Source organism: Styela clava, chromosome 8, assembly GCF_964204865.1.
Source record: "Styela clava chromosome 8, kaStyClav1.hap1.2, whole genome shotgun sequence".
Classification (NCBI taxonomy): domain Eukaryota; kingdom Metazoa; phylum Chordata; class Ascidiacea; order Stolidobranchia; family Styelidae; genus Styela; species Styela clava.
The window spans coordinates 17,013,689-17,147,905 of record NC_135257.1 but is presented as its reverse complement, the minus strand read 5'-3'; the positions used below and the strand labels follow the sequence as shown (position 1 = coordinate 17,147,905).

General features: G+C 35.3%; 9 protein-coding genes and 1 long non-coding RNA gene across 13 annotated transcripts; 4 read left to right on the top strand and 6 right to left on the bottom strand.

The window, feature by feature from the left end:
* Window positions 1-14,634: 14,634 nt before the first annotated feature.
* Window positions 14,635-23,398, top strand: LOC120346062 (uncharacterized). The gene is made up of 9 exons (XM_078115671.1): window positions 14,635-14,711; window positions 16,970-17,147; window positions 17,926-18,062; window positions 18,601-18,631; window positions 19,702-19,866; window positions 20,370-20,456; window positions 21,269-21,379; window positions 21,845-22,062; window positions 22,227-23,398. The coding sequence occupies exons 2-9, from the start codon at window positions 16,994-16,996 to the stop codon at window positions 22,410-22,412; spliced, it is 1,089 nt and encodes a 362-aa protein (XP_077971797.1). The 5' UTR covers window positions 14,635-14,711; window positions 16,970-16,993; the 3' UTR covers window positions 22,413-23,398.
* A 9,987-nt stretch (window positions 23,399-33,385) lies between these two features.
* On the top strand, window positions 33,386-34,183 carry LOC144425878 (transport and Golgi organization 2 homolog). The gene has a single exon (XM_078115637.1). The coding sequence runs from the start codon at window positions 33,386-33,388 to the stop codon at window positions 34,181-34,183; it is 798 nt and encodes a 265-aa protein (XP_077971763.1).
* A 6,042-nt stretch (window positions 34,184-40,225) lies between these two features.
* On the bottom strand, window positions 40,226-41,096 carry LOC144425901 (transport and Golgi organization 2 homolog). The gene has a single exon (XM_078115676.1). It carries the CDS (start codon window positions 41,089-41,091, stop codon window positions 40,237-40,239), a length of 855 nt encoding a protein of 284 aa, XP_077971802.1. The 5' UTR covers window positions 41,092-41,096; the 3' UTR covers window positions 40,226-40,236.
* A 5,201-nt stretch (window positions 41,097-46,297) lies between these two features.
* LOC120346101 (uncharacterized) lies at window positions 46,298-48,519 on the bottom strand. The gene is made up of 4 exons (XR_005569950.2): window positions 48,478-48,519; window positions 47,736-47,800; window positions 46,770-46,855; window positions 46,298-46,484 (listed from the first exon to the last, which is right to left on the bottom strand). It is a non-coding gene; the product is annotated as an uncharacterized LOC120346101 (long non-coding RNA).
* A 1,967-nt stretch (window positions 48,520-50,486) lies between these two features.
* LOC120346406 (uncharacterized) lies at window positions 50,487-56,829 on the bottom strand. Its single transcript, XM_078115467.1, has 5 exons — window positions 56,574-56,829; window positions 53,767-53,893; window positions 53,141-53,253; window positions 52,475-52,695; window positions 50,487-52,313 (listed from the first exon to the last, which is right to left on the bottom strand). The coding sequence occupies exons 3-5, from the start codon at window positions 53,184-53,186 to the stop codon at window positions 52,128-52,130; spliced, it is 453 nt and encodes a 150-aa protein (XP_077971593.1). The 5' UTR covers window positions 53,187-53,253; window positions 53,767-53,893; window positions 56,574-56,829; the 3' UTR covers window positions 50,487-52,127.
* A 1,979-nt stretch (window positions 56,830-58,808) lies between these two features.
* Window positions 58,809-73,780, top strand: LOC120345784 (pre-mRNA-processing factor 39-like). The gene is made up of 17 exons (XM_039415334.2): window positions 58,809-58,964; window positions 61,045-61,599; window positions 62,384-62,631; window positions 63,287-63,412; window positions 63,993-64,108; window positions 64,597-64,764; window positions 65,256-65,457; window positions 66,295-66,402; window positions 66,714-66,881; window positions 67,610-67,736; window positions 68,500-68,612; window positions 68,916-69,011; window positions 69,527-69,592; window positions 69,740-69,909; window positions 70,759-70,929; window positions 71,871-72,051; window positions 72,602-73,780. Exons 1-17 carry the CDS (start codon window positions 58,937-58,939, stop codon window positions 72,659-72,661), a joined length of 2,703 nt encoding a protein of 900 aa, XP_039271268.2. The 5' UTR covers window positions 58,809-58,936; the 3' UTR covers window positions 72,662-73,780.
* Window positions 72,450-85,767, bottom strand: LOC120345671 (uncharacterized). The gene is made up of 20 exons (XM_039415204.2): window positions 85,510-85,767; window positions 84,615-84,695; window positions 84,161-84,294; window positions 83,579-83,711; window positions 83,273-83,342; window positions 83,127-83,200; window positions 82,424-82,606; window positions 81,484-81,680; window positions 80,716-80,821; window positions 80,106-80,225; window positions 79,268-79,363; window positions 78,751-78,854; window positions 77,576-77,734; window positions 77,001-77,079; window positions 76,095-76,244; window positions 75,395-75,577; window positions 74,651-74,722; window positions 73,884-73,985; window positions 73,568-73,711; window positions 72,450-72,992 (listed from the first exon to the last, which is right to left on the bottom strand). Exons 1-20 carry the CDS (start codon window positions 85,579-85,581, stop codon window positions 72,909-72,911), a joined length of 2,343 nt encoding a protein of 780 aa, XP_039271138.2. The 5' UTR covers window positions 85,582-85,767; the 3' UTR covers window positions 72,450-72,908.
* Window positions 85,768-87,402: 1,635 nt separating this feature from the next.
* On the bottom strand, window positions 87,403-97,123 carry LOC120346124 (uronyl 2-sulfotransferase-like). Its single transcript, XM_039415783.2, has 8 exons — window positions 96,641-97,123; window positions 95,096-95,403; window positions 94,499-94,584; window positions 93,030-93,180; window positions 91,355-91,452; window positions 89,208-89,327; window positions 88,517-88,557; window positions 87,403-88,187 (listed from the first exon to the last, which is right to left on the bottom strand). The coding sequence occupies exons 1-8, from the start codon at window positions 96,810-96,812 to the stop codon at window positions 88,024-88,026; spliced, it is 1,140 nt and encodes a 379-aa protein (XP_039271717.2). The 5' UTR covers window positions 96,813-97,123; the 3' UTR covers window positions 87,403-88,023.
* Window positions 97,124-101,496: 4,373 nt separating this feature from the next.
* Window positions 101,497-119,483, bottom strand: LOC120345776 (tubulointerstitial nephritis antigen-like). The gene is made up of 10 exons (XM_039415325.2): window positions 118,365-119,483; window positions 111,821-111,884; window positions 110,827-110,921; window positions 108,450-108,555; window positions 107,142-107,278; window positions 106,482-106,644; window positions 105,346-105,542; window positions 103,558-103,681; window positions 102,693-102,738; window positions 101,497-102,318 (listed from the first exon to the last, which is right to left on the bottom strand). The coding sequence occupies exons 1-10, from the start codon at window positions 118,948-118,950 to the stop codon at window positions 102,184-102,186; spliced, it is 1,653 nt and encodes a 550-aa protein (XP_039271259.2). The 5' UTR covers window positions 118,951-119,483; the 3' UTR covers window positions 101,497-102,183.
* An 8,058-nt stretch (window positions 119,484-127,541) lies between these two features.
* LOC120346472 (uncharacterized) lies at window positions 127,542-132,257 on the top strand. Of its 4 annotated transcripts, none has more exons than XM_039416220.2 (5): window positions 127,542-127,768; window positions 128,857-128,991; window positions 129,616-129,744; window positions 131,575-131,709; window positions 131,876-132,257. In XM_039416220.2, exons 1-5 carry the CDS (start codon window positions 127,699-127,701, stop codon window positions 131,938-131,940), a joined length of 534 nt encoding a protein of 177 aa, XP_039272154.2. In that variant the 5' UTR covers window positions 127,542-127,698; the 3' UTR covers window positions 131,941-132,257. The 4 variants fall into 4 exon arrangements, with proteins under 4 accessions (XP_039272154.2, XP_039272156.2, XP_039272155.2 ...); XM_039416222.2 differs by having other exon boundaries at window positions 129,616-129,711; window positions 131,876-132,256; XM_039416221.2 differs by having other exon boundaries at window positions 127,553-127,762; window positions 131,876-132,243.
* Window positions 132,258-134,217: the final 1,960 nt, after the last annotated feature.

Genomic DNA, 134,217 nt, shown 5'->3' with positions numbered 1-134,217 from the left:
TTGGAACCCACTCTTGGGCTACGTATTTCCATGTATGCAGGCAAATCCTTAGTATTCCTTTTTATTCCTTGCAGTTTATTGTCTCAAGAAAGTGAATAATTTCCGTTATAAGCAATTAATTCGTTTTATTTACTCACCCCTGTCATTTTAGGACCTCATTCTACAAAATGGGCTATATTATAATTGCTATGTGTGTAAGCAAATCCAGTTTAAGTTCTGCCATACGCCTTCTGCCTTTTTAAATACCATTACCGTTATAGGTGATTTATTTATATTATTTGTTTATTTCTGTTATAGATATTATAAATTCATACCAAAGCCAGATTGGGTTTTCCAGTTCAGCCATTGCCAGTTATAGACGCATACTTGGAGTTATGTATGAATTCATTATTTATAGTTCACACAGCAGTAAAGTTCGCTATAAAAATTATGCTTGTAGTTCACTGTATATGACAATAGCAACGATTCCTATTCAATATACCCGATAACGTTTGGGCACGTTTCTGGGTTAGTTCAAAGTATGCTATTATCAATCTGGACTAGATCACAGGCGTGGAGGTATTGTTTGTCTAATTTATTTTAAGTTATCTTGCCAGGTTTTCGTTCCCTTATTTCGTTCTACTTTTAAATCTTAGCTCATGTCTGGGTACTCCCGATGTATGTGTACCAAAATGGCGCACAACCTGAACAGTTATCAGGTTGTGCGTCATTTTGATACACATACTTCTGGAGCGGTCCTGTCCGTGCGTCTCGCACATTTTGTTTATTTCCGTCACTGCAGTGTCTGTACCTGGATATACTCGGTACACGTACGAGACGGCGAAGCACTTTGGAAGGCTTCGTATGTTACCCAGCTTCAAATCCTTTTAAAAGGGAGCGATGAATTATGATAGACTGATAAACAACAAGTTGGAAATATAGGCTTGAGTACCAGGAAAAAAATTGATTAATTTCAAAGAATAGCTAATAAATGCACCATGCATACTTAAAATGTCAGTAATTCAAAATGTTTAATAACGATATCCAGTTCATTGCATTAAGTATCTACGATTACATTTGGTTAGAGACATTATAACAACATAATTGCGTCCATTTGAGATTGGAAAAGAATGTATTGTAAGGAATTCAGTAATCACGGTTTGTACACTTCACATCAAAATAATATTTTCGAAAAGTTTAAACAAGAAATTTTGGAGAACAATCTTGAGAAAGAAATCAGAAGGTGAAAAATCGAAAAGTTTGTTAGTTTTGATGGAGATGATGTCTTAGCAATGTGTAGTACTAAACTAACCATTGTAAATCAATAAGATGGCAAGCATTACTTAACTCTGAGATGGGGATGACCCGATGAGTCGGTAGGCCGGTTAGTGATATTTGCTCAGAATTTTTTTTATTTAAATGTAACTATATTTGTCCTGCCACAACCCTAATTTTTTGCTGAACTCTAAGCTACGGCAAACTTTTTAGTCTGCATTGGCAAGATGATCGAGTGGGTTGGTAACGTGATATACATATACAGCATAAAATATACATATAGCGCCAACTAAATATACATATAGCGCCAACTAAATATTTATATAGAGCCAAGGTCATATCCATATACAGCCAATTAACATCCAAATACAGCCATTTTGGTGATGTACAAATACTGCCAAGTCATATGCATGTACAGCCAATTAGATATACATATGATATAATAAGTGTGTTAGGGTTAGGGTTTTGAAAATACCTCTCAGAAACTCCAAAACGACTTTTGTTGCAGTTACTTACGATAAGTATAAAATATATGTCATATTATATATTGAGATATTAGCATCATTTAGTCTCTAGTGACAAGTAACATGTTATTTGTTCGAAGCGTACAATGTCAGCTTCTCGTGGTACGTTGTTTACAATTTTATCCTACATTTTGCCTCTGTATACAGTGCATCGTGCGCTGCGTGTAACCAATCATTGTCGACCCATTATTACCTTTTTTTTCCTTTGCTTGTAGCGTAAATTAGTAATTTTATCTGTTGTCTTGTTAAGCGTTTTTTTTTTCGGTCATTTTCGCATCACGTATTCATTGTGTAAGAGCCGCAGATATTTGTCCGTATTGTGGACTGTTTACTTATCTGTTATATATCGTAATTGTATTAGCCACCCGGATCGGAATATATATGCAAGTTGATCAATTGTGTTTTATTCATTTAAGAAAATCGCTGTTCTTTGCCAAGTGTATAAAGAAGAAGCTGATTAATGCATGTGTCTTATTCGTGGATAAAGGGGCTGAGAGTGGCGCGTTCGATACGTTTTCATTGTGTCTTGTCAGGGGCGGATTAAGCCCCTTTGGTGCCCTAAGCACTGAAGACTTTTGTGCCCCTTCATGTGTAATTTAATTATAAAAACAATAAACCACAAAAGTGTATTATCCATTAAAAATAATCACAACCAACAGTATAACCAACCAACAATATAAAAAAATGACTGGCAACTAGCGTAAAGTAGATATAAAAATGATATGAACATCATTCCATGATCTGAACATCATTCAGCGGTAAGACTTTACGTAAGAGAAACACTGCAAATCAAGTTTGGTTAGCTTTATGAGACGTGATTACTTAGCATTGTTAAGCTCTTGGACAAACCGTTTGTATCATTTTTGGTACAAGCTGAATATTCACAAATTTTTCGGTATCACTAAATTGAACTAATCTTGAACTCAGAAAGTAACATTGTGGTTTGATTTGATCAGTAATTATTGACTACAGTTATGTAAGTTTATTTAAATATGCATACCTACAGTCAGTAAAGTATGACTATTAAATATTTGTGCGAAGCAAAATTAAAATGACTCGTCAGTGCGCCGTGTCGCACCATTCGAAAACTCCTGTTGTAAAGAAATAAGATAATATTTTAGACTTTGGAGCAGTGGTTCCCAAACTTTTTAGAGTTGGGACCCACTATTTTTTACCACAGCTTATGGCGACCCTATTAACTTTAACAAATTAACAAGACATTGGAGGAAACAAATTTAATTTCTCAAATTGAATTTTCAGTGAAGCTAGTGAAAAAGATGAAATTGTTTCTTGCTATTTTCCATAATAGACTTGACATTTATTTCAATGTCATATAGTTTTAGACGTAAAAACTTGAAAAGCTGCAGTTTATTTTGAAATTTGCTTTGCCACCGATCCCAATAACCAGTATAATTGATCAAAGCTTTCTACATCTTTTCACGACCCACTGAGATTACCCTTGCGACCCACCAGTGAGTCGTGACCCATAGTTTGGGAACCGCAGTTTTAGAGCATTAAAATGGCACAACATTATATACTACGAAATAAATGCCAGCAAGATTGTATAGTTACACATTTTAATTGTTAGCTTGTACTTGTAACTTGAGTTCGATAAAGGTATTTTCATTACATGTGAAAATATTAAATATTCCATCATACTGACTTATTAAGAATTGACTTGTCAATTACTGGAAAACACTGCCACTGCTCAGGTGACATTTTTCGATGCAATTTAAAAAGCCTTAGAATGAATATTCCACATTTTTATAATTCTTTTGCATGTGCTTGACTGGCTGTTTCTATCGGCACCATGACATGGGCCATTTTATGCATAATCGTGTGAAAGAATAATGAAATATCAAGCTTATCCGGCTTCAAAATTAAAATTATGAATTTGTCCAGGTAGATTTTATACGTACCGCCCGTCGAAATTTTGGATGTGTTTCCGCTTAATTTGCAATATGTTTCATTTGGAACACTTCTAATTTTGTTGTCACCAGTGGGCAAGGTTGTATTTGGAAATAGGTCACGGATGCTATTGTAGATTGACAGTACCATCGGTGTTCATGGTGGAATAATATGACATCTTCCAAGTTCTCAATTTCTCCATTCTTTTTTAATCTTCAACCGAATAAGGTTTAATGTGACTCCAACAAACGTCAATATCATATTGAATGAATGCCATTTCGAGCCCTTCATTAAATTTATTGCAATACGTCAGTATACAGGGATCCAGGGCATTGACTATAGCGAAGTACCCACGTTCATTTCCTCGCTGCTGTTGAACAGCCATCACTTCAATTGTGATACTATCACTATTGGTCCCACATAGCTGCACGATTTCAGGATATTTACTCGATAAAAGACTGTTATACACTGATGCATGATTTTTTTGATCATTTTGTGGACAGATTATTGCCAATAGCCAAAAAAAAGTTTTTTCAAATAAGATTTTTGGCCATCGCATTTCTTGTATTATCAACGATCAGCTGTTGTGGGGAACTATGACATCATAGATTGGCGCCTATTGGATATTCATCGAGAACTACGCGCGCAGGCAGTTTTATGTTTCATATATTCCACAAAACGTTAATTTGATTATTTTTTTGGCAGATTATTGCTAATAAACGTGGAATAGTTCTTTCAAATAATATTTCCAGCCCTCACATTTCTCGTATTATTAACGATCAGCTGTTGTGGAGCACTATCACATCATAGATTGGCGCCTATTGAATATTCATCGAGATCTACGCGCACAGGCAGTTTTATGTTTTATATATTCCACCAAACGTTAATTTGATTATTTTGTGGACAGTTATTGCCAATAGCCGAAGAATAGTTCTTTCAAATAAGATTTTCAGCCATCACATTTCTCGTATTATCAACGATCAGCTGTTGTGGAGCACTATGGCATTATAGATTGGCGCCTATTGGATATTTCTGAAGAGTTGAGTTGGGGCCTATTGGATATTTCTCAAAAACTCCTCACCGGCAGTTTTATGTCTTATGTTATATGCTGCTCATATTAGGATATTTTTATCCTTATACTTTACGCTTGTTATAAGTCATTTCTCATGTTTTAATCAAAAGTTGTTTTCGAGTTTCTGTACGCGTAACGGTAGTAGTCTCATCCTACTAAATACAATGACGATTTGTCTTGAATTAAACAAACTGCATAGTGAGCTATGATAGTTTCGACCAAACGTTAATTTGGTTAATTTCTATGCAGTTTATTGTCAATAGCCAAAGCACGATTCACCAAAAAAAGATTTTCAGCAACACATTTCTCACGCTATCCAAGATAATCTGTTGTGGGGTACTATGACATCATAGATTGGCGCTTATTGGATATTTATCAAGAAATACGCGCACAGACAGTTTTATGTTTCATATATTCCACCGAACGTTAATTTAATTATTTTGTGGACAGATTATTGCCAATAGCCGAAGAATAGTTCTTTCAAATAAGATTTTCAGCTATCACATTTCTCGTATTATCAACGATCAGCTGTTGTGGAGCACTGTGACATCATAGGTTGGAGCCTATTGCATATTTCTGTATGAACCAAGAAGTTGGCGCCTATTGGATATTTCTGAAGAATCAAGTTGGCGCCTATTGGATATTTCTGGAGAACTAAGTTGGCGCCTATCGGATATTTCTGGAGAACTAAGTTGGCGCCTATTGGATATTTCTGGAGAACTAAGTTGGCGCCTATTGGATATTTCTGAAGAACTAAGTTGGCGCTTATTGGATATTTCTGAAGAATCAAGTTGGCGCCTATTGGATATTTCTTAAGAACTAAGTTGTCGCCTATTGGATATTTCTTAAGAACTGAGTTGGCGCCTATTGGATATTTTTGAAGAACTAAGTTGTCGCCTATTGGATATTTCTTAAGAACTGAGTTGGCGCCTATTGGATATTTTTGAAGAACTAAGTTGGCGCCTATTGGATATTTCTTAAGAACTGAGTTGGCGCTTATTGGATATTTTTGAAGAACTAAGTTGGCGCCTATTGGATATTTTTGAAGAACTAAGTTGGCGCCTATTGGATATTTCTGAAGAACCAGGTTGGCGCCTATTGGATATTTCTGAAGAACCAGGTTGGCGCCTATTGGATATTTCTTAAGAACCAGGTTGGCGCCTATTGGATATTTCTGAAGAACCACGTTGGCGCCTATTGGATATTTCTTAAGAACTGAGTTGGCACTTATTGGATATTTCTGAAGAATCAAGTTGGCGCCTATTGGATATTTCTTAAGAACTAAGTTGTCGCCTATTGGATATTTCTTAAGAACTGAGTTGGCGCTTATTGGATATTTCTGAAGAATCAAGTTGGCGCCTATTGGATATTTCTTAAGAACTAAGTTGGCGCCTACTGGATATTTCTGAAGAACCAGGATGGCGCCTATTGGATATTTCTGAAGAACCAGGTTGGCGCCTATTGGATATTTCTCAAGAACTGAGTTGGCGCCTATTGGATATTTCTGAAGAACCAAGTTGGCGCCTATTGGATGTTTCTGAAGAACTAAGTTTGCGCTTATTGGATATTTCAGGAGAACTAAGTTGGCGCCTATTGAATATTTCTGAAGAACTGAGTTGGCGCTTATTGGATATTTCTGAAGAACCAAGTTGGCGCCTATTGGATATTTCTGAAGAACTAAAATGGCGCCTATTGGATATTTCAGGAGAACTAAGTTGGCGCCTATTGGATATTTCTGAAGAACTGAGTTGGCGCTTATTGGATATTTCTGAGGAACTAAGTTGGCTGGGCGCCTATTGGATATTTCTGAAGAACCAAGTTGGCGCCTATTGGATATTTCTGAAGAACTAAGTTGGCGCCTATTGGATATTTCAGGAGAACTAAGTTTGCGCTTATTGGATATTTCAGGAGAACTAAGTTTGCGCTTATTGGATATTTCAGGAGAACTAAGTTGGCGCCTATTGGATATTTCTGAAGAACCAGGTTGGCGCCTATTGGATATTTCTGAAGAACCAGGTTGGCGCCTATTGGATATTTCTTAAGAACTGAGTTGGCGCTTATTGGATATTTTTGAAGAACTAAGTTGGCGCCTATTGGATATTTTTGAAGAACTAAGTTGGCACCTATTGGATATTTCTGAAGAACCAGGTTGGCGCCTATTGGATATTTCTGAAGAACCAGGTTGGCGCCTATTGGATATTTCTGAAGAACCAGGTTGGCGCCTATTGGATATTTCTTAAGAACTGAGTTGGCGCTTATTGAATATTTCTGAAGAACCAGGTTGGCGCCTATTGGATATTTCTGAAGAACCAGGTTGGCGCCTATTGGATATTTCTTAAGAACTGAGTTGGCGCTTATTGGATATTTCTGAAGAATCAAGTTGGCGCCTATTGGATATTTCTTAAGAACTAAGTTGTCGCCTATTGGATATTTCTTAAGAACTGAGTTGGCGCTTATTGAATATTTCTGAAGAATCAAGTTGGCGCCTATTGGGATATGCCATTTCTGCCATCCTGTTTCTATGCCATTTCTCTCTACCTGTATCATACATGTTTGTGTTATTTTCTATTTAACTGATTGGAGTATTTGGTTGTATTAAGATCTTTGTTAACAGTTAGACTTACATTAGGTTAAATGTGTTATGCTTCATTCACAAACGTTGGATTTATACAAAGACACTTAAGTTGGTAATCTGTAAAGAATCTGCTCATCAGACTTCCCAACATGGCGCTGCGACTAACAGATGCTACCAGCTGGAGTACTTTTTTCAAATCTCTCGGCATCCCCGATGAGAGATCCGATGAATATGGAAATACATTTCATGCTAATGAGCTCACTGAGACTGAATTACCACAGCTGGACAAAAATACTCTTGAAAGTGATTTGGGTATAACAATCTTAGCACATCAAATTAAAATATTGAATCATTCTCAGCAAAACATATCCAACTCTTCTCAGCCCACCAAACTAAATCTGCCCGTAAAGTTACCTGAATTCTAGAATGTCTAGTTCTGATTTTCGCACTGCTTTATCCGTGTGGACAACATTCAAGAACCTTCAACCACATGCAAGTGTTCATGCCAATGATTTACTTTACTCTGTTTGTGATCAGGCAGTTCAAAAAATCATCAACAACACATGTTCAGAGTTCAGAGACTTAACCGAAAAGGAATTCCTATCTAAAATCAGAAACATTGTCACACTAGAATTAAATCCTCTTACGCACAGAACAAAATTCATGGACATGCAGCAACATACTGGGGAAACAGTCACACAGTTTGTAGCCAGACTGCTTTCTGTGGCACACGACTGCGAATACATATGCCCAAGCGAAGCATGCAAGTTTGATCAAACCGACTGGCACGTTCGGGATCAGCTCATCAAGGGCATCTGCAACACAACCCTTCAGGCTGACATACTGTCCAAATGCGCAGACAAAAAGGCCCTTATTACCTTAGAGGAAGTTGTTAAGTATGCCACCGCTTACGAATCGGCTATTCAAAATCAAGAAACGATACACTGCCACACACAATCATATTCTGTATCACACTTCGCCACACAAAGACAACGTCAAAAGAGAAGCCCTAGCAAGAAGTCATCTTCAGGACGCATTGCATGTAGGGGATGTGGCAGTCTTAATCATGGATCCACAGAAATGGACAGGAAGAATCGAGGCCCAGCATGGGAAAAAACTTGTTCTCACTGTCGAAAAGATAATCATTACAAGAAAGTATGCTTCTCCGCAAAAAGCAATGCAATACAGGCACAGTCCATGACATCATCCGAGTCCCAGTCAGACTCAGATTCTGTGGATGAAAAAGCAAATCTGAGCGTAATTTCACTTTATAACGTTGGAGATCCACACTCCTCATTAGCTGAAATCAAAATTCAGATCTCTCATACTTCGTCTACAGCAAACAGCATCTGCTCCAAACCTGTGACAGCACTACCGGACAGTGGAGCATCAATATGTGTCGCTGAACATCCATATATTTCATATTTGCACATATCGAAGAGAGTTCTACAAAAATGTAACAAAAGCATTCGCATTGTAGGAGGTAGTACTATCAAAGCTTACTGCTATGCCAACGTAAACATAAATATTATTGGATATGGTAAACAAACAAAACAACAACTATACTTTACTGAATCTGGGATAAAGCTACGCCATCTATATTTAAGCAAAGATGCATGTATAGCATTGGACATCCTACCGAAGAGTTTTCCACTGCCATCACCTAATGCCAGCTCAATAAACTCTCTTACGAGCACAAGGTCTCCCACAAAACCCTCAATCACAAATCAACGGGTTCAATCACTACCGACCAGACCTATGTCCATTCCTTTTCCTCCAACTGAGGACAACATAACTAGACTGAAACAGTACATTCTGGGCCTTTGACCGATCTCCACCATTCCCCACAATGCAGGGACCACCTGCACACATCTACCTCAAACCGAAGGCTATCCCATATGCACGCCACACACCGATTCCAATACCCATACATATGGAGAAACCAGCAAAGCAAAAACTACTGGACGATGTCGAAAAAGGCATAGTAAAGCCCGTACCTCCAGGCATGATCACACCATGGTGTTCACCCATGGTCACACTCTTGAAGAAAAATGGATCTATCCGGCGAACTATTGATTTACAGAAATTGAACGCCCAGTGCATACGAGAAGCTCACTATAATCCATCTCCATTCAAAGCTGCCTGCAAAATTCCTCCTAACACGAAAAAGTCTATTTTGGACATCACTGATGGCTATCATAGCGTCCCACTAGATGAGGAAAATCAACCACTGACAACGTTCATCACACCCTGGGGAAGATTTATGAACACACGCCTTATTCAAGGTTTTAAATCTGCAGGAGATATTTTCAATCGCAACCTCGATCTCATTCTAGAAGAGTCAAACATTGAAAAAGTACAGCATGTAGTGGATGACCTATGCCTATATGAGAGTGACATTCAATCATCATTCTATCAAGTTTGGGATTTTCTCACACTGAGCGTTCAAAAGGGGATAGTATTCAATCATGATAAATTCAAATTCTGTCAGGATACCATCATATTTGCTGGCCTTAAAATAACCCCTGCTGGGATTGCACCTGCCCCAGCGCTTCTTGACTCCATCAAAAACTTCCCACCTCCGACAAACATTCACGACGCTCGAAGTTGGCACGGCTTGGTAAATCAAATATCATGGGCTTACGCCATCTCCCCCATTATGCTCCCATTTCGCGACCTAATAAAAAAGGGATCCAAATTCATATGGGACGACACTCTTTAATCTATATTTGAGAAATCGAAAGCGAAACTTATCACCCTATGTGAAGAAGGGATCAAATCATTTGACCTTCATCGACCATCTTTGATTCAAATGCGACTGGAGCAAGGACGGCATTGGATATCTACTTCTACAGAAATATTGCACCTGCGGTACAAATGAAGCCCCAAATTGTTGCCCTGATGGTTGGCATCTCGTATACGCCGGCTCTCGGCACACTTCACGAGCTGAAAGAAACTATGCACCCATCGAAGGCGAAGCGCTTGTGGTTGCTTGGAGCTTAGACCATGCCAAGTCTTTCATCCTCGGCTGTAAAGATCTCATTGTAGTAACCGATCACAAACCCCTCGTCCCATTGTTCAGCAACCGACAACTATCTGACATCAGCAACCCACGCGTGCTGAGATTCAGATCAAAAGTTTCTCAATACGATTTCTCCATACACCACTGTTGTGGAAAATGGCACAGAGGGCCAGATGCGCTTTCAAGGAATCCAGTACTTTCTGCCTCTAATCCAACTGATGAAGACCTCTTTGCTGCTGAACTAGAGGACGACACCACTTGGTCTCTCATGCACGATGCAATACAAGCCTTAAATTGTTACATTGAAAACGAGAATGGACCTCTTACGGATCGGGCAATGACTATCGATAGGCTTCAAAACGCTTGTCAAGCTGACAAATCACATAAGCTGTTACATGAAACTATTTCTTCTGGATTCCCTCCCACAAGAAGTGCCACTTCACCGGAGGTTCGCTCCTATTGGGAACTACGTAACAGACTATCTTGTTTCGACAACAAGATCATTGTTTTAGATAACAAAAGATTCGTTATCCCTCGACAGCTCAGATCATCTGTGCTCCATACACTACACAGTGCCCACCAGGGCTGCACAAATATGGTCGCTAGGGCAAAAGATTGTGTGTACTGGCCGGGAATGAACAAATGCATTCTCAACTTCAAATCTTCTTGCTCCACTTGCTCCTATATTGCACCATCTCAAGTTCAAGAAACTATCATACCAACACCTTCACCCCAATAGCCTTTTCAACAAATCTGTGCTGACCTATTTTATCTAAATGGTAACGATTACTTAGCAATCACAGACAGATTCAGTGGATGGATTGAAATTGCCCACTTTCACCGATCACCTTCCACAAACCGCATCATTCCTGTTTTCGAACAACTTTTCACGCGCTTTGGCTGTGCTGAAGAACTCAGTACTGATGGTGGCCCTCAGTTTGCTTCAGAGGAATTCAAGAAATTTCTGGAAATTTGTGGTGTGAAAGGTCGAATCTCGTCAGCACACTATCCACAATCAAATGGGCGAGCTGAACTTGCCGTAAAAACAGCCAAACGACTCATCCGGGACAATTTACTGCCAGACGGTTCCCCAAAAAGTCGTTCATTCGGCGAAGCACTTCTTCAATATCGAAACACCCCTCTCCGTGATATTGGACTCAGTCCAGCACAACTTTTGTTTTCTCGGCATCTGAGGGACTTCTTACCTATTCACCCATCAAACCTACGGCTCAATCCACTGTGGACACAAGCAGCCAAAGCCAGAGAAAAAACTCTTTCTCAGGAATATATTGACCTACAAACTGAATACAACAAACATGCACACGACCTACCATTTTTAGAAGAAGGAACAAACGTTTCAATCCAAAATCCCATCAACAAAAGATGGGACAGGTCAGGAAAAGTTGTGAAATGCTTCAAACACCGTAAATACTTGATTAGAATGGATGGATCTGGAAGAACAGTCACACGAAACCGGAGATTCCTAAAGCCTATTTTGTTCGAACCCAAAGCTACAATTCCCATATCACCCAACCTGCCACATTTTAGCCATATCTCCAGAGCTAACCACCCTCCAAATTCGGGGCCCCCACCTTTTCGCCCTTTGTCAAACCAAACTAATCTCTCAGCTATTTCTCGTCCAGCCACGCACCCACCAAGATTACCTCTGGCCTTGAGACGCCTACAGCCTTACAACAAGCCAGGGCTGTCTGAATGAACATGACTATACTGACTGTTCTATGTGATAAAATAAGACATTTGATAATGAATACTGAACAATTTTTATTTCTTTGTTTATTGCTGTTCAAATGTTTTTTTACCTGTTGCTATTTCGTTATTTATTCACTTTGTCATTTTGTGATATTTTGAAAAACAAATATCTTTTTCCTTTACGAAGGGGAGATATTGGGGTATGCCATTTCTGCCATTCTGTTTCTATGCCATTTCTCTCTACCTGTATCATACATGTTTGTGTTATTTTCTATTTAACTGATTGGAGTATTTGGTTGTATTAAGATCTTTGTTAACAGTTAGACTTACATTAGGTTAAATGTGTTATGCTTCATTCACAAACGTTGGATTTATACAAAGACACTCAAGTTGGTAATCTGTAAAGAATCTGCTCATCAGACTTCCCAACAGCGCCTATTGGATATTTCTTAAGAACTAAATTGGCGCCTATTGGATATTTCTGAAGAACCAGGTTGGCGCCTATTGGATATTTCTGAAGAACCAGGTTGGCGCCTATTGGATATTTCCTAAGAACTGAGTTGGCGCCTATTAGATATTTCTGAAGAACCAAGTTGGCGCCTATTGGATATTTCTGAAGAACTAAGTTTGCGCTTGTTGGATATTTCAGGAGAACTAAGTTGGCGCCTATTGGATATTTCTGAAGAACTGAGTTGGCGCTTATTGGATATTTCTGAAGAACCAAGTTGGCGCCTATTGGATATTTCTGAAGAACTAAGTTTGCGCTTATTGGATATTTCAGGAGAACTAAGTTGGCGGCTATTGGATATTTCAGGAGAACTAAGTTGGCGCCTATTGGATATTTCTTAAGAACTGAGTTGGCGCTTATTGGATATTTCTGAAGAACTAAGTTGGCGCCTATTGGATATTTCTGAAGAACCAAGTTGGCGCCTATTGGATATTTCAGAAGAACTAAGTTGGCGCCTATTGGATATTTTTGAAGAACCAATTTGGCGCCTATTGGATATTTCTGAAGAACTAAGTTTGCGCTTATTGGATATTTCAGGAGAACTAAGTTGGCGCCTATTGGATATTTCTGAAGAACTGAGTTGGCGCTTATTGGATATTTTTGAAGAATCAAGTTGGCGCTTATTGGATATTTCTTAAGAACTGAGTTGGCGCCTATTGGATATTTCTGAAGAACCAAGTTGGCGCCTATTGGATATTTCTGAAGAACCAAGTTGGCGCCTATTGGATATTTCTGAAGAACCAAGTGGGCGCCTATTGGATATTTCTGAAGAATTAAGTTGGCGCCTGTTAGATATTTCTGAAAAACTAAGTTTGCGCATATTGGATATTTCTGGAGAACTAAGTTGGTGACTATTGGATATTTCTGAAGAACTAAGTTGGCGCTTATTGGATATTTCTGAAGAATCACGTTGGCGCCTATTGGATATTTCTTAAGAACTAAGTTGTCGCCTATTGAATATTTCTTAAGAACTGAGTTGGTGCCTATTGGATATTTCTTTAGAACTGAGTTGTCGCCTATTGGATATTTCTTAAGAACTGAGTTGGCGCCTATTGGATATTTCTTAAGAACTGAGTTGTCGCCTATTGGATATTTCTTAAGAACTGAGTTGTCGCCTATTGGATATTTCTGAAGAACTAAGTTGGTGCCTATTGGATATTTCTTAAGAACTAAGTTGGCGCCTATTGGATATTTCTTAAGAACTGAGTTGGCGCCTATTGGATATTTCTGAAGAACTAAGTTGGTGCCTATTGGATATTTCTGAAGAACCAAGTAGGCACCTATTGGATATTTCTGAAGAACTAAGTTGGCGCCTATTGGATATTTCTGAAGATTCAAGTTGGCGCCTATTGGATATTTCTGAAGAACCAAGTTGGCGCCTATTGGATATTTCTGAAGAACTGAGTTGGCGCCTATTGGATATTTCTCAAGAGAACTAACTTGGCGCCTATTGGATATTTCTCAAGAACTAGCGCACTGGCAGTTTTATGTTTATATTTCCTACCATGCGTTTATTTGATTATTTTGTGGACAGTTTATTGCCAATAGCCAAAAAATAGTTCCTCAAAAATAGATTTTTATGCAGCATATTTCTTGATTTGGCGCTTATTGAATATCTCCGAAGAACTAAGTTGGTGCATATTGGATATTTCTCAAGAACTACGCACATTGGCAGTTTTATATTTTTCATTTTCCACCAAGCTTTAATTCGATTAGTTGGTGAATAGTTTATTGTCATTAGCCAAAGAATAGTTCACTGAAGAGCGATTTTCAGCCAGCACATTTCTTGTGTAATCAATGACCAGCTGTTGTGGGGTATATATTATGATATTAACACTGGCAGTTTACGCGGTGTGACTCATCGTACTAAGCGTTAGGAATACGCTCGCCACCGCAAATCTGATTAATCTGCGTGGGTTCGCAGTTTTGAATCCCATGCGGGGAGGGTTGTGTGCGAATAAATTTCTGGTCTCCTTGCTGCCGTAGGGTGGTTCAAGTAACCGCTTGACGGTTACAGCTTCCTCCACCATCAAGTCCATGCTTCCGAAAACAAATACCTAGCTAATCCCATACCCGACATGAAATGGTAACCGGACGAGCGGCCGTGGTTCGGCTTTCTTCTCTCCCGGTATAAATAGGTAAATCTATCTTATTTTGATTGTTTTATTTATATATTGATTCGGCTATATATGCATATGACTTGGCAGTAATTGTAAATCACCAAAATGGCTGTATTTGGATATTAATTGGCTGTATATGTATATAACATTGACGGTATATGAATATTCAGTTGGCGCTATATGCATATTCTTGGCAGTATATGTATGGCACGTTACCAACCCTATCGAGGTGGTCCAACCCGCTGTGAATGCGCGACAAGAAATTTTAGGCGAGACGCATGTTTCAAAATCAGGTAACATTTGAAAAGTTGTGCAATTATTAAAATCAGCTTTTGGTGTTGCTATCACAACGTATTCTTAGCTACGGTTGAGACGATTCTTTTGATTGGTAAGCAGTTTCAATTCGAGTGCGAAACGGAGTCTCACAGGCATGACCAGATTTAAACGACGAAGCCCGAGATCAGGAATGTTTAAACTGACAGGCTTCCAACTGCGCAAACCAATGTCGCAAAAAAGGAACACACGCAAAAAATAATAAGGCAGAGATGATTTATAAATTAAATGAATGCTAATTTAGACATTTGTGATAAAATTTTTGTAAATATACTAGGTTTGCATGTGGCATTTTGGTGTTGCTTTCACGCCATATTCAAGCGACGGGTGATACGTAAGGTTATATGTAAAGCAAATCGTCGTTTATAAAATTTAGTTTCCTGTATATTGGAACATATGAATCATTCATCATTCAAGAAAAGGCTATTCATTGAATCTAGTTCGTTATATTTATGCTGATCGACCAAAACTGATCGCAGTGACATGGACGTAATTTGATTTTCACTTTGTCATCGATTCAATTGTGCATTTGTGACTGAGACGATTCAAGTCAGTCTTACACGACATGTAATATCTAGGTCTATTAGTTATTTAGAAAAGCGCAATTTTGAAAATGAATGGACAAGGTTCTCGCTGATGACTTGAGATATGCCTGAGTCGTATGCCTCAAAATTATTTGGCTGAAAATCCCTTTGCGTGAATTCTTACTTAAAATTAATCAGGCATTTGACAAAAATCTCAGAAACTATATTGAGTTAACGATATTGAATTTCATGTAACTTTTAACGGTTTCTCAATAAATATAAAATGAGTTTGAGTTTACGTTAAAGAGGAGGTGTATATGAATATCACGAGCAGAAAGACAATAAGACGTCCCAACAATATGGTGAACTATACGCCCTATAGACCGATAGCAGGAATGTCAGGTTAGGGAAATGTCAAATTCGTCCAACAATAGTATGAAACGTTGAATCAGTTTGTGAATGTTTGCTTCGAGGAGGTTTCATCGTTTATTGGACACAAGATGAAAGTATAGATCGTTTTAGTATTACGTTATTGCAGTTTAATTATATTCGTTTTCTTGTTGTTGTGGGGAAATCGCCTCTTTCTCAAATTCCTGGACCAATTGCTTTGTAATTTTCAGTGGTGAAAGATTGTTGTTATCGCTAGAAGACTATTACTTTTATTTATTTTAAAAATTTCTGTGAGCTCTTCGGATTTGTTAGTTTGTATGTGATGATGTCATCATATTAAAAATTGCGCAACTTGTGGCGGTTCCGCGTTCGCGCTCATTGCGATGTGGTCAGTTGAAGTCGCGAAGACCGCGATTCCGTACACGATACTGTGAAAGAATTTAAACCCGTATTAATTCGTTTTGGCCTTTGTGTCTATCTATCTGAATATTGCCCTATTGCTTGGGATTTGGAGTCAGAATATGGAGACGGTTAAAATTGACAATAGACTCCGGGTTGAAATAAATTTGAACCGAACTCGAATTTGATAGTAATTGTGACTCCAGCTCCGAACTACCGATAAAATCAAATCTTGATGACAAAAACTTTGGCGTATTCAGACTTTCCATAATAGACTGAAGAACGTTCAGTAAACTAAATTTTTTCTCGAGCCTCCGTAGGGAATTTTGATTCAATTATCACACTCAAAATTCTGAAGATTCGACTCAACAAATCCCAAAATTTTGATTGCAACGAGTTCGAAAAAAACGACTGCCACTCCAGTAATAACCCTTCTTCAGAACAAATCAATTCAATATTTTGAAATCAATATTTGAGCGATATGCTGGATACTAAATGTGCTAACCTATTTAAAGTGTGATAAATACTTGCACCGAACGAAATGCATTCATTGCGAAGTTCTTATGATATATATATATAATAAGAAAAAAAAAATTAACTTTCAACTTTCATATACCTCTATTTGCGAAGGACAACAAATAGGAAATAATAGCTATGGCTTACGAATGTCCGATAGTCAGATTTCATCCAAATGCTGGGATTGAAAATATGGCGATTGGGTCTCAACAACAAGACGAACCAGTCCAAGATCCTATTTACGAAAACTCCCTCCCTCGTGTTATACAAATGGAAGGAAATATTGAAACAGGTAAAATCGTTATTGGACACGTGTACATTTGAATCGTTTTTTTTTTTAAATCTTGTTGTTGTGGTTGTTTGGGTCGCTAATGATGGTCTAATTTTAAATTTTTAGTGTTTAAAGATGGAAGGAGCCGCTAAAAAGCTGCTACTTATTTTTTTTTTAATTTTCTCATCAGAGTCCCATGGTCCGATGCTTTCTTTAAAATTTTCCCCCTACTGAAACACGACCTTAGTGTCCGTACATATGAGCATTGCTCATTTGTTTATTATTAGAGAGATGCGCAACCTGCAACCCGCGGCCAAATGCGGCCCCCAAAAAAAAATGTCCGGTCCGCATATTGAGTGCCAATTTTGAATAGTCTGCGGCCCGCGAGCAATTCCAATCTTTTTGCGTTGCAAAGTCTTTCTAATATCTAAGCCTATGACATTACAATGTTATTTTGTTCTTGCAACTACTAGAAATCTTACCTCAAATAGAGGTTCGACCCGCCTTTCCACCTAGTCATTTGTATCTGGCCCGGCTGTATTAAAGGTTGCACACCCGTGGGGTGTGGAATTGGTGTAAGTTTACCTGTATCAAAATTGTGATTTCACACTACACATCTCACACAAGCCTCTAATAAAACATATCTAAAATAACCCAGATATCAATCAAAAATTGGAAATAAAACTTACAGACTCTAGATTCCACTTCATATAAAGGGCAAGATGGGAAATTCAGTGTTTAAAATCACAGGTGCTGCGAAACTTTGATTTGCTAGTGTTAATTTCCCCAATCTTTTTAGGTACAGTTGCCGTTGCCGAGAGTAAGGAAATTAAATCAAGTGGAAAAAGATCGAATATTGGGAAAACCGTGGGATTCTTGATTCTTATGTCGCTGTTATTTGTTTGTCTTATATGCATCACTATCTTCTTGGTTCAGGTATCACTATTATTATTTTAATAATATTTAACTTGTTTCGTTGTTGCAACTTGGTAGAATTGAGTTATTTTTGTCAAGCTAGCATAAAAGCTAAAACAATGTCGATGGGGAAGACCGTGCTGTAAATAGATATTGAAATCTAAATCTTGCGATATCCGCATGGTGACGTCACAATATAGAGTTTGTAATACGTTGAAGTAAGTCAGCAGATACGTATAATAGAAACTTCCCAACTACAAAGAATTTCCATACTTGTATATTCCCTGTTTAAAATTTGTATATTTTACTTTTATTAATATGTAAATGGAATAAAAATGCTTTTCGTTTAGAATCATTCTAACGTTCTTATTTTCGGAGTAAGCTGCTGACTGTAGTAACTCCTATTGATGTGTGACCTCACGAAATTGAAAATATTTTGCCTAAAGTTCAATTTGCTGTTTCAATAAGCAAATCCTTCTTTAATTTACAGCCAATTACTCAAGTTCATAAACAAAGACTCGAAACAAAACATAGTGAATCTTATTTTTTTTTTGCACAGGCGACAACTAAACTTGAAGATTCAAACGAAGGTTAGCTTATATTGCGCCTATTTCCACTATATGCGTTAGTATGATCCCACAAAGATGGCTCTTAGTAATCCCTGAAAAATGTGAAAAATATAGCCCGCCCGAAGATCTAGAGTCGTTTATTTTAAAACACGGATAAACGGTCTGGAAAATCACACTTGACTTCAAAATCTTAGTCCTTTAAAAACTTCGATCTTCTAAATCCAAGAAAACTAAAACTAAACCACCATTTAGCGTGTGCGAGCTCCTTTGATTGTGATTGCTTAGAATCTCATTTGAATTCCTACTTCGATTACCACTGTTTGTCTAAAATTCCTGCCCCGGAGAGTTTCAAAACGCGTTCCTGCGTTCTCTGATGATTGTATATATTATGATGTCCATGAAGTCTTTGAAAAATTCTTAAAAGTGCGAAGGGAATATATCGATACCATATATTGTTTTGACCCTCGCTTAAACAATTACTGATTATAAAACAAAAAACCTGCTTTAAAATATATTGAGAACCGACTTCATAACAAAATTGAAATTGTAAAAGGACTGTATTTCTTTGATAATCTCAATTTGGATTCTAATCGTTATTAGGAATTTAGGTGTATTTCAATTAATTACAATTAAGCGAAATTCAATTGTGCAACTCTACAATATTGGAACATTTGGCATCACAGATATTGGGTGTTTATTGTCCTCTGCGAAAGTCAGCGGAGTTTATTTTTTCCGCTAAAGTACTCTTTAATAGTACTGAAACAAAAATCTATATGATTGAACCGCCTTTCCTCTGTCCGGGTTAAATATAAAATTCGGCGCTCCAGTAGTATGTGTACCAATATAGAGGTAACTAATTTTTTTCACCTACTTTACATCAAGTTGTGTAAAGGGACTGAAACCTATGGGCAGGGGGCATATTCACTTGACTAACACAGACAGTCCTCAAACTCGTAATACACCTAAAATAAAGAAAATCGAAATAAAATTATGCCCTAACCCTGGTCGGGTACACACAAAAAAAAAATCTTATTCTATATTATGTTAAGCGATTATCCATTCATAAAAAATTCCGATATTATAATGTTTAGAAATCATGATCTTGCAAAACATCACCAGCGAACAAAAGAAGGAAATGAATTCCTCAAAGCAACTACTCGATCGCATTCAAAGTCAGGCCATGAATAACATTCAACGATTGTCTCAAAGATACGAAACGATTGCAAAGAATTTAGCAGATTTAGATGATAAACGAGGTAAGACAATCATATCGAATCTATAGTAAACATAAGAAAAGCGCTCGAATTGCAAATGACGTAATATGTATGTTTTATTTGATAAATAGGAAAAAAATCATCTAAATGGCTTCGAAATATCTATGCAAATAAATAAATTGCACCCATTCGCAGACATGGCCTATTCTTATCCTCAGCGCAGTGGCGTATCTACGTGGCGCCAATGCCAATGCCGAAGGCGCCGCCTTGATCGTTGGCTGACAATTTTTAACGACTGTTGTTTAATTGGGATATTTATACGGTATTATTTAAGTGAAAATACGAGTTTTGTTTAATTCAAATTTGACTTTTATACGATTAAAACTTTTCGTTCATTTTGCGCCCATATCCAAACCGAGCCCATGGCTGCCACACCCTAGATACGCCACTGTCTCAGCGACTACCGGCGTCTTTAATCCGCATAAGACACTTTACTTATGTCAGATTTCACAAACTAACCATTTAACGTTTGTTTTCAATAACAGTAAATTGTCAGAAAAACTTGATCGGCTTGATTAAGAATTCCGGAGAACAAGTTGCGAAGAACATATCCTTCATGCAACAAACGATCGGTGAGTTACTTATATTAGGCCATAATTATCATCTTAAGAAAATAACTAGAATATCGGTTAGAAACCGAAGACTTATCAATCGAAGGTTAGGGGATCTCCCAAAACAGTGGTCTTATTCCATAGTAACACCGTGTGTCCCATAAATAATTAATTAATACCTCGCTAATTATAAGACATAATCCATCCAAAATCAATAGGCATCTGATCCGAGCTATGATGAATGCACATGCAAAATTTGGAGCAGATTCAACCTCGCTTTCGTGAGATATCGCGTGCATCTAACACACAGACATACAGACGGATAAATACCTATCAACATATTTACCGATCTTAAGATCGATAAGTAAAAATACCTATCAACATACTTACCGATCTTAAGATCGATAAGTAATAATACCCATCAAAATACTTACCGATCTTAAGATCGATAAGTAACAATGGGAATTAAGCATCTATAGGTCTTCAAGTAATAATCAATACACTATAGAAATTAGGATAATACGACAAGTCCCAATGTTCGAAGCCTAGTTTCGGTTAATCTATGATACAGCTTGTGCCGATAAACGTTTTTCGAGCCTTTTCTTTGAACAAAAGTTTGCACAAATGTCTCTCATTTTATTGGAATGTGGTGTGACCAGTATCTTAAACTTGAGATTATGTCAGCTCTATTGCCACTAGAATGCACACTCCAGCGATGTCTTTTATATTTCTTTGATACGCATGTAGCCTACTTGTTTTCTGGTTAAATTACAATATAATATGTGTTTAGTTAGTAGGCTGGGTCGTGTAAAAGATTTCATCTTACTTTACAGAATGCAATAAAGTGAACACGGGATTGGTTGGAAGAATAAATAAAATGGAAGAAATGATTCGAAAAATGAATAGAACTGTTTCCGATCCTCACAGGCAGCTGAAGTTACAAGGTACACTATCAAAAAAAGTTATTTCTGACGAAGTATCTGTGGATTTATTTCGTAACAGTAATCAACACAAGAGAAATAAACCTATAATGACAATCATCAACGTTTATTATAAAATATGCACAAAGACTATCATTAACAGATTGAACGATCTTATAAATAAACAAGTTTCTGCGTTATAGAGAGATAAATGATTTAATATAATATTAGTGTTTATTTGTATTTGTCTGTATGAAAACGTTTAACACTTTTAATTTATTTAAAAACTAAATCACAAACCTTAAGCTAAAAGTGAAACGAACAGAATTAGTAGAGTTATTATAAGTGGCCAAAGCAGTATTAGGATCCACATGTTATGTCATTCAAGCGACCAAACTCTAGTAGTTGACGTTGCCTGATTTATTCTTAAGTCTCCAATGCTAGAAAAACGGAAAGTTTAACGGAAAATTTTGCATTGTTTTTCTACAGGACTTTGTCCCGTACAATATCTAGGTCATTGCTTCTGGTCAGTAGTGCATTCATCTAAGGATATCAATGTGGATGAAGCGAAAAGAATTTGTGGAGTAAACAATGGGCTTCCTGCAAATGTTTATAACGAGCAACATCTGAACGACCTGATGGCTGATATTCGCAGAAAAATATCGGCAGATACGTTTATTTGGACAGGCATGCAAGTCGATATATCAGTAAGTAGCTTACCACGAACATTTTCCGCAACACGATGTAATAAATTTTATGTTAAATTTTTTTTATTATTGGCATTTGGAACGATTCTAATGTTAAATTACATCTTATGGATAGGATTTCTAAATTAAATCATTTGTCATACTTTAAAATCTGTATTAAACAGACGAATGCAGTACTCATGCGAGACGGAACAAGGGCGTCGTATGTCAAGTGGTGGACTGGTGGATTTCCGAACGCAGGAGAATCAGGTTTGTATATCCACGTTCAAACTGACCCATCATCCAGCAGACAAGGAATGGGAAACGATCCACCTACAAGCAAATTTCACGGCGTCATTTGTGAAAAATAGAATTCAATGTATTCAAGATGTCCTTATGTTTGAATTATATTTCAAATTCTGTATTTGGTGAAACACATTTTAACACTGTTTCACTTAGTTTTGACGATAAGTTGCCATTCCCGATTATATCGCGTGGAAAGCTGGCTCACTATTCCCACAACATATCTATACTGATGACCGGAAGACATCCTTGCTCCGCCAGATGAATAAACCTTTTTTACCGAATTCATCATTCTTGGTATATTTGTGAAAATCCTTCTTTACTTTCTTCTCACACAATCGGAGTATTGAAAAAGGTTTCCTGTGATAGTGAGAAACCTAATATTGGCAAATGTGACAAGTATATGTGACATAAATGTATGGCATGTTATATATAACATGAAGCTCCCAACAGTTGATATTTTCATAAAAATGCTTCCGAGTTGTTTTAGATCTTCGGCCTTTACAATGATAACAAGCAGGCACTTGTTTCTAAGAAGCCACTGGATTTGTAAATTCCGGTGTATTCACTTTCTTTTTGATATCTTCAAAAACATAGATTTGTTTTGCTCTCTGCCAATTGGTAAATATACAAAGAAATATGCTTTTTTTTCATGTGTTAAATTAGGTTTATTCGCGTAGTGTTTTGCATATTCGTTTTCAAGTTTCTATAAAATTTCTTTCGGTTGATAGGGTTGAAATAAAAAATGAAATGACCGGGATTGAAATAATTTGTAAAATAAATGCAAGTAAATATCAAATCAAATCGATCTAATAAAAGAAAGGTAAAACGAGACTCAAACTTGGTAAACAAAGTTACGTCCGAATTTATTAAAACTAGTTCTTAAACATTGCAATACCAATCACGGCCTATCAGGCGTAAACTTACAACTAATTACATTGATTTAATAATACTTATGTGATATTGCTATTGCTGAATGCTTGTATATATATTCTCCGTGCTTTTACTCTTTGATTCAATTTTGCATATTAATAATACATAACACATTTGTATATTATGTCACATAGCAATATATTTCTTGATTGGGGTTTTGGCATGCGTGGCTTTTCAGTTTTTAGGAACAACGGAAAATTTTAGATAGTAATTATTCGCTCCAATATTGACGCATTGCGTAACGCAATAGAATCTAATAAACTTGAGAAAAGATTACCATGCGTTTGATCGCATACCAAAGTAGCACCAAAGAATTTTCAGGCTACTACTACATTTATGAGCCGGAGGAGGTTTACTTCGTTTTTAAACGAAGTCATGTGCACTTCGTCCACTCAGCATTCACTAAGTTGTATAAGTCATTATATGTTATGGATTGGATTTCCCTGGTTTACCGAACCAAGCTCTGAGTGAGATGTTCATGGGTCCTTAGTCTTCGATCATCAGAATACTGATTATTAAATAGTGATTTATACTGGTACTGCGAATTTCGAACAAGGTCGTAAGTAAGCAAGCAACCACCAAATTTCTGGAGAGTAGGTTTAAGTATTTTTCAGTCCTGGGAAAATGGAATTATCCAAAAATAAATATTTCACAAGAATGTATGTGCAAGCGCACTTCGCCAGACGGCACGAAAGAGATTTTATTTAAATGTTTATTTAAATCCTTTCGTCTATGGTTCCTATATATGACCTAATAGAAACAAAACTGGTGGAGGTTTGGAGTAAGATTACGATTTAGTGCCATCACATCCAGCGCCAATTGTTAATGACTCATTGAATAGAATATTATTGTTTGTTTCCTTCCAATATTAAGGTCTGATTTATAGCCGATCTTTGAAACAACGAATGAGTAATTACGTACTACACATATGATTCGACATTTCCGTTAATTGTTTACTTAATTTGATAGTTTATTAATCTGACAAATATTTTCAGTTTTAATAATTCCTATGGTTCAAATTTCAAACATAACGCAAAAATTTTATCAGTAAAATGAGCAATTTTTAAATGGCGCCTCATCTGTAGTATATATCGCCGATATAAGCGTAAATTAAGTTTTATTTGTTTTTCGTTATTCATAGGTTCATCAAACCCACTAATTGTGTTTTTAGGCGCGATAAGTTACGTCTATAGATATAAGTTTGCCCGACGAACTGGAAATTGCAAAAGTTTGCGCAAGAAGGCAAATTGGATGTCAGTTTACTCAAATTGCGATTCTACCTATTTCATATTGCTCAGCATAAAGTCATGTGAAAAAAGCCACCGATGGGAGATGCTCATAGACTATATGCAGATTGTCTTGCTGGTTGCAGATCATTACTACGCTTTGGTCAGAAATAGGCGCGACCAGTGATTGATGGATCGACATGTTCTATTGTCGGATAAAACTATTCGTAGATATCTAATATAAATAATGTTTTCAATAAACCAAAACAGAGTAAGATAATGAGCCTTATCACTAAGATAAGAATTATGTCCAACAATTCTTTGACTTAGCGATGGCCTCATAACCCCCTTGCCAGAATCTTAGTACTACAGAGTGCGTACAGATTTTGAAGAATACTATTTTGTTATTTATTTTCATATTTCAGATGGATTCAAAAATAGTGTTTGTTATTTTGCTTATAATTTAGATGTAATTGCCAGATGTCTCCGAGTGAGTAACATTCAAGAAATTTTAAATCCAATCTTCTTTCTCAAAACCAGTGAACCTATACCACGAATTAATTTGAAAATTTGTTTAATTGATTCAGTTTAAATAAAAGTTACTAATAGAATATAGTTTATATAAAGCATTCCAGATTTGCTAAAATTTGAAGAAGAGCCCTTTACATAGGTTTGTCAATCAATTTTTTGTACCTTTTCAATTATTCAGCAATAACGAATAAAACGAGAATATCGGTCAGAGACCGAAGACTTATCGATCGAAAGTTAGGGGATCCCCAAAACAGCGCTCTTACTCCATAATGGCACTTTGTGTCCCATCACTAATTAATCAATAACTCGCTAATTATACGACAATTATACGAATTATTATACAAATTATACGCTAATTATACAAAATCAATAGGCTTCTGGTCCGACATATGGTGAATGCACATACAAAATCTGGAGCAGATTCAATCTCGCTTTCGTGAGATATCGCGTGCATCCAACAGACAGACAGACAAACAGACAAATTAAAATCGATAAGTAACAACAATTTTGCAAAACGAAAAGTATGTTCACTTCGTATCTGAGAAACCCATTGCCATTACTAAGCAATTGTACCAACAAAAGAATTTGAAAATACATTACAGTTATTTGAAAAAATGCTTTTAAATTATTTCACTGGAGCATTAAAATAATATAAGCGAAGTGGTAAAAGATGGCGGAAGGAGACAGATACTAGGCGGAAAGGTATTCAATCCCAAACCGCAATTGATAAATTGAAGAATTCACTTTTGCGACATGAATGTGAAGTTTACAACCATGGTCGGAGAAAATTTGAACGACTTAAGAAGAAATATTGATTTCAATAATTGAAGAATCCACATAAAAACTATTTGGATATATACATTTTTATACAGTCATTATACACTTGGATATATAGTCAAAATTTTCGATTTGTCGAAAGTAATTCGAAAAAGAAGATCCCGATCTGAGCCAGTAAAATCAGTTTAACACCAATCGCTAGTTGGAGCCCACTCTTGGGCTACGTATTTCTATGTATGCAGGCAAATCCTTAGTATTCCTTTTTATTCCTTGCAGTTTATTGTCTCAAGAAAGTGAATAATTTCCGTTATAAGCAATTAATTCGTTTTATTTACTCACCCCTGTCATTTTGGGACTTTATTCTACGAAATGGGTTATCTTATAATAGCTATGTGTGTAAGCAAATCCAGTTTAGGTTCTGCCATACGCCTTCTACCTTTTTAAATACCATTACCGTTATAGATGATTTATTCATATTATTTGTTTATTTCTGTTAGATATATTATGAATTCATACTAAAGCCAGATTGGGGTTTCCAGTTCAGCCATTGCTAGTTATAGACGCATATGGAGTTTTGTATAAATTCATTATTTATAGTTCACACTGCAGTAAAGTTCGCTTTAAAAATTATGCTTGTCGTGCACTGTATATGACAATAGCAGCGATTCATAAGCTGTTGATAAATAGCCTCTTATTCAATATACCCAATAACGTTTGGGCACGTTTTATGCCTTTATCAATCTGGACTAGATCATAGGCGTGGAGTTATTGTTTGCATAATTTATTTTAGGTTATCTCGCCAGATTTTCGTTCCTTCCTTTTGTTCTACTTTTAAATCCTAGCTCCTGTCTGGGTACTTCCGAAGTATGTGTACCAATATGGCGCACAACCTGAACATAGTATGTGTACTAGGTTAGGGTTATCAGGTTGTGCGTCCTCTTGGTACACATACTTCTGGAGCGGCCCTGTCCGTGCATCTCGCACATTTCGTATATCACCGTCACTGCAGTGGGTGTACCTGGATATACTTGGTACACGTACGAGACGGCGAAGCACTTTAGAAGGCTTCGTATGTTACCCAGGTTCAAATCCTTTTAAAAGGGAGCGATGAATTATGATAGACTGATAAACAACAAGTTGGAAATATAGGCTTGAGTACTAGGAAAAATATTGAATAATATCAACGAATGGCTAATAAATGTACCATGTCAGTAATTCACCACCTAAAGCAGAATTAAGCCATATCTGTTGTGTTTGTACTAAGCCGTAAGCCAAAATGTTCAATAATGATATGCAGTTCATTGCATCAACTATCTACGATTACATTCGGTTAGGAACATTATAACAACAATATTGCGTCCATTTGACATTGGAAAAGAATGAATTGTAAGGAATTCAGTGATCACAGTTTTCAAAATGTCTGAACAAGAAATTTTGGAGAACAATCTTAAACAAGATTTTAAAAGGTGAAAAATCGAAAAGATTTGTTAGTTTTGAAGGATTTTGATGATGTCTTGGCAATGTGTAGTACTAAACTAAACATCGTAAATCAATAGGATGGCAAGCATTACTTAACTCTGAGATGGGGATGACCCGATGGGTCGGAAGGCCGGTTAGTGATATTTGCTCAGAATTTTTTTATTTAAATGTAACTATATTTGTCCTGCCACAACCCTAATTTTTTTGCTGAACTCTAAGCTACGGCAAACTTTTTATTCTGCATTGGCAAGATGATACAACCCGCTGTGAATGCGCGGCAAGAAATTTTAGGCGAGAGGCATGTTTCAAAATCAGGTAACATTTGAAAATTGTGCAATTATTGAAAGCAGCTTTTAGTGTTGCTATCACAACGTATTCTTAGCTACGGTTGAGACGGTTCTTTTGATTGGTAAGTAGTTTCAATTCGAGTCTCACAGGCAGGACCAGATTTAAACGATGAGAAGCCCGAAATCGGGAATGTTTAATTAAACTGACTGGCTTCCAACTGCGCAAACCAATGTCGCAAAAAAGGAACACACGCAAAAATAATAAGGCAGAGATTATTTATAAATTAAATAGATGCTAATTTAGACATTCGTGATAAAATTCTTGTAACATATTCTAGATTTACATGTGGCATTTTGGTGTTGCTTTCACGCCGTATTCAAGAGACGGGTGAGAAAATTTTGTTATGATTGGCAGACAGTTTCATTCCAAGTGCAACACGGAGTTTCGCATGCAGGACCACATTTAGACGAAAAAAGAACACACGCAAAAATTAATGAGGCAGAGATGATAATTCATAAATTAAATGGACGCTAATTTAGACACTCGTGGTAAAATTCATGAAAAATATCACTGAGAAACATTGAGATAAGAATTCACGTCGGGTCAACGTTCGTGGCTTGGTGACTTGGTGCTATTCAAAATCTATATTTCGCCTCGGTAAGGAAATGAAGTATATAAATCCAGAAATAGTATTATTAATGACTTTTTCACCCAGAATGATTTCCATTTCTGGACTTTTATACTTCACCAACCTCCGTAAATACATGACACGACGTCAATTGCAATGATTATTTCAGATCTAATATGAGAGAATTGACCTGACTTGGTCGCCTAAAAACCAAGTATAAATGCAATAATACAGCGGGCAATGTTAAAGCACAATGCAGTGCAAAATTATCCTCAATCAAAAGGAAACATATAAATTTGGGCGAGATCTGTATTTTTGGAAAAAATTAACGGAGGAAATTAGGTTTGAGAGGCTAGGAAGCGCCTTGTTTTAGCAAAACAAGCTCAAGGTGCTCATTATTTTATGAGTAATTAGTTTTCATTGCTGAATATTTTTGGTTTTTGAAGGCCTACTCCATAAATATTTCAGTTTGAAACTATACCGCTCTGCAAAACGATTGCTGTTACACATAGCAGTGAAGACGTGGTTCCAAACATGTATCCCATGTATTTCCCAAGACTTACGACTTCCAAATCAAATCCAAAACAAATTACAATTACTAATTGCAATTACAATATTTCTTGTCGTTTGGCTACATGGCGGGATATCGACCAATGGACCGTTTTCTACCTACGTTGTACAGAAATGATAAAAAATATAATCTGGTTTCATTTTGTTATTTCCGTGCTTTACGTGCTCTTTACAGTGTTAGAATATAAAAAGTATCATATTTACAATTTTATATATGGTACAACAACAACAACAAGATACAAAAATATTATTAAATTTTCGAGTTATTTTCAACCGCGCATTAATTATATCAACCATGCAAAGTAGAATAATTTAATTCTAACAATTTCCTTCAATAAGTAATCCAGGTACAGGAAATTTTGATGGATGTTCTTTTGAATTTCTTGTATTTATGTTTGTAGGCAAGGGAAAACGAATTTTGGTTTGGTAATTTTAAGGTTTAGAGCATTTTCTTTCGCCAGGCAATGATGGATGTTGGGCTGATGTTTTATTCAAAAACAACACTACACTCACTACAACGAAAGTTAGCATTGGGGTAGGTGAACGAAAACAAAGTCTTATGTATCAACCTACGCTGTTTTCAAAACAACAATAATCGAAAAGGACATTACCATTTTTATGATGGCTTTTACGCGTTCGGTTCAAGCGAGTCTTTTTTTAACAGATTGATTTTACCAAATTTGGTTAGAGTGCCTCATATGATGAGTCATGTCTACCTGTTTTTAAATTTTGTTTAGCAGACCCGTGGGCTATGGCTTCGTGTTTTTTCGTCACCTCTTTTTCCTAAAGCTTCTTTCTGAAATCCCTTTTTTAATACCGCGAAGAGAGCTATTTCAGTTTTCTGAACACAACATGAAAACAATATTTAAACGCAAGTCATCATCAAGTTTTGGCAACTTTCCTGAATTTCCGTGTATTATAATTTTTACACATTTTATTCATTTAATGTTAATTCTTTCTTCGTCATGCGATTGCATGCTCAGTCTGATTTTTTTTAAACTTGCGAAAAAATCTCTATGTGAACAATTTATCCAATCACTTCCGAAGATTCAATTTCGTCGAATAATTTCCGATCGGCGCATATTGTCAGTACAAACAGTCTGATTAACTCTGGTTCGAGAATCGCTGGTATTAATATATTTGTACAACTTTTACAAAATTCTGTACAAAAATTATAGATAAACATCGTTCAGCAAACTTTACTAGGACTCCGTCGAAAACTGATGGAGGGATTCCCGATTTCCGACATAGTTTGTAATTGACAAAAAACGAGCAGCGACTTTAACGACTTTTGAATTGAGGGACCTGGTTCCGGTAGACTATTTGTTAGGTTAACAATATATTTTTATCATTGTGACATGCTGTACACCAATGGTCGGCAACCTTTTTTGAGTGACGGACCAGTATAGCCTGACCTAAACTTTGGCAGACCACTTTTACACAAATGAACTAAGTTTATGTGATAAATAACACGCATCAGAAAATTTACGTTGACACTAAATTCAAAAACAAAGGTGATGCTATTTAATGCGAGATCTGCGTTTGTTTGCTGGCCATTAACTGTTTCTAATACCGAGATATGGTCGACAGTGACATACGTAACGTGTTTCTTACATTCAGCCTACTTCGATGTTTCGTTTTTGTAGTTATTAATATTGAAAATCCGGTCTCACCTAAATACGATGTCGAGAAAGGTAAGCTAACTATTCCTGTGAAGTGTAAAGCTTCTGTAGCTATGTTCGAGTATGCATTTGAGAGTTTTGAACATACGACCGCAAGGTATATATCAGAAAGACGCTTTTCAACTCACTATCTTTTGAAGTTTTAGTCAACTGCCTTGTATAAAAGACGACCCCATCGTTGATACGTTAGGTTCATTTACGAAGGGATCCCGTATTCATACCTTTACAGTTCTTGCGTAGTTTGCGCTAGGAAAGTAGCGTTGAAACGCCTTAATAATAGAAGCCCAGTTATATAGCTGCGAGCCCACAGTCACGTTGTTAGCAAAAATCATTTTGTCTGAAAGATCTTATTCGGACTGATGTAAGATTTTCTTATTCAGATGCAGAGGATGCAATTGACGCAGCAATATTGCGACATACTGACATGGCAATTGTTTGAGAAGTCAATCCTATAGCGTTGCGTTTGTCTGGTTTGCTGTTCTTTAATCGTAGAGTTTGTGGCTGTTAGATTGTTATTGAAACCTTGTCTACTTTTAAGTTATCTTTCTGCGGACCGGTATTTCCCTTTCCGCGGACAGGCGATGGGTCGCGGTCCAGTGGTTGCCGACCACTGCTGTACACGTTCAAAGTGTATTTTCCGACTAGTGAAAATTTGTTTGGTTTTCTAAAATTGTTCCGATTCAAAGTTTTGATCCTGTCAACATCCATCTGCATACTTTCAGTTTCTATTTTCACACGAAAACTTTTTAAGAATTGATTTTGAAGGTGGTAGCTGGCTTTGTTGTTTAGCCGTGTCTTCAGTTAAGTAGGATCTTAAATTTGATAAAATGCTAAACTTTTATGCAAATATATATAGCGCCCTGTAGGAAATACACAAATAATATGTAGTAGTTTCACTAATATCGTTTTATTATTAAGTATTGTTGGCAGGGCGGGATTTACCATTGGACAAGCTAGATTAGCCGAAGCCTAGAGGTCTCACGCCTCAGAGGACCTTACATTCAATTCAGAAATATTATTCATTTCAAAGTTTTTATTTTTCAAAGATTGTTCCAGAATATAACAAAATATATTTGATATTTTATGAAACAGACTTTTGTTATCTAGTTTAAGGATTCTTGTCACAAATACTTTTCATTTAAAAGGTTGAAAAATGAAACACAGTCAAATAGATAAATAAATTTGTCTCAATTTGAATCTCTCTCTATAATTTTAAAAACAAAATATACTATTTTAAACTAATTGAACAGTTTTCCCCAATAATAATTTATAATTTGGAAAGGTAGAAAAATATAGATATATAGCCATGCAAATTTATCGAATCAAGACCAAATCGTTAGGAATTATTAAATTTTTTCACCTCCTTCGGATTTTTTTCTGTTGTAGTCCCATTTATTTCAAAAGATGAAGGTATAAATACGGGTATTATTATGTTGAGTTTTCTGGTGCCATGACGTTTTCGTGGAATTTTTCAAACCCAACTCACTATCCAATGTATTTCGATGTTTTGCGTATGTAAATAATATTTAGAATTTCACGCAATTTAAAAATTTGTTCATGACAAAATAAATATTATAAAATAAACAGGGACAGCTTTTTATGACGTCGTAACAAATTGCACGGTGTCGTAAGACGTCTGGCCTAGCCTAGGTTAAAATTGTCGTAATACATATTTATGGGCACAATATAAACTATTTCAACTTTCAACTGCTCAAAAGTCACAATTAGGCTTAGCACTATCGCTAATAACCCAACGTTTCCCACTGGGAGCCGAATCCCCCCCTCCCTTCCCCCCCCAGAAGAAATATTGCTTAGTATGTGCTGTAGTAAAACTACCCATATTCTTTATTATCATTTCTATAATTCACTTAAACTAATTTAGCTATACAGGGTATCTTCAAAGTAAGTATACACGTTTAATTTTGATTTTTTTTTCAGGTACTCATCATAAAGCGTTCATTTCTTCAGAAAACATAGTATGGATAAGTAAAAAAATTTAGGTATTGTTCGCATATTTCATTTACCCACAGAATGACAAGAAGATTAACCCAAGAAATAAGGTGCAAAATTGATATTTGGCAAGAAGCGTATAGATCAGTAAGGCAAAGCAAAGCGCCTCTTTAACAGAGAATTTGGAGTTATTTGGCTCTGAATGTTTTTCTCAGAGTATCATCTTCTTCCTGATCTTTGTGCATCAACTACAGATCCAGTTTCCATAAATTTGCAATGAATTGCAAATACTGTTTGTAGTGTAGGAGTGGAATTAATTCCAAATTCTCTGTTAAAGAGGCGCTTTGCTTTGCCTTACTGATCTATACGTTTCTAGCCAAATAACAATTTTGCACCTCATTTCTTGGGTTAATCTTCTTGTCATTCTGTGGGTAGATGAAAAATGCGAACAATACCTGAATTCGGAAGAAACGAACGCTCTATGATGAGTACATGAAAAGCAAACTAAAATTAAAAGTGTATACTTACTTTGGAAGCACCCTGTACAAAAGCGTGATAGCGACTCGCGTAACTAGTGTTCATAAAGTCACTTTACAATTTCAATTTTGTTTTGAAGACACTTCTCAATATATCTTAACCATTTTTTTATTCAGTATTTGTTCAATTATTTTTACTTCATTTAATACATCTCAGAATGCCAAAACTATCTACGATATCGATGAATTGCATTTGCAATTTTAAAAAGATTTAGGACTTCATAAATACCCCATTTAACGGAGTTTCTGGGGTTTTTATGCATAGATAAAGTGTGATGGATTTATTGAAAAAGGTTGGTAACTCTGCCCTATCCTCACCGTTTTTAGCCTTTCCTATTTTACTTGTTTCAGATATAAGGCATAGTAAGGTATAGTAAAACGAAAATGTGTATTGTGTTTTTACACTTTAATAATGATGTGGGAGCAAAATATAAGTTAATAATGGCCGCCAATAGAGATGAGTATTTGAGCAGACCAACGAAGTCTGCTGATATTCATCCCTATTTCCCAAATATAATTTGTGGAATTGACATGAAATCTGGTGTCGAAGGAGGGACTTGGCTCGGAGTTTCAAAATCTGGAAAATTTTCTGCGCTGACGAATGTGATGGCCCGATCCAAAGATCCTTCCAAACTACGAAAAGGAAAGTTAGTTATTGACTATTTGAAAGATGAAGTTGATCCTCTGGATTATTTAAAGTCATTGCAAGATAAGACACATAGAGAATTCAACATGCTTGCAGGGAAAATCGATTCATGTGGGAAAATCTGTCTTGGGTACTATAGTAACTGGGATGGCAAGAGTCCAATGTTATTGACAGATAGAACCAATGTAGTAGCAGGCACAGCCCTGAATGGAAATTGGAGGAAAATTAAACACGGACGAAAAACTTTTGATGACATTATCGGGAAAAGTTCTTCTATGAATGCGGGTGATTTAACCAATTGCTTGTTGGAATCCTTATTATCTGATACAACCTCATTATATCCCGATGAACTTTTGGAAGAACAATGTTACGGAACTTTCAGTAATACAGTACTAGAAAAATATTGCTCTGTGATGATCAGTGGAATAACATTGTGTGGTACTAGGTCACAAACTATCGTTTTAATTGATGGAAACAATCAAATACATTTTACAGAAATGTCGCTAAATGGATATGATGCTGCAGATAGGACCGCCTGGTCGAAAAGTTCTTATTCATTCACTGCGATGATAACTGACCCTGACTCAAGTTAATTTTTGAAGGATTTGAGATTTTAGTGACCAGGTGTAACTTCAATCAGTCTCTCTTTTTCTGAGCTCGTGAGCATAATCCTTGCTCTGAGCAAATTCTGAAAATTTCAGATTGTCTGTATATATATATATATATATATATATATAATATATTTGTGCAAATCTTTATTTACATGCATTTATCTATATCGATAACTTTTCGTAAATAAACCAATCATGAAAACATCTTTTTAAAACCTAATATTCTAGTATCAGTAATTTGGCAGTCATCAAAATGATAAAAGAGGTCAAAGAATGGACAATCGCCACTGCCAAAATTTGCCCAGTAGAACGGCACGCGGGAGAATTTCACCGATTTTGGCACGCGAGCCGAAAGAGGTTGCCCACCTCTGGTCTGGACTCTCTAGAGCCCTGTTCAGCCTCAAAATGTGAAAACTCACTTTATTTTTGTGTGAAACCTACATAACATATGAAACCTAGTAATGGGTGCCACTTTGGTATGCGATTCTCATTGGTTGTGGGATCTCAGTGATTTTAGTTAGAAATCGGAACTGAATTCTGTGAGAATGTCTCTTTGAGATTAAATGCACACCACGTTAAGCAAGAGATAGCATACTATGGAGCAGGGGTCACCAACCTTTTCGAAGCCTACTTACTTTAGGCTACTTTCTGGTTACCGATTAAGCCGAGGGCTACCAGTTCAATGAACACTTTTAAAAAAGTCAATTAGCTCAATTAACCTTCAATTATTGATAATTACTGGTATTTAATCAAGGATAAACACTGATAAACTTTGGGATTCTTCGATTATCGATTATCACAACGTAGTAAATAAATTACTAGCAATGTTACACCTGTTAATTTAATATAACAGTTAACAACCTTTCAAGATTTTATTGCTTTGTTTAAATAAACAAACAATAAGTTGAACAATCAAAGTGCAACAGAGTATAAAACACAACATAAAGCATAAAGTGGAGAATAATACCTTATGATCAGTGGTACCCAAACCTTTTAGAGTTGGGACCCACTATTTTCTACCACAGCTTATGGCGACCCATTTAACTTTAATAAATTAATAAAACATTGGTGGAGGAAACAAATTTATTTTCTCAAATTAAATTTTTAGTGAAGCTAGTTAGAAGGATGAGCTTGTTTCTTGCTACTTTCCATAATAGACTTAACATTCATTTCAACTCGAGATAGTTTTAGACGTAAAGAATGCGAAAGTTGCAGTTTATTTCGAAATTTGCTTTTAATCCCAACCATTGCTGAAAATCCAGATTCACATTTATAAGATGAAGAGAATAGCATGCGGCTATGCGTGAAAAAGCCACATGGTCATTCTTTGTGTAGCAAATATTTGGTTCGTTGAGAAGATCGTGCAATGAAAATTTTTACACATTAGGATTTTAATTCAATTTAATTTCCTATGTTTTTTGAAGATTTACGTATTCGAGTCGCCACCGATCCTAATAACCAGTATGATTAATCACAGCTTTCCACATCTTTTCACGACCCATGAGGATTCCTTTTGCGACCCACCAGTCGGTCGCGACCCATAGTTTGGGAACCGCTGCCTTAGATAGAATTTTTGCGTGTTCTTTCTCCTCTCTATAAGGTCTATAATCGTCAAAAAATATAATAAATTTGGCATACAGTTTTCTGACAGTCATTGCTGCTAGAACTATAGAAATAAAAAAAAGAATTTGTACTATTTTTTGGGTTTGTCCAATTAACAATTTTGGTAAAAATGGTGTCTCGTATTATGTAACATACAATTATAACAGTGTGCTTCAACCTGGGAGTCGAATGGGCAATACAAAGTTATTTTTCAAGGTAATACTGAAGTATGTTAAAACGAAGTTGATAGAAGTAATCGTCTTTTTCATTTTAGTGGAACAGAGAGAAGAGATTCTCGTTTTGTGAATTAGTGGATATCTATATTAGAACTTCATCTACACTCGGCGCATCAACTTTAACGACCATTGAATTTGAGACCTGGTTCCGATAGATTATTTGTTAGGTTAACAATATAAATAATGTTGTGACCTGCGGTATACGTTTAAAATGTATTTTCCCACTAGTGGAATTTTAGTTTGATTTGTTTTCTAAACTTGTTCTGATTTGAACTTTGATTCTATTTAACATCCATCCACATACTTTCAGTTTCTGTTTCACACAAAAACTTTTAGGAATTTGTTCCATCTCCCACTTTAAAATAATCAATGATAGATACGACGAGTGTATTTAAACTCATTCAAAAGTGAACAAAGTAGAACAATTTACTATACCAAATATAATTTAAAACAAAAGTTCGAGACTTGACAATGTTCTAAAATGGGGTATTTTCACGTAAAAACCGTGCAGATGCGTATGTGTTTATGAGAATTACTTTTTTACATATTAGCCATAGTCATTCTGCTCATATCAATCCTGAGATCGATAATGTCGTGGCAAATTGTTATATTTGTCACATTCGTTTCCGGTTTTGTGCTCATTGTCATTACACGTCTGCATATTTCCCTATCATTTTAAATGCTGTCGTTTGGTCTATTTCTTGGATTTGATGTGTCAGTCGTGATGTATAGTATGTAACGTAAATGCTGAAATAACCACATGAGACACAAGCCAATTATATGACGAAATTGCTTTATAACATTGTGATGAATGAAATGCATAGGCAACCTAATTATATTTGATTAATTGATTTGACATTGAAACGTAACATCGTGTCAAATTGTTATATTTGTCTCATTCGTTGTCGGTTTTGTTCTCATGCTCATCGTCATCACCATTCTGCACATATATGTGGTAAATGCTGAAAATAACCACATGAAACACGAGCCAAGTTTTTGAAGAAATTTCATCCTGACCTTGTGATGAATGCATTGGCTATTCATGATACACTGTATGATATTAATTCACGAGTCATTGTGTTGCATGGTCAGTATTACTTTGACTCGTCGCAGTTGTAGGAATATTTAAATCAGGGTTTTCTCAACCCAGGCCCACCGCGTGCGTCATCATCTGTGGCCCGCGACGCATTTGCGCGAAGATAAACAAAAAATCGCATTTGGAGTTGTTTCGTCATGAAAATAACCCAAAAATAGGTTGTTGTCACTGAATTAAGTAGTGTTATGGCTAGCTGAAGCAGCTAGCGAAGTTGATTTATGTGCTTGGGTATTCCAAATTGTTATCTGGCTTTCTCATTTTCTGGTCGGGAATATATGCTAACAAAATAGGCTTCAAAGAAAACTAAAAATCGAATAAGGAATCTATTAGCCTAGGTTGGCTATGCATGTTAACTGAATATAATTTCTGTCGGATCTTTTTTGCAACCAGCTTAAACAGTAGTACAAAAATTTAGTTATTATCCTCCTGTATCCCAAATTTGGTAAAATTCGGTAATCAATCAATCTGCAGTTATTTTGTAAATATGAGTTTGGAAAGAAAGTTGACCATTTCAAACAGATTTTTTGACTGGATATGGGATACCATACCATAATGCTCGCCTAATATATATGTCTGCAAGTTGTGCCGGTGACAATCTATAACGACATTTTCTCCGTTATGAAAAGTTTGAAATCTTACACTAAGTGAAGATATAGTAAGGTTTTTGCACGTTTTAGTGAGTTTTTTTGGTGGTTTTTGCACGTTTTAGCCTGATAAATGACAAATAATGATCAATGTGTTTGGACCATAGAAGTGTTTGTTTGGTATTGCACTATTGTGGCCCGGGCACTATTGTGGCCCGCGAACAATACAAAAATAATAATGTGGCCCGCGAGGCCAAGAACCTTGGACCACCCTGTTGATAATGCTACTAATGAGCGTGAAAATCTCTAAATCTACTTATAAATACTGAATTACTTTTTGTTTCGAATAGCAGATTTTGAAAATTGGTTTACTTGAAGCTTTTTAAAAGTCATCATTATTAGATCTATCAAATCTATTGCTAACAAATCAGTTGTTGAGACCAGTATGAGATGAGCATATATTTCAGATGAAAGTTTGATTTGGAATTCGGTAGTTGACTTTGTTATTAAGCCGTGTCTTCATTTGGGTAGGTCATCCAAAATTTGACAAAATGCTAAACTTCTATGAGAATATATTTTATGCCCTATAGGAAATACAAAAATAATATGTAGTAGTTTCACTAATAGCGTTTTATTATTAAATATTGTTGACAGGGCCGGATTTATCATTAGGCAAGCTAGGCTAGCCGAACGTCAAGACTCAGAAGAGTCTACATTCAATTCAGAAATATTATTCATTTTAAAGTCGTTTTTAAATTTTAAAGAATCGTTTCAGAATGAAACAGTATATTTAATATTTATGAAACAGACATTTTTTTGTAATCAGTTCATCGATTCTTGTCACAAATATTTTGCATTTGAAAGGTTAAAAATTTAAATAGGTCGAATAAATGAATTTGTCTAAATTCAAAAAACTCTACCTCTTAAGTTTAAAAACAAAATACACCACTATGAATCAAGTTTGGCACGCGTGCCAGGAGTTGCCCACCCCTGGTAAAGAGACACCCAGCAGTGTTTATCGGTTTGTTTGTTTTACTCAGCTGATTGCGCTTCCATGCGACGATTTTCATACATATGTTTGAACATCGAATCAGATGTATGATGCTTTGTTATTTATTGACTCTTTTCGATTTTTTCGTTCCGCCTACGTAACGCCCTTCTAAATTGAACCACCATAATTTAAAGTGAAAGCAGAAATACATTGTATATATATCAATCCGTAACCAAATGAAGTCGCCGTAAAAGCAACTAGGCCTCTTTGAGGTCGACTTGCTAACTCTGCAATTTACCTTTTTAATGATTTAGCAAGCGTACCCTTTTTTCCATACCTATGTGAGTTGGAGTGCTTGCGGTAATCAGCGCAAGCCCAGGCCTTCCAATAACGTCTAGAAGTTCGGTAGAAGTTCATCTTGCCCATAACCGCTCCCCTGAGAAAGTTGCATAGCAAAGGGGGAATTCGATGTTGTGATTAGAAGCATAGGACTTGGCACGGTTCGCCAATTGTAGAAACCAAGTAAGAAGGAGCATGGACCGTATTTTTTTTTATCGTGTTATATCTTTTTATAGCTATTCAAATAAAGAAAAAGAGATGTTGCAAGTTCGATCCGACCCAACTCATGAAGCCAAGAAAGAAGATTAAATAATCCAACACGGCCGAAGGAAATGAATTTTTTCTGTGTTTGAAATATTCTACCATCTTAAATTCAAAATAAATAATAATATCTTTCGATCTAGAAAAAAAAGTTGTTACGCAAATGTTGCTTTTACTTTATGAAAAAGTCAAGAAAATAATATGGCTATATTAATTTATCCAAACAACAATGGACTTGAAACTGAAATATTATAAAACTTAAATATAATAAATTCACCTATCAGTAATAATTTTTTTGTCAGTATTTGGACCATTCCCCTCGATTACATTCTATTTACTTCTAAGCTGAGAATAACCGCTACGTGTAAACGCAAGGTTTATAATGATCGAGGAATATAATAAAATCGGCGTATAGTTTGCTAACAGTCATTTCTGTTAGAACTATAAAATTAAATAAAAAATTTGAACTATATATATGTCGCGTTTGTTCAATAGACCATTTTGGTAAAAAATAGTATCTCGCATTATGTAACATACAATAAGAACAGAGTGCATTAAACTGCAAGGCCAAATAGGCGAAACAGAGTTATTTTACGATGTAATATATATTTAGCTATTTTAGCAAAGTTCGGCAGTGGCGATTTTCTATCTTTGCTCTTCTTCATATTTTTAATGACTGCTAAATTATTGACATCAGACAAAGTCTTCAGCGCAACATTAAGTTTTAAAAAGGTGTTACACTGATTGGTTTATTCGCGAAAATTTATAGATAAATACCTATACACAAGAGTTGCACAAATATAATATTGAGAGACAATGCAAAATTTTTGGGATTTGCTCAGAGCAAAGATTATGCTCACGAGCTTAGAAACAGAGAGACTGATTGAAGTTACACACGGTCACTAAAATCTCAAAGCTTTCAAAAATTAACTTGAGTTAGGTTCAGTTATCATAGCAGTGAATGAATAAGAACTTTTCGACCAGGCGGTCCTATCTGCAGCATCATATCCATTTAGCGACATTTCTGTAAAATGTATCTGATTGTTTTCATCAATTAAAACAATAGTTTGTGACCTAGTACCACACAATGTTATTCCACTGATCATCACAGAGCAATATTTTTCTAGTACTGTATCACTGAAAGTTCCGTAACATTGTTCTTCCAAAAGTTCATCGGGATATAATGAGGTTGTATCAGATAATAAAGATTCCAACAAGCAATTGGTTAAATCACCCACATTCATAGAAGCACTTTTTCCGATAATGTCATCAAAAGTTTTTCGTCCGTGTTTAATTTTCCTCCAATTTCCATTCAGGGCTGTGCCTGCTACTACATTGGTTCCATCTGTCAATAACATTGGACTCTTGCCATCCCAGTTACTATAGTATCCAAGACAGATTTTCCCACATGAATCGATTTTCCCTGCAAGCATGTTGAATTCTCTATGTGTCTTATCTTGCAGTGACTTTAAATAATCCAGAGGATCAACTTCATCTTTCAAATAGTCAATAACTAACTTTCCTTTTCGTAGTTTGGAAGGATCTGGGGATCGGGCCATCACATTCGTCAGCGCAGAAAATTTTCCAGATTTTGAAACTCCGAGCCAAGTTCCTCCTTCGACACCAGATTTCATGTCAATTCCACAAATAATATTTGGGAAATCAGGATGAATATCAGCAGACTTTGTTGGTCTGCTCAAATACTCATCTCTATTGGCGGCCATTATTAACTTATATTTGGCTCCCATATCATTATTAAAGTGTAAAAACACAATACACATTTTCGTTTTACTATGCCATATATCTGAAATCAGGAAAATAGTAAAGGCTAAAAGGGGTGAAGATATGGCAGAGGTTATCAATCTTATTTGGTAAATTTTGAATCCTACCATTACGCTTTATCTATGCATAAAAACTAAGTCCTAAATCTTTTTAAAACTGCAAATGCAATTCATCAACTCCCGCCCCGTTTCTATACGTGAGATGGGGGTAAGATGGATTAATACTAATAAATAAACATTAGTGATAATTAATATTATCATTTTATCTTTTAAAATATATGGGACTTCAATATTAATAAATCCGAAAGTAGTAAAAACATATAATCATTTTTTTTTGTTTCGGTGTTGCTTTGATAAATCAGTATGGCTATATATTTTCCTTTTTAAAAATAAAAGCATTGATATTAAAAAAACTATTCAATTAATTTATTTTATAGTGGTGTATTTGTTTTTTTAAATCAAAAAAGTAGTTTTTTCAAATTGAGACAAATTTATTTATGTATTTGACTGTATTTCATTTTTCAATCTTCTAAATAGAAAGTTTTTGCGACAAGAATCATTAACCTGATTAAAAAACAAATGTCTGTTTTATAAAATATTAAATATATTCTGTTATACTCTGGAACAATCTTTTAAAATTAAAAACTTTGAAATGAATAATAGTTCCGAATTGAATGTAGAGTCCTCTGAGGCTTGAGACCTCTAGGCTTCGGCTAACCTAGCTTGCCTAATGGCAAATCCGGCCCTGCCAACAATACTTAATAATAAAACGCTATTAGTGAAACTACTACATATTATTTGTGTATGATATATAATTGCATAGAAGCATTTTATTAAATTTAGGATCCTACTTAACTGAAGATACGGCTTAACAACAAAGCCAACTGTCACCTTCGAAATCGAACTTTCAACTGAAAGAAATAAACGTTAGGCTCATCTCATACTAGTCCTAACAACTGGTTTGTTAGCAATAGATTCGATAGCATCTAATATTGATGACTTTTGAAAAGTTTCAAGAAAACTAATTTTCAAATTCTAATATTCCGAACAAAATGGATGTGTCTGCGACGAGTGAAAGTAACACTGATCATGCAACACAATCCACATATCCTACAATGTATCACGAATAGCCAATGCATTCATCACAATGTCAGAATGAAATTTCTATAAAAACTTGGCTTGTGTCTCTTGTGGTTATTTTTAGCTATTATCTTATATACTGTACATCACGATTAACCCGTGAATCGAAGAAAAGTGCAAAATGACAGCATTAAAATGATGGGAAATGTGCAGACGTGTCATGACAATGGGCACAAAACCGGAAACGAATGAGACAAATATAAAATTGAACACTATGCTACGTTTCAATGTCAAATCAATTAATCAAATATAATTAGGCAATCAATTATTATTGTTCCCATGATTGATTAACTAAAATCAAGTTGCAGTGTATCACGAATAGCCCATGTATTCATCACAATTTTAAATGCAATTTTGTCAAAAACTTGGTTTGTGTATCATGTGGTTATTTCAGCATTTACCTCATATAATATACATCACGACTGACCCATTAAATCCAAGAAATAAACCAAACGAAAGCATTAAAAATGATTGGGAAATATGCAGACGTGTAATGAACATGTAAGACGTGTAATGACAATGAGCACAAAACCGGACACGAATGTGACAAATACACGATATTATTGATCTCGAGATAGATTAACCAGAATCAAGTTGCAATGAGCAGAATGACTAAACAAAATGTCCAAAAGTAATTCTCATAAACAATATGCATCTGCACAATTTTCCACTTGAAAATATCTCATTTTAGAACATTTCCAGGACTAGAAAATTTTGTTTTAAATTATATTTGGTATTGTAAATTGTTCTACTTTGTTCACTTTCAATTGTGTTTAAATACACTCGTCTTATCTATCATTGTATATTTCAAAGTAGGAGATAGAACAAATCTTAAAAAATTTCGGTATAAAAATAGAAACTGAAAGTATGCAGATGGATGTTGATAGAATCAAAGCTTTGAATCGGAACTGTTCTATATGTACTTCAATAATCAGAAAAATTTAGATTAGGTATTCTTGTACATTCTGGAGTTGAGAAAAAAAAATTCACTAGTGGAAAAATACATTTTGAACGTAAACAGCAGGTCACAACAACATTTTGAACGTAAACAGCAGGTCACAACAACCTAACAAATAGTCTGTCGGAACCAGGTCATCAAATTCAAATGTCGTTTAAATCTCTGCTCGTCTTTTGTCAATTACAAACTCTGTAAACTCGGAAATTTCCCCATCAGTTTTCGGCGGAGTCCTAGTAAAAATTTGTTGAATTATATTTATCCGTAATTTTTGTAAATCTGATTGAATCTTATGAAGTGATTGTATAAATTGTTCACATAGAGGTTTTTTCACAAGTTTAAAGAGAATCAGACTGAGCATGCAATTGCATGGCGAAGAAAGAATTAGTATTAAATGGCAATAATGTGTAAAAATTATAATACACGGAAATACAGGAAAGCTAAAACTTGATAATGAATTACGTTCAAACATTGTTTCATGTTGTGTTTGGAAAACTGAAATAGCTTTCTTCGCGGCACGAAAAAAGGGGATCAGAGAGAAGATTAAGATAGAAAAGGGCGAGAAAATTCACGAAACCATAGCCCACGTGCCTGCTACACAAAATTCAAATACAGGTAGATATGACTCATTATATGAAGCCATCTAATCAAATCTGGTTAAACCAATGTGTTAAAAAAGCTTTGCTTGAACCAAAAGCGCAAAAAACACCACAAAAATAGTAATGTCCTATTCAATTGTTGGCCTTTTTGTTTTGAAAACAACAAAGGTTGAGACACAAGATTTCGTTTTCATTCACTTACCCCAATGCTGACGACTTTCGTCCAAGTGGGCGTAGTGTTGTTTTTGCATAAAACAGCATTCCAACATCCAACTTTGCCTGGCGAAAGAAATTGCTCCAAAACTTAAAATAAACGAACCAAAAACATGTAGCCTACCTCACCATTCTTACCTTGACCAAATTCGTTTTCCCTTGCCTACAAACATGAATACAAGAAATTCAAAATACCATCCATCACAATTTCCTGTACCTAAATTACTAATTGAAGGAACTGTTCAAATTGAATTATCCTACTTTTAATGGTTGATCTAATGAATGCGCGGTTGATAATAATTCGAAAATTTAATAATATTTTTGTATTTTGTTGTTGTACCAAATATAAAATTGTAAATGTGATCCTTTTTTATATTCTAGCACTGTAATGAGCATGTAAAGCACGGAACTATAACAAAATAAAAACAGGTTGTCTTTTTTTATTTTCTGTTGTTTATAGAGGCGCGTTTTATTTAATTTCTTCACGTTACGTTTATTACCCAAAGTTTGCTATTATCTATTTATTCATTAGAACACTTCGATATAACCTTTGAACTTCGTGTCCATATATTTGAGCATTGATCTTCTGTTTTTAATATCTTGATCCCAATCAACTACATAATTATTGTTTTCCAGTCTCTGTTGTTATTTCACTGATAAACAATGTTAAAACAATCGAAATATGCATTTTCTGCATCGATTTGCTCACTACAAAGGCGGATTTAGAGAAAATACTATGATGATCATAGTATGTAACGCAACAAGCACCACAACACATGCCAACCCTTTTTGCCAATGGTTGTCTTTTTAAGTCTTACCTTTTTCCGTCTTTATACAATTGTCAAGTCTCGAGCCTCACCTCAGAAATACCTAGCCAACAATAAGCTACAAATACCAGATGATAGGCGAAAGTATGTTTTATTCAAAAATCACGTTGATAATACGTGTATCGACAAACTATCGTCAGCTGGCAAAGTGAATCCCTCTAATGACACAGAAGCGTCCTCAACATAAATACCCTCGGTGATAATTCGGCCGTGTTGATTTGCATTGACCATAAACACTTCTTTCTTTACGTGGTATATCATGATAAAATATAGAGCATTTTTCAAAATTACGCTCATTCCGTAATTTTTTGAATTTAGTTATCGCGTCTCAAGCAGAATAGATTGGCCATTTTGAATTAGGTGAAACACCTCATATTCAAAATTTGATACTTTTGGAAAGAAAATACTTTTGCAACAAACGCACACGATAAACAAAACACGGAAACACATTGATTCATAGCAATTGATGGGGGGTCGCGAAAGACTCGATGAGTCATCTCTAGTCAGCGACACCCGAATTCAAGTAGAAAATATAGCAAAGAAGCTTTCAAAAAAATTAACTAAATCACAATCATGAAGAGAACAACGAATTAGTGACAGGAATGAGGAGAACCATTATTATTTATTTCGACATCTAGTGATTGAAATATGCCTCGCTGAGTGCAAACCAAGCAAAATTTTGCTGACTAATATGACCAGGTAGAATATAAAAATGACGCGAAAAGCAGTCGTCAGACTGTAAACTTTCTGACGCAATAAAAATACGTGGAATGAAAAGCCGTATCCCCTCAATGTAAGTGTACTCCCTCAGTGAAATCTTTGCAAACCCTAGTTGTTTTTCTTCACTCTGAGTTCAAATTCTATTCGAGTACGACCGATGTCTAACTGACATCCAAAAACCATTACCTCACCGCGCGATTAAGGCGAATTTGAAATTGGTTAAAGTGAGAACAAATAGGAAATTGAGGACATTCTAAAGTAGCCTGTTAGATTCCACTACTACGTGGAATGCCTCATATAATCACCCGATCGTCGCGTAACACCACTAAAGAGTGCTCCCGAAGTATGTGTACCAAGATGGCGCACAACCTGAACATAGTATGCGTACCAGGTTAGGGTTCAGATTGTGCGCCATATTAGTACGGAGCGCCCACTAGAGATCAGGCAATACGCTGCTCCCGAAGTATTTGAACCCAGATGGCGGACACCGGAACGTAGTATGTGTATCAGGCTAGGGTTGGGCCATAATTTTTTTTCCAAATGTCCCTATTTTATTACAAGTCCGGGGACTAGCCAAGTGAATCCTGTAGTATTTGTATCTGGAAATATGGCCTAACCTTAACCTGGTATACATACTACGTTCCGGTGTCCGCCATCTTGGTTCATATACTCGTACTTCGGGAGTATCGGTTATACTACTATATTACAACCCCAGGAAAACACATTTTTTTTCTACAAAAAGTCACCAGTGCTAATTTTCAGTATCGTTATAATATGTATTTGTTTTATAGCTAGGGCAGGGTTTCTGAATAATTTCTACGATATATTTTCAACCTAATATATATAACAAAGACTTATTCCCCAACTTCGACCTCATCTGTTATTCATTGTTCGGTTCATACAAGTCATTGAGATTTTCTTCAATAAAGTCGTCAATGCCTAAAATAGAAAGAAAGTTAGATAATTTTTATTTAAATTATTAAAATCCAAAAATATATTCTAAAAAACTTGTGCAATAGTCATAAAAAGCTGATGCGTTTTTATAGTAAAATGTGTAAAAACGACAGTACTCAGCGATCACGTTAAACAATCTCTCGTCAACTTTGTATTTGCTGTTCAAGTGTTCAGTACATGAATGGAAAATGGCAGCGTGGCAATAAGTTTGTTAATATTTGCTATAGTCAATTTTAAGCCAATCAATGTTAAATTATACAAAATACGTACGAATCTCATCTTCAGCTGTTGATCTTTTTTCTCTGCGACTGTAGCCGTAGTAGCCATGTCTATGTCCATAGTAAGCTGCAACATACCTTGAAAAAAGAAACGAAAGGACATTTTTTCCCAAAGAAACTGTGACTGCGTGTGCTTAGGTGACTGTATATGCGTATAGTTGAGTTATATTACATGCACCATTCCAACATCTAACTCAAGACGTAGTTACACTGATGTGCCCACTGTGGTACTTTCTCTGCCTAGTGTTTTTTTTGAAATCTTCAGTTTGTGAATTTTCTTTCCACCCGAGCGGGAATGGCGTTGTGGCTCATCGTGCTAAGCGTTAGGAATACGCTGATTACCGCACCGAACCTCTGATTCCTCTGCGTGGGTTCGCAGGTTCGAATCTCATGCGGGATAGTTATGTGTGAGAGGATTGCTGGATTTCTCGCCGCCGCAGGGTGGCTCCGCTGGTCGGTTACGGCTTCCTCCACCATCAAGGCCATTCTTCCGGAAAACAAATAACTAACTAATCCCATACCAGACATGGACTGGTAAGTGAACGAGATGCTGTGGTTCGCCATATGATTAGGCCGTCCTATCGACTTTCCTCTCCCTCGGGATAAATATGTTAATCCTGTCATGTATCTTAATAACCCATACATAGTCGGCTACGAGCCATACATAAACGTATATTTCAACTGGCAATGGGTTTCCTACACACGAAGTTGACGTAAATATTGTTGTGCAAAATTGGTGTTGTTCTTGTTATTAGCTAATAATTAAAAAGTTAATAAAACTGATTGACAAATCTCTGTAAAGTTTTTTTTTATTTTTCTAAAGCTCAAATGCTTTATATAAGCTATATTATATTATTTATTTTTTATTCAAATTGAATCAATAAAATAAAATTTAATTCATGGTAGATTCATTGGTCCTGGGAAAGATTCAATTCAAAAATTCATGACTGTCACTTACTCTGAGACATCTGGCAATAATATCAAAGTCACCAGCAAAGTAACAAACATTATTTTTGAATCCATCTGAAATATGAAAATAAATAACAAAATAGTATTCTTCAAAATACGTACGCACTCTAGTCTATAGTACTTAGGTTCTGGCAACGGGGTTATGAGACCGTTACTCCCGTAATATGTGAACCAATATGGCGGACACCGGACGTAGTATGTGTATGTGTATGGTTAAGGTTAGGCCATAATTTTAGGTACAAATACTACGGAAGTCACTTGGCTAGTCCTCGAACTCTTGATAGAACTAAAATGAGGAAAATTGGAATAAAATTATGGCCTAACCCTAACCTGGTACACACACTACGTTCCGGTGTCCGCCATCTTGATTCAAATACTACGGGAGCGCCCGAGGCCATCGCAAAGTCAATGAAATGTCGAAGAAATGTTCGACATATATCGTATCTCAGCGATAAGGCTCATTATCTCTTTCTATTCTATGAATACATTTTATATAGTTCAGATATCTCCGAATAGATTAATCCGGCAATAGAACATGTCGATCCATCAATCACACTGTTCGCGCCTATTTCTGACCAATGCGTAGTAATGATCTGCAACCAGTAAGACCATCTGCATATAGTAGTCTATGAGCATCTTCCATCGGTCGCCTTTTTCACATGATTTTATGCTGAGAAATGTGAAATAGATAGAATCGCAATTTGAGTAAACTGACATCCAATTTGCCTTACTGCGCAAACTTTGGCAATTTCCAGTTCGTCGGGCAAACTCATATCTGTAAACGTAACTTATCGCGTCTAAAAACACAATTAGCTGGTTTAATGAACCTCCGAACCAGGGTTTCGTAAAACTGGGGTTCGCGAACCCGTGGGGGTTCGCATTGATATGAAAAGAGCCTGATCGATCTTTAATTATTCATTTCAATCTACAAGCTATTGCATCTTTTTAGTTGGCGTTGCGGACAAATATCAATTGTTGTCAGAAAAAGCAATTAAAATGGCATCGCCTATTGCAACGACATAGATGTGCGAGGCAGCATTTCCAGCTTTACCAATATGATGACAGGTGGAGACTTGGAAGTCCGTCAAAAATAAGATTCCCAAACAGGAGTCCACTGGCCCAAAAAGTTTGGAAAACCTTGCTCTAAATAACGAAAAACAAATAAAACCGAACGCACGCTTATATCGGCGATATATACTGCAGATGAGGCGCCATTTATATATAAATATTGCTTGTTTGAATACTTAGACACTATTTTCGTATGTATATAATTATTTATGTTTGGATTTTGAACCATAGTGATTAATAAAACTGGAAATATTTGTCAGATTATTAAACTAGGAAATTAAAATAATTAATTAACAGAAATGTCGACAATAATACCGGAATTATATTTTTAGAGCGTATCTACTCATTCATTGTTTCAAAGGTCGACTATGATTCGGCCCTCAATGTTGGAAGTAAACAAACAATACTATTCTGTTCAAAGTGACATTAAAATCAGGATGTGATAGCACTGATTATCAATCTCTTTTTTAAACAAGGATCTTTCGATCTTGAAATTACCTATACCTAACTTATCCTATACGTAACTTGTTGTGTCTAAAACATAAGGTTTGATAAACCTATAAACAGCAGAACACAAATAATGAAACCTATTTTATCTTCTTCCATGAACAGGATTGTTTATTTCGACGCTATATACTACAGATGAGGTGCCATATATATTTAAATATTGCTTATTTTAATGATAAAACTATTTGCGTTATTTTTGGAATTTGAACCATAGTGATCATTAAAACGGGACATATTTATCAGATTATTAAATTGAAATACACAATTAACAGAAATGGCAATAGTAATAAATGCATTATAAATATGTGAAGTACGTAATTACTCATTCATTGTTTCAAAGGTCGACAGTGATTCGGCCCTGAATGTTGGAAGGAAACAAACAATAATATTCTATTAAAAAGGCATCAAAGATTTGGCACTGACTGTGACGGCACTGATTTTCAATCTTACTTAAACCTTGGCCAGCCTTGTGTTTCATTTCTAATATGGCCTATATAAGAGATATAACCGACGTAACAGAGATCACAGTGACGAAATAAGGTGCACGATCGTTGCCATATTTTATCAAACTACGTCAATGTGACCATCTACAATCTATCGAAATCATCGATCCCTACAATGTTTAATAAATGTTAATCTCGCGATTTAAGCCCATCCTGACAAGCACGTCATTTAATTGAGCGTCATCACAGTTGCAGAGGATAGAGTCGCCAAAACGCTCCATTGGTTTCTTATTTAAATAAATATCTTTTGTGCCATCTCGCGGACTACGCTCGTACTTACAGTCTTGTACATTTATTCTTAGATACTTCTATTTCTCCAGAACTGGAAAATACTTAAACCTATTCTCAAGAAGTTTGGTTACGGCTTGCTTACGGTCTTTATCAAAATTCTCAGAAACAGTTTGAATCAATATTTAATAATCAGTATTTTGATAATTGAAGACTAGGAACCCATGAACATCCCACTCAGAGCTTGGTTAAAAACCAATCCATAACATATAATGACTTATACAACTTAGTGAATGCTGAGTGAACAGAGTGTACATGACTTTGTTAAATAACGATGGCATCATCGCTAATGATTACTATCCGAAATTCGCTCAATTTTCCGTTGTTCCTAAAGACTGAAAAGCCACGCATGACAAAATCCCAATCAAGAGATATATTGCTATGTGATATGTGTTATGTATTAATAACATGCAAAATTGAAGCAAAAAGTAATTAAAGCACGAAAAATATATACAAGCCTTCAGTGATAGATTTAACATCGCAAAATGAACAAAATAAAAAATAGTAATATCACATGCATTAAATGAAAGTAGTTGATTCGGTACTCCAGTAGTGTGTGTGCCAAGTTAAGGTTGGGGTTGGGCCATACTTTTATTCCGATTTTTCTTATTTTAGTTCGATTACGAGTTCGGGCAGTGTCTGTGTTAGCCAAGTGAATATACCCGCTGCCCATAGGTTTCAGTCCCTTTACACAACTTGATGTAAAGTAGGCGAACAAAATTAGTTACCTCCATATCGGTAGACACACTTCTGGAGCGCAAGAATTTCAGCGATAGATTCAACAATGTCGCACCGCACTATGAACAAAATAGAAAATAACAATATCATATAATTATCATTAAATCAACGTAGTTGATTGTAAGTATATAGAGAAGTTTTGCCGTGATTGGTCGTGATTGGAATTGCAATATTTAAGAACAAATTATAATAAATTCGACCTTAACTTCGGCTTCAGTGCGTGTATTACGTTTGAGACTGGTTTTACCTTTCTTTTATTAGTTCGAATTGATTTTTACTTATCGATTTTAATCGGTAAGTATGTTGATAGGTATTCGTCTGTCTGTTTGTCTGTCTGTCTGTTAGATGCACGGGATATCTCACGAAAGCGAGATTGAATCTGCTCCAGATTTTGCATGTGCATTCATCATATGTCGTACCAGAAGCCTATTTGGATGAATTATGTCGTATAATTAGCGAGGTATTAATTAATTAGAGATGGGACACAAGGTGTCACTATGGAGTAAGAGCGCTGTATTGGGGGATCCCCTAACTTTCGATCGATAAGTCTTCGGTCCCTGACCGATATTCTCGTATATTGGCTTGCTGCATTTATTTTACAAAATATTTCAATCCCGATCCTTTCATTTTTCATTTCCAGCCTATCAACCGAAAGACATTTTTACAGAAACTTGAAAACGAATATGCAAACACTACGTGAGTAAACTGAATTCCGAATTTAACATAGAGTTAAAATACTTCAGGGCAAAAACGAAAAATTGTTGCGGTAGATTTGCTAATTTGCAGAGGGGAAAACAAATATATGTTTTCGGTGATATCAAAACGAAATTGATAAAACCGGCATTTATAAATCTAGTGGCTTCTTAGAAACAAGCGCCTGCTTGTTTAAGTCCTTGGTACGAGCAAAAATCAGAAAACAACCTAGTCTTGGAAATAAGTCATGTCATATATATTAACCATACATTCATGTCAAGTATACCTAAAATTTTCTCATTATCAGTGGGAACCTTTTTCAATACTCCGTGTAGAGTGTGAAGTTTAGAAAGTAACGAAGGATTTTCATAATTATACCAGAAAAGATAAATGCGGTAAAAAAGGTTTATTCGTGTGGCGGAACACAAATGTCTTCAGATCACCAGTATAGATAGTTTTTCATGCGATATAATAGGAAATGGCTTATCGTGAAAACTAATTGAAACATTGTCAAAAATATGTTTCCCAAAATACAGAGTTTGAAATATGATTCAAATATAAAGACATCTCGAATACATTGTATTCTATTTTTCACAAATGACGCCGTGATATTTGTATGCAGGTGGATTGTTCCCCATTCCTTGGCTGCTGGATGATGCGTCAGTAGTAACGTAGATATACAAACCTGATTCTCCTCTGTCTGGAAATCCACTGTTCAACCATTTGACAAACGCAGCCGCAGTGAGGTCTCTCATGCGAACTGCATTCGTCTGTTAAATACAAATTTCAAAGTATGTAAAACGATTTAATTTAGAAATCCTACCCATAAGATGTAATTTGACATTAGAATCGTACCAAATTCTAATTAAAAAAAATAAACATAAAATTTATTACATCGTGTTGCGGAAAATGTTCCTGGTAAACTACTTACCGATACATCGACTGTCATGCCTGTCCATATGTACACAAAAGAGCCTGATACTTTTTTTCGAATATCATCCATCAAGTCGTTCAGATGTTGCTCGTTATAAACATTCGCCGGAAGCCCATTGTTTTCTCCACAAATTCTTTTTGCTTCATCCATATTGGTATCATATGTTGAATGCACTACTGACCAGAAGCAATGATTGCGATAATGTACGGGGCAAAGTCCTGCAGAAAAATAATGCAAAATTTTCCGTTGAACTATCCTTTTTTTCTGACATTGGAGACTTAAGAATGCATCACGCATCTGCCAACTGCTAGAGTTTTGTCGCTCGAATGACATAACATGTGGTTCCTAGTAAAGCTGTGGCCACTTACAACTTTAATATTTATGTTCGTTTCGCTTTTAGCTTAATGCTTTATTTCTTTTTAAACAATTTCAAACATTTTTATAAACACTAATTTCATATTAAATTATTCATCTCTTTTACGTAGAAATTTGTTCATTTAGAAGATTGTTCATTTTGTTTATGAAAAAATTGTTTTTGAGTATATCTTATAAAGAAAAGTGTGATGATAGCCATCATAGGTTTATTTCCCCCTTTCAATTAGCCTACGATTTCGACATAAGCCACAGCTTCTTCGTCAGAAATAGCTGTTTTTGATAGTGTACCTTGTAACTTCACCAGCCCACGAGGGTCGGACATAGTGTTATTCATTTTTTTTGAATCATTTCTTCCATTTTATTTATTCTTCCAACCAAACCCGTGTTCACTCTATTGAATTCTGAAAAGTTAAATGAAATCTTTTATACGGCCCAGCCTACTAACTAAACACCTATTGTGACTTAATCAAAAACATAGTTGCATACATATCGAAGAAATATAAAAAATATCTTTGGGGTGTGAACCCTAGTTGTAATAAAGCTAGCGTAATCTCAAGTTTGAGATGTAAAGATGGCTCGAAAAACCTTTATTGGTACAAGCAGATAACTCTATCATAAATTATTCAAAACGGGAGCTTGCGTTTACAATATCTTTTATTTGTGTCACAGTTTCGACACAAATTTATGAAAAACGACCGTAAACTCGTCTTCTCGACAACGTTAAAATTACCAAACAATTTTGATGAAATTTTTATTCAAATTTAACTGCACTCTTTTCGCTTGATGAAGATGTCTGTTTGTTTGTTGTATACCAATAAAGGCGATTAGTCTAAAGTATACCCTCAATTTTTCTTTTTCTGAACCCAGATTATCCGACTTCGGATAGATTTTGTGGATATTATTCTGAAACTTACCGGTTTCTACATTTTCTTGAATTGCTCGGTTCATTCTTCCATAATCAACTTCTCCGGACGATCCCTTTTCTCCTGCTCAACATCGCCTTTTGCGCCTCGTTTTCCTGGTCTAGAGGAATAAGGATTCCTGAAATATAAAGGTCATTTTTCATTAAAATGAAATAGTGTGGATTAACGGCAAAGTTAGAATTTGTAAATTTAAACACAAAAATGATTTCCTCATTGAGAAAATTGATTGATGTAAAATGTGTAAACAGAAATAAGTGATAAATCGAAAAATTTAGACTAATGAATAAATTATTTTCGTATATGTGAGTAATGTATATGATATATATACAATTGTATGTGTTAACTTCCTGAATGTCTCGGCACATACCCATAATTAATATCGGTCAAACTATGTTTTTCGCCACCTTATTCATTACATTCCGAATACTGTAGGTGAATACATTCAGAAAGAGATCTCAATACTGTCAGCCAGGCAGAGCGTTGACAAATATCAGATGCGGTTAAATATTTTACAAGTTCACGTTATTTTACCATCAAAAGAATAAATAATCCACACGCCAGACAGGAAATTTTCAATTTCAATTATTCTTTGTTGACGCCCAGTACAAACAGACACTGATATCTACCAATGTGTAGGGAACTAAATGCTTTTGAAAACACATGAGATTTCGAACTGAAATTTTTACCCCTCGATGACGACACTGCCATCAAGATCGCGCCTTCTAACAAATTAAAATTCAAAAATTAGTGACTATAAAACGTTATATGATCAAGAGGCTCGAGAAATCCATGTGAAATTAAATATGGCTATACTTGATAATATTTGCTATCATATAATATATATAGTATATTTATTCGATATGCATATAATAATATAGACTCTCGAATTGGAATGTAAACATGCGTAATGTCTGGTCTGCGCTGGCGGAACCCTAGGGATCAGCGGGAACCAGGTTTGAAACCACTGCTATAGATTTAGAGGACATCTGGATAATGTCAGTCAGATCTACTGTTGATAAATAGTTGACGCGGTAAAATCCTTTACGATTTTGTGGTCGCTTATCATCGATGGAGATTAAAGGACGAAAAATTGGCAATTTTCAATTTCATTCCGAAAAGTAAATGGAATGTAAGATACTCCTGTTCAGTTATCGTCTTATTGAAAACACTGCAGAAAATTTCAATGTTTTATCGGACTTTTATCAGTTTTTGAATGCCTGTAAACTGTGTTATTTTTGGGCAACCCTAAAATGCGGGAAACGGGAACGACGAGAACTACGGGAAATGCACTAAAATGCGGGAACTGCGGGAACGACGGGAAATTGCGAAAACTGAAATGCGGGAACTACGGGAAATTTCACTAAAAAGCGGGAAATTTCACAAAAAGCGGGAATGACGGGAAATCACTTTAAGGTACGGGTAATATTCATTTTGGGGTATGTTTAGGGGAAATTGTTCTAGACAGCGAAAGCAACGGTAAATATACGCTTGGGGGTGTATGTACGTGAAAATTTATCTAAAATGCGGGAACGACGGCAAATCGCTTTAAATTACGGGAAATACTCATTTCAGAGTATGTTTAGAAGAAATTGCACTAGAGAACGGAAGCAACGGGAAATATACGCTTGGGTTGTGTGGATCCGGAAATTTCACCAAAAAGCGAAAAATTTCACAAAGAGTGGAAGGGACGAGAAATCGCTCTAAAATACGGAAAATATGTATGTTAGTACAATTACCCCGTACATGCGCACTCAAGTATAAACGGCACTCCGGAAGTATGTGCAACAAGATAACGCACAACCTGAACCCTATTCTGGTATACATACTATGTTCAGGTTGTGCGTCATCTTGTTGCACATACTGCATGCAAATACGTTGTTGGTTCACTCCATTTGCCGTGTAAGCAACGTACAAAGCAAAGAAGAGAAGTTGAAAAACTTTTATGGGAGCCATTTCTGTGTGAAACTGCAAAATTCGAAACACAATGACTCGATTAATGGAGAAAAAATTAAAATTAGCAAATTTAATAAAATAGGAAAAAAAATTAGAAAGCAATCAAATGTTGATATTTGGGGAATATTTAGAATATTGCCTCACTACTAATTTTGTTTTATTTTGTGTTTTTATTATGATAGATTAGATTAGCTAACGCTATTGTACCAGCCCCTTTGCTGATCTAATTCGCCGTAATTTAAACGAAGAAACATTAGAAAAATACTGAACTAAAAATATTCCCATGAACTGGAAGAGAAGTCGGGCTAATCTATGGGAACTCGCGAAATAAATGAACCAAGATGGCGGACACCGGAACGTAGTATATGTACCAGGATAGGCCCTAATTTTATTTCAATTTTCCCTCATTTTAGTTCTATTACGAGTTCGGGACTAGCCAAGTGACTACCGTAGTATTTGTAACTGAAATTGTGGCCTAACCCTAACCTGCTACACATGCTACGTTCTGTATCCGCCATATTGGTTCACATACTTCAGGAGTACCAATCTATGAAGGGGTCCGCGCAAAGGTTTAGTAAAACTGTAGTTCTAATGCAACTACACCTAAAGTCGAAAATATCTAAAAACGCCCGTTTGTCCACTAAACAAAATGCAATAAATTTGGTACAATTAATTGAAATCGGACTGAAATTAGCTCGAGTATTTGAAGTATATCTTAGTCCAATAATAAGTATTAGTAACTGCTTGCCTCGAGCTTTATTCGGAGCAAAAGTGATAATTGCTTCATAAAAAAAGGTAGCAACGTCAAAAAACAAAGCAGTAAAAACAAATAACTGACAATTTACCTTTGAGTTAATTTTTTCTTCTTCTAATTTTTCCTAGGTTCAATCGATATGCTAGCCAGGATTCAACCAAATGATCATAAAGTGCTTTGGATCGCGTTTTGTGAAAGAGCAATTGTTTTTCTCTCTGTCGAATTTTTCTCGTGAGGCGTTGTTAAAAAAACAGATGTCTCGATGAAAGAAGAAAGTATATTTTGGGAAATTGATATTGGTAGACTGTGTAACATCTATCATCATTTACTGATTTAATAAATAATTTCAACTCTGTGGGAGAGGAATCAAAACAACTAGATTCCGTTGAACCGTTTATCAGACATCAGGGAGTATGTTTAAAATAAGCATCATTATCGGGATATTTATCATTCATACTTGGCCAACTTTAACCGCAGGCTTCACTACTCTACTTTCCCCGGGAATACATATATATATATGTGTATATATATCTTGATATTTACTGACATTATTAAACATTTGATGTGGAAGTCGCAGTTGTGTTAAGCGATTACAAACTATTTCATTTTAAAATTCAAATTAGCATGAGCTGAATGACTGACAAATTAATCCTCGACATTACGAAAGGGTGCGTTGGACAATAAAACGAGAAATGTCGATTGTATACAATGCTTACCGCTCGCCTGATACTTTAACTAGCAATAACTTATCAACATCCTATCTACACCTATTGTAGCACTTTTTTCAACATATTTATGAATATTTTTGAATAAAATACATTTCTCACACATATATTATGGTATATATATTCTATTTTTTTTGCGTCAATAGGAGTGAAAAGACAAATGGTATTTGTTCCCAGAATTGAAAGCTTTCATGTTTTTGAAAATAAAATTATTTATAAAATTATGTTGTCAAAAAGCCTATCTTGACAAAGCTGTGTAAAATCAATCAATCAACAATTAAATAGAAATTCAAGATAGAGAAACCGAACAGATTTTTCGTTGAATTACATACAGGGAGCAAAATATTTGTTCAAAATAAAGTAGATGTTAATCATTTCCTATCATGCTTGGTCAGCTTACTACTCCAAACTTGACTCCTTGGAATATGTATCTTTTCCAGAAATACATAGTATTTATTTTATATCAATGTCTGCTGATTTTTCTAACATATGGTGTATTTGTATTATTTGATGTTCTGACGGGAATATAGGTAGGCTCTCACAAACTCTTTTATTTTAATTAGAACGACATGTAATTGAAACGGAAAATTGTGATTGAACAACCAAGTGCGACGCCCGACTAGAATATTTTCAGTGTAAACAAGAGAGCACCCCTAAAATATATGGACACGTGGACTAGAGCGAAGCAGGGTTTACCTTTGACGTTACCGGTACCGCACCCTCAAAAAGTTCCGGGTTTTCAGTCGCAAGAATTTTCACAGTCAGTCGTCACGCTTGGCGAATTGAAAACCGTGTTCCCATAATTAAAAATTAATACAGCGCAATTTTGCATGAAATATTAGATCTCATAAGATTCATAGAAAATTCAGGATTAAATGAAAGTAATAGCCCTCTGGCAAAAAAATCAATCTTGAACCCCTGAATTTTCCAAAGCAATTGGTCCAGTATTCGAAGAGAAAAGCGATTTTTTAATGATAATGACGAAAGAAAATAACAATAATAACAAAATTTTGAAACGATCGCTATGGCCACTAAACGTGTCCAATAAATTAGCAACGTTTCAACGGAACGAGACCCAGCATGAAAACAAGATACGGTTACTGTCCACCTTCACAAACTAGAAAAGAGTAATTCATAAAATGAAAACACTAATGAATTTATCATTTGAAAAAGAAAATGTGAAATCCCAATTTTGAATAAACTGTTTCGCCTGATTATGCCCATAACCCGGGGGTGGGCAATTACTTTGGTGATTGGGCCAGTTACAACAATAGTCTTGGTTACTGGGCCGGAGGCTCAGAATTAGATACAAAAAACTATGAATAAAAACAGTTATATTCAACAGCTTGGCTAGCGTTTATATAATGAAAAGCGCAATGTAGCAATCGGGGCGATCATTATGACGTTATTTTCATCGATATTTTCAACGGAAGTTTATACATAAAAACTATAGCCGTAATTTCATCAAGTACAAGTGCGCCAGATGAAACACTTCGGTGGGCTGGATACAGCCCTCGGGCCGTAATTTACTGACCCCTGCCCTAACCCATAAAGACTAAGTTAGTCTATCAGTACTGTATATATGTGTGTACACAAAATACGTTGTTTCCTTTTTCGACCGCGTGGAAACGTATTGAGCAATATGTTTTGGCAGTCCAATGTCACGCGGCTGCGTTTGCTAATATCTCTGTGATCAGGCAATCAGAATTCAGAATCATACAGTTGAATCATGCCGAAGAGACGAAAAAGTAGGCAATGTGAGTACTTTTTTCTCCTTTGTTTTATATTAGCCTATTACGACATTATGTTGCATCGGATTTCTAGATTTACCAGTCCAGGTTTAGAAAAACATCCAGCAGTCCAGGCATCTAGGCTAAATTGTACCGGTACCGGTAACTGCTAAACATCGAAAGCAGATAAAAACAGAGCAATTATTTAATTTCAGAATTTAGATATTTTAGCACGTTATTCAACATTTGTTAGGAAACTTATTAAAGTAATGAATCTATGGAATCAATTTGGAATATTTATAGTGATTTTGCAAAGTTACCGGTACACTTTTTTCCCAATGTTCAAAACTTCATGCATGCATACGGTAGCCTATTTTTTATCTGTTTTGAACATTTGATAAATTGTTGGTGATTTTTTTGTGTCTTCGAAAGCAAGATGTTTCCTACAGCTATTTACCTATTTAGATATACACAATCTAGAATCCCAGACCCAGATTTTGCTGCATTCAAATATTTAAAATCAGCTTCATTTATATATACCGTATATATAAGGATATGTGGGGTGAATTCTGGTGATCTCTCAATTTACATAATTGGACGGAAGAAGTCGTTAGAAGTCTTACATTCAATTTCTCTACCTAAATTTTGTTATTATTTCGTGTAAGTTGTCCACAGAACCTTTCAGCAATAATATGTTTTCTTAAAGCATTGCCCGATTCTGAATCATGTTTTTTGTATGCTTGGAATTGTGCTTGTTTTCCTAAATTGCTTAATAAAATGATTGAATTGGCTTTCTTTGTCAATATGTCAAGTAGATCTGGGTGTCTGTAGATTGATTACCCGATTTTGTACCTTTTGGCGATTTTAATCATGTTTTTGGTTTTGTTTTTACCAATCCATCATCATATAGTCTAACATGTAACAAAGAATTCGGGGGTAAATATAATTATATTTACTGTAATTACCTTTTATAACATTGATAAATTGAACAGATCATATTTTCTTCAATGCTGCAATGATATGCCTTTGTTTTACTCAACGCAGCTTTACTTGAAAATTGAGGCTTTCATTATATTGCTATTGATTCAATGAATGAAGACTGAATGCAAGTCTGACAAAGCGAAGTCAGATTTTGGTTTTCAATAAAATTTTGATAAGTACAGAAGTAGTAAAGTTTTGAATGCATCTGGTTATTTAAATAAACTTTAAATAAGACAATATTTACAGCATTCTTATAGGAAGACTGGGTTTTATTAAATTTAATCGAAATATGGAAAGAAATACCCCATTTCACTTGCAAAAACTGATTAAACCCAATAAAGCATTAAATGAGAAGTTAACTGGATGGGCATTTACTTTTCGAAATGAAATTGAAAATTGCCAATTTGCCGTATTTTTGTCTCCATCGATGATAAACGACCACAAACTTGTTAAATATTCAACCGCGTCGAGTATTTATCAACAATAAATCTGACTGACATTATCCATGTCTTTCTAGATCAGTGGTTTCCAACCGGATTTTGCTGAACTGTAGGTTCCTTCAAATTCGAGAGTCTAAATTCATAATCATATGCGTTTATTCTGGTCTGGTGTTATAAAGAATTGAATTGAAATAAATATAAGCAAATGCTTATTAACATCATCAATATTATTAAACTTCCTACACTTATTAAAATATCATTTTGTTTTGTCAATATTAGGTTTGCTTTTATATATTCAGGGTGTCCAAAAAATTTTGCCTGATTTTATAGTAATACCAATTGTTTAGTTGAAATGAATTTTATTGTATTTTAAATGAGAACTACAAGAACTAGTAATAAACAATGACAAAGAAATTTTTATTTGTTATTACTATAAATTGTCGAAATTTTTTGGACACCCTTTATATTTATAGTTTATACAATTCAAACGATAAGTGGAAATTAAACCCCTGAACAGTGGTTCCTCGGCCCTCTTAATTAAATGTTTCACTAGGGTTCTGTTCCACCAAAATGGAAATTGAAAACCACTATCCCAGATTTTTCCCCTAATAATATACCATTCATTAGTATGAATCGTTTAATGGATCTATGTCAGGTTAAATTTTCAAATTTTGTATCTTTTGCAGCAAAAAAAGCTGCATCTGTTGAAGAGGAGGCTCCGGTGGAAGAGATTCAAGATGAAGAATCTCGGGATTCTAGCTTGCAAGAAGAGGAGTCATCAGGTGAAGTGGCAAACAAAGACAGCATTGAAGATATTGACAAAAACCAAACTGATAACAAAGACTCTTCTGCTGATGAGAAGATCAAGGACAATTCAAGTCCAAATATTGTGGGTGAAATGTCAGAGGTTACCACCAAACAGAACAAGGTAGAGGAGATTGAACCTATGGAAACCACACCTGAAGAAACCACAGCTCCCGCTGACGAAAAATCAAACGAAACCACTGCAATTGATAATTCTGCCACTGATAAAGTTGACACAGATAATGATGCAGTTAATACACCTACAGAACCACCTACCGGCAATGTTATCACTGAGCAAACTGTCAAACCCTCTACAACGGAAAGTGACGTTGTTCCCAATCCATCTGACGTTGCAAATCTTAATATGGAAGTAGACAAATCACAATCTGAAGAAAATCTGAATCAAATTGATAATGAGGATGACAAGAAAAATGAAGGTATGCTTTTTCTGGTCTACGTAGTAGTACTAAGATACAAAGTTGCACTGTATAATTTATCCAAAAAATCCATCACTGATAATTTTACCACATTATTCAAAAACAATATACGGTATGTACTTATTTAGTTAAAATATTAGGATGGGACCAAGATATTGGCTATTGGATTGCTGGCCCTTTCTGATTATTTATTTCCTACTTCTGACTCGCATGTGGCCAATGCCAGTCACATGCTTTAACCAAGATAGTCAAGTGATAAATAGGAATGACACTGGTAATCTCTTTCCATAAAATAGCAAGTACCGTATATAAAAGAAAGCTCACAATTTTGTGGAAAGGGATAACATATTCCCATTTATATTATTTAATTGGTTTTACAGTAAGCCCATTTAGTATTAGTTTCTGAAAAACCCATTATTGCATTAACGTTGATCAATAATCCTGGAAGGCACGATGACCTAGCGATAAAGTCTTGGACTTTATTAGCTCACATCGCAGATTACACAATCGGTTTGAAGCCCCATGCCCCCACCTCATCCAGGGTGTGATCAATTGTTTAGTTAGACATTGCAGAACTGGACAGATTCCGGTCTTTCCAAATAGTCCAAATAATAGCAGTAGCCCCCTACCTATTGTGGGTTGTCAGCGGCTGCTCTTACAGGGCCCTTTTTGGAGCAAAAGCCACGAAAAGCATTGTCAAAGCCATGAAAAGCATTGTATAAAAATATTCTGATACTTATTTATTGTATTTTGTTGTTTACTTATTTCTAATACAATTTTATAGAAACCAATGAAAAAACAGAAACTGAGGAAGAAGGCATTCCTACTGGGCCTACCGTAGAGAAGATCCCGACATCACCTTTATGCTATGATGATGAAAAAGATGAAATTCCAATCGATCCAGAAGGAGATGAAGGAGAAGTCGTTATTGGATCTGAATCTGCAGAATTCTTGAAATACTGGCGAGCTGTTCTTGAGAATCCTCAGGATTTCACTAATTGGACTTATTTGTTACAACTCGTAGAGCAGGAGGTAAATTGTATTAAAATTGTTTGTTATTAATGTTGCATTCATGGTTGGGGATTAGGAGCCTGGAGTTGTAATTTTTTATTGCAGCTTGAGCCAAGTCTATAATTTTGGGTAAATTCAAACTTCTAATCATTGAATAATTTTTCACCTTTATAATTTTAAAAAGTTGAACTCATACAATAAATAAAATCTTGTGTTTTTTAGCTTTTAGTTTAATTTTTAAATTTTTATTTCATAGTTTTTAGCCTGCTTCCACGTTTAGCTGGTGTTTCGTGGTAGTGGTCAAAAAGCTCAATGGCTATTATGAATTCAAACTAGCTATCCAGCCATAGTTGCAATACAGACAGGCTCAATCTTCGTGAAATGAATTATTTATGTGCCTCATTATGAAATTTTTGGAACTTGCTTTTTTTTTAGTTTCGAGGTTTCAATGTCTCTCATTGAAGATATTTTTTAATCATAACCATAAGATCCCTAACTCGTAATATACCTAAAACAAGGAAAATCGGAAAAAATTATGCCCTATTTCTAATCTGGTACACAAACTATGGGAGTATCTGAAATAATACTTTGATTCATAATATTTCCATTATTAATAACATTCCACCATCAATTCTTGTCATACTAATGACATTTTTGAACATTCCTTTTTTTCAAGAATAAGTCTCCTCTTGCTCGTCGGGCTTACAATGGATTTTTCAAACGATATCCTCTCTGTTACGGATACTGGAAAAAGTTTTCAGAAATGGAAAAGCGTCATGGAAATTACGTTCGAGCCCAAAGGGTGAGAACTTTAAATCTATTTTTTCAAACATTGTTCAATTTGTTTTGATATTTTGGTCTTAAAATTTTTATTCTTGTGGCGTTTCCTTGTGTGTTAACAAAAACCACTTTTCCATCTACAGATAAGTACAGTCTCGAAATCTGGTGTTCAGCACGTCCCGCTATTTGTAGCGATGGCCATATCAAATTCTACCATTTGTTATTTATTGAATTCTTGTTTTTGTATTTTCAATTTCATTGCTATTTCACATTTTATTAGTTCTTGTATATCAATGTGCATGAATTTTTGCCATTCATATATTCTTTACTATACTGCATTATGTTAAATGCATTGATGATATTGCGCACAAATTGTGCTAAGTGATTTAAATTTTTCCCCATCTTTGATGGGACTGCCTGTGATGACTGCCAGTCCAAGATATCATCGACAACTCGAAAGTATGGAAAAGGCAGCAATGGCAGGGAATAGAGACAATAATGGTAATTTGTAATCTAGGTGCAAAATCTGTTTTTATTAAAGTTATCGTTGTCTGCAATCTGCAAAAAAAGCACTTTGATTGACTTTGAATCAATGTATCTAGATTTTGGAAAGAGGTGTTCGTGCTATACCTCTCAGTATTGATCTGTGGGTTCATATGATAGATTTCTACACAACCAATTATAAAGGACCTGACGCAGGGAAAGAAAAAGTCAAAATGTAAGATTTCGTTAATAAAGTAGTCATATCATTCATAAAGATAAAGTTGTATCCAATTCAATATAAATTTTTTCAACAATCAAAAAATTCTTAAAATTATTGTCATTGAAATTATTATCATGAAATTGTAGGCCACAATGAATAAAATGAAAAGTTAAAAACGCTTTTCGCTAACGCGAGAAAAATTATCTTGTCAATGTGCATTTTAAGATAAAGGAAATAGTTTACTGCCAATGTAGTTTATTGCTGCTTGTTTGAGAATCCAGAAGTATGTGTATTGTGTACCAATATGGAGGTTAGTAATTTTGTTGCCTACTTCACATCAAGTTGTGGGCGGAAGCCTATGGGCAGAGGGGTATGTTCACTTGGCTAACACAGACAGTCTGAATAAAATGGCCTAACCCTAACCTGGTACACATACTACGGGAGTACCCTTGCCACACTATATAATGATATAATAAAATGTCAAATTGAATTGTTCATTACAGAATATTCGAGCGAGCTGTCAAAGCAGCAGGGCCTGAGTTCCGATCTGAAAAGTTATGGAACAAATACATACACTGGGAACAAAGCAACAAAGATTGGAATGCTGTCATTGATATTTATGACAGAGTACTGAAACTACCTACACAACATTATGCTATATTTTTCAAGGAGTAAGTGGTGGTAATGATATGTAGATTTTTTCTGACTTATTCTATTGCAGGTGTGGGCAAGGTTTTGGACCAGGGGCAAAAATTTTTGCCCACCTACTGGCAGGCCATTTAAGTGTGACATGGAAAGTTACATTTTATGAACAATATTTACGGTGTTACAAAAGCAAAAGTGGAAAACAATAAGCCTCGTGCCGAAACTAAACCTGATCGCAATCTCAACAAATTTCTAGAGCTATTTTCAGCTAAAACATCAAAATTTGGTTTTAGTTTGGTTGTGGCAGCATCAGGCGGTCCAGATTGAATTACCCAACGGGCAGGATTCAGTCCGTGGATCGTAGTTTGCCTTTGTCAGTTCTATAATCTGGGTAAAAAGGGGTATTTGACATGTGAATCTGAAAATAATCCTGATTTGTGTTTTTTATGAAATAAAAACCTAACTTTGCAAATCATGTATATCTAAAGATTCAAATATGAAATTCTTTTTGATTTAGTTACAAAGAATTTGTGATGTCCCGATCACCAAAGGAGATACTGTCGTATCAGGAATTTGAAGAAATGTTAGAAGAAGTTCGAGATGATGCAGATGCCTTGGAAAAAGATAAAAAGAAAGATGCAGAGGATCAAGAGATGCAAGAGGATGTGGATGATGATGCTCCTCCAGGTGTAGAATCGAATGACAGAGGAAAACCTCCCGTAAGTCATTTTCATCTGAGTCTCTCTCATAAAGTTTGTATCGAAAAATTGGATTCATTATTTTCATTCAAAAAGTGTTGTGATTGGTGCTGCAGTCAGTGAACTTTGTTTGTTGTGTTGAGTTTGTGCAAAAAAATTATTACACTTGATAAGTGTTGGAAAAAAATTAATAATTTTAGGTAAACTATTGTATTAAAATCTGGGGGTGACCGTACATTTGAACCCATGTACATTTGAACCCATGTGTATATCTGCGGGTTCAATCTATATGCGGGTGCTAAAACCCATGGGTTAGGGTTAGTGTGGGTTCAACTATCCGTGAAACAAAAAAAATTCCATAGGTGCAATAGCATACAGGTACAATTGTCATGGGTTCAAATGTACGTGGGTTCAAATGTAATGGAACCAAATCTGGGTACTCTTGAAGTATTTGAACCAAGATGGCGGACACCGGAACATAGTGTATCAGGTTAGGGTTAGGCCATAATTTCAGGTACAAATGTGAGTCACTTGGATAGTCCGCGAACTCGTAATAGAACTAAAATAAGGAAAATTGGAATAAAATTATGGCCCAACCCTAACCTGGTATGCACACTACGTTCTAGTGTCCGCCATCTTGGTTCACATACTTTCGGGAGTACCAAATTCTGTATATATTTCAAATTGTGATCGTTACTATCGGTTTCATTTTGTATTCTTGAATATTTTTCTGTGAATCATGTTACAGTTTTTTTCTGAGCAGGCCCATTCTAACTTGGATCATACAAATTCTTGCACGAATTCCCCTAAAAAAAAATTTACCAGAAAATTAAGTAAATATTTGATTATTTTTTGTAGAATGAAAAGGAATTAAAAGCTGTTAGTGAGAAGATAATTGAAAAAAAGAAGAAAATGTTTGATGAAACTGAGGCATCTGTCACAAAGATATGGACCTTTGAGGAAGGAGTAAGTTTTAATAATATTGATTTTTATGAGTTTGGATTTTTTCATAATGCTTTGTGACATTGTGATTTTGATAAAGTTTGAATGGTCAGAAATATCCATTAGATTTCAGATCCTATGAAACAAACAAAAAATTTCAGAAAATAAAATTCAAAAATAATTTTATTACTGAGTCACAATATACAAATTGAAAAATATATCTTTCCTTGGTTCATGATATTTTTATCTTTTACAAAATCACACATCTGGAATAGTTTTCATAGTTAATTACATATCATAAATGTTTCTGAATGTATTTTACAATTCATTTCTAGATAAAGAGACCTTATTTCCATGTAAAAGCATTAGAGCGAACACAGATCAAAAACTGGCGTGATTATTTAGAAGCTGAAATTGGCCGTCAAGATAACGCGGAGCGAGTCGTATTATTATTTGAAAGATGCCTTATTGCATGTGCCCTTTATGAAGACTTTTGGCTGAAGGTTTGACTTTGTTTATACTGTTTTTAAATTTTGTGTGAGTTGGTGCCTGATACTTGATACGTTGATAGTCATTGACTTTGTGAGAGGGCGCTTGTAGTTGTCAGAGATAACAAATATCGTGTTGTGTATTTAAAACGCAGTTGATTTCGATTTTGTAATAGTTTCATGTCAATCATTTGATTGACTACCCTGATGATCAAGCCTTCCCAATCGTGTCTCCAAATAGAGAATATAAAAACAATTCAGGGTGCGAGTTGCACATATCACAAGCCAATGATTCATTAAATCGGGTGTGCAAACTGCGGTTCACAAGGAAAAACCGTGCGGCCTTTGGACAATTGCCAACTTTGAATGGGGTGTTTCTTTCTATCTACGTCTCACAAGTTGATTGATGAACAACAACAACAGACATTAAAAGCGAATGTAATTAAAATCTGTGGTACAGCTGATATGGTTTGAGCGGACTATAAACCACTAATATAACTTGGAATGCGGAATCTTTCAATACATGCGAATACAACATGTCAAAGCAGATTTATTTGGCCATTCATTTGAATACTGTATATTCCCAATGTACCACTAGTTATCGCTTGTGAAATATATAAGGCCATTTTCCAAGACTTTCCGTTTGATGCAAGTTAGAGAATTTAGCACATTTTCATGTCATTAATGCAAATAAAATTGTAACCTTCAATGATTATGATTGTACTTATCTCTTGTAAATACAGTATGCGAGGTATTTGATGAAGTCCGATAGCTCACGTGCAAGAGATGTTTATCGAAGAGCTTGTCAAATTCATTTACCAAAGAAACCCAATATTCATCTACACTGGGCAACATTTGAAGAATTGGAAGGTAATTACCTTTATATAATATGTACGTTGTTGACTCTTCCCTAGACAGGCAAAGCCAAAATAGTATTATTGTGTGTTACAATATTTTAGTGTAAATATTTTCACGATTGGTTTTAAGATTTATTGAAGATGGAAAGGATTTATAATTTTAAGGAAATTCCAATGCTTTTTGATAATCAGTTTCTTGTAAAACTGTTGCCACTAGTAAATCATAATTTATTTTTCTGGGTAGGTAAGTGCTGATAAGTTGTCCTAATCATATAACATTGTCTGGTGACATTTCTGGTTACCAGTCTAAGTATTTTGGGGACAGTGCAGAAACAATGTGGTTGTCACCCATCGGGGGTTATGTGAACCATCCTGTGTGTGTCATGACTGAATATTCTTGGCACAATAGACTGATCGTTGAGACCAGAATCATTATTTATTTGTCCAGTAAGGTTCATTTACAAAAAATATTTATGTTATTCGGTGGTGTGGCTCATCATGCTAAGAATACGCTTGCCACGCACATCTGATTATCCTGCATGTATTCGCATCCCATGGGGGAAATTATGCGCGAGAGGATTGTTGGACCCCTCGCCGCTGTAAGGTGGTGCACGTAACCGCTGGTTGTGATCCATGCATCTGAAACAAATACCAGGCTAACTAATCCCATACCCGACGTAACCGGACGATAGGCCGTGGTTTACCATATGATTCACCCTCTCCTTAGGATATATAGGTAAATCCTATCCTATTACTAGTTTGTGTTTGATTTCCAGGACATCATGATGTTGCTGCTAAAATTCTTGAAGATCTTGAGAAAACCTTGCCAAACTTGGCCATGGTTAAATTACGAAGAGTTGCAATTGAAAGGAGAGCTGGAAATATTCAGGTTGAGATCCTTTTTTTTTTTATTACTGATGTTTTCCACGGCTCTGCGATGGTACCTAACGCTGATATGTGTGGCACTGGCACTCTAGCCTGAATTTGTTTTACTGCCACTTTTATCATAAATATTTGTCCAAATTTTCACAATTGTTAGAAAAATTCTGTATGCTTTCTGATTATAAACTGTCCAAGCATAAAAAAAAAATAATAAATTCAAGAAATGGTTCTAGTGTGGTGTGTAGATTTTCCTATTACTGCTACACGTGCGCTTTAACAAAAATTGATTTCAAATTTTTTTTTTTTTTAGGCTGCTGAAGATATCATGAAAGGTTATGTATCTGCTGCAGAGAAGGGAACCGACGAATGTTTCTATATCAGGAAATATGTTTGGTTCCTTGTCAAGGTAAAACTAGATGATTACTTGAATGAGTTAACAAAAATATTGTGTTGTTTTTCTGCAAAATTAGCTATGTCATATAGCGTAGATACACCGCACTATACAGTAAAGGGTACTCCTGTAGGCTGTAGTATGCGAACCAAGAAAGTAGTAAGTGTACCAGGTTAGGGCTAGGCCATAATTTCATGTACAAATACTACAGGAGTCACTTGGCTAGTCCCCGAACTCGTAATAGTATTATGGCCTAGCCCGAACCTGGTTAACTCACTACGTTCTGGTGTCTGTCATCTAGGTTCGCATACTACATTAGTACCAAGTAGAGTTAAACTTTCAAATGATGTGGATTCATATCTGTTAGTCATGGTATTTGTGCCTCTTGTGTGTAAAGTACTTTTCATTATTACTTCCCATTACTATTCATCAGGTATGAATTGAATTCTGTCATGAATTGAACGGAATTTTCACTTTGTTGATTTTGCCCCGAATTCAATTTTGAATGTTTTATTTGCTTTGTTTTCCAGGTATCGAACAAAATTGATGAAGCCAGACAAGTGCTTAAGGATGCTATACAAGCCAATGCTGATAAGGTAGGAAAATTGTTTTCAAATCTGAATACTGCTGTTAATCTATTTTTACTCATTTTTTTTCTTTTGCCTTAACTTAAATTATACTGTCTAGTGACGTTGATTAGTGAAAGTGTTTAAGTCAAAAATCTTTTTCTTGTTACATTCCAGCTTCAGTTGTACAAAGATCTGGTAGGTTTGGAGTTTTCTCATGGAAGTGAGGACCAAGTTATTGCTGCTTGTGACCTGGCTTTAGAGAGTTCTCTTCCAGATGAAGTGAAATTCCAATTTTCACAGCGGAGGTTGGAATACCTTGAAGATTTTGGAACTGATGCCAAAAGGTAAAATTACTAGTCTCTCTTCTGCATTATTCAAGCAAAGTGTTACATTGATCCTAATTGACATGTTCTTTTGAGTAATTGTTATGTATATGATTATCGCTTGAATGGAAAATTTTCCTAAATTATTACTTATCGATCTTAAGATCGGTAAGTATGTTGATAGGTATTTGTCTGTTAGATACATGCGATATCTCACGAAAGCGAGGATGAATCCACTCCAAATTTTGCATATGCATAATGCATTCATCATATCTCGGATCAGAAGCCTATCGATTTTGGATGAATTATGTCGTATAATTAGCGAGTTATTAATTAATTAGTGATGGGACACAAGGTGTCACTATGGAGTAAGAGCGCTGTTTTGGGGGATCCCCTAACTTTCGATTGATAAGTCTTCGGTCTCTGACCGATATTCTCGTTTCTATAATCGTCTGCTAGAGCAGATTTTCCCAAACCTTTTGGGTCGCAGACACCTAATTGTGAATCTTAGTTTTGACGGACACCCCATCCTAAGTTGTATCAATTTCTGTGCCTAACCAACTAGGAAGGATAATGTTTCATTAACAACACAACAACATTAATATGATGAATGAGGTTGCTTTTCACAAGGTATTGTATTTTGTCATAATTGGTAGGAGCGGAAAATGCCTCGCACATGTAGGTTGTTGCAAAAGGCAATTAAATTGTAATTGCCTTTCTTGATAGCAATGGATATTAGTCTGCAACGCTCAACCAAAAAAATGCAATCGTTTTTTGATTGAAATCAATCATTAAAGTATGATCAGACTATATCCGATACTTATAAAATATTTTGATTTCAAACACTCTGTGTGTGCTTTACTTAAACAGGATGCAGAAAGCTTATGACGATCATCAAAAGTTGTACAGAAGTCATAAGAAGAGAGTACAAAGCGTATCAGAAACTTCTGCTGTTCAACCTGTTGCCAAGAAGTCAAAAACAGAAGTTACAAGTCCAGTCAGTGGTGGCAATAAGATCATGACAACAGCCTCAAGGGGACAGTGAGTGCACATTTTGTTTTTTTATTGCACACCAGGGAATCTAATAGTGATTGTTATTCATGCAGCAAAAATACTTTTCTCTTAAACTGCTGACTGATCGCTTCTAAATTTTCACTGTTCATAACTAGATGTTTCTCTCAGAAATCCAATTTTCTAACTTTTTTTGTTTATTAAAATTGCATCAGCCATCGTTTTTTGCTGATAATTTTTGACAAACCTGTACTTAAATAGCAATTTTTTTAGACCAGGGGTGTGCAACATTTTTTGACAGTTGGTCATAGCTGGGCCACACACACAAAAAAAAAAAAAATCTTTCATGTACACAACGAATTAGTGACAACCAGAGCGCCTCGTAAAGGCGAGAGAATGCTGCTATCTCTTACCCATTTCAGTAATAAAGCCACCGGGCAAAACGGCGAACAGTTTAAAGCAGCAACAAAAACAAAATCATATATTTTTACTTACTTGAGCGCCTATTTAAACATAAAGTAGGGTTTTATGATTGACTAAGAATAATCTGAGTGTTGACAAGGTCCACACTAGCTTGGCGGCTGCAATGTGGCCCGCCTGTTACACACCCATCTTCTTGATGAAAGTAAACTACTTTTGGTGGCATATTCATATTTTTTATGTTGCTGGTACAATATTAGCCAAATATAAGTTTCATTACTTTGTGATGTATATCTTTTTACAGCTGTTAATCTAAATTTACCCAACATGGTAATCAGTGCTCCAATGGACTGAGCATTTAAACTTTACAAATATGATGATATATCGGCCATCTTCTTTTTAGTGTCAATCATCAGTAATGCATATAATATTGAGGAAGATTTTGTAGGAGCCATAATTATGTTCTGCAAATCGATAGGCTATTTACTCGCACTAAAATCATAAACGATTCTCTTTTAATCTAACTTATGTATATTTTGTTTTCCAAACAGATATTCTGCTAAGCCAACAACCAACGGCACTTACTCCACTAACCAGGTAACAGTTTCTGCACAGCCACAATCAGCAACAACAATTCAGAGTACACAGCAAGCTTATCCACAAGTCGCAGCAGCAAGTGGCGATCCAAGTTTATACTATCAAAACTATTGGAATTACCAGCAGAAACCAGAGGTAATTGATTTCATATGCTTTCTACACTTTTCTTTATCCTCATTCAGTTATGTAACTTATTCAGGGGCTTGGCACAGACGGACTAACTCGAAAAAAGCTGTTTTGAGAACGTTGTTGTAACTTTTATTGAAATACTTTGTGGGGTACTCCTGTAGTGTGTGTACCAGGTTAGGGTTAGGCCATAATTTTATTCCGATTTTCCTTATTTTAGTTCTATTACGATGATGTAAAGTAGGTGAACAAAATTAGTTACCTCCATATTGGTACACACACTTCTGGAGCGCCCTTTGGGGAATATTGCTTCATCGCAAAGTCCATTTATTTTACCGCAAGTTCTTCAGCTACCCATATCAGTATTCTTAAGTTTCTTCTATTCATAATTCTGATAAAACAGCCACTCTCGGAATTTGTTTTTAATCAAAAACAACGCTATTTATGGATATAAAACTGCATTTAAACTAATTAATATTTTATAGAAAAAAACTTAATTTTAAATGGCTCATAAATCATTGTATATTCACTTTTCATTGTATTTTTTACTTTTTATCAGGTGCAGCAATATAATTATAGCCAGTGGCCTCAATATTCCCAGCAATATTATCAGCAATGAAGAAAACAACATTAAAAAATAGAAGAACAAACAGTAACTTGAAAATAAACAACAAAACAAATTTAAAAACTAATCTTGCCTTATGAAGCAGTTTTATATTGACATTTCATTTATAAGAACTTATTAAATGATTTGATTTCATTCAGTTTTGATTTGAAATTTCATTTTCATGAAGTGTGATTTTTTGGACTGGATTATCGACCGATGAAGATAATTCGAACTTCCAAGTCATTCAATGGGTCTGACTCTATTCCTTGAAACCATAAACACTGTCATTCTCCCACCAGTCATTGTTTTTTTCAGTTTTGGTTTCTTTCTTTATATGTTTTGCCTGAAAATTATGTTCCAAGAATATTTGTTCATATTTGGGCCTTAATTTGTGCTGACGGATTCCCAAAACAAATTTTTTTTTTCAATTATCATTTTGAATTTCTCAATTTAAAGAGAGTAAAACATTAAAATCTCAGATAAGATAACCGTAAATAGGAATCAGATAATAAGGTGATATTTTACAGAACTCATTATTTAAGATTAATTTGTGCTTTCCTTGAATCAATATTTGAAAATTTCTTGGTTTGGGAAGATTATTTCGAAGGGTTTCCTTTTGTGAAACTGAGGCAAAAAAGTTTGAGCTGACCGCTGAGGTTATAATTCACAGAAGTCATTATTTAGGATTAATTTGTGCTTTCCCCTACTTCATTATTTTAAAATTTCTTGGTTTTGGGCGATTATTTTGAGGGGATTTCTTTTGTAAAACTGAGTCAATAAGTTGGAGCCGGCTACTGAGGTGATACTGTACAAAACTCATTGATTAGAATTAATTTGTGCTTTTTTGTAATCTATATTATGAATTTAGAGAATGCTTTCAAAATGTAATGCCGAGGCTTGTAAAACCAATTAACTCACCCTCTTTGAACCACTTCTCCTTGTAGCGCTCTGTGCCCTTCTATTGATATGTTGGCCTACAACTGCCTTGGGTGTTGATGATTTTTGTGTAGGTTTGCGACGATCAAAAGTTAATACTTTCTCTGTCTGTGATCCGAATGATACCTACCAATAGAAAGTAAATTGTAAACTTTGATGAATAGAACAAAAATGTAAAATAAATTCAAAGAATTGAATCAAGTTGTTCTGTCTACTGTCTATCTATATTATTACAAGAATTTTAAGACATTTTAGAAGCGTGTATAAATTTGTAAACTTGGGTAATTATTATCTTTACCTCGCTAAGAAGCTCATCAGCCGTGTCGCTGAACAGAATATTCTGTACCTTGGGAGTTCTTGCAGCCGACTTCCTCTTCGGGACATTATCAATCGGCTCTTCCTGAATGAACAAGGGACATAATATAACGGTACTCAAATTTTGCTGACATGCGAGCGCATGCAAATCGTTTTTTAAGCTGAATATTGATATCTATGCTGTGACCTCGACTTGACGCGTATCTGAGGTTGGACGATTTCATCATAGATAGGGTATACTGAAGGCCCATAATAAGTAAGTAATTTCGTTTTGCTTTTCCGTCAAAACAAAAAAAATATACAGAAAAGTAGGCAAAATCTAAGCTAAGACGTGATGATGCACGTGCCCACTTACCCCAAACAACACTTTGAAGTAAATTATACAAAAAACATGAAAGATAATTCGGGGATTAATACTTAGGATTAAATTTATGAAAGCATGATGGTTGGCGGAGCAACAGTATATTTGAAAAAATAACGTTTTCTTTTGGTTAGTGTAATTGTAACTTCATAGGAAAGAGGATCCGCAACAAAAGAGGCTTTTTGTACGTGAGGTTATCTTGCAAATGTTCCAAGTCCTATTTTTCTTTGCATTTGAAAGACTGAGGCCCCAGAATCCATATGAATCCCCACTAACCTTGAATTTTAATCTAACATTCATTTATAAATTCGTTTTTGAAGGCTTATTTTTTGCTAATTTATGATATATAAGAATCTTTATCTAACAATAGTTGGTACTTAGCGTATCACCTTTATTCGTTTTGGCTCTGGTTGTGTACGATGTCTCGGTCGTCTTTGAAATGTTTCAGGACTGAACGAACACTAAATCGAAGAATTAAGCAGTGTAGTAAGTAATTAATAAATGGGCGAGTGTGGTTAAATTAGTCGAGGTCGTATATGAACGGTCTCGTCAGTTGGAAGTTTAGTGACGGGTCATATTCGGATACCTGGTGATGTCAGAATCAAATACTTACAGCGATAGTTGTAAAGCATCGATCAAATTTGAAAGATCTGGAACCAGAAGATCTGAATTTTTGTGCGAAAATATGCAAGCACATCTGCCTCAATTAAAGTTCCTGAGAGTTGCGAAAATATTTGGCCGAGCCAAGTGGGTCGTGATGAAAAAAGTTTGAAGAACACTGACCTAAAGGGCTAAACTCGACTTTACCGACATTGCTTGGCAGAAATCTTTGATTCAAATGCTATGTGAGCCACCTCACCCATGTTGTAATGAATTGGGTGAGCAAAGCCGAATCATGTTCTTCCAGATTACAATAGCTTTTCCTTACTTAGCAGTGGCCGCTTGTGCGTAAACTTGTTCAAAGCGAATGGCGTATAAATACGCCCTACGAATAAAGCTTCGAACGCCAAGAAATGTTCTCCATGTCTGAGCAAATTTCGGTCGAAACATTGACTTTTATTTGGGCGTGCATTTCAAGTCTATCGGCCTACTACATTTCAATCATTTTTACAAACTCAGTGATTTGAATAAACCTGTTCCTGCAATAATTTTGCTTCCTCCAACTTGATGTTTTGTTCCTGGAGAAGAACTATCTCGCACTCTTTGTCCTTCAAATCAAATTCGAGATTTTTAATTTTTTTGTTTTTCTCAAGAACCTCGTCCTCTCGTTTCATCAATTTCTCTCCCACCTCATTCAAGGATTTCTCAGTTTCTTTCTACAAAAAACAAAGAGTATTGCTTTACCCTAGCTCCAAAAAATCGAATTCATAATTTCATGAGGTAAACTCCATTTAAAAAAATAAATTGAAGATACTTTACATTAATTATCTTATATATCGCCCTAATCTGAAAAAAAAAAAAAATCACGTCAGGCCCCGTCGTCGATAGTTTTGGAATGGATAAAAAGGTTCTTCGCGCGCACGATTGATTGTCTCGTAATGTAAAATTTTGCCATTCACAATGTCTAAAAAGCATTTTTAATTAACCTGTCGCGGGGCCCTTATTAAAACGCAACTTATGGACGGTGTCTAACGTCCCTGGGCAAACTGCGGTCCGCGGGCCAAATCCGACCCATTGAGTAATGCAATTTGGCCCGCCCGATGCTGCCACAACCAAACTAAAACTACATTTTGATATTCGGTGAAGTTCTTGTTTGGTGCGAAAGGCGTCGTATAAAAAGATCTAATCAAAACTACCAAAAAATGTCATCCCTATTTATTGTATAAAACTCACCAATTGCATACAGAAAACGTTGACATCCCTTTTCGATTGTCTCAGGGCCTGGTCGGCTTTGCTTGATACATTTTTTAATTGTTCTACTTCTGCCAGTAAGTTACTATTTTCATTATTCTTTTCTTCGACCTTCTGGCCATACTCTTCGATCTACATATAAAAATGTGGAAATTTCTAGATGAGTTGGGAAATAATACAAAACAGAATAGAGTCCTGTAATGCCCGGTTCCAGTAATCTGGAACACTTACTTCATAAAAACACCAATAAAGATCTAGCGGCATTTAAATTGGACTTATTCGTTGCGAGTCTCGCTTTGAATTATCTTCTTTTGTGTATGTGTGTAACTATTTGAACCTACGAGCTTGCTCGCAACGACTCCTTTTATATTTTCTACTGTTAGAATTTATCGTTCGCGACCTTTTATGTAATCTTTAAAAACAAATTAGTCATTGGCTCTTTATTCACGATCGGCGGGTCATATTCTACAATAAATTCTTCTGTCGTAGGATCGCGAGATATTGCGCTCAGGACTTAAGTATCTTGCATGTGTTCGACTAGAACAGTAGTCGTGACCAAGGTTTTAAATGATTCAAAGCATAGTATGATATAAATATTATTATATGAACGACTTTATTCATTGTCATTGCGGACACAAAATAAAGCTACGTAATAACCAGAGGTAGGGTTCTCGGAAAAGCGTGATAATCAGCGAATCATGTCTGACATACCCTGGATACGCCACTGATGTGACGTTCTTTTATTGTTATAGATATAATAGAACGGCATAGGTTTCTAAAATGACGGAACGTGCAGTTAGTGAGTTCGATAAAAGAGATAACCCGTTCTTGCAATCTTGAATCCCATCACCACGCTTATAACCGCTGGCAAACCAAGTGAAAACTAACCTCTGATTTCAACTTTTCATTTTCCTCAGTTATATTCTTCACCTTTTGATCAGCTTCTTTGACTTTTTGAGTGTTTTGTCTGTGATTTAATTACCAGTGATTGTCATTAGAATTAGAGAACCGTACTAGAAATCATTGCCTACTCCACGCATAGTAAAGAAAAGGGGGACTGATTGTATCACTATACAGAAGAGTTTATTTATGTTCGCTTCTTAGATATCAACGAATGCTTGTTCGGAACGAATGATGTGAATAAGCTACGCATAAAAATATATGTAAAATACTAATATCTCACAATGACGTCACATGTTTTTATAATTGTTTTGATAAAAGTCAGCCTATCATCGACCATGCACTGAAATGGTCCCGTAGTATATGTACCAGGTTAGGGTTAGGCCATAATTTTATTCCGATTTTTCTCATTTCAGTTCTCTTTACACAACTTGATGTAAAGTAGGCCAACAAAATTAGTTACCTCCATATTGGTACACATACTTCTGGAGCGCCTCGAAATTAGCCAAAAAAACTACTCAGAGAGAGAGGGAACTCCACACTCAAGAAGACTAGTTCCTTACTTTAACTTCTCTTTTTCTTGTTTGAGATTCTCTTCGAGTATTTGCTTAGTTTTCTCTATATGTTGATATTTTTCGTTCATTTCGTGAAGTTTTCTGGCTTCATCGGTTGCTCCGGCATTTGTCTCGGACAATTCTTTCTTGAGTTTGTTCACATTCTCGCTACCAACAACATAAATGGCGTTCAAGATCGCATGTGTTTTACCTATTTTGATCTCAAATAGATTTGTCACGCTTTTAATTAGTGCGGAGGCCGATTGCGGTTTTTGAAATAGATGCTGCTTACATATTCAAGGGTGGGCACGGTTTTTAGACTAGGGGCAAAAAAATTTGCCCACCTAGTTTGGCGGGCAATGTAAGTATGACGTAAGAAGTTACATTTCATAAACAATAATTACAATGTTACAAAAGAAACAGTGGAAAACAACAGGTCTTGTGCCGAAACTAAATTAACCCGCAATCTCAACAAATTCTATGAGTTATTTTTAGCTAAAACATTAATATTTGGGTTTCAGTTTGGTTGTGGCAGCATCAGGCGGGCCAGATTGAATCATCCAACTGGCCGAATTTGGCCCGCGGGCCATACTTTGCCCATGTCTGTATAGCTGGATATCAGTTGATGCTTGTACAAGGCATTGGTCAGAGCGAAATGCTAGAATATGTGTGGTATAATAATAAAAGATAAATGGATTATAGTAATTTGAAATTCATATAGCGGAATCATAGTATATCAAAATTTAACTTGCACTTATTAAAACAAACTTGCTTTTGCTAAACTGGGTAAATTTAAATTTCAAAGAAATGACATATTCCGTAAATATATTTTTCAATACGGTACTTCCCGTAGTGTGTGTACCAGGTTAGGGTTAAGCCATGATTTTATTCCTATTTTTCTTATTTTAGTTCTATTTCGAGTTCGGGGACTGTTTGTATGAGCCAGTTCCCGAACCCTTTACACAACTTGGTGTAAAATAGACGAACAAAATTAGTTACCCTCGTCCTCCATATTGGTACACACACTTCTGGAGCGCCCTCAATACAGTAATATCCAAAATTTTGCGAAATTACGTGTTACAATGTCTAGATAAGAAATATTTTATTTTAGAAGTCGGACTAAAGACATAAATAAATTCATCCGTAAAAGGGCGAAATAATTAGCAAAATAAAATAATTCTGACCTCATATTGAGATTCTCTTCCCGCAAATTCTTCACGTCGAGTTTCAGGTTTTCATTTTCGATCTCCTTCGCTACGATATCAGCCTTGTGTTGTTCGATTTGTTCCTGTTAAGAATACAATGTTATAAATATTACTCCTTTATCAAAATATTTTTCCATATGTAATCTTTGCTCGGCGCTCCAGAAGTATGTGTACCAATATGGAGGTAAGTAAAGTAAGTTTTGTTCGTCTATTTCACATCAATTTGTATAAAGGGACTGAAACCTATGGGCAGAGGAATGTTAACTTGGCTAACAAAGACAGTCCCCGAACTCGTAATAGTACTAAAATGAGAAAAATCGGAATAAAATGATGGACTAATCCTAACCTGGTATATATACTACGGGAGTACCCTTTGCTCTGGCAGTATAAATAAAGATATTGTTTTCCGTTTCGTAATGGTAATGAACCGTAATACTTTTCCATATCCATTTTTACATTCTTTGTTCCGTCAGTATGAAATGGGAAGTATATTTACCTCATAGTCCTTATTTAGCTTATTGATATTTTCCAATAGTTTATTTTTTTCTTCGACCAACTCGTCGATCTTTTTTTCTTTATTATGCAGTTGTGTCTGAACAAACGTTCATATATCAGAATCCTCAAAAATAATTGACGTGAATCGATAATTCAAATAGGGGTGATCTTGGTTAAAACCATTTTAGTTTGACACTGGCCGTGAATGTTTTACTTTTACTTAAACTGCACAAAAGCGTGAGTGCGACTGGCGCATAATACTTGTGAACAATTAAAGTAGTTATTATGTATATTGAGGAAGAAATGAGAAGTTCAAAGATAGGTAAAGGGGGGAACATAACGAAAAAGGTTAGATACCAATGAAATATTTGTTAAATTTTGTACCTAACAATGTGTGTTTCGCCGGTTAAAAAATCTTTGTTTACAATTTACATTCCAAGCTCACAAAGGGTGTAACACAGGCCTGCGAAACTCAAATAAACAAAAGGGCCGCAACATAGAAAACAATTCGTTATGGGTCGCAAGCTATCATTATTGCCGTTATAACTTATATTTCCGTAATATAGAGTATAAACAGTTTGTCACATAATCACTTCGACACAACCTGCTTTAATGAGATATGTTTCATATTTTTGTATTCATAAGTAATTGTTTTAAATCACGGGCCCACGTTGCTGTAATTTGTGCAGGCTGGGAAGCAAATTGGGTTGAATTGCTTGTAAGAGCTATGTTTGGCATGAACGACGTATGAAAACGATGTTCAAAAAATACTGACGACCTGGAGGTCTGTCGGATGGTCTGTAATCGGTAAAAAGTAAATTATTTTTTGAGCAAGCAACCTGTAATTCGTTCTTGACATTCTCTAGGTTTGAACAGCATTCGTCTTTCTGTCTTATCACTTCTTCTAGTCCACTCTGTTTTAGTAGAAGAGCATCCTTTTCTTCGGAACTTTGCCTTATCTAGATTGCACACGAATTGGTGTTAGGATACTCGCTTGAAGACTGTTCGGAGCAAACCTCACAATATAAAGTTTGATATTCGACAATGAAGCTTATTTTAAAATTTTAAAGGGGTCTAATGAGCAACAAAAATGGTCCTGAAGTATGTGTACCAATATGAAGATTGAAGATAACTAATTTTATTCACCTTTTTTACATCAAGTTGTGTAAAGGAACTGAAACCTATGCGTTGGGGGTGTATTCACTTTGCTAACACAAACAGTCAACGAAAACCTAATCGAACTAAAATAAGGGAAATCGGAATAAAATTATGGCCTAACATACCTGGTACTACGAGAGTACCCTAAAAATTTCTGTATTTACAATTATTTAACTCCGTAAACCTTGTATATATATATATATAGTCGTTTAATTTATATTTGTTCGTCACTAAATTGCCGCGCCTATAACCAAATTTGTACCAATGATATATTTAGCTGAAGGTTCTTACGTTCGACTCCAAATCTTCAACTTTAGATTTCCACTCTTCATTCAACATTATTTCATCTTCGATTTTCTTATCCGATTTCATTTTCTCTAGTTCTAGGTCTTCGCACCTATATCATTGAATAGGTGAATATATCATTGTACTCGCTTTGGCATTTGTGATGAAAAATTCCGTATATGAATTCGAACAACCAAATAAAACCGTTCGATTTTTGACAAAGTTGTTACATAACGTGTTTTCCGAAAATAAGACTGGGTTTAATTTCAATTTTATTCCGAAAAAATTATACTAGGGCTTATTTCCATTTATCAAAAACAAAATTACCAAGTAGAAAATTACGAGATTTTCAAATATACAACATTTGAAAACCGATATTCATTCATTTGTTTATAAATAATTCGTTTTTATTTTAAAAAATGCTACACATAGATTATTAAATATTTGAAACGTGTAAAAGAGATTTCGCGCTATCAACTAGGTCTTATTTTAAGGAGAGGGCTCATATTAAAATCATTTTCAAAACTCGGGCTAGGTCTTATTTTCGGGGAAACACGGTAGATGCTCCCAATATGCATCCGGATCCACAGACTAAACGACACATAGATTTACGATTTATGCGTCATCCAAATTCGAAAACAAAAAAATGTATATCACACGCTTACTATTCTTATCCGTTAAAAGTTTATAGTTCTCTAAAATACTGAATAGTAGTTATTTATCAATAAGGTCGATCGTACTTTTCTACTATTACACCTATAAACAATATATTACTTGGAATTAAGATTTTCCAGTTCCTGTTCTCCGTTCTTAATCGCATCCTGATATCTTTCTTCCTGCGTTTGCCAGTTTTGTTTTGCAGCGGCATATTCCTCGTTCATATCTCGGATGATTTGACTTCTTTCTTCGGCAATATCAGACGTTTCGTTCAATTGGGTTCGTAAATTTTCAATCGTAGTTTCGCTCGCCCTCTGTATAAAAATAATTACATGTAGCCTACATTACATATCATACATTTGTGACAGGAACGAATTTTACCCTCTTCTGTTCCATAAGAAAAATGGGTAAATTGCGAACAAATCTGATTGCCAACCATGTGACCAACACTCGACGTTTCAGATGTTCATCAATTAGCAGGTTTTAGACGGGAGCAGGAGATATCAGTGGCTGCTTTATAGGACCCTATTCGAAGCGAAAGGGTATAAGCTCCAAAATCTGCGCAATGTTTTTCAAACCAATTTTGCTCAAATCAGATATAATAATACAGGGGTGTGCAACAGGCGGCACGCGGACCACAACTCGTCCTGCTCGGCCATTTGCTGTGAAACTTGTCCACACTCAGATTTTTCTCACCAAACATAAAATCCTAATCCGATAGTTTATGTTTAAATGGCGCTCACATGGGTTGAAATACATACTATTTTTACGCCTGTCACTGCGTCAAATCATGCATTGTGATAATTCTTTTTATTCTGTTGTGTACATGAAAAAACTAAATCTTCTGGGAGTTAGGATTGACATAGGCAAAGATCGTTATTCTACGCCCACTAGAAATACTTGAGGTACAAAACTACACGAGACCTATTTTCTTGTGTATCCCAATAATATGTCCGAAGTTGGCTATATAGCCGAACCGAAAAAAATATTGCACGCCTCTGTAATAGTGAAGCAATATTTGCTGTAAATCTCCAAGGCGACTTACCACAGTACTTACCACATTATCGTCCAAATCTCGTTTCAATTCGCTTATGGCCTCCAGCATCTGAGCTACAGTTAGTTGAAGTGCGTGTCTGGCGTTTTCCAATTCTACAGTTCTCTCCTTGGACTGTCTTAAATGATCTACCAATGATATAATTTCTGAATTTTTCATCTGAATCTCAGCGTTCGCGTTCTGCATCTAAATGAAGACGTACAAGCACATTAGCGTATGGTATTTCCTAAATAGGTGATTTAAAATGTACGATTTTGTTGCTTCAGTACACGAGGCATTTCGTCCCTCCCAAAAATTCATTTAATAATAAAGCGCTCCAGAAGTATGTGTACCAATATGGAGGTAAATAATTTTGTTCGTCTATTTCATATCATTTTGTGTGAAAGGACTGAAACCTATGGGCAGGGGTATATTCACTTGGTTAACACAGACAGTCCCCGAACTCGTAATAGAACTAGAATAAGAAAAATTAGAATAAAACTATGGCCTAAACCTAACCTAATAAATAACCCAGGAGTTCGCTATAGCTTGGGAATTCCACGACGCTGTTTGTCCATATTTACGTCATATTACAGTGCTTCAGAGAAGAGGACTGCGATTAATCATTTTGTGGCAAAGCCAACTGAACAAATGTACTTTAAATAACTTTTTAATTGCTCAAATGTGTGCATGATTTAATATATGTTTTTTATATTAGTCAACTCACCTCTGACTCTGCTGCTTCTTTTTCAGCAACAGCATCAGCCACTTGTTTTTTTGTAGTCTCCGTAAGCTTAGAATCTAGAACAGCAGTAGTCATGAATAAGTAAACAATCGTAAAGGTACATTTTATAACATTGAGGCCCTACTTACGTGCTGTCTCCCATATCTCTGTTTTTTCACGTATTTCTGTCGCCAACGCTATCATATCATCATTGAGTTTCTTAAATAAAAATGCTATTAGTCACATCTTTGGAAATATTTCACTGATACTTTGAATTTGATACTTAAAAGAGGTCCATCTTAGATGTTTGGTATGTCGCAACAATTAACTATCTTTTTTGCGCCATTTGTATTGATGTTTTTTATGAAATGTGCAATTAGACATCTTATAGGAGAGTTCATTCACAATATTCAAAGTTTATACTATTGTTTTGAACGTTAAAAAAAAAAACGTACCTGGAGTTTGATTTTTTTCTTTTCATTTTCCTCGCGTAGTTGATTAGATGCTTCTACGCACATACGCAAAGTGTCTTCCAGTCGTTCGAGTTCGTCCTTCAGCGCAACACACATCTGTCTGGTTGTTTCTAATCTGGAACATGAAAAACAAAAACAAATTGGAACTGCGAAAAATGAGAAATATTTAGAGAGAATCGCTGTACGATTAAACTGTTGCATTTTCCATAATGACTGGACATTTTGATATTATGTTATATTTTTTTCAAAATAGATTCCATTGTTGCATTTTTTATACATAAAAAGCTTTTGTATTGTAATCGTCACTTCCATACGTCTTGAAGTAGCTCACGGGTGTTTTTACGCCTTCACTACAATACAAATTATGACTTGCTGACTACTATAAAAATATTTGACTATTTTCATCAAATGAGACCTGGATGTTTCTGTCTCGCTAGCAACAACATTTTTAATTTTCCCTTGGTGATATGCGATGTAATGACTAATTTGGGCAAACGTTTTAACGCAGGTGCTTCATCATTCTTGTTACAAAAATCATTTCGCGATACGAGAATAAGGCCCTACTTTTTGAAGCAGACACTGCGTGTCTTGATCTCATCTTGTAATTCGTTCAAGATCTTTTCTTTTTCGACTTTCGTTTCCAGCATAGACTTCCGAAGAGAGTCAATTGTCTGTCTCGAAGACTCAATTTCTTTATCCTGTGAGAGTAGTGAACTTTATATAAATTTCGAAACTTTTTACTGGAGTCGAACCAAGTACATGATTTTTTAAAAATGTGTTCATGTGGAATGAATCAATGCTGTTCTGCTCCTGATAACACTACTTCATTTTATTTCGCTTGAGCATTGGGGCAAATGAGACAGAAAATAAAATATCTCATCGTGCGATCCCGCAGAGAAACGAAAAAAATATATTTGCTAAAACTAAATTGCAACAGAAAATGACGCGAATTGGAGCTAAAAAAATACTAAAATTATGATATCTACAGAGTCGTTGCACATAAAAGAAGTTTTTCAACCTTTTCTTTCAAACGAATCTCCATTTTAACTTGATGCCTCCTGATTTTTTCAGCTTCCGATTGAAGTAATTCGAACGCATTCTGCAAAATAAATGTAATTACCCGGTATATTGAATTGGTATTGCTTGATGCAGTGACTATTTTTCGTTTTTGCGTAGGTAGGTAGGTACAGGTAGTTCACCTACAGCAGGAGTGTGTAACAGGCGGCCCGCGGGCCACAACCGGCCCGTTAAGCCATTTAGCGTGACCCTTGTTGACACCGATGCGCTCATGTTAATAAAAATAGATAATGTTTTTTTTTTGCTCTTTTCGCTGCGTGAAATCTTCCGCCGTTGTGCCCAGTCCATTTGTGAATGTAGTGAGGCTCAGCGATAGCCGCATTTTTTTCTTTGTGTAGCGCAACTAGCCTGCATGACTTTAAGTTGTTTATATGGACCATCGACAAAAGATGCTGCACACCCCTGACCTGCAGAGTTTGTACCTGTTCTTTAATTAGTATGGAAATGATGCTCGTATTTACAAAAATTATCGGTAACTTCCATCGAGAGTGGCAGTTCTCCGTCGATATCACTTAACCTTGATAAAAAATAATGAAGTATTTATAACTGAGGCTATCTGAAGACTTGTTTTCAGTCGCATCTGATTTTATTGGGAGTTCACCAGCATATTTTTGTTTTAGGACTACACAGACTATCCGTTTTTTATTTCACGATAGATTTATGCCAACTTTTGTATTCTAACTCCGGCGTAACAACCAAACTTCAGTTGTCTGTACCGAGTGAACAGTTTTTTCAGAAGTTGTTACGTGACATGATGAATAACATTAGTAATGCCTAGCTTCTAAGTTAAAACTTATAGTCTATCTGAAATAAAACAATTAGCCTACTTTACTTACGTCTTGTCGCACTAGATTCGTGTGTCGCTGCGCCGTACGAAGCGGCAAAGTAGCAAACTTTTGGAAATTCATAAAGATTTCCCTGCTTTCTGCTGTAGAGAACAATATTTACAAAAATAGCCTATGACAGCAAATATAACAAAAAAAAACAGCAATGTCACTTCAACTTCAACCAACAACAACAAAACTAAACCAAAGCAAGGTTTTTGAGAAACTGGCATACGATATCAGCTCCGGCAACAGAGACTTGCAGACGACAAGAAAATATTAGATACAATTGTGACGACAGAATATTTGTATAATTGGCCACAAGAGGACGCTGTGGCATCAAAAGATTGCGCAAAATCTGAAAGGACCACTCAGGAATCAGAACACGAGCCCGCTTAAGTGATTCGGAGAAACCCTGGGACGGGCGTCCACAACGAGGAAATGAGTAAATGGACCTATGGATCGTTTCGTTATTTTGCTGTTATCGATCATGATGTTAGTATTTCTTTCTTTTTCTCCGCGTTGTGAAAATATCGTTTCCTCATAACTACTGCATGCTTTGAAATTTTCAGTGGTTAAGGATTGTATTTTGTGTTGGAAGACTATTATTTTTATTTTTATCAAACATTCTGTCTAGTCTATGTCTTCTATGAGATGCATTAGGCTGCGATGACGTCACCAAAATTAAAAATTGCGTTTTTGTGGCGGACATGCTTTCGTGTAGGACTACCGGTAAGGCGAGTAGGTATTTGTGGTAGATTACATAACGGCATTTTGTGTCCATATATTTGAGCATTGCTCTCTTGTATTTATAATTTTATATGCCTTCGAAAAGAGACAACGATACTTTTGCAAGAAACGCTCATTGATTTATTTATAGTAGTGTTCTAAAAACAATATATGTTTATACAATATATGTTTTCAATAGCCAGGACAGTTTTCGATAGTCGTACAATTACCGGTATTTAAGCGCCGTATCTTCTTATTTGGTTTTACGGATCGATTTTTTATGTTAAATGATTTCATGTATAATTTCTATCTTCCATAATTCTGTAGACCCAAACATACTTCAATTTCTGATTCATAATATGACAAACGTGAATTTTTCGCACATCGTTGTCTTTGTTCTGGGGTTTTCAGTGAGTGCGCCTACGTCTTTAATCTTTGAACTTTTTTAAGTGGTTATTTGTAATGTTTCACCGTAATTAGCTTATGTTTGGATTGAAGGTAATAAAAAAGTTTGAACTTTGAGTAACCTTCGGAATAAACTGACCCAAGGATGTCCATTACTGTAATAATAAAGCAACAAAATTGGGTGGTTCATTCGGAATCGGGTGTTTTTATTGTGTTTCTAATCTCATCATTAGAATTTTCATTTATTGGATTACACTATATCTCTCCATATTCATAATTGGGTGATATAACTAGTTATTATCTATACAACTCCAGCGGAATGTACAGTTAAACTGTTTTAGTCGAGATTCTCTCTCGCTCTCTGCTTTTATTTTATCTATTATTTTTTCACGCAACACCTCTCTTGCCTTGTACAATTGGTTTAACCCTAACTTGATTGATTTATGTAAGACCAGTTTTCATTGCCATCGTTTACTAACCACAGTAAATTCGACTATACGTTTGCGTTATTTCACCAAAAGAAAATGACACAAAAGTGGGATAGGATTATAACTCACAATGACAGTAGAAACGTAGCGACCCTCACCAAGAATACGGTCTACTAAAAATTTGTAATCCGTTTTCATTTCGAATATATATTTATAGTTGGTAATTAAATTTTGTCAGATGTAAAAGTTTTGCCAATGTACAACGGTGCAAATGTACGTGGTCGCAATCTATATGCGGGTGCTAAAATCGATGGGTGGAAACTGGAAATTATGGGTGCAAATATCGGTGGGTGCAAAAGTATGCAGGTGCAAATGTCCTAGAAGCATTTCACTGGTGCTGTGTGTTGTGTTCCGTTTATTTGATAAAACAATATACCGTATTAATAAGATAATACGTAGATAATACGCACCCAGGTTTTAGTACATTTTTAACGTGAATTTTTTAAAGTCCATGCATAATACGCATATCAAAATTCCGTCTTCTCTTGCCTTGTAGATGTTTTCCGGACTGCTTGCCTTTTGTTAACTATATATTTCTGGTAATATGTTTTGTGTATTTGCCTGTGAAACATCTGCCAATCATGATGTGATGCTATTTGACATTAAAGTATCTTATAAAGTTATTTGTCACTCCCCCTTTAAAAGCTGACAAGGCCCATATCAGAACGTGTTTTCAGACGCCGCACTCCAAAGAGAAGCGGTAGGTCACTCATAGGGTGATCCATTACGATAAAGTTTCGCCGATTTGCGAAACGAGAGAAACAGTTAAAACATAAAATGAGAAATAATATTTTTTGATATTTTCTAGACCAATGTATAATACGCATCCCCATGTTTGCGAGACTAAATTTGGCCATGAAAGTGCGTATTATACGCGGAGAAAAATACGGTACTTGAATAATTTTTAAAATAAATTACGTTTTAAATTCAAATCATTTAGTTGGTCATAAAATCGTTTTTTTACAAATTGGTAAAAGTCCATTTCATAACGTAAAGCTTCTTCAAGTTTGAGTTTTGTCTCCAGTCGTGGTGAAACTTTTTTACTCGTTTTGGACTTGTTGATAATTCCTGCAAAAATATCAATTCTTAAAACTTAGAATTGGAATATTTTAGTGGCCCGTGTATACGGCCTTGTTCGGATTGAAGGCGTCATATGAAAAAAATTCGTTATCTAAAAATTGCCCCCTTTTTCTCCAATAATGACATAAAACGTTCTTGTAATTGTCATAGGTAAATTGCCCACAAAATACACCACGATAAAAAAAGGGTATTCGACTTGCGATCTGTACTAACAACTACTACTGTGATCTGGTATTTTTGAAATTTTGCAAACTCCAAGGGAATTACAAAAATAAAATTTCAAAAGGGCGTACACAAATTTGCGATTAAAAACAAACCTTTTGCACGTTTGTAAATTTCCGATCCTCGCCTGAAGTATCTGAAAAACAATATTACGAATTATTCCAATGAATTTTTATTTTGACAAGTTTAACAAGTCTACTATACGTCAACAACATTTATTTTAGGATAAATTTGTAATTATTTTGCATTAGTTGCAATTCAGTCGTGACTAGTAAATTTGGGAAATTAATTCCGGACATTTTGATAATTGCGTAGTAATATTACGGACTTTCAATAATTTAGTTACGTTTTAACAACATGTTTCTTGAATATTTTAGTTTTTATCTCTGACCCTCATCACTTATAGCAGAGATGTGAAACCTGCGGCCCGCGGGCTAAATACGGACCACAGAGAAAAATTTAGCGGCCCACGAAACGAGTTTTTAATTCAGATTAATCTGGTACGTGCGATGCTTTTTTGTGGCTGCAACTACTGGGAAGCCTATGTTAAATGAAGGTGAGGCCCGCGGTTTCGCTCAGTTGTTTGTATCTGTCCCTCCTGTATTAAAGGTTGCGCGCCCCTGACCTATATAATAAACGTAACACAATTTTGGTCAGATACTGATATTTAAACCTTGGACTTTTCATTCTGTAAACTCGAAACATTTACGAGTGTATAGACATCTATTTAGAGAAATCTGAATGGTAGAATATTGGTCAACAATGACGTTGTATTTAGGCTCTTACCTTGGTAACGTGTATTCTAGCAAGCGTAGAGTGTTTGGAAAATCTTCAACTATACCTACCACAGTATAATATTTAACAACATTTTCTTTTGCTTTTTGAAGTGCCCATGGACTGCGAGTCCTGAAACAAGTTGAATGTATTAGATTTTAACGTTAGTAAATAAAATATATCGCGTGGCTATCCATCTTAGATAATCACAGTTACTGTTCTATTTAAACATACTGAGAGCTTTAAAAAATAATAATCAATAAATTCATTTATTTTATTAATATTAATAAAAATGACCGACACGAGTCAAGAGTATTAAGTCTGAATAGCGAATGAAAACGAGGAATTAAAGAATTTACTTTTAGTATATCTTACCTCTTCGCATAGAATAAGTGCGTAAGCACAGAACAAAGATGCACTCACTCTTATGTAAAAACGTCGAATGAAAACGAGGAATTAAAGAATTTACTTTTAGTATATCTTACCTCTTCGCATAGAATAAGTGCGTAAGCACAGAACAAAGATGCACTCACTCTTATGTAAGAACGGTTCTGGGATATTGATGAACCATAATCTATCACTGACATGGGAAAACCAAGGCCAGCGGGCCAATTTCGGCCCGTTGGGTAACTCAATCTGGCCCGCCTGACGCTTCCTTCAATTTGTGATTTCAACCAAATCAGAATGGTGTAATACGCATGTTACATTATGGTCGTAGTCTGTGTAAGATGTATTTTTGGGTTAACATTTTCTCGCTCCCTCGATTCGGAGGCGGGCTGTTCACACCTCTTACTTCCGCCTCTTTGTTAACGTTCCCATAACGTTTTTTTCTGTTCATAGCTTACGCATTGTTGCTATGTAATTTATTCTTTCGTTTTTTGCTGGTTTCTAATGATCTGTTACCACATTGTTGCTATGTAATTTAGTCTATCGTCTTTCGCTGGTTTCTAATAATATGTTACTACATCCCTTTTCTGCACCCTAATACCTAAAGATTGATAGCTGAATTATTAAACACTAATTTTTGCCCACACGAGTGAGTGATCAGACCTTCAGTCTAATAAACCCAGATCTCAATTGACCGATTGCCACAACCAAACTAAAAACTACATTTTGATGTTTTGGCCAAAAATAGCCCAAGGAATATGTTGAGATTGCGATTAAATTCAGTTTTGACACGACGCTTATCGTTTTCCACTTTTGCTTTTGCAACAGTGTAAATAAAATTCTGTTCGTAAAATGTAACTTTTACGTCACACTTTCATGGCCAGCCAGTCGAGATGGGCGACATTTTCGGTCCAATAACCTTACCCACCCCTGATCTATCAGGATACGTTTTAGTCGGACAAAAAGATCAGATTCTCGAAATTATATCGGTCGCAATGAAATGGTAGTTTCGAAATTTTCATTATAGGCTTTATGTCCATTTTCTATGAGTCGGCTTTATGATAATTACAGTATATCGTCCTATATGTGATCAATATTGGAAAGGAAAAATGATATATCCTGCAAATATTTTATATAGTCGATAAATACTGATAAAAAGATCCCAAATTGACTGAATATTTCAAGGCTCGATAAATTTAACAACTCGTTTAGTATGTAAGTCAGACTCGTTTCAAGTATGGGAACGATGTCTTAATGTATATACTGCGGCAAAATGGGAGTCGTATCACAGATCTTCCCTCAATAATGCTAGTACTCCCATAGTGTGTGTACCGGGTTAGGGTTAGGCCATAATTTTATTCCGATTTTTCCCATTTTAGTTCTATTATGAGTTCGAGGACTGGCCAAGTGAATATACATAACAACTCGTTTAGTATGTAAGTCAGACTCGTTTCAAGTATGGGAACGATGTCATAATGTATATACTGCGGCAAAATGGGAGTCGTATCACAGATCTTCCCTCTATAATGCTAGTACTCCCGTAGTGTGTGTACCGGGTTAGGGTTAGGCCATAATTTTATTCCGATTTTTCCCATTTTAGTTCTATTATGAGTTCGAGGACTGGTCAAGTGAATATACTCCCTGTCCATAAGTTTCAGTCCCTTTATACAACTTAATGTAAAGTTGGTGAACAATTTTAGTTACTTCCATATTGGTACATACACTTTTGGAGCGCCACGATGCCGATGTAGCTATTCCCATAAAGTTTTTACCTGCACTTCGGACCTTGTCCACAGAAGAATGCCAATGTTGTTGAACTTTCTCGCTGAACGCATTTCTCAGCACTTTTTGCGACGCATTCTTCTAATTTCTGCAAATATAAATATTGTTTAAGCAAAGAAATATTTGATGACGGTCAAAATTTAGAAGAAAAAATTATTCGCCTGCGTTGGAAGTTGAAAGTATGATCGAATTTAAAACATTAGTGCTGATTGCGGTCTTGGTGAATTTGTCACACAGACGACATAGTAAGACAAATAGTCAATAAATGTCGTCACTGTTGATATGCACTTTTTAACTGATTTGGTTAGATATTTCGGCACTCCCGAAGTGTGTGAACCAAGACGGTGGACACCAGAACGTATTACGTGTACCAGGTTAGTGTTAGGCCATAATTTTATTCCAATTTCTTTTATTTCTATTACGAGTTCGGGGACTAGCCAAGTGACTTACGCAGTTTTTGTACCTGAAATTATGGCCCAACCCTAACCTGGTACACATTCAGGAGTACCGATGTTTCAGTACGCAGACCTCAGGCATGATGTGCTTACTGTGTATGGCATTAGACCTCGCGGTTAATGATATGAAAAAATATCACAACTGTAAAATCTAAGAATAAATAAATATATTATGCGCAGACCATTTTCAAATACAAATAGGGGTATTTACTATTAATAATTATAATTTGAAATTGCAAGGCGAACCAAAATTAGCAACAAGTATTCGTCAAATAATTGAGCAACATAGCTAATCATTTTAACTCACTTTCAACGACCCGATTCCCGATCCACGCATTTGAAATGTACACACAAGCATGGCGGCAAATTTGATATGAATTTGAATATCAATGTTTTGGCAAAAATTGTTCAATGTCAAAAAAGCGTATCCATGGGTATATTAAACCTCTTAAGGTGTGCCCTGGTAGGGGATACACTTCATTTCACCAAATCAAATGCCGTATGACAGAATATAAACGAAAGGCTGATAACACAATGCAACTTCGAAGCAAGAATTGACGATCACGGCAGTGCGAAGTGAACACTCCTAAAATTAGACCTTTGTAACAATGGAAGGGGATGCGACTATTAATCTCCAACTTTTTTAAAAGCAAGCCAACCAAATCAACATGCTAGTTTTTGAGTTTCAATTGGTCAGTGTTTATTGCGTACGGCGCCGTGTAATTTTGATAAATGTTTATGCATGGCACCTAGATATCGTATTTCGCGTATCTATATAAGGATTTATTTTAGAGGTAGGGCTTACAGTAAATTGGGCTAAGTCTTATTTTTGTGAAAACTGTAAGGCTATCTGATATCAACAATGATCAAGGATTTATAACAGACATGGACTAACTACGGCCAGCGGGTCGAATCCGACCCGTTGTGTAGTTTAATCTGACCTGCCTGATGCTGCCACAATCAAATTAAAACCAAATTGTGATGTTAAGCTATGCAATAGCTCCATAAATTTGTTGAGATTGCGATTAAAGTGTGTTGCCACGAGACTTATTGTTTTTCATTTTGTTTTTTCGTAAAATGTTAAATATTACGTCACACTTTATACATGGCCCGCCGGTCTAAGTGGGCAAATCGCCCATGGCTCAAAAACCGTGAATGCATGTGCTATTACATTTACTGACTGATAGCTTGCAAAAAAGATCAAACTCACCTCAAACCTTGTAGCATTCGACATGTTTTTCATCCATGCTTTACTGTTGCCATTACCAAAACCAAATCTCATGTAATAGTAATGAGATATAAATCGTTCTATTGGATTTCTAATAACGTTGATATAAATTGGCTTAACTGATGATGAAAATCTGAAATGATAATGGTATGAGGAAAACAGAAGTAAACAAAAAGTACTCCCGAAGTATGTGGACCAAGATGGCGGAAACCGGAACGTAGTATGTGTACCAGGTTGGGAATAGGCCATAATTTCAGTTACAAATACTATGGGAGTCACTTGGCTAGTCCCCGAACTTGTAATAGAACTAAAATAAGGAAAATTGGAATAAAATTATGGCCTAACCCTAACCTGGTACACATACTACGTTCTAGTGTCCGCCATCTTGATTCATATACTTAGGGAGTACCTGCTAAAATATATTGACACAAGATATAATATCCAATGAAGTTCAGTACAAGTAGCTTACGCCCGTGGTGTTCAATTTCTGGGTGGACCCGAACCCCAATGAAACATTCTGAGCGGCCAAGGTACCATTGCACAATAGTTTTAATGTTTGAATTGTATCATCTATGAATGTATATGATTGCAGATCTGAGCAAAATGACCTGTACAATGTATAGCGAGTTCAATAATGGTGGCTAACATGTATTTGGTTATATTTGAATAACCTATGACATTAATACAGCCTCTCGGATTTGAATTTAAACTTGCGGAACCCCGATTAATTAAAAACCATTGGCCTATGCGACGTACACTGAAATGTCACTAAATATCGAGTTCGCAAAGGGAACAACATTCATGACGTACCGTATCGGAATTGGAGAAAATTTGAAAAATAACAATAATTCCACCTTTAGGTACTGGAATTTTGTAATGTATTGGTTCATTCAATACGAAGTAACTAATTTCGTATCGAATAAAAATGTTAACCGGGAAATGGGACCTAGGCGAACAAAAGAATGTCAAGTTGTTAAATTCCTTGAAATTACATTTAATATTTGAATCTCTTTGTTCAATATTTGAAGATATTTTGTCGAACACCCTTGTCAAATAAGCGAAGCGTGTGCGGCAAATTAGAATTAATATCACAATTGTAATGTAATAGTTGGTCGGGCGACAAAATGTAGTGTATTAAATAGAAAGTTAATATCAAATTCTCATACGGGATTCGTGGTATTTGAAAAAAAATAAAACTATTGCTTGGAAAAACAGGAGTATAGCTTTAATTGATTCTTTTTGTCGTGTTCTACAAAAAAGAAAAAAATTTTCCGCTCTTAATCAACGGCTATCATCATTTAGGGAAAATAAATAGATAAAGAGAAAATATTTCCGGTTTATCAAACAATTTTGAATGATTGGCAATGAATTAACAATTTAACACGTTCAAATTGTCATGCTTATAAATCAGTCCATTTTTAAAATACTTTTATTAAATAAATTTCACTTACTTTTCAAAATCAACGAAATGTAAATGACGGATAAATATAGAAGCAGCACCATTTGCCGCAGTTGTAACGTTTTCAACCAAATTTTTCTGTAAAAAGTTGAAGATTTGTTAAAAGGAAATAGAGTATTCTAGGAAAATAATGTTAAATTTGAAGGCAAACTTAGTAACTCTTAGATACGAGTTCAGTTAAATACAAGTAAATTAACCTATTTTGGATTCTAAACAACTTGTAAACATGTTTTACTAGGTATATAATCCAATAATTGGATATTACAACACCGGTTGTCAAAGCTTCATTGCCAGCCTTAGTACCTTCGGCTTGCCTTCCTCATTAAAAGTATGTGTTCGACTTTTCCTCGTACTTTTGTATGCTACCGTTTTTTATTTTTCAGACTGGACAAAATATTGACTATGACTGCGTCATCCCACCAAACAAATATACAGAAATATAAACTGATTTTATTATCTCAATCGGCTAGGGGTAACCTATACATACAAAATATATTGATTAGATATTGGCGAACCGGAGTATTTTAGTTTATAGCCATGTAACATATTGATAGTAATACGTCATAACGCTGAATAAAAGAGGTTCTACCTGTTCATCTTCGGTCAATATTTGCTGTACATGCGGCCAATTGTGAGAAATCGTTTTGAAACCTAATCTAGACCCGAGTGCTTTTATTAACCAAACAATGGTTGTACTTCCACATTTTGGAACACGGTTGTATATAACAAGTGGCATCTTGTTGTGCTTCAATTCGTAACTTGCATTTGCGAGCGGACGACGACTTTGAGATAATGGTTGTCTGTGTTTGAAGGCGACTGGAATCTTTGGAATGTTGGGAAGTTCTTCTCCTTGAATAGCCGCATCTACAGACCGAATTGATACATGTTTCTCCAGTCCTGAAATAAAATAAAGATTTTTTTAATTGCCCGCTCTCAAGTAAGCGCGCTGAATGCGTTCAAGTCCATGCTTCCGAAAACAAATAAATGGCAAACTAATCCCATACCCGACATGAACTCGTAGCCGGACGAGAGGCCGTGGTTCGCCATATGTTTACGTCATCTTATCGGCTTTTCTCTCCTATTCTATGTATTCCCATCCCATCCTAACACTTAAAACTACATCCTCAATGGAAAGTTGCATATTGATTTGAAATAGCAGCGTGATCAAATCCTTTGCAAAAATGTGATTTCAAATTTGGATTTACCGTTATGCTGAATAGAAAAATACATGGCGATTTGTCAAAACGACTGTTCATTTATTTTATCGTAAAATGACCACAGCACAATATATTTCGAATCATCTATTTTGCGAATAAGAGTACAAATGACGGTACTCCTGCAGGAGTACGCTCCTGAAGTAGATGGCGGACACCGGAACGCAGTATGTGTACCAGGTTAGGGTTAGGCCAAAATTTTAGATAGAAATACTAGGAAAGTCTCCTGGCTAGTCCCCGAACTCGTAATAGAACCAAAATAAGGAAAATTGGAATAAAATAATGGCCTAACCCTAACCTGGTACACATACTAAGTCCCGGTGTACACCATCTTGGTACGCATATTCCAGGAGTACCCAAATGACACCCAATTTCGGAGTTCAGGTATCACATTATTAATTGAAAGCGCATGTCGTGGTTAGAAAGCTTAAAACCGAAAATTAAGTGAAATTCGTAGTAAAAGTTATATGACAGTCGAATAAGAATGATCAGATCCTGTCGATTTGACGCTAGAACCTGTACAATCAATGGTATGCGCGATATTGGACAAAATAATAACACGAATGATTAGGTAAAAAAACGGCGTTCCAGAAGTGTGTGTACCAATATGAAGGTAACTAATTTTGTTAGCCTACTTTACATCAAGTTGCGTAAAGGGACTTAAACCTATGGGCAGGGAAGGGTATGGGCTAGGGGGTATTCAGTTGGCTAACACAAACAGTCCCCGAACTCTTAATAAAACTAAAATAAGGAAAATTGGAATGGAATTATGGCCTAACCTTGAGCGGGTACACACACTCATGAGTACCAAAAACAGTGTTTATACGCAAGATTATTATGGTATATTGTTCTAAAATTATACTATAGTCGTGCTGAAAGAACTTTAGATTGCTTTTTAATTTATATACGTCAATACTGACCTTTATTCGGGTTGCTCACTCCAGAAGTATTCAGCTTTGTACGCCATTCAACCGTGAAGTAGATGAGCACATGGATTGCAAATAAAATAAAAAACAATCGACTCAATGTTTTTATTATTTTATAAATTATTTTAAATGATCCGTTTCCTCTTGTAGGCATGAATACATTCATAATGACATTAGATATATTAGTGAGTATAGTTAAGATTATTTTACCACAGTGCTGAAATGGATAAATTATTGCGATTTAGTTCAGAGCGATGAGTTTTAATTTCGTCGAATCTGCATGCATGTTTCCCAACATAGATCTCATTTAATTTTTATGTATGCTAACCCTTGCATGTAGATTTAAAAAATAGGAATTTCTGGTAAAATATTTGCTCTGCAGTTAGTGAAGTAATTCTGTGTCAAGTAATATCCCTAAACCTCGGGAAAATAATTGAAGTGGGAAAATTGTTACAAAAATAAAAGCAAGAAAACTCATTTGCCCTAACATTACTTCGATTTGATAATGCTATGTCCAATATAAAATACGAATTCCATCCACTCCAAAGATCCTAAAACACTTGAAGTCAATATTTAAAGCCTGTTATTTTCCCTTACTTATGTAGGATAATCTAGGCTTCAATCAAATATATATATTCTCTCTCTTGCCCGATAGCGTGTAATACGAGCTCCGTAGACATTTGAAGATACACAACGAGTCCAACGACTGTAATTATATTTTATATTGTTACGCGCCCTGTTTAGTTTGGAAAAAGTGGGCGCTCCAGAAGTGTATGTAACAATATGGAGGTAACTAATTTTCTTCGCATACTGTATATCAAGTTGTATAAAAGGGCTGAAAGCTATGGGCAGAGGGTATATTCACTTAGCTAACACAGACAGTCCCCGAACTCGTAATAGAACTAAAATATTCTCAGTTCAACCGGAGAGCTTGAGAAAAATCCGAATAAAATTACGGCCTAACCCTAACCTGGTACATACACTACGGGAGTACAAATAGTCCTAGCTACGCAATTTTGAATTTTACAACCAACTTTACCAACTCATACTCCTACTTCGCAAACCTTACTAGTTTACTTATACAAGAATCTTTGCATACATATATATATTTTATAACGTTACATTACGCTAAATCGCGAAACCATTCAATTTCGAATTCATTCAATTAAAAAGGTTTTAAGACGTCGACGCCCACTTTACGTATCTTTGTTTGCCGGTATGCCGTGTCATAGACCTTTGTAGTTTACCGTCGCATTAATTGTAATCCACGAATAAAAGAAAATTAACTCATTTGAAAGATTTTTATTAACACCTAAGTTCAATACCGTTATGGATACGCTGCAGACTTGTACACCAATCTAAATACAGGATAAAAATACGTGAAAATTTCTACCGAAGCGAGGCAGCTATTCTCCAAACTATCCTTATACCATATTTTGTTATATAACCAAGCTTATTCATCCATTCGTAAGTACTCCCGTAGTGTGTGTACCAGGTTAGGGTTAGGCCATAATTTGATTCCGATTTTCATTATTTTAGTTCAATTACGAGTTCGGGGACTGTCTGTGTTAGCCAAGTGTATATACTCCCTGTCCATTATAGCTTTCAGTCCCTTTACACAACTTTATATAAAATAGGCGAACAAAATTAGTTACCTCCATATTGGTACACACACTTCTGGAGCGCCAGAATTTCTTCTAATGAATCGAGTCAGCTATTATCCAAACTATCCTTATATAACCTATTCATTCGTTTAGTCCAAGTTATATTCTTTTTTTTTCGCATTTTATCTCGATATGACTAGCTCGGGTAAGCGAAGAATATTTCCTGTTTTGATGAAAGAGTCGAATTTCGGATAAGTACTCTCAAGTGGTCACCAGTACACTCATAGTCGAAGAACCTTGCTAAGATTTAACTTTACAAAACCACTGGAGCAAAAACTTTTTTTTTTCTGAACCAATATTGCACCTCAAGAATTCTATTCAACCTTTAATATTTCTTAATTTAAGAGTAATAAAAACTTTACTGTTTACTTCGAAAACATGTTTTGCGGTTATATTGAATCCTATATTAGTATATTGGATCTCCGCTCCAGGAGACCCTATTATCAGTCGTTCTGTCTGTGTGTCTGTCTGTTTAAACGTAGCGTCTAAACGGCTGGAGCAATCGAGTTGAAATTTCTCACGTTGATCATCCTGTCACCCTAGTATTGTGCGTTTTATAGAAAGTCCGGATGGGGGTTTCGTTTCCATGGCAACGACGAATAAAGCGCCGATCGTTAAGAAATTTCCATTTTTTTTCACAACTTATCGCCGTTCTCTCGTTAACCAAGTTGAAAATTGAAATTTCAAGAACGCTTCCTTTTGCACGGTAAAATACTCTTTCCAATAAGTCGTCGTTGGTCTCGATACTCCATAAACTGGAGAAGCCTTAGGGATTTTAATGAACATTATTTTTTTAAACATTAAATTCATCAAATTTTTAGTCACCTCATATCAGTCACGTGAGTATGTCTACAAAACAGCAGCGCTAAATATGAATTGAACTTTTCGTCAACCCGCTCACTTAGGTAATCGCGCCACCGTTAAAGATCCTCAAGTTTCTATGGATGGCAATAAGTAGCTCGGGAGCGGGCCTCAACTATCAGCGGAGATCCCGGGCGCCTACCGTCTTGTTTTTTATATCTCTTCGATTCGAAATGCTTTGAACCTCATTTAACTTCTTTTTCAGAATATCTCTCGAAGTTGCATACGCACGGGTCACTTCAAAGCGGCATTATGCAGACAAATATACTGAACTATTCTCAATTGTTCGATTCGATATACGTAATCATGTATGACCATAATTTCCGCACAAACGGAAAAATACAATTTTCAAAACACGATATATAATTGTTTTGACTCGGGGATTATTCATAAAATTTAAATGCTCGCTACTCACGCATATCGCCGGATGAGAACAGAAGGGGCCTAAGTCACATTTTTGCAAAATTCACTTTTGTCAATATTTTGGGGTTTTGAGCCATGCTCTACAAGGTGGTTCGCGTGAAATCCTGAATTTCTCAATAATAAAAATTTTAGCTGGACTTAGGACTGTAGAAGTTAAGAACAGAATGGGCCTAAGTCCAGCTAACATTTTTATTATTATGAAATTCAGAATTTCGCGACCACCATCTTGCAGAGCATGGAAATGAAATGAAATGTCTGAAACTTACATCCCTAAAAATTTTTTCAGTGCAACTTAGGCCTAGGTCACCTTGTTTTACCTTGCATCCCATACAAAAAATTCAGAAGTTGTCGAGAACAGAATGGGCTATTGAGCTAAATCTAATTTTGTGTGCTCACTCACCGGCGAATAAAATTGAAACATACATAACTAATGCTAAAAGAAACATCTCTAATATAACATATATATTCATATACTAAATGTTCAACTTTAGTTGTAGCAGATAAGACTAGAAAAGTGAAAATACTTTGCTCTGCTGCTTTTTCTTCTCAAAGTTGTTAGAAGGAATGCAGTGAAGCATGATACATAGGCTTCTTTGATCCAACTCGTAAAGCGCAGCATAAACACAATTCACTATATTTTAGTTTCGCTACTTGAACCTGATATTTCTATTCAGACGAATTTGCCAACTTTATTTTGATTTGATCACCCAACTTAATTGATCAAGTTTTCAGAATTTGTGAAATTCTTCCTATACTTCACCATTGTAAAATGAAATTTTTAATGCCTACTATAACAGTATTTTCGAGGGTTGATGCCTGCAAACTGGTGTAAATATATCTTCGAAATAGTTCCTTCGTTTGAAAATGTTCAAGCATTTGTAAGTAAAAGTGATGAGAGATGATTTTACTAGACTAGCCTTCACGATCTTTTTCGGCCAGTTTCACTTCACGTAAAAAGATGACTAAAAATTTACGAATATACTTTACACTACTGAAACGGCTAACGTTTACAAACATGCCTAAAATCAATCTGACTGAATAAGAGCGCTGCTACAAGTTCTCACTGTTACGTCACCGTGCACTTCTCGGAGATAAGTCATTGTCGCGGAAGTAAACAAAGAAGTCAATGCTTGGTGAACCCTCCAATCTCATTGGAATTTTAGAACTATTGCCAAGTCGAACTTTTAACGAAAAGAAATGGGGACAAACAAATTCGAAAAGATAAAGACAGAAAAGAACCTTTACTATGAGAACTGGAATTTAAAGGTAAGAGCTGCAGTTTCAAGTTTGGCTCATTTCTTGACTCATCTAAGCCTTTATTCAGATGGTTTAAACTTGTTCCAGAAATGAATTTATGTCGCATTGCGCCAAACACGAGATAATTGATATTAATTATATTTTCTTAAAAAATAATCTTGGATACGCAACTGATGAATTTATATGTTTGATTTTAGTGTAAGGGCAGTTGCAAGATTTAAAATTTGTATCGGACTCAGTAACAATTGCCCCCTCATTTTTACTATATGTAAGCAACAACATAATCTACATTAACTTGGCAAAAAATTCAAAGAAATTGATCTAATTGTTAATAAGAAAAACTGAGAGAATAAGAAATTTTTCTGACGGGGCAACAAAAAGAAGAAAACGACCAACAAGAACAACAACAACGACATAATAACGAAACGATCCATAGGTCCAATTTGTGTCCAATAATATTATAATAATAATCTATTTACCTGCAATTTTTCGAATATGATTTTAAATCATTGTTTTGTGTTTTTATAAATAAATAGTTTCAGTAAAAGGAGAGGTTTTCTTTTAAATCTAGTATTCCTTCCTGACTGAAAATAAAAAAACTCAGTAGACAATTATTTTTGTAGGAGGTATTTATTACATCAGCAGACAAATTGAGGCGAGCGTTGACTACGACGTCATGTATACGTCATTAAACAAAAAAAGTAAAATACAAAAAACATGTGAAAGAACAGAGGAGTCTTCTAAAACATTGCTTTTTTATGCTGAAATAGTAAAACTGCGATTACCACTTGCTGACGAATGAAATATAAAGGTGGACGCAATGTAAAAAAGAGGTAGAAACTAACGAGGTATGGACATACAAGATTCTCTTTATAACTAATCTAGGTAACCATGCATTGGAAATTGAAACATTAGTCTATTAATTTCTACTTTATCATTAGCTAAACTAAATAGAATACTAGTAAAATCAGACATTACACATCAGCTAAGATATTTATAGGTATGCAAATGATAACTAGTTTTAACTAATGGACAACTTAGTTTATGAGATATATTATGGTTTTTTGATTTTTATTTCAAGTATTTTCCGGACTTCAAAAATATATTCAAGACCTCCAATTCGACGCGAGTTTTTGTTGAATTAAAACAGATATTCAGGTAACAGTGAGACTTTGGTCCAACATTGTGTTACTTTTGATATTCCGCACGGTGGCAGCAATGCACCATTCTGAAACCTATTATATGACGTCTATCTAAGGATATTATTTATGATAACATGAACGGGAGTACAATTGTAATTATCATTGCAAAGATCTTTTCTTGGTTTCAAAGTCACGTCATCATTTCTTCATCGACTTTGGGCCAAACAGCAATTATCATACTTTCTATTTCATTCGTATTCGAACCTTTATTTATTCGGAAATACCCTTTTTCGCCCCAGTGTTTGCCCCAGGAATTTTGTACAATCTGGAATAACAAAGGAAAAGCTAGATCGGAATAAATTTATTAAATCTCAATAATTACGATAATTTATTATTCACATAATATAACAATTTATGTCTTCCAGTACAACGAGGGTGATTCGATAAAGATTGGTCGGCGCTCCAGAAGTGTGTGTACCAGTATGGAGGTAACTAATTTTGTTCGCCTACTTTAAATCAAGTTGTGTAAATGAACTGAAACCTATGGGAAGGTGGTATATTCACTTGACCAAAACAGACAGACCCCGAATTTGTAATAGAACTAAAATAAGAAAATTGGAATAAAATTATGGCCTAACCCTAACCCGGTACACACACTACGGGAGTACGGATTGGCCAACATCGGTGAAGTATACTCACCCAATATTTCATTAAACTTCCAAGCCTGTTCCTCTCTTCGCCCCATCTGCAATTTTTTTTAAATAACTATTATTTTCATTTTGCAAATCTCACTGAGAGATTTACGAGTGACTTTTCGGAGTACTAAGTTAGGTTAGGTTAGAGATTGATATAGTTATAATCCCCATTTAATAGCCTCTCGTGTTCCCTACTGAGTTTGTGAAATAACGCTTGCAATTATCAATATGTTGTACTTATAGCATCCCTTCGGCATCTACTTTAAAATCACGTGTCCGTAAAACGTCATGTTCACGTCATGGGCCCAGACCTAACCAGGACTAAAAGATAGCCATAACAGGAAACTAATTCCAGTGGTCTTTTACGACTATTAAGAACATGAATGGTAACCACAGTCTAATCATTTCGAATACTGAAAACTAAACGCTAGAAAAGTCGGATTTTTTTATTAGGTAACAACAAGAACAACAACAACAACGACATGATGACGAAACGATCCATAGGTTCATTCCGTCCATTTCAGGAAACTAATTTCTATCGCCTTTTATTACTATGAATGTTAACCACAGTCCTGACCAAATCCTAACATGTTGATTTACACAGAGATCGCCACGAACACCACCACTGTAAAATGCTTTACATGGAGTCTTGAAATTTTTTAAGTTGTCAAGGGAATTTAGTGACACATTATATAGTTTGTTGGCCACCACGTGTGTCTTGGGTGAAATATAAAAAACACTAAATATACATCGATTAAATTAAAACAAACTTGGTTAGCAAATATTGAAAACCGACTTCATAAAAATCGAAATTGTAACGGGACTTTATGAACCTATTGTGTATTACCACTTCCTATACATTGACTTACCCGACAATTTTAACTGAGTGATAACTTCTCTTATTAGAATTGGAAATGTCTTCTATTGGGAATGGGAGAGAATTGTAGATGCCAGATTTGTACATGAAAAAATCTTGCGTTATTTTCATAGTTGCTGAAAATAAAATATCAAAACAATTACAAAATTAGAAAAACAATTAGAAAACTTTTTTTCTGTATTTGTAGCCATTTCATTGACTACGCCTTTGCATCAAAATTTGAACAATATATCTTATATATTGTTTATAATCATAGCAGCCAGACATAGTGTGTTAAAGACATAGAGACATAGTGTGTTCCTTTGAACGGAAATGTTAAACAACTATAGGTCATAAAGAATATTGGGTACTACCGAAGTATGTGAACCAAGATGGCGGACACGGGAACGTAGTATGTGTACCAGGTTAGCGTTAGGCCATAATTTGATTTCAATTTCCCTTTTTTTAGTTCTATTACGAGTTCGGGGACTAGCCAAGTGACTCACGTAGTATTTGTGCCTGAAATTATAACTTAATCCTAACCTGGTACACGTACTACGTTTCGGTGTCCGCCATCTTGATTCACATACTTCAGGATGACCGAATATGGATGACCGCTTTCTTTATCTCAGTCAGGGTAACATACCACAAGTATGTAGTTTAAATCAACATTATCCCGATCACACAATCACAATCATGAGGTTCCTAAAGTATTTTACCTTTGGCAAACGGAACGAGAACTCATAAAAGATGAAACAGTTCCAGAACTGTTGATTCAGGTTAGATATACAGACTCCTAAAAAATACCATAGCAAACTAAATTTTGCAATATTGTATATGAAAATATTGTCAGCGTCGAATAATGTCTCGACCACATGACCCTTTTTTAATCAAATTAGCTTTCTTTTATTCAAATACCACTTGAACTTGACCAGCATTTACGCCCTATGCTATGTATGAGTCAGTGATATTTATTTTAACTTGGATAATCAATCATAGCATGAATGCTGAAATATTTATCCATGTGTATTTAAACAATTTAGAGAAACGAGCTTGATTACTTTGAGTCATTACGATCTTAAGTGTATGATCATTAATTTTATGGAGTTCTTAGAATCACCGATATAAATGACATAAATAACCAGACAATAAATTTCAGATTTATGACTCAAAAGTCGGTGATTTCCTTAATGTCTATGTCTATCTTATATTGACAAATATTTGACTCTGTTTGTTGTTTTTCCTGGCGGAATGTATCTGAAGTTTAGAACATCACAAAAGACATCTATCTGACTTCTTGATTAAGGAGGTCCAATGTACAAGTTACCATAGAAATTTTGGAAGCGGAGTCCTGGTTTACATTGATTGAACACCTTGGCAAGATTTTAAAATAATATTGACAAAAAGGTCGTATTGAGAGTCATTACGACTTTCAGAATGCAAATTATTATCGCTTCTGCTGTAAGATCCGCTGCAATTGTCTTAAGACCCTTTCCGGACAGCTGTTCCAAATATTTATATAACCTTCAATGTCGTATCTCGAAAAAGTTTTCGATTTGATCTGCAATACTTGTGATATGTATCATTCTCACAAAACACGGTTCAAATAAATCTCAAACAAGGTATAATTTTATAATTTTTAATATATGCTAGGTATAAGTTTTAGTAACCTCAAAAATACAAGGAAGAAACTACGAACAGGAAAACGTATATTAAAATTGAATTGGTATTGACCAGTATGAGTTGGGTTTACCATACACCGAATCGAAAGCTTTTAACTTAAAGAACAGTGTCTTCTCACCTTGCACTGGTCCATTATCTTTTATTTCTTTCATAATATCAAGTACATTATTGTTGATTTTGTAAGAAGGTCCCATTTTATAAACTTTATTGGTTCCCTTTTTAGACGGGCATTTTCCTCTTCGACTTGGAAATCGACATTTTCGAACTTTTCCTCGTCGCTTCGCAGTAAATGGGTAACATTCCGATGAAACAGCCCTAAAAAATATTGCAAAATGGAATGCTATAAGCCAATGAATGTACTTGGTAAAAACTAGATGCTCTGGAACCTTAGATTATTTTAAACTATTATGTACCCTTACATGAAATATTCTAGGAAAAGCATGGCTTCAATTTCTTTTTTTAATACATTTAATGAAAAATGTATAAGACGTGCATGTTTGCTTATTTAAATTTAGGTCATGATACCTCACTCTGATAAAAAAAAAACAGAATCACGAAAAAAATATCGGAATCCAAATTTTGTATTGGGGCGTTTGGAGGTGTCCTAATACAAATTTATGCGAGTCGAGTAAAAACCGCTCAATGAAAAATCGAGGACAAATTCAATCCATCCGTGGCGTTTGCAATGCTACTATCACATCGCATAGCTTCTTATATTATTTTCATTGCTTGCACTAATTATACTTTTAAAGATTTCACATCTCTGCTTGCAATCCAATCTATTACCTCACACATGGTGAATTAAATTGGGTGGACAATGCAGAACGGGGAAGATTCATTTTTTTTCCAAAAGCAAGTAGCTTCTTACCTATCGTTAAATATCAGTTTGCACAGTGCTTTGTTTTGAGTAAAATACGTATATAGACGTTGTATAAGAAAAATGAGTATATATAACTATGCGACATCCACAAAAAATTTGCAAAGTAGAGGTTATTGCGAAATATTTTCTGGTATAGTAATAATAATTATACAGAGTAACCCAAATTAACAGAGCTCAGGTCATTTAAAGAATATTCTCGAGCGAAAATAACTTTTGTGCAAAGCTTCTTAGATTTTGGAAACCTTTAGGTAAAATCATACACAAACAGAAGTTTAATTAATAGATAAATTCTTCGTCATTCCCATAAAAGTGATTACAAAAATTATGGTTGGTGTTTATTGTCACCCTGTAAATTTATATCTTTGATTACTAACCCTTTCCTACGTAGGAACCACCAAGCTCTGTCGACTCTTTCTTTTCTGCAGTTTTGTCTTTTTTTCTTTTTCATTTTATGACGACATGAGAGTAAATGTTGAGGAGATAAATCTGGTTTGAGTAATCCATTTGATTGTATTGCTAGACGATCTGATGCCACACCTGGGACAAGGCATTAAAGCAAACATGAAGTCACCAATTGCATTTATAAATGATCTAGTAATACTGAAACCATTTTTTGTTGTATATGCTAAAAATGAAAGTTAGTTTTAAATGGGATTGTCATATGTTGTTTGAGGTTGGTATATATCGTTCGTCAAAATTTACCCAAACTAAAAATATGTGAGAATAATATACTCAATAAAATTCATTCCTCTTCCAAGAAATATCAAACATAATCGTGAACTTTCGTTAGATCACAGTCCAATTTTTAAGACAAAACTGGTTGTTTAAGTTATATCTTGTTTTGTTTGAAACAGTTAGATATACTTGCTATTTCTTAGGAAGTGATTATGGTATTTCTTATTTCAAACTTGAATACTATCTCGTACGGTCGCATACAGCTACTAAGTAGAAAGTAAGGAGAAAGGATCTACAGTTTATTATTACGTAATATTCTGGTACCCTCTAAAATATAAAATACGTGTTTCAAAACTAACTTGTTGTGGAAAATGCCCAGGAGCTCCCACAATTCCCTTGGTCACGTGGTGGCAGTATGTACGAGGGCCACCGTAATCTTGCGTCAAACTCTTTTGGCAACTCTTCGCTGACATAAATTTTGATACCGGTCATATTTCTGGGAAGTAAAATAACTACGTTACATTTCAGCGGTGTTTCCAACTTTAGTGATTATTAACTTCTGGATAATATTTGATCGATAAATTATAAAACTTCGGCAAACGGTGATGCCAAACATGTTGGTCTAACTCTAGTCCAAGGGTCACCAAACTACGGCCCGCAGGCAAGATCCGGTCAGTGGCGTCGTTTCATCTGGCCCGCAATATGGCGAATTTTTTTCAAGGGATGTTTCCCCGATCATCGATTTTCTTGTCATTTGTAACATTGGCCAATCAGCAAGATGCAAAAAGTGACGTAACAATAGACCCTTTGGCATCTGCTCAGACACTTTTGACATAGAATATTTGCGCTTTGCATTTTGCGCTAATAGTACAAGTCACGTTAACTTTTGTACTGCTCACATGCGGATATTCAGGACAGCAATTGTTTTGCTAACAGCTAACCTTAGGATAGTTGTATAGAAATCTTGTATATTGTTTCGCTATGATGTTCTTGATCTATATTTTGCGATATAGAAATTAATATTCAAGACTTCAGAAAGGTAGAATTTATATTGTTGAATAATTTGAATGGATTTTCCGACTTTTGAAAATTTGTTGTATTGCATTGACAGGAATATTTGTGTTTTTCTACACTGTTTGAGTCATACCTAGAACGCGGTCAAATGACCCCTGGTCTATTGGTTTTTATTTGCCGTTTCTTCCGCCTCAAACAATTGTACAAAACAAAACTGTAGGTAGAGGGTTGACGCTTTTGACGCCATGTCTAATGCAAAATTGCTTACGTGTGTTGCAGCTTTCAAATATTCAAGGCCAAGAAAGTGAAATCAGTTCGGTTTATAATCCGTTCGGCTATTGGGCTTTGATATCTTCTTAGGGTTAAGATTAAATAGGAATAATAAAATACAAAATCCGATAAACGTTCCGTATCTCGTTAAATTCACACTATGGGTAAGCCACAACTGATATGCGTATCGATAAAAGCCTTTTCAACACTTTTGTGGTTTATTTAATTGTACATTCGCGGTTCGTCTGTGATATCACAATATTAGAAACCGCCCCCGTGGGAGTTGTCAAGTATAAATAAATCCAGCGAGGCAATATCTAATTTCGCACGTGTCGCGAATAAACTTCATTGATCAAATTGAAATAAGTCATTAAAATGATCACCTTACCACCTCAGGTGCTCTCTTTGTTCCCAGTCTATACCGGATGCCGTTGTCTAGTGTCTCACCCCAAAAAAATGAATAATTACCGGCAGTCCATCCATACTCGCCTAAAAATAACAATTTGATCAAACGAGGACAGATGTTTATATTGCGTCGGTTCCAGGGATGATGTGGTCGCCGCTCGTTTGTGTAATAACTTTTTGAAAAAAAAACATCAACATTAGAACATGAAATTTTTCAGTCACGTAAAAAAACATATACGAAGATGTTTTTATGACTGGCTATGCAAATGACTTGATGGGACTGCGTTCAGTCAAGGTTGGTAACACATTCTATCGTAATTATTTGACATTAATGATATAATTTATCAGCTTCGATTAAAATTATGCAATCGTCAAGTCATCGTCGAAAACTCTTTGAGTACCGCGGCAATGTGTTTATCCTGGCTTCGTTTATACCTCATTTCTACCAGATTTGTTCCGCAATTTGCCGTATCGTAGTTATGATCCTATATCTCAGGGGTGGGCACGGTTTTTGGATCAGGGGCCAAACATTTTGCCCACCTGAACTGGCGAGCCGTGTAAGTATGACGTAAAGAGTCACATTTTATAAATAATGTTGACAATGTTACAAAAGCAACAGTGGAAAACGATAAACCTCAAGCCAAAACTAAATTTAACCGCAATTTCCACAAATTACTCGAGGTATTTTTACCAAAAACATCAAAATTTGGTTCCAGTTTGTTTGTGGCAGCATCAAGCGGGCCAGATTGAATTACCTAGCTCAGGGCTACTCAACTGGCGGACCGCGGTCCGAATCCGGACCTTTCGAGTATTGGATTTGGACCGCACCTAATTATTTATTTTGGACCATTAGCCCCACTTTTTGAATTTCCTATTATAAAATGACTTTCATAGTTTTGAATATATACGAAAAGAACTATAACACAATAATAAACAATTTTAATTTGCTACTAATCGTTAGTCGGTCGAGGAAGTGCTCGTTTAAGGATGCCGAAATATCATTTCTGGAAAGACCGGACCCAAATAAATTTAAAGTTTTGTTTGCGGACTTTCGATAAAAATAGTTGAGTAGCCCTGAGTCCTAGCTGACCGGATTTGGCCCGCGGGCTGTACTTTGCCCTTGTCTGCTATATCTCCTAAATATGATGTGAACTCAAACAGTTTCTCAGTATAGCACAGTGGAAATAGCATGCAATTGAGTTTCATTACAGTAAATTAAATATAGGATTTTAAATAAGGTGTAGTCGCCAAATTGAGCTATTTTCAAAGCACTTCTATTCGAGTTAAAGTCATTGCTAGTTAATGCCAATCAACGATACAGCTCCGATTTATTGTCGAACCGAAAAAACACAATGCATTCACTTGTTGGCCAAATAAAAAGTCATTAACCGACATCAAACATTACTTTTTGAAGATGAACCTAATCTTGCTTGATTGATAGCTGAAAATTTTCCAAGCAATCCCATATGTATAAGTCTCAATCATTCAGTCAGTTGTTTATTGAATTAAAAAGAAAAGAAAACCACGAACGGCTTCGCACTATACTGGACCTTTATATCTGTTATTTGTTATTTAATAATGGTTTCACTCTGTTTTGTTGTATATCAGGGCGTCTTTTCAAAGAAGGGTAAATCATAAAAAGTTTTGCTCGGATTTGATAGATTAATAGCAAAAGTCTGACAGGAATGGTATCTCAAAATCGAATCCCAAACTTAAAGAGTTTCATGGAGGCTTCAGTTTTCTGGCATACTTTTGCATTACATCATTTTCGACTGTCTATTGTCGAATCAGAATCTTTTTGGAATGTCATTTTTATGATTCAATACTCAAGTATCAATCAAGACCAATGTACATTTTTAAAAATGATAAACCAATCATTATGACGCAATGAGTTTATGGGGCATTTATCGCTCTATTTACATACATTATGAATCCTAGATATATCTATTACTGTATAAACGTTTGTACGTGTTTTAATGCAGTCGGCTCGTCCAGGTACCGTTCGGGATTATGTGAGTTTCGTTAATATTTATGAGCATGTCACGCCTACATTATTAGACTTTGATTCAAAAACTCAATAAAAGTTTATTTATGATAGCAACCGAAATTGAAATTACTAAAAATGTGAATTGCTTTGGAAAAATGTACAAAAAATGAAATGAAAAAAAAAACGTTCTCATCGTACTGTTCAATCCGATTCTTTCCAAAACACCGAACCTTTGGATATCACAGTATTGCGTCCTGAGGTATTGATTCAGAACGATTCATGTTCAGGCTAGCGCGGCCTAATATTAGAGGGGCTTATTTTTTTATTCATAAGTTTACCATTTACTTCTGAACAAAGATTATGTTTACCTCCATTAATCACTTCAATAAGATTTGGTTGAATAAGACACGTATTCTCTTCACATGCAAACTTGTAATATCCATTGATGATTCTTTGACAAATACTAAAATACAAGGATTAGATTTTCAAATCTATTCCATAAGAGAAATGTAATATTGAAACGCTTGACAACGATTGGATATGGCCTGTGTGAAAATACTTGGCAAAAATGGTTGATTTTGTCACAAACTTCATGTTATGTGATGTCGAATGCACCCAAGTATTATACGGATGCATCTGTAGTTCTGGTTTTATATGTACATTAAATGCAGACTTTTAGCAGAAAAATTGTATCAAACGATCGCGCGTACAAGTTCAATGACAATACGAGCCAAACGCTCAATAATATACATTTTGAAAATTCACGACTGATGAAAGTTGATATAAAATTATGACGCGAACCAGACTACTCGACTGAGCGGTCAAACAAACCTGCGAGACACCGTCAAAATTGAAGATACTTTCAATGAATGCTCGAATTATAAAAATTTCACGGTCTGTGCCATCAAAAACCAAACCAAAAGTTCACGTAAACTCAAATTGATAAACGACGCGGTCGCAGTCTTTGTCTACAACGGGATAAATTGGAATTTCCTGAATTCCTTGCAATAAATGGTAAATATTCCTGTATATTTACTGTAAAAGTTAGGCTATTGTGCACCGCACATCAATTCGTGATAATTTTGTTACTATATATATGGTTAAATATTTACAAAAAAAAAATTCGCCAATTGTGTTTAAATCTCAAAAACTATAGGTAGACTTTCGTGAATCAATTTTGCCGACATAATAGGATACACGTTACCTATATTTGAGAACTCGAATTATCTTCTATTGATAAATTTTAAGGACTTGGCTTGTGCCTAATGCTCTGAGCACAGAGAATTATAAACTAATACTTAATAACCAGAGTACTAGCAATGCACCCAACAGCCTTCAGAAAAATACAAATTCATATCATACCATTCATTGCAGTTGAGCTTAATTTTGTCATCAAGTCGGTAACCTGCTCCCTTGTTGTAGCAGACTGTGATAAAAGAAATATAAAAACAAACCGCGTCATAATCGGATTAGATGCATGATGTGGTATTTTCTGCTCCGGTGGGTTGCTCTACATTACTCCCAAGCAAATCCAATTATGGGACTAATGAAATGAAAGTATTTTATCTGCAGATATTGTGGCAGTAATACTTTACAAACTTCCAGAATTTATAAACTTAAATGACTGTATATATAGCACAAATTGCGAAACATGTATGCAGCAAATATAGGTTTTATTGTGGCTTCCTTGATTGTAATCAAGTCTATTGCTTGTTACAGTCTACTACTTCAAAGACTTACACAACTCGAAACTGTCTGTCGGGGCAATTACTGTCAAACATATCAGCTTTCAAAATTTAAGGGGGTTTCGCTCTAGCTTCACAAAAGATCAAAGAGAATCCTGAATTCGAAAGTTTTTTAATTAAATACTTGGAGTTGGAACTATGGGATTTATTTATATTGTTGAAACGTGATTGATGAATATGTTATAATATTTAAATTCGAAAACAAAGGGAAAAATACCCAGAGTTGATCTATAACTACAATTCCTACTAAAATGTTTCTGGACCTCCTGAAGTATGCGCACCAAGATGGCGCACAACCTGAACTCAGGTTGTATACCAGGTTAGGGTTCAGGTTATGCGACATCTTGGTGCGCATACTTCAGGAGTACCTGTTTTTTAGTATAACACAACGTGTTATAGTATAACGTGTGGACTAAACTATATTATAACCTAATAAGTATATAACTCACAATTACTCGTTGACTGATACTGATATGTACTACGAGAGTACCCTTGTTGCCTAGCATATAAGCAAGATTGAATTTAGTGTTTCATGTAATTCTCAAATCAACATGGTGAAATAAATATTTTTTGTTACTTATGAAGTTATGAAATTTGTAAAAACGAGACAACAAAATCAAAGAATGATGCGTGCATTTGAGAGCTCAATATTAAGATCGATTGATTCTGATTAATCCTAAAATTAATAGGTAATGCCAAATCTCATTGTTTAAAAATGGTAAACACAACAGAAAAAAGGAAATATGATAGAGGGCATATTTCGCATCTACGACTTTTTTCAGTAAACTCAACATACTAGTATGACATCACACTCATTTTACAGTAGTCATCATCTATAAATTTAGGGTATAATATGGTTCTTAATCAATTACTGTAATCTTGATTACAACAAAGGTGTACGCACAATTACCGTTTTACATTTTTAGTGATTCACATTAACTTTTTTTTATACTCATATACATTTCCTGGCGCTCGGGAAGTGCATGTATCAATATAGAGGTAACTAATTTCGTTCGCCTACTTAACATCAAGTTGTGTAAAAGGACTGAAACCTATTGGCAGGGGTATATTCACTTGGCTAATACATACATTCCCCGAACTCGTAATCGAACTAAAATAAGGAAAATCGGAATAAAATTATGACTTAACCCTAACCTGGTACAAACACTACGGGAATACCCATTTCCTATTTAAGGTGAATATCGAATGCCTGTCTACCTGCCTCACATCGTAGTTGGTTCACAGACTACTTCAAATTGCATTATTCTTTCTTTTTTGTGTCGTTTGATTTATGGTTTAAATTGTAACAGTATTTTAAATTCTAAGTGATTCAAGAGTCTTGCTGCACACTGACACAAAAATATTTCTGTAACGTTTCGTCTGACCAAGGTTGGACTTCCTCAGACATATATAGTTCCACTAGAACAGGGGTCACCAAACTTTTTGGATCGCGGGCCGGGTATGACTCAAACTGTGTTAAAACGGGCCGGATGCATATTTTTGTCAATGCAATACAATAAATTTACAAAAGTTGGGAAATCCATTCAATTTATTCAACAATAATATATATTCTACATTTCTGAAGACTTGAATATTAAATTCTATCTATATCGCAGAATATAGATCGAGAACATCCCAGGAAAACAAATATACAAGATTTCTATATCTAGACAACTATATCGGATGAACTTCAATATTTTGGAAACACACCTAGTCTACATGAATATCCGCATTTAGACAGAACAAAAGTTAGTGTGACTTGTTAAATTGGAGCAGTATGCGAGGAATTACAGTACTGTTAGCGCAAAATGAACATTGGACGTTTATTTTAGCACAAGAAACGTAAACTGTTTCGTAGAAAGCACGCGCCACGAGTGTACAAGTACATCTTTCGCAGAAAACGTTGCGTACCGGTAGAGAATTTAGCCTATTTTGTCACTGCTATATTTTTAGATTAATTTTTTCATTACTACTATTAAAACTACAACTCCTAAGGAGGCAAATGATAATTGACTTATTTGATTCATACTTAAATTTCCGATACACAATTAAAAACTAACGAATAGCATTCAAAGTCGCAAAAACGAAATATTGTTTACAACCACGAATGAAAATCTGTCAAGGTGACAATAGTGTCTGAGCGGATGCGAAAAGGCCTATCATTACGTCACTTTTTTTTTTGCAACGTGCTGATCGGTCAATGTTACGAAATAAACAAGGAAGACGATGCTCGGGAAAATCTTTCTTTGAAAAAAATTTAGCCATTTTTGCGTGTTATTGCGGGCCGGATTAAATGACGTCGCGGGCCGGATCCGGACCGCGGGCCGTAGTTTGGTGACCCCTGCACTAGAACAAGAAAAGCAGTTGCATGCATATATAAATAATCAGTGTACAACTATGGGAGTTCATTTCTGTATACTTGTATGTAAAGTCTAATAGATAATCGACCGAAACAACCGTATATAAATGAAGCCAGATGGTTTATAAAAGTATGATAAACTGTTTGAAAACATGCTTTTATATCGAATATTAATTCAGTTTGCATCGAATTAGTTAATTAAACTAGAGTCAGACTCTTGTAAGGTGGAAGATCCGGGTTTGGCGCGATCATAGTGCTTTACTTGCACTTTGACCGAAACATTAAAACAATAAACCGCCAAATCTCATGACTATAAAAGGGTCTATGATTTTCATTTAGTTGCTGAGTACTAGGCAAATAAAGGGACGCCCTACTCAGCCAGCTAAAACTGCTTCATTTATATTCACTTTTATGAATATGCGCGGTAAACCCAATTGTTTAATTTAAACCCATCAATCTAAATTATGGTCGACCATATTATTTAAACATTTAATCAGAAACTTGAACCACAAAGTATCATATCTGCGATGAGTTCTTCATCAATATCACTTAACACAGGATAAATCATTTCATTTCAGATATTTTCGACTGAAAAGCAAAGATCACAATGTACGTGCAATCTGTTATAGCGATTGAATTATCGTGAAGTTATAAACAATCTTTCGTCAAAATAAAAATTATCACATAGTTTATAAACTGTTTGTAAATTCTTGGCATCGAATATACCGCATGGCCGAAGGTTCCAGGCTAATTTCACGTTCGCGCTCTTACCATAAAACGAGAAACATCCGATCGGTGGCGACCCCGCAGGATTAAGCAGCTCCAGACGCCGCAAAATAAACTAGATTATCCTCGAGGAATGACACTTTGTTTTGTGTAAACTGACATCTGTGTATAAAAACGCGATGAACAGGAAAACAACAACGCACGTCTTTTATTATTTATTCTCGTTCAATATAATATTTTAATATATTTGTGCTGCTATAAACTTCAATATGTCAGCTAGAAACATGAAATATTTCGAAGGTTAATAGTCACCTGCCCACAAAATACGATCGTATGTAATTCATTAATCATTTTGAACCAGATTTCTCGCGATAGCTAAAATAAAAAAAAATCATTAAATCAATATGGAATAAGCCGGTAATTGTCGAGTTTGATTTTTGAAGAAATTTCGCAATTGTTTTACGACTGGGAAACCCGTGATGCAAATTCATACCAATGCTACATACATATTTAAACAGATTAGCTAGAAATTACCAAATTCAAGTTTAAGAATATCAATAAGCTATACTCAATCTGAACCCGCCTTATTATTATATAATGATTACGTCACTGTACTCCAAAGATGATTAAATTCAGTGTAAGTTTATGAAGCGCTTTCACTCATATCGGAATAAGATTCATTATCCCGTAGATCTATTCAACAGGATGTGCATAATGTTGACATGGAAAAACTACGGCCCGCTGGCCCGTTGGGTAATTCAATCTGGCCCGCCTGATACTGTCACAATCGAACTAAAACCAAATCTGTATGTTTTAGCTGATAATAACTCAAGGAATTTGTTGAAATTGTGATTAAATTCAGTTTCGGCACGAGGCTTATGTAACATTGTCAATATTGTTCATAAAATGTAACTTTCACGTCACACTTACATGGCCCGCCAGTCTATTTGGGGGAAAATGTATGGCCCCGGGTAAAAATAACCTTGCCCGCCACTGGTATAATGGCATTCAACAAACACAACTTTTTTGTTCTTCGATCTTGCTACAGAATTCCTGTATTACGAATACATGCATACGAATCAACGTCACACTTGCACAGAACAACGATTAGTAGTTAGTGCCACCCTTAAGTCGGTGCCATTTTTCCTATTTTAGTTCTATTACGAGTTCGGGGACTCTCCGTGTTAGCCAAGTGAATATACCCCCTGCCCATAGGTTTCAGTCCGTTTACACAACTTGATGTAAAATAGGCGAACAAAATTAATTACCTCCATATTGGTACACACACTTCTGGAGCGCTGTTTTTTTATTATTATATGTGTATTATCTTTTAATCGCCAAAAATAAATCTTAAAGTTCTAGATTGCGCTCATTTAAAAAGATTTGCTTCAATATATTTATTGGCTTATTTCAGGTAATAAAACTATTTTTCTTGGAAGGCAATTAAATGAGATGGCGAGGGGAACGATTGTTTTGATAAAATAATGATGAATGACTTTTGAGACGCCAAGTACTTCTTGACAAAAATTCACGTTATATAAGTAAACGTGCAGTCGTGATTTTTAATTTTATGACTATAATCAAAATATTCAGATCATTCGCTTTTATTTTCATTGTAATTTATATGAACTATAATATAGTTTCGTTCAAATGTTCGCGAGATTTATATTCAATATTCTGAGCAAGAGCTTTTATCAGTATAAACATAACTGACATGAATTAATTTTATCAGACGAGAAATCGTCTTGTGATTTGTATACATTGTCAAATTCATTCATACTCTTGTAATATGAAATAAATTTATTGTTGGACGGGAATTCGTAGAAGTTTTGATTTTTCGGTTTGTGCATTATTGTTTGATACAAAAATAGGACGACCAATTTTTTAACGATTCACTATCTGAATTTACTTCGCAATATCATAGAAATTTCTTATATTTCTAATAGCATAAAATTCTGCAGAATTTCTGTCAATACCGTTCTCGAGGTTAAACCGTTTTGCAAACAATATTCAATATCGAACGTCAAACGTTTTGTTTCCGATATAACGCCTTTTATGCGAGACATAGCCGGCGGCAACCAACAAACATGTCGCGGGAAGGCATCTCAAATACCATCTTTCCGGGCTTGGTTCACAGATACCTTAAGTATTGAATTTGACTTGGCCGTGCAATTTTTACTGAGCAATATTCTAGATTATAATGACTGATGAACTTGAACTTTTGAAAGACGAGTCAGCGCTATCAAGTCTTTGAAGTTGCAATTTTAGAATTGATTTTTGATCAAAATTGGATCATTTATATAAAAAAAGTCAAATGAAAAAGTCAGTTGATTATAAATAAAACAAAATAACCGCTCTGTTCATGAAAAAGGTCATTTCTAAACTTGGTTTATTCAAGTTGATTTGCACTCAATAGTTCGGGGTTTCATACACAGGTCTCTCCTAGCTGCCTAAAGACAATTCCTCAAGTCCAAAATACGATTCTGACAATATAAACCTATCAAGACAAATAAATTTAATATTTGACTTTGATTTTGAACGAAAAATAAATTTGCTCTTCGTCTTGACCGAGTAACATAATAGTACTTTTCAAACATGGTTTACTTGGTAAAATTACATTAAAAAATGTCGGCTTTCAGACATGAGTCCATTGTAGCTTACTCCCGGGCAATACTCAAAATATGATATTTGCAATTAAATATCTCAATACAAACTATTTGTCATTTAAAATTTAATCACAATCTATTTTTGTCGATTTTTATTCTAATAAAATATTGTTCTCCTATACTGAAGATCTGCGTAATGTTTAAGAAAGGAATAAATAAACTATCCAATCTTGGTTGAAATACCTTTTTACACAACGCATAGTCAAGCCTCCTCTCCGCACAAGACAACGTATAAGCAGCCACTGATATCTAATGATCACTAATAATATTTTTGAAAGAATGACATGGAATTAGATTTGGTGCCAAATGTAAACACATTTAACATCTTAACTTATCTACTATAGTCTTATATATTCATAAATAGGGCATTGCAAAATGTTAACAAGGCAAAGTTTGAATTCAAATTTTACCTTCTTGAGATAAGTCATGCTCTGTTGTGGTGGACAATGTTGTCATGGGGATAGTATGAAGAGTTTCTGTCGATTCTGCAGTTGAGGTTTTTTCGGTCTGAGGTTTTGTATGTGAGGTTATTTGTGTGGCAGTTGAGGTAGAACTCGTAGTACTTGTCGTTGTCGATTTGGTCGATGTTTCAAATCCTACCGAGAAGCAATAGTTCACATAGTCTGGACAACAATCCTCTGCCCTGTTACGATAACAGAATTCATCACAGTAGCATGCTGTGTCGTAGAACGGTACTCTGCACGCATCGTCTCGCCCAGAACAGCAACGTTGACTTCGACCCGTTTTATCATATCTTCCGGCGCAATAAGGTCGAACCGGTCTTGGCCCTACCAAACTCAAAAACACTCCCTTAGTGGTGAATTGACGTTTTGTCCGTATGTGGATTCTGTCGCTTTGAAATTGACTTTGGAAATCAGAAGATTTTTCAACAAAATATTCTTCATTACTTTGTTGTATTGTATCCACAGAATTAACGTAACAGTTTAATATAGAAATAATGCAGATGCATTTCAAATAAAGTCTCCTACGTTTCATATCTTGAATTCAAATGTAAATTTATCAATTCATCAGAACATGATTATTTCTGAATTCTCACCAAATAAAAGTTCATTGTGGATATTGCGTAATGTAGAAAATTTGGGCACAAAGGTGCCAATAATTTCGACTTTGCTTGCCAATCCCACAATTTTTTTAATTTAAAATAATATCCAAACTTGAACAAAGTGCGTATTTCATGCTAGTTATATTAAATCGCAAATACAATACGTTAGACAGCAAACAAGCAATACAACATTGTTATAATCTAATATGATTTTCTATCAAAAGACGAAATCCTACCCTTTTTATCTCAATATTTTATTTATCTAGCAATCATCAATGCAATTTCGACAAAAGTTTGTGGGAGCAAGGTAAAAAGAATTTTGAGGCAACAATTTTTATTAAATGAATCGATTTTTTGAAAATATTCACTAAAACTGGTATTCTCTACAAACGAAACTACAATAGGATAAGAATAAATTACCAATTAGCCAGAGTCGTTACTATTAACAGAATTTCAAAAAGCGTTTTGCCAAACTACTCTTTTCCGATCAGTCTAACACCGCTTACATATCTATAGTAGTATGTATATCTCACTGGTTCCTCTTATAATTTTGCTACAACAAGATTATCAAACTTCACTACATTATTGCTGAGCGCACTCAAGTATAAGAAACTATTATAACGTAAAATCCGACTGCTAGGACTTTCATTCCGCGAACTTTGACCAATCTGGATACTACAAACGAATGGAAGGCTATTTTAAGAACCTTAAAAGTAAACACATATCTACACTAGACTGTTTGCACTGGCGCATAAAACGTGTCCTTTGGTTTACCTAAGATCTCGGATAAGGAAATATAACGCCGTCGAGAGAAACAAAACCGATCTACGATATGAATTCGACCGACCGTGCCTCAGAGATACATTTCCGACGAATGCCAGATCAAAATTCCGAAACGTCTGCAGGTGGTGCGAAATCGAGAGTGAAATATGACGTACGATATGATAATTTTCTCGAAAACCAGTTCGTGGTGAAGGCATTCTTTCGATCTATAGACCTCGATGTGGTGGTTTGGGAAGTGTCGGGACTCAAATTTTAAGAAAATATATTTTGTATTGAACTCACTAACAACATACATTTCAGAAAATGTATGTATATCACCACGTAAGCTACATTTATATGACACACTTTACATAAATCTAATATACAACAACTTTCGGAATACCAAATTTAACTCTAGTTTTTCAGGTGCTGTGCACGTTACCAGTTTTCTACTGTCTGATAACGTCAAAAATAAGAACGGGATAGCAGATTATCATGGCATTTTAAGAGCCCCCTTTTCCCACCACAGCGCTGATGGCACGTTTTATCATAGCTATTAAGTTGCGTTTAAGACGTCGACCACAACGTAATTTACAACAACTCAAACTTTATACTGTCTTCTTTTTTTCTTCGTCGTCTTCAAAATGTAAAAAAAAATCGCAAACGACTTAATTAAAGTGCGTAGATGTATAGGGTTGCATATCTTCAAAAAGTGGGGAAGATAAAAATAAGTAAAATGTACATACATTTCAACAGCAAGATAGAAGTTGATCCATAATATTTTTTTAACTGCTCGTCTATCTTCTTTTTCAATTGGTTTGTCGTTATATAGAAGCAATACTGATAAGGTATAATGTAACACAAATAGCTGATACTTGAGATGTGAAGCAATATGCCGTCTGGATTGCTTGACAAGTGTTGATAGCGACAATAACCGGGTACTTACTGACCAAACTAACGACTGTTTTAACATATTTACAGAACATGACATCCGGCAGGGGAAAGATAACGAATAACTAAAATACTGTTGAAATATATGTTCATTGAGCAGTGTTTTCACATAATTCAATCCCTTAAAAACTGCTCAAATGGCACCCCTAACAAGACTTTGCTAATGAGATTCAATGGTCGGAGTCGTCATACACCTACGTTGTTGTAAACCTACATATTTCCAACACGCATTTAGTCAGCCTGCTAACCACTTTAAAAAATCAATCGTTAATCACGAAAACGAAATGTTGGGTCATTTTTTTTATTGTTCTAGTCTGCAAGATCTTTTTTACAATATCGAGTGAATGCTAGATTTCCTAGAGTTCTAAAACCCCCGTCATTTTCTGAATTTAAATTTGTTCCGGAAGTGTTCTTATGAACGTAGTATGCAATCAAATTAAAAAACAGATGTAGAGAAGAGAAATAAAAACTATTTTCAGCTAAGTAGAATTATTCATATTAAAAAGTGATTTTTAGATTGAGATTCGAAGAAAAAGGCCACCCTCGGAATTTGACTTAGGTTTTTGTGACCTTTTGCCGCAAAATGTAATTTAATCACGACCAAACAATTGACACTCAGCCCACAAATTTTGTTCGAAACAAAGTACTTTTGTACAAATCTTCCTTTGTTTTGTCTATAGCCAACAAAGCATTACCGCAATCAAATCTTTAAACAAAAACAAATGTATATCAATGCTAATGGCCCGTTTTATTCTTCTTGTTCAATCATTCTATGTTTTCAATATTACCTAATGAGAAGTGGTTCCCGATGCTAAAAAAGTTAGCAAAATAAATTTCATGGATCAATTGTGGTTGAACGAATCATATATATTACCTAATAATAGACTATAAATTGTATTTTGATTTGGTATGCAGTAAATAATGTGACAACTGTTGTCAAATTCAAAACGGAAACCAGAAAATGAGATTCCTGTGACTAATATTAGGTATTTGCTACAGAAACAAATTAAAACTCTAAACAGGCAATGCAAAGAGTAAATGACTTATTGTTGCCACTTGAGAGTACTAAACTAAATAATATACGAGTCTAAGGAAACCAATTTTATGACTATCCATTCAGGATATTCGGGCCAAATTATGGAAATAATTTAATTTTTTTATTTTTCAGATTCTTCTCCAAACAAAGCCAACCGGGGTTTCAGAAGATAAGATGAACAACTAACGCCAAAAGCAAGATTTTTTGAAGTTTTTAATATCAAATTTAAAATTGTCTACCATGATGAATTTTGGGCGCTCCAGACGTGTGTGTACCAATATGGAGGTAACTAATTTCGTTCCCCTACTTTACATCAAGTTGTGTGAAGGGACTGAAACCTTTGGGCAAGGGGTATATTCACTTGTCCAACACAGACAGTCCTCAAATTCGTAATAGAACTAAAATAAAGAAAATCAGAATAAAATTATGGCCTAACCCTAACCTGGTACACACACTACGGGAGTACCGAATTTTTTGGGTTACTTCATTTGAGCAATGTTGACACATAATGACATCACACGAACATATATACCTCCTGCGATTATGGCCCGTGATGATATTTTTGTCCCATGATTTATAAGGGCGTGCAAAAAAATGGATGTAGATTAATATTGTCTTAATAGCTGTAGTTTTTATTCCCTACTGAGTGTATGCAACGCCATGGTCGTAATGACGCTATTCGAGAACAAGTCCATAGTGCTCACAAGTAATGACTCGATCAGTTGGTCTGTATCCAATATGAATTTCAATTACAGGTGGATTCAAAATTTGTGCGTGTGATAAAGTGAATGTCTTATTGAAGAGTTGGAATTTTGGCTTAAAGCAAGATTCCATATGTCGAATTCTTGAAATTAAATATAATAATATATCTTTAGCGGTGATAGCACCTCATAAGTTACCAAGGATTGAGGTCGGGGGCAATACAACCTAAATTTCGTTGTTTTCGGTATATCTTTCTATGATAACATTACTTCGTTGTCGTAGAACCCAAAACCCGCTATGAACGCGCCATGATGCATATGACGTAATCCTTGTTTTTTTTATTATCAAGAATGCCGCTTTAAACTAGCGATCAAGTGCTTGGCGGTCCTAAATATTCGGAGCTGGGTCCTTTGAATTCCATACAGTGAAAATGTTAGTGATTTAATGGTATATGCTAATGGAATTGATAGGTTTCACAAGTTTGAAATGGAAAATGTCACTCAATGTCATATCAATAGAATCTAACTTATTGAAGTCAATTTCAATTCATGTTGGCATCGTAATTTCTTAATCAGTTTTGATTTTTGTCACTAAATTTGAAGCCTGTATAGTTTGAATTACGTTTTTGATAATTTCTTGGTTTCCAAATGTTTTATCACTTGGCTCTCGGAGTATTTATTTATATTATGTATCTATGGACTATTTTATGATCATGTGCGACATCCTGTGGTAAAATATCAATGAACGTCCGCGTGATCATAAAATGCAAAACTCTAATGTCCACGTGTGCTCGCTTTTAGGCTCCAGAAGTATGTGTACCAATATGTAGGTGACTAATTTTGTTTGCCTACTTTACATCAAGTTGTGTAAAAGGACTGAAACTTATGGGTAGGGGCATATTCACTTGGCTAGCACAGACAGTCCCGAACTCGTAATAGAACTAAAACAAGGCAAATCGGAATAAAATTATGGCCTAACCATAACCTGGTACACCCACTACGGGAGTATAGTTTTTGGCCATAGTTTAAGATTTTTGCAATTGTGGATACAATACATAAGTATACTACAAAACACCTGGCTTGAATTTTTTTTGGGGGGTGACGTAACTGGCAGAAATAAAGCACAAGATTTTAAATCGATTGATTCTGCTTCTTTGCATAAGCATGTGCGATACGTTTATATATCAGAATCAAACAGTTTTTTGTCATTTGCGATACAACGTGGGATGACCTAATTCATACTTATATATAAAACATTTTACACGATCTCGGACTGTACGTAACCAATTCCTCCAAATATTATCTCTAAAAATCACGCCAACGATCTAGGACTACTTCTATACGCGAATCACTTTTGAGTCGTCTTAGACGAAATTCATTTCTGATATGATTGAATCTCGCAAAATTTTTTGAATTTTTTTTTGTCATTGTTTTTAGAAAACGTCCATGAATAAAATAGTATAAATAAATATTCGAAGAAACCATTCGCAGTTGAAATCTACAGATAACATTGTTTTGTAATAAGTATTTATATCAGACTCATAATTATTCCGTCGTATCTTCGAAATCGCACCAGTCAAGTGTCTCAATTTATCATTAGATTAAGATAAAACAAAAATCATTTCTGAATATCAATAAATCTCGCAAAATGCATGGAATTATTTTTCGTCACTGTTTTAGAAAACGCCCATGAATAAATTAGTATAAATAATGGAAGACAGATAACATAGTATGTATCTATATCAAGTATCTATCTCAGACTTGACATCATTTCGCCGCATCTTCGCAATCATGCCATTCAAATGTTTCAAATTATCAGTAGAATATGTCCAGCCAATTAAGGCGCTGTAAAACACTTTCAAAGGCGCTTTACACCGGAAGCAACATGCAACGTATCGGTTGCAGGAGCATTTGCTGATTTAAATTTTCTCACGTCTTATCATGACACCGTTTATCGTGTTTTGTGGTATTTATTATTCGCTGTTGGAGGTTTAACAATCGCTCTAGAGTCTAGACTTGTAAAAGAAGATTCTCTTATCTTGTCTTATGCAATGATTTATATGACTACGTAATAATAACGTTTATTGTTGTAATGATGCTATGTTAATGTGAGCGTTATAGCTTCCTTGAGTTTAGCTGCATTTACGCCGACGCAGAACTAACAGACGTAAGCACTGGTCGCATGTTTTTAAAGATAAATACGTAATGATATTTTTTATGTATTTCTACTGATGATTTCGATGTACAGATCATTTTAGGTAGTCTCGTAGCATGTGTACCAGGTTAGGGTTAGGCCATAATTTTATTTCAATTTTCCTTATTTTAGTTCTATTACTAGTTCGGGGACTATCTGTGTTTGCCAAGTGGATATACCCCTGCCCATAGGTTTCAGTCCCTTCACAGAACTTGATGTAAAATAGGCGAACAAAATTAGTTACCTCCATATTGGTACACATACTTCTGGAGCGCCGGATTTTGTTATATAAATGTCATGTACAGCGGTGGGATTCCAAATTTGAAAAACTGGTTTTCGTCTGTATCGAACTCACTGAAACAGGTTTCTCATTTCATAAACCATGCCGAACTTATAGCGTTAAACAAGAACTGGTTCATTGAATATCACGACATTTCAAGAACGGGTTCGCTAGAATACATTGAACCTAGGCATGGGTATTTTCGAATACCTGGTGATTTCAGAATCAAATCGAATATTATTTCCGAATCAAATCTTGGATACTTATAATATAATACCTGAGATATTTAATATTTAAACGACATAATTTACTATTCGATTCGTTCGATTCGAAATGCCCAGCCGCAATTGAACCTCACCATTGATCATGGATCCAATAATTTTATTTGTGAGGAAGTAACTTCATTAAATACATCTTCATTAACTAATGTGCTTCTGAAATGCAAGAATGCTTAGCGTTATTTGACACTTCGTGCGCAACCTGTACCTACGTTATTTGAGTAATTTGCATGGTGACTACTCGATAGATGTTTTGATTGAGAAATAATGACGCAATTTGCGTGGTTTTTAAAGAAGTTCATACGTATTCAATTGAATGACGCATTAAAACCTAGTTGAAATTTGGGTCGAACAGTATAGATTTTGACATGACGCGTTCACTAAGATTATGAAGTGGATCAAAATAAGGATCAAAATAAAGACTGGATCTACTGGAATTATGCATCTCTAAAAAGTATAATGAGATATATTTTTAATATTCTTCACGGAAAAGGGAGCAAGTCGGCGATAAAGCTAAAGCCCGATTGCCAGGCCAGTCAATTATTTGAAGAACTGTAAAATACAGTGTCAGAAACAAATAAGCAAGCAACCCGAAATTTTGTTGCGAGGCTGGAAATTATGACAGAAGGTTAAGACTTTTCCTTCAGGAGTTGAATACCGTCCATAATTTAATTTCTCAAAGAAGAGATGCAATAAGCACTTGCCAAAATTGATCTGTACTAACCCTCCAAGATACGAGATATAGTACAAATATATATTTAGGGAATAATTATTGTAGTAACAGTTGTTAAATTCCCAGTCAGCACCTTATTGGTGATATTATGTTTGATAGACGCTTTGAGTCATTTTAGTTTCGGGAAACTAACACTGGATGAGTATGCATCATGCACGCTGTATCGGGATTGCATTTGATAAGTCAGCAGGTTAAGTGTATCACGACATTCAGTGAGTTGCTTTACCTGTACGGAAGTTCGGTCGAAATTTATACCCTTCAAATTATTTTTCTATTTCGTATTTTTGATGCTATTACTAGGGTAATATTATAATATATTTATGACCACACAAAGACTGAAAATTTAGAATTTAAAATTTTCCTACTCAGATGTCAAGATTTATAAATAAAAGTATTAAATCCAGTTCTTATTTTCTACCAAAAAGTGCCAACAAATCAGAGTTCTCGAATGGTGAATAGGATATGTTGAGCGTCAGTCAATAACGGTGCACGAAATACGTATTGAGCTTTTAGTTTTAATGCAAGTAGGTCAACAACGACTTAGTGCATCCAACCGGATTATACAGAATCATTATGCAATGTGAATACAAAGAAACACTAGGGATATAGAATGACAAATATCAATATATATATTCGCACAGCAACGCTGAGCACAGCTGGGCTCAACAACGTTGGTCGTCAACATTGATTAAGGCAGTTCCGCATTCGAGTATAACCCTCGACAAAATATAAAGATTAGCGTTAGGCTGTGGAAGGTAAAAACAAGTATGCAAAGTTGAAATAAATAGTCAAACGGTTGCACAAACGAAATTATTGGCTGCTGTGCAAAGTTAAAATAGACATAGATTGAAAATATGTTTTAAATTGAATTGAATGAGTACATAAGTCAGGGCAAAAGCAGTTAGGAAGTGAGCGAATTGACATTAATTACATTTATTACAAAGTAAAACTAATAAAAACAAACTTTTTAGGTTAGAAGAGCATCATACAACGTAATTGGGTGCTTGAGCACTTCGAAATGTTGTAAAGAAATATATTAAAACTCACCGCAATCTTTTAGCCCAGGTTTGAATGGAGATATGTAATTCAGATACATTTGGATTAATTATACAAGGGATATGTTAAACCATTCGTTACAATCACATTCATTCTGTCAGTTATAACGTGAGACCGTGGAATAGAGCATTATTGACTATTTTTGAGGTCAAACGGCTATCGCAAATCACAAGGGATTCAATGAATTCTCTTATAGCGTAAGCTAGATATATGTGGAAGTAAGATGATACGTTTCAATTTCCTATGATTGTTTGAAATGCAGTGACTGTATTTTGTTGGAAATTTGCTTTCATTTTGAGCGACATGATATGTATTTCAGTATGCAAACTGATTTGTTAATTTGGGATTTCTTTCGAAGTCTCCCAAACTAGTAGTTGAACGTCGATACAGATAGAATTTATAGATTTGATTAATCTGAAAATTGACAGCTTTTCCTTTTAAGAATTTGACGTGCAAGAGTATTGTCACCCCATCACTGGCCTTTGTTGTTCTAGACAAATCGTATGATATATATATCCCGATTTCATAATATATATTTGTAGCTTGAAATATACTTGGATATGTTTACACAAGGAAATGTATGGTTTTTACAGAGTTAGATCATAAACTTGCGGATTAACTTCTGTATTATCGGTGGAGAAACCGCTTTTCATTTTATTTGTATGTTTCCTTTTTGAACCTTGATGAAATATGGATGGGAAACCGACAACTCCAATCAACGACAACCCTTACAAATTGACGCATCTTCAAAAAAGTGAGTGTATGGCAACCTTTTGATGATTCTTATATATGCATCTAACATTTAAACACACTTCTAATGATATTTCATTTTGCAAGTGACACCAAGTTTTTGTGGTAGCTATACATAATGCGTGCTAAACAAGTGTAATGTTCATTTCATTTCATTTCATTTCAATGTATTCAAATATCCCTTAAGCCAAGAACTGCGTAAACGTTTATTCTGGGATGGCGTAATAGAATGATAAAATGTCGAAGCACTAGATTAAATAACCTTATACCAGTATGTATATGCGTCTAAATTTGTTTGTCAATTCAGCACTTAGTTGTTCCTATACAATTTGCGAACGTTCGATATTTAAAATAGCAGCCACACACATAGTCATTGCATTCGATGACAACTAAAGAATTAGAATTAAGCATTGCTTGGTCATACAAGTAATATGTATGATTTCTCGTGTGCTTTTGATTAAAAAACTTCCCTCACGTAATCGTTCTCACGTGGCTTTATTAATGAATCTTCAAACATCTTGATGACAGAAAGATGCTGTACCGTACTTTGTTTCATGTCACTTATTGTTCGTACTGTATTTCTGTGATTATCTGGCAACTGATATAGCTGCAAGTGAAGCAAAATATACAAAAAGGAACAATTGCATGACGCTGTTCCGATGAAAATAACGAAATAAAATCATAAAAACAAACTATAATATACAGTTTAGGGAGATTTGTCCAGTTTTTCGTACGAACAAATACTCAAGTGGAAATATCCCGATTTATCGAGTTCACATCTATCGGTACTGAAAGTGTAAAATACTTCCTAAATGTTTGAATTAGGATTGTGAAACAGTAGCAATAGCAATATCTAAAAACTTAAATCTGAAAGTTTTTTGATAGCGATGATTACTTCGAAGCAATCAATGGCTTTGGATCCCTATAGCTCACTCTTGTGAGGGAAAGCCCTATAAAAAAATTCGGTTTATTACATGTGCGTGGCGCGCAACTTATCGGCATATTACTTCAGTGTGATTAAATTACAAGGTTATTACCAATCTATGTCACTTACTAAATATACTTTACTTTATGAAATTTTTTGTTCTTATATCACAGATCTGATCATATTTCTTTTGGTGGCCGTTGTCGTGATCGTTATAACTCTTGCTATTGCGTGGGTAGTTTGGAAACGATGGTGTGGCGAAGAACTGAAAAGAGCAAGAGAAGACAGAGAAAATGGATTTGAAGCAGGTATATGTTATATGCAGGGTTTACACCAAGAAAAATGTTCATCTTCATCTATTTTGAGTAATATTGTGTGTCAGTTACATCAAGTGTTATTTTGTTTCCGACATTTGGTTTTCTCAGAGCGTGTTTTGACGTGTGTGGTTTCGTTTATCTACAGCTAACGACGCGTGTTTTAATTTTTGTTTAGTCAATTGCGCATTGACTTATATAATAAACCACTTTTGCATTACATTAGGAACGACAAACATTAAATGGTAACCTTTCAAAATGAAGTACAAAATCTGGTTTATCAAAGCGACAAAAGCCAGTTCAATTTAAATATACCCCCTGCCCATAGGTTTCAGTGCCTTTACACAACTTGATGTAAAATAGGCGAACAAAATTAGTTACCTCACTATTGGTACACACACTCCTCGAGCGCTCAAATTTGTAATAACGGTACATGGTTGATAAAAACCACACCTCGGTTATTTAGAACTTTCTAGAGAGAACATAACTTTCGAGCAAGACATCCTAGATTCCGGAATATATAGGGTTCTAGGGTTATTATCACAGATTTCATGTTCAGTTTCCGAGTTACAACTCCGGCGGTACCTGTCGTTAAAACACTAAACTTTGAATTACTAGCAACAGAATTTGAACACGCTTCTACACCAATTCATTACTCGCGACCAATGATGTCCAACCTACGACGATTAAGCAGTAGCAACAGCAGGAGTGAAAGTATATCCTCATTACCACGCTACAGTGATTTAAGTAATTTTGCATGAGCGATCAAGTTTTATTTGAGTAGATTGAAAAATATCTGGTTTTGAAATTAAATTCTGCACTGTAGAAAAATCAAAATGTCATTACTGATTAAAAAACTTTTCAGTCGATAATGATGCAATGCGATGCACAACTAATTTGTGCTTGGCAAAATATTAATCATTTTAACTTTTGTTTAATCACTGTCGAAGGATATGCAATTCTTTGATTACAAGATAATCTTATGAATTATAGTTATTTAAACTAGATTTCAATAAACATAGATATTTTAAGCCTTCGAAATGACTTAAAGGTCGCAGTTAATTTCATGGGAAATTTATTTAAATCATTGTGTAATATTGTCGGGACTATCCTGCAGGTCGTAGGTTTGCTTTAAACATTTGCGCTATGCTGGGACGCACTCAAATCATCCCACTTATGCGAACGACGAGAAACATTAACACTTTCGACAAAAAAAAGACTTTTAAAAGCAACCACTGCTGTGTGAATATGTTGTTCGTGTCCCTTATAAAAATTTTCTCAAATTTCATCCATTCAAAAATTAAAAAAATGATAGTTTTTGAAAACTTTCTCTAGTTCAAATATGTAATTAAATATGAAAATTCGCACATTTTTGTCCACGCTTCCACCATACGGTATGATAATGGAATAAATATACCGACGTTTCATCGAATTATTCTCTATTTCAATTGAACATACTTGGTGATCAATTCAAATCGAAGTAAAACGAGTTTGCGTTCACGTAATAGTCTATGAGTAGTCTCTAACTTCGTGTGACTTATTGGACTAACGGTGACAACAATTTGTGACGACAAAGCTATTATGGAAAATATTAGAACCCATACTCGACAACTAGTCAGAAGAAATTAATTTTTTTGCATAGTTTTGAAATAAATTTTAATATTTTACCCTTGATGCATATTGATTTTTATTTCGATGATTATATTTAGCTTGATTCATTTGCATGCTATTTTTCTTCTTCCTCGTAGTCTGATTACGTATTACGACTGTGATTCGCATAAGCTTAAAAGCTAATTCAACATAAAATGAATTGACGGAAGCAAGTTCTGTGTGACGTCACACTCAGTCATCGAAGTGAAAATAACAAGCTCTGATCAATTATGCTTGATCCATCTCTCTATTATGATTGGCCTTGATTAAAGTACTATGAATGTGACAATATATTCATTCCTGGCTGTCAATGCCTGTAATATTTGCAATGTAAAGGCTGTTTGCATCATCCTGTGTCAACTTTTGTAATTTTGTCATACCAATCATGTGAATATTCTGCAATGTAAAACATGTGATACTGAAGCCCCTGAACTTTCCCCCGACAATGTTTCAATAATCCAATACGGATGAATTTCAATGTTTATAGATTTTGCATTTCCCCGGAATTACTTCATATTATCTGTTCGTAAATTTATGATTGTTTTGCATACAAATTGTGAATTCTCATGTGTTTATTTTGACTTACTTTATTATTTTATGAGCAAATTCATCATTATGTCTGCTGAAAATTCGGTACTCCTGTAGTGTGTGTATCAGATTAGAGTTTGGTCATAATTTTGTTCCAATTTACCTCATTTTGGTTCTATTACACGTTTGGGGACTGTCTGTGTTAGCCAAGTGAGTACACCCGCTGCTCATAGGTTTCAGTCCCTTTACACAACTTGAGGTAAAGTAGGCGAACAAAATTAGTTACCTCCCATATTGGTAGACACACTTCTGGAGCGCCGAAAATTCTATGGATTGAAAAGTATTGGTGTATTTCTTTGCTAGATGGTGAATTGAATTTTTGATCATTATCTATTTTAGATCCAAACTTTTGGCAAAGCATACACCAACGATCGGTGGAACCATCTGCACCCGCTTTAGAAAGTTTCCGAGGGCCTTCAACTGTACCTGCCAGCAGTTTGGAAACAGTTTCGTCGGAGATGGGAAGGCAATCAGGTATGTGAATATTTAATACAAGATCATCACGTTATCTTTTTTGTCAGCAATTCTGAAAACTGCATTTTGGCTGTATAGTTTAATTGATAGTATGCTCATCGCTATAACTATTTTATAGAATATTTCTATCAATGATAAGAAATTAACGGCTATTTTTATTTTTTAGAAGCAACAATTTCCACTGCATCAAGATTGCCTTCTTATGAAACTATTATGAGAGACCATCAATGAAAATGAGCAATCATGCTGCCATTTCGAAAATACCGACATATGTCGCTAAACAAACGCCGATAGAACGATATTTTGACGAGACTAACAGACAGACTCGTCCTACAATCTGGTTAACGGGCATTTAAATCCATTTATGAGTTCTTTTTAACTCTTCTTATTCAAATTGTGTATTATATTACCAGAGATTGAAGTTATTTTTTGTTGCTTTTTTACACTGTGACTATACTATTACATATGTTGCCCTATATATAACACATCGGATATTGTTTTTGTTAATTTCATTTTCATAGACTGTGTGAAGAAGAGTCGACGCGTCAGCTAAAAATAAATGCTAAAAACATGAAGAAGTATAATTATCTGTTGAGTGATTATTTGATGAGTAACTAGGCGCTGTGTCCATGCAATTAATATTGCCGAAAATAGATGAATCGCAATTAATGAAAAGCTTCAGTACTTGTAACCCAGCTCAGAGCAAACATATGAAAAGTACGTCATCCGAAAGAATTTGCCAACCTTGCAACTTTGCGTCATAAGTTGGAAATCATCCGTGAATATTGTATTGCAATAAATAGATGAATGCACATGATGTATACTCACCTCACACTGAAACGTTGCCCTTCCCTCATGAAGTTATGGGTTTTGTATTATATACCTTCTAACTGTTTCATTATTAAAGACTATAGTAACTTGTGAAATTTTACCTGGCTATAGGAATGGGAAAAAAATCGTAGATAATCGTTAATTGTGCTGATTGGTAGCAATTTCTAAATTCGATACGATTACAAAAATTACCCGTGCTCTGAAACGTTAAATCAATTCCGCCGACACGCCAACAATCGAAACCTGCAACTTTCATTTGACATTATTGAACACGAAGGGAACCTATGGATCGATTTGGTATTATGTTGTTGTTCTTGTTGTTACTGTATGGAAACAATCGATTTTCCCATCAAGTACTGGATCATATGCATTGAAATTTTCAGTGGTTGAAGAATATATTTTTCGCTAGAAGGCTATAACTTTTATTTATCTCAAAACTTTCTGTGGGCTCTATATAATTCGTTTTTATTTCGAAATTTGGTGTGGTGCCCTCTTAAAAATTAATACAAATCATTTGTAGCGGTCCTTCTATCTCTCTCGTGCTTTCCTCTGGCTACGCAAAAGTCAGAATTTTTTGACAGTATATCATTGTCTAAGTACCGTCCTACCCAAGTCGGACCAAATTTCTCACGTTGTTTATTTGTTTGAACAGCGATGTTGACCGTGTTGCATTTTGAAACATAATTTGTAGCAGTTTGATTTTATCTACTCACACATATTCATTGAAAATTGCGACATTCGACGAGCACTGTTACTTCATTTGCGAATTTACATTTAAATGAAAATATCATTAGAAATGAAACTTGTTCGTTTCCGCCTCTGATTTATACTTCTCTAATCTCAGGTGCTTCGCCAACTTGAAATAGTTTTACTTTTCGCGGTGATGATAACAGTATCTTTGCATAATATGCATGCCAATCCATCGGCGCAAAGCGTGGAGTTGGCCAATGGAGAAAACCCAATCGACAGATTGGAAACAGTTTAACTCCTAATCTGTTTTCAGATTATTGCAATATTCTGTTATCCCTCTAGCAACGACGTAAAGCACATATAAGGAAAAGGGTCACTGTACGCTTTGTTCTATTTGCGTTTTAATCGTACTATTATCACGATTCTTTTTGCCACTAATCACATCACGTCGATTTTTAAAAATCCAAATGCAGATGTAGAAAACAATAAGCCTCGTGACAAAACTAAGCTTAATCGCAATCCCAACAAATTCCTTGAATAATTTTTCGGCTAAAACATCCGATTTGGTCATAGTTGGGTTGTGGCAACTTCGGGCAGGCCAGATTGAACTTCTCAACAGGTCGGATTTGACCCACGGGTTGTATTTGCTCATGTCAGATCTAGAATCTAGATAATATTGATTGAATTTGTTTTTAAATTAGTATTCCGTATGTAGTTTGGAGAGGAAAGGTACGTTGACAACATAAGAATTCTCATAATATTCAAGGCGAGAAATTTGGGTGGCGCGGTTTATGACAGGACGTAACACCACCACATCCACTGGTAGAGGTATGAACCCAGTTATGATATGAAATACCCAACTATTCAAACATTTTAGGTGATAAAACTGAATGAAAATTAGATTTGAAGCTAGTAAAACATCATTAAGTAATAAAATAAAACAACTTCTTTTGTAGACTCAAATTTGTCAAGACAACAGAATAAATA

Coding starts and splice junctions, on each gene's coding strand:
- LOC120346062 (XM_078115671.1), top strand. CDS start 16,994: ATGGCTTACGAATGTCCGATAGTCAGATTTCATCCAAATGCTGGGATT. Junction 19,867..20,369: donor AGATTTAGATGATAAACGAG/GTAAGACAATCA, acceptor TTTCAATAACAG/TAAATTGTCAGAAAAACTTG. Junction 22,063..22,226: donor GCATGCAAGTCGATATATCA/GTAAGTAGCTTA, acceptor TGTATTAAACAG/ACGAATGCAGTACTCATGCG.
- LOC144425878 (XM_078115637.1), top strand. CDS start 33,386: ATGGCCGCCAATAGAGATGAGTATTTGAGCAGACCAACGAAGTCTGCT.
- LOC144425901 (XM_078115676.1), bottom strand. CDS start 41,091: ATGTGTATTGTGTTTTTACACTTTAATAATGATATGGGAGCCAAATAT.
- LOC120346406 (XM_078115467.1), bottom strand. CDS start 53,186: ATGAATAACACTATGTCCGACCCTCGTGGGCTGGTGAAGTTACAAG. Junction 52,696..53,140: donor TGGGCTGGTGAAGTTACAAG/GTACACTATCAA, acceptor ATTTTTCTGCAG/GACTTTGCCCCGTACATTAT. Junction 52,314..52,474: donor GCATGACAGTCGATGTATCG/GTAAGTAGTTTA, acceptor TGTATTTAACAG/ACGAATGCAGTTCGCATGAG.
- LOC120345784 (XM_039415334.2), top strand. CDS start 58,937: ATGCCGAAGAGACGAAAAAGTAGGCAAT. Junction 63,413..63,992: donor ATTACGTTCGAGCCCAAAGG/GTGAGAACTTTA, acceptor CAATGTATCTAG/ATTTTGGAAAGAGGTGTTCG. Junction 65,458..66,294: donor ATGACAGAGGAAAACCTCCC/GTAAGTCATTTT, acceptor TATTTTTTGTAG/AATGAAAAGGAATTAAAAGC.
- LOC120345671 (XM_039415204.2), bottom strand. CDS start 85,581: ATGAATTTCCAAAAGTTTGCTACTTTGCCGCTTCGTACGGCGCAGCGA. Junction 84,696..85,509: donor CGAATCTAGTGCGACAAGAC/GTAAGTAAAGTA, acceptor TTTATTTTGCAG/AATGCGTTCGAATTACTTCA. Junction 83,343..83,578: donor AGAAAAAAATCAAACTCCAG/GTACGTTTTTTT, acceptor TTTTTATTTAAG/AAACTCAATGATGATATGAT.
- LOC120346124 (XM_039415783.2), bottom strand. CDS start 96,812: ATGAATGTATTCATGCCTACAAGAGGAAACGGATCATTTAAAATAATT. Junction 95,404..96,640: donor AGTGAGCAACCCGAATAAAG/GTCAGTATTGAC, acceptor ATTTTATTTCAG/GACTGGAGAAACATGTATCA. Junction 88,188..88,516: donor AATTTACAAACGTGCAAAAG/GTTTGTTTTTAA, acceptor ATATTTTTGCAG/GAATTATCAACAAGTCCAAA.
- LOC120345776 (XM_039415325.2), bottom strand. CDS start 118,950: ATGAAACGTAGGAGACTTTATTTGAAATGCATCTGCATTATTTCTATA. Junction 111,885..118,364: donor GCATGACTTATCTCAAGAAG/GTAAAATTTGAA, acceptor CTTTTATCACAG/TCTGCTACAACAAGGGAGCA. Junction 102,319..102,692: donor GAAGTTTAATGAAATATTGG/GTGAGTATACTT, acceptor TTGTTATTCCAG/ATTGTACAAAATTCCTGGGG.
- LOC120346472 (XM_039416220.2), top strand. CDS start 127,699: ATGGATGGGAAACCGACAACTCCAATCAACGACAACCCTTACAAATTG. Junction 128,992..129,615: donor AGAAAATGGATTTGAAGCAG/GTATATGTTATA, acceptor TTGAATTACTAG/CAACAGAATTTGAACACGCT. Junction 129,745..131,574: donor ACCACGCTACAGTGATTTAA/GTAATTTTGCAT, acceptor TATCTATTTTAG/ATCCAAACTTTTGGCAAAGC.